We start from the raw sequence: 140,745 nt of genomic DNA, 5'->3' as shown, positions 1-140,745 counted from the left end.
CATAGTAAATAACTTCCGTCAAAAAGAAGTTTTAATATTTGGTTCAAAGGGAGACGTAGAAATAACAAAAAGTATTTGATGAGGTAGGGGTGAGACTGAGTAAGATGAGTAGTTCTTACTCAGTTACTTATCCTTTGTGATTTTCAACTTAAGATCTATTTTTTTTCCACAGATATTCAGGTCATTCCTTTGGGCTTGTCGGGGATTGGTCCCTTAGCTCTCCAGGCTTTGACTTGAGTGTGTATCAGGATTCGATTCCTGTAACTTTTATTCCTGAGGGAGTTGAAAGAAGAACAGTGTAAGGCCCTTCCCAGCTTGGGCTTAGGGAGGGAGAGAGGGAAAGGAGAGCCTTCACCAGTACCAAATCTCCTGAGTTAAACAGAGGTGGTCCAATTTCCTGGGGCTGGGCTTTCACGAATTGTGCTAATTACTGTTGGAAGTGAGCCAGAGAAGTTACATGCTTAACTAGCTTAGAGGTTTCTCGATTGAATAGAAAATCATTGGTAAGGAAAGGCCATCCATACAGCATCTTAAAAGGGCTAAGACCTAATTTTGAAGGGGTATTTTTTATTTCTAGTAAGGCCATAGGAAGAAGAGTGACCCAAGGAAGGTGAGTTTCTTGGGATAATTTTCTGAAGTGGCTCTTGATTGATAACCCACTGGCTGTTGAGCTGGTGTTAAAACTTGGGCCTGTGTTAAAACTTCCAGGGCCATCCCCTTTCTTTCTGATACATACAGATTGAAGGCCTCCCCTACAGGAAGGCTGAGAGCTGGTGCCTTGAGCAAGGCTTGCTTCAGCTGCTCAAAGGTCTTTTGAGCTTCAGGTTCCCAGGTTAAAAGATGAGTTTTAACTCCCTGAGATTTTTATGAGGTTATATAATGGATGGGCTATTTCACCACATCCAGGTATCCACAGTTTACAAAATCCTGTAATGCCCCCACATCCTCTTAGTTGCTTGAGGGTTTTGGGGAGGGAGAAGGAGGAGACAGGCTTAATCTTCTCTTTCCCTAATGCCCTGGTCCCCTCAGACAACACTAAGCCTAGGTACTTCACTGAGGTTTTGCAGAGCTGGGCCTTGGGTTTTGAAACCTTACATCCTCTGCTAGCTAAGAAGTTGAGAAGAGCTTCAGTGCCTTCCTGAGAAGCTTCCTCAGTTGGGGCACAGAGCAGAATATCACCCACATACTGCAAGACCCTAACTGGAGTATGAGAGAACTCAGAGATGTCTTGTGACAGTGCCTGTCCAAACAGATGAGGACTATCTCAAAATCCCTAAGGGAAAACCATCCATGTTAACTGGGTGGTCTGGCCACAGGGATCTTGAAAGGCAAACAGGTATTGAGAGTAAGCATGTAACAGTATGCACAAAAAGGCATCTGGGACTGTAAACCATTTCGTTTCCTCGGGTGTTTGAGTTAACAGGATATAGGGATTAGGTACCATTGGATGGATTGAAACTACAGCTTTATTAATGAGGTGAAGGTTCTGAACTAGTCTCCATTCCCCATTGGGTTTTTGCACTCCTAATATTGGGATGTTGCAGGGGCTACTGCAGGGTTTGAGGAGGCCCCGCATCTTCAGGTTATTAATAATGGCTTCTAGCCCTTTCCTAGCCTCTGGCCTTACGGGTTACTGTCTCTGGTTAGGAAAAGAAGTGGGATCCTTAAGAGAGATTTGGACTAGCCTAGAAGTTATAGCTCAACCTCTTCTTCCTTGAATTGCTCACACTTCTGGATTAATGTTAGCTTCCATTGGGGGAGACAAAGAATTTGTCCTGGGGCTATAAGGATACTGGCTCCCATGCGAGTTAGAATATCTCTACCTAATAAAGGAGTGGGACTTTTAAGCATGATTAGAAAGGCATGTGTAAATAGTAAGCCCTCAACCTGCAGCTAAGGGTTAAAGGTAAATATCAGGTTAGAGTTTTTCCTGAGACCCCCCTTACAGTCATGCTATAGGAAGAGGGGAGGCCTGGATTACAGAGGAGAAGAGAAAGACTGGCTTCAGTATCCAGAAGAAGATCTACCTTCCTTCATTCAATTTCCAGAATCGTCCTGTGCTGTAATGGCAGTCTGAGCTGCTGGAACGGGGGTTTGAGCCCTGGGACCCGTCAGTCCTGCTGGACCATCTGTGAGACTGGTTCTGAACACAGTGACCTCTGCCTCCAGGGAAGGACCCATCTTCAGCAGTTTCCACCACAGGCTGGACGGGGTCAAGGAAGCTTTGTATTGCTGCCTGGGCATTCCTTCTTAAAATGCCCTGGGTGGCCACACCGATAACAGCTAGTGGATGCACCTCGGGGATTCTGGACTTTACAAGCTTGCAACACTGCTACTAGAGCCTCTGTTCTTCTCTTGTATTTCCTCTCCTTTTCTCAGCCTCCTCCTGATCCCTATCGTAAAAGATTAAAGGGCTATTCTCAGGAGGTTTTCTAGGGTGCTCTCCGGTCCTACAGCTTGCTTCTGTAGCTTCCTTCTAATGTGGGGAGATGCCTGTGTGATAAACTTGTCCTTCAGGATGAGCTGTACCTCACCTGAACCGGGGATAAAGAGGCGTGTTTTATTAGTGTGTTTTTCAGCCTTTCCATAAAGGCTGTGGGATTCTCATCTCATCTTTGGTCTAGCGTGGACAGTTCAGAGTAATTGGCAGGGTTGGCCCTGGTCTTCCATAGGCCTTCTCTATTAGAAAAAGGGCTTCCTTTTCCATTCCTCTCTTGAGTTATTGGGATTCCAATCAGGGTTGTCTACTGCAACTGCTTCCCTTCCTAGTGGAATGGAGTTTCCACCTCTTGCTCACCTTCCCTCTCTCCTCTTTTTCTCCTGGGTCTGCTATACGAGGCATGTTGCTCATCTCTGTATTTTTCTGCTGCCTGCGGAACTGCCTGCTTTCCAGCTGCAGTGAGGGTCTGACTTAGCAGCAACATAACATCCCTCCATGTGAGATCAAACACCTGAGTTACATTTTGGAAAATTTCTGTATACCTATCGGGGTCATCGGAAAATTGGCCTAAGTCTCCCTTTATTTGCTTAAGGTCCTGTAATGATAAGAGAACTTGAACCCTTATGGCACCATCCCATTAGGCATTTCCTGCACAGGTAAGAGGAAGGGGAGAGTAGGATATACCTGAGCTGGTAGAGCTGGAGGAGTGGATGGTATGATTGGAAGGGGACTGGAAGTGTTGGGACATTCAATAGCTGTCTCTGATTGCTCCTCTGGAACCTGCTTTAGCTCTGGGGAACTATTCTCTGTGGGCTTGCCTGTTGTGGCTGCTAAAAGAACTGGGTCAATTGTACAGAACTTGCAAAGGTCTGGGGGCAAGGTTTGGGGGGCAAAGAAAGCCTGTACATAGGTGACCTCAGTCTATTTGCCCTTCTGTTTGCAGAAAAGTTTTAATTTTTGGATAATACTAAAATCAAGGCTCCCCCCGAGCAGACCAGGTTTGCCTGTCCCCAAGATAGTAAGAAGGCCATGCCCTTGTGCAACAGAATAGGAGGTGCTTGTTCTTCAAAGTCTCAGGGTTGAAGGAGTCCCAGAGCTTTAAAATATACCCCAGGGGGGTGCATGTTGAAGACAATCTGTTACTCATCTAGAAAGAGAAGTGAGAATACAAGTGTTCTTTCAGTCTCCTTCCTTTCAGTGTGTGATCTGGGATAGAGAAGAAAACAGTAGAGGGTGTCCCCCTTAATTATTTTCTCTCCCTGGTTCCTGGATCCCGGCACCCATTTAAATGTGCCACCCATGACTGAAGGCATGACCCTCCAAGCCATGGCACCAGAGAAACTAGACTTTGGGGCCTAGTCACGCTTCCCTAAGCAGCCTTAGTCCTCTGCCTTTTATTTCCCTTTGACCTCCTAGACGTGTGTGACCTGTGTGCCTCACTGAAAAGATGGATCTCAAGAAAAACTGCGTAATTGAGCAAGGCCCCTTTAAGGGAGGGGGCGTACTAGATTAGATTGAACTCTATATCCTGCTATTATGGCCCGTGCTAAAGCATTTACCCTTAGAAAAATTGTTCCAGTTAACTTCTGGGCTTAAAATTATTAATTTTATTTACATAATTAAATTATTTAAGTAATTAAATTATTAATTAATACTATTATTAAGTACGTATTACTTAAATACTGTCTTAATCAGAGACAGAATAGGTGCCTTAAAGGAACGTAGAAACTGAATGGCCATTTATTTTCCTGCTGATGGGACAATAACGAGACTAAAATTTGGCTGCGGAAGACATCTTACTCCTAACTGTTAAAGGCAGAACTTTCCTGTTCCCAGAAGAGGCCTAGAGTCTGATCTCCAATGGTGCAAAAGGAAGCTGCGGTGTGGCTGTGGAAAAAAAAATGTGCCTCATGTAGAGGATTTCTGTCTCCAGTAGGTGGTGCTGTTGGCTTAGAAATACTGTGTGCTCGCCAGCGATGTGGTGGCAAGAAACCTCACCACCGGGGAAAGGGAACAACTCTGTTCCTAGAAGACTGCAACGGCATTTTCCTGACCTTGCCTAACAGGATTACTTTCCTAGGCTCTACAAATCCCTGCACATTTCACAAAGAGAAAGAGTATGAGACCGTGGATAGAGAAGGAAGGAGAATTTTGCAACAGGTTAGCTGAGGATTCTCTGCCAACACCCAGAATGGGCTGTCGGAGGCTGCGCCCAGTCCAGAGGCCTTTGAATCATGCCAGGGTCAGAAATCTGCCCTGGCCAGAAATTCTCAGTTACCTGAGAACTTTTCCCAGCCTCACACAATGGCAAGGTCTCCCTGTGAAAAGAAGCTGTTTCAAAAATGGCCAACATTACCAATGACCCTGGGGTACTGTGGGGTTCTCCATGTTTTCACCAGCAAGCCTCACATCCAAGCAGCTGATTGTAAGCATGTGTACCCATCTGATGGATGCCCATTGATTTATTTGATTTTGTTTTAAAATAGAGGCCAAGACCAGGGCATTCAGGCAAGAGAAAGTAATAAAGAGTATTCAATTAGGAAAAGAGGAAGTCAAATTCTCCCTGTTTGCAGATGACATGAATTGTATATTTAGAAAACCCCGTTGCCTCAGCCCCAAATCTCCTGAAGCCGATAAGCAACTTCAGCAAAGTCTCAGGATACAAAATCAATGTGCAAAAATCACAAGCATTCCTATACACCAATAACAGACAGAGAGCCAAATCATGAGTGAACCCCAATTCACGATTGCTACAAGGAGAATAAAATACCTAGGAATCCAACTTACAGGGGATGTGAAGGATGTCTTCAAGGAGAACTACAAACCACTGCTCAATGAAATAAAAGAAGACACAACTAAATGGAAGAACATTCCATGCTCATGGATAGGAAGAATCAATATCGTGAAAATGGCCATACTGCCCAAGGTAATTTATAGATTCAATGCCATCCCCATTAAGCTACCAATGACTTTCTTCACAGAATTGAACAAAACTACTTTAAAGTTCATATGGAACCAAAAAAGAGCCCATATAGCCAAGACAATCCTAAGGAGAAAGGACAAAGCTGGAGGCATCATGCTACCTGACTTCAAACTATATTACAAGGCTACAGTAACCAAAACAGTATGGTACTGGTACCAAAACAGAGATATAGACCAATGGAACAGAACAGAGCCCTCAGAAGTAACATCATACATCGACAGTGATCTGATCTTTGACAAACCTGACAAAAACAAGAAATGAGGAAAGGATTCCCTATTTAATAAATGGTGCTGGGAAAACTGGCTAGCCACACATAGAAAGCTGAAACTGGATCATTTCCTTACTCCTTATACAAAAATTAATTCAAGATGGATTAGAGACTTAAATGTTAGACCTAAAATGATGAAAACCCTAGAAGAAAACCTAGGCAATACCATTCAGGACATAGGCATGGGCAAGGACTTCATGTCTGAAACACCAACAGCAATGGCAACAAAAGCCAAAATTGACAAATGGGATCTAATTAAACTAACGAGCTTCTGCACAGCAAAAGAAACTATCATCAGAGTGAACAGGCAACCTACAGAATGGGAGAAAATTTTTGCAATCTACCCATCTGACAAAGGGCTAATATCCAGAATCTACAAAGAACTTAAACAAATTTACAAGAAAAAAACAATCCCATCAAAAAGTGGGCAAAGGATACGAACAGACACTTCTCAAAAGAAGACATGTATGCAGCCAACAGATACATGAAAAAATGCTCATCATCACTGGTCATCAGAGAAATGCAAATCAAAACCACAATGAGATACCATCTCACACCAGTTAGAATGGCAATCATTAAAAAGTCAGGAAACAACAGATGCTGGAGAGGATGTGGAGAAATAGGAATGCTTTTACACTGTTGGTGGGAGTGTGAATGAGTTCACCCATTGTGGAAGACAGTGTGGTGATTCCTCAAAGATCTAGAACTAGAAATACCATTTCAACCTGCAATCCCATTACTGGGTATATACACAAAGGATTACAAATCATGCTACTATAAAGACACATGCACACATATGTTTATTGCAGCACTATTCACAGTAGCAAAGACTTAGAACCAACTCAAATGTCCATCAATGATAGACTGGATTAAGAAAATGTGGCACATATACACCAGAGAATGCTATGCAGCCATAAAAAGGATGAGTCCATGTCCTTTGCAGGGACATGGATGAAGCTGGAAACCATCATTTTCAGCAAACTATCACAAGGAGAGAAAACCAAACACTGCATGTTCTCACTCATAGGTGGGAATTGAACAATGAGAACACTTGGACACAGGGTGGGGAATATCACATGCTGGGGCCTGTTGTGGGGTTGGGGGCTGGAAGAGGGATAGCATTAGGAGAAATACTTAATGTAAATGATGAGTTGATGGGTGCAGCAAACCAACATGGCACATGTATAAATGTGTAACAAACCTGCACGTTGTGCACATGTACCCTAGAACTTAAAGTATAATTAAAAAAAAAAAAAAAAAAAAAAAAAAGAGGCCAAGAGCACCTTGGAATGACAGAACAGATTTTTAGCTTACTCCCATACTTAACACTCTGAAGAATGCTGTACCTTGGATGCCTGGCCAATGCACCAAAATGATATGGCTTTGATGACTGGAGGAACACCAGGGTCCCTGGTCTCGTGCCAGTTTGAATAAAATGACACAGACACATGTGGAGTGGTTTTAGGGAGTGGAGAATTGTAATAGGCAAGAAAGAAGGAAGAGGCTCCCCCTGTACAGAGATAGAGGTGGGGGGGCTTTAAGCTGAAAGAGGGAACCCTGAGTGCAGTGAAAAACAGCCATTTATATGAGGAGGCTGGAGGAGGTGGTGTCTTATTGGCATAGCACCCAGAGGATTGGTTTGACCAGGTATGTCATTCAAGTAGCCGGTGAAAAAACTGGCCCTCCCACCCTAGCTTTTAGTATGCAAATGAAGGGCGCCATGATGTTCTGCACATGTGGGGATATGTGGGGGTGGCCATGTTGCCACGTACATGTGGGCACAAGAAGATGCCAGGAATCGCCATGTTTGGTGGACCTAGTTTCTAATGGTCTGCAGTTGCATATCAAAGCTTGCCTGCCGGGGTCTAAGAGCCAGAGTTTTTCTGCTAGGCAAGAAACATTTCTAGAGCTGCTTTAAAAGAAAAATAAACTTCCCAAGGACCCCTTTTCTTCTTTATCTGCCTAAAATAATTTTTAATAACTCCTGTAACATAATGATTACTAGAAAGCAATTTATTCATGAAACTTAAAACTAAAATCAAATAATAGAAAATTAATTCGTTGGGTTTTGATATTAATATTCTTTAAGCCACAGAAGTCATGGAAAAGACTGAATTTGTCACCCTAGGCATTTCATTTAAAAAAAGTTAGTTTCTTTTGTCTCAGAATGAAGTAGTCTAAGTTCCAGAGCAGATATATCCTCATTATCGTTAGTGAAATTGTGGTTTACTCAATTTTTAACGTATAAATAGAGTCCATGTCACATTTATCACTCCTTGGCATTCTCTTCAAGGATCTGATGCCAGAATGGCCATGGAAGTCAAACATGTCTCATGCAAGAAATGGAGCAAAAAGTTTCTATGAGTTTATGGTAATGGTTGGTTGGAAGTGTTTCCTTTTTGTAGCAGCTACTGTCAATGTTCCAATCATTTCCGATGATCTTGGTGATTTGGTGGATAATTAGATGTGTGTCCTTAGACCAAGAAACTGCAAAGGCATAGAAGAAAGACAATGTTCTTGTGTTCAGTGCTCTTGTGTTCAACACATTGCTCTTGTGTTCAAAACGAAAAGCTTCTTTAGGGGCATTGTATTTTACTTAGATAATCATTTTAGAGCTTTATATGAGGTGTCTGGATGTGGTTTGGGGAATGTAATTAGATCAATTCCCTTAAAACTGTTTAAAGTGATTTCTTTTTGTAAGTTATTGTATTACTAATTAATTTATTTACTATCTTGATTTTGTGCTGTTTGAATCTTAAGGCAGAAAAGAGTTGTCTCATCTACCTGTATCTCTTGTGATAACACATATACCGGAATTATAAAATTAGACTCTCTTGAATTCTAGCTCTTAATGAGCACCAAACTTGACTCAGAATTCAAAGGATCAGGTAAACACCAGGCACAAATGAAACAGTCTTTTCTTGGAGAAGTCTGAGACCATTTGGCACAGATTTCCAAAATGACCCTATTCTCATGCAGTAGGATAAGTTTTAGATTTAACAGACAAGCTTCTTTATAAGCAATATGTGCAGAGACATTGTTCAAACAGAGGGAATAATTCCAGTTATGCAATGTCTCTTCTTCATACCTTATTGATTGTTTACATAATCATCTCTTAGTTTCCCATCTCATCCATAAACCTGTGAATTCGAAGTTTATTTATGATAAAAACCTACACAATCAAGATGTGTGCTCCTAAAAGCATTTTATACTCTCCATTATCTTTCCATTCCTAGTAAATACTTAGTGGGTTTACTGAAAAATTTGGTTATTCATATGTGTGCCGGGAAGGGTTAGCTCAGTAGGTCTGGGTTGCTCAAACCCTGCACATCCCCAAGAAAGGCCACTCCTGAGGCCTGGCCCTTGGCTGGTTTCTGGGAGATGAGCTCTAAGTCCTCGGCATAATCTGATGGATAAAAGTGGTTTGTGTCTCTGCAGCCTTAGGCTATGCTGTACCTGTTTGAGCAGGTAGTTTGTGCTAACAATGTGATCTCTGGTGAATGTCTGTTTTTGCTTGGGGCAGGGTTATGGTGGGGCTGGGTTCCCAGTACGTGATTAAAACCCCTGGACACCAGCACTCAGATAAGCTTCCCTGGTTGGCAACACTTTGCACAAGTTGTCATACATCATTGCTGGGAGAATTAAGTGCATCTGTGTGACTCTACTGGGAGAAGACCCCTGGAATCTTGTTCCTGGTTCTGCCTGAACATCACCTTATGTGACTTTTTCCTATGTTGAATTTAATCTGTATCCTTTCAGTCTAAGGAATCATAACCATGAGATAACATCTGAGTCCTATGAGTCCTTCTAGCAAATCATTAAGCATGATGGTGGTGGTTTTGGGGACTCCCAACACAGCATGTTTACCAAGAGATTTATTTGAGGTTTTTCTTTCCTTTCTGATAGAGAAAAATTCACACATGCTGTTCACCTTTTCCTTCCCACTATGTAGTGTGGAGCTATGAACCTCTATGCTTACGTCCTCTCAGCCCTTTTTATTGATACTCACCCTGTCTCTGGGGCCTTAAAGCTTCATTAATAACCCTATGGAAAGTAAAACTTTATTTCAGTAGGTCTCCAGTTATAGCACCTAGAAAATTAAACTCTTCCTAAAACCCAGGTTACTTCTTTCAGCGATTTGACCTATTTTGTTTTTCAGAAAACGCTTCTGTTTATACCTTACTAAAATATTATATTGTAGTGGTTATATTTCCAGAGGCTAGTAGAGTACTTGCTTATTGAAAACAAAATAAAATATGAATTCTAAATAGTAATGTCTAAATTCTTCAAATTTAAGTGGTAGAATTGACTTTGGTAGACCTTTTCTCCTTTGTAATATATTGTTATAATATCCTGAGACATACTCAGCATAAATATCTTCCCAGTCATTAAATTAGTCATCAGCCCCTCTCTTTGGGGACTGCCTACAATGAAAGGATGTGTCTTTTGGTGGAGTATTCTTATATTTCCAGGGGTAGTGAGAGCTATTTGAATTTCTCATTAGAATGTCTTTTTCAGATGTCTAGTTTAACCTGGTAACCTAGTGAAAATAGCAACATCCAGATCACTAAAGGATGGTTCAGAGTAGATTATATTAGTGGTTATTTTGGTATTAGGTTTGTGGTACTATCTATAACCTTTTATACAGATCTCATTAATTTATTTTAATGTAGGGAAAATCATTTTAGACATGGATGAATCAGACAATAACTTAATTTTATCTAAATATTTTGCAAATTAGGTCAGCAAGAGTTCACTATATAATTGCTAAAATAGTCTCTTTAATTTCCAAAGCATATGTATATTTTCTTAGAAATGTGATTTATGTGCATTATATTCAACTAATAAACATTATATTTGATGTCTCAGTAAGTAACCAGATGTATATGTAGCTCTTGAACTTTTATTGCACAAACATAAAAGTTCTGTTTGTGGAGAGAATAAAAGCAAATTTTATAGTAGACCTCAGTATATATTTGATAAGTACTGACCTCATACTTCTAGAATAGAAACCAATTTGGTATGACACATGAGAGTCAGTAGACCTAGCTTATGATCATTATGATAATTCATTGGTTGTATTCCAGATATCAGAGGGAGGTATACAAGAGGATTATGCCATGCTCAGAAATATTGGGTGTATGTGTATGAATCCTATGAAGAAATCATTCATATTCCCATAAACACTGAGTTTCTTCACAGTCTCACCTTCCATCTGTATGGGAACTATTCCCAAATCTGTTTTCAGCACTTACCTGAGCCTTACTCTCCAATTTCACATTCTTTTCAAAAGTCTCCAAATTCTCCCCTACCTGCCACCTGTATGTTCCAATGTTACCTGAAATGGAACATGAGGAGAGTTAGGAATTAGCATCTGTCCCCTGTAAAAACAGTGCCCTTTCCTGCCTTCCCACTACTATCAACACTAGTCTTGTTCTTTTGGCCTCTGAGACTTGCAAAATGGTTTTTTTCCCCCCCCCGTCATTCCTTTTACCTTCCAGACCACTCAGTGACTAGGTCCTGTTAATGTTTTCTTCATGGTGTCTCTCCTTTTTATTCCTTCCCAAGTATTTTATTTTATTTTATTTTTACTTAATCCTTTTCCTCCTCAGGGTTTGCAGCCGCCCTTCTTCCTCTGCGGCACACCTGCTGTTTTAGAATCCCTCCTGTTCTGCATGTCTCCTGCTTTGCACATGTTCTTCTCTGCTTCGAATGCCATCTTTAGCATCCTCCATTGGGTCACATGCAGCCATTCTTCACGCTCAGTTCTGATGACTCCTCTGGAAATCCTCTCTCACCACACAAGGCTTAGAGGACTTCTGCTGTCTTTAAGGCTCTGGGAGTGCACTGGAAACAGGACAGGATCATTCTCCTTGAAGCTCTAGTGCCTACTAGACCCTAGCCACAGTGTGTTGTTATTACAGGTTGTCCCCTTACACAGCTCCCTGGTTCCTCTCCACTGCATCTGTTCTACAAGAGCCAAGAGAACGCCTTTTCCTACAAAAACATTTTTGTATCACAGCCATTTGGCGGCACATGACTGGCTACCATACTATTGCAAATGCCATGTCTTAGCTAGGCTTTGAAGGACCCCCAGTTCCTGCTACCCCACCTCACTTTCCCATTTTTACCAACAAGGCAGTTTTCTTCCTGTTTTTGCACATTATATAACACACTCAGTTTCTTGGTGTGCTTTTGCCATTCAAAACACTTAAAATGCCCTTCCCCTTTGTCATAGCTTCTGAGAAGCTTTGCAGATTTTCTCACTATCCTGAAAGACTTCTTCAAGTAACCTTAGCCCCAAAGTAATCAGTCCCTCCCTCTGCAGCCTGTAGCTATTTTTATATTACATTATTTTGTCCATTTGATATTTTGCTTCGTCATATAAATTCTTTAGGGGAAAACCAGTATGTTCCCCTTTTTTGGTTATTGTCATTATTTACTTGTTACGGTGATCTTTCTTGTCTAAAAAGTACCTAGCATAAATTACTAACAAAATGTCATAGCTCCCTACATCTTAAAAAGTCCTTAATCAAATTTTATTTTTCAAGTCTTCTTGTACTTATTTTAAGTGATAAAGAAACAACTAGATTGACATTTTCAATGTTCTTTCCTAATGCATCTCCAAATTAAAGGGTTGTTACTTTTCTTATCTAGGTGAAATTTCTCTTTCTTGTGTTATTTGGTACATTCTTGGGAGCATATGCCTTCGTATGCTGCAAGACTCAACATAAATTGCTCATAGATATGTCATACTGCCTGTAACGTTGACTGATCCTTTGGTTTAACAAGGATTAAAAATGTAATTCTATTGGGAAGTTATCTCTGTTGGGGGAAATGAGAAAATGCATGAGAAGGTGCTTAGTACATCTGTGAAGTTCTATGGAAATGCTAAAGCACATTCTATAGGGGCTCGGTAGGATGGTAGAAAGAGTGAAAAATGTGAAAACAGGAGACCTAAGCTGAGGTCTTCCCTGGCTGCTGAGTGTCCTTCTGCACATCATTTAGCTTCTTTCTGAGTTGTAGTTTCCTCATCTAAATGGGTACTACCACGAAAATGGGTATCTTAGTTTATGTCTCTCTAAGGCTTGTTTGGGGAATCAGGATATTTTGTTGGATGCAAATGTTTTGCAGAATGCAGATTTATGAAATAAATTGGTAATATGCTAAAAATATGAGCTATTGTTATAGACAGCAAATTATAGCCATTTAATCCATGATATTAGCTAGCTCAGTCAGACGTTTTCCATGGAGGCAGTAAGATTTTCATTATTAGAATTGTTTTTATTGAGGAAATATGCTATACATATGTAGGGATGGTTTAAGTATTGGGAAGAAGTTGTACGATTTTTTCACACAGTAAAATCCTATGGGATTTCTAGAGAAGACTTACAGCTTTCCTAAATTGTTGACAGAAGAGTGTGTCAACTCTGAGAAGTCCATTTAATTTTAGAAAGACAAAATGGAGGTACAAAAAGCAGAAGGGGCTGTTTGTCCAGTTAGCATTTGGACAGGATTAAATCCTGGTGCTAAGTGATCTAACAATTAATGAAATCATATTGCTCTTACATGAGATGCCAGCAGCTAGATTTCACACTGCAAGCACAGGAGTTTGATGACAGGATGGTGTTCAGTTATTATTGGTGTGTAGCAAGTTACCCCTAAACTTAATGACTTAAAGTAAGTACAACCACTTACATAGCTCAGAACTCTGTAATTTGGACAGGGTTCTTCTCTACTTAAGCTGGCATCAACTGAGGCAGCTCAATTTGGGTTAGAGGATTCAGTTCCAACATGGCTCACTTATAGGGTTGATGAGTTGCCACTGGTAGTTGCCTGGAACAGTGGTTAGGATTGAGACCTGAGATCTTTAGTTGCCTGCACTGGGTTTCTCTATGGGCGTCTAGACTTCCTCACAGCATGGTGGCTAAATTCCAAGACTGAAAGAAGTCCTAGAGCCTAGAAGTAGAAGCTGCCAGTTTCTTAAGGCCAGGGTTTATTTCCACTATATTCTATAGATCAAGCAGTCATAGAGCCCATAGTCACAGGAAGGAAACACAGACCCTCACCTCTCAATGAAAAGTGTGTGTCCAAGAGTTTTGGGGACATATTTTAAAACCTCTATAGTCAGAGAGTGTAAGGGAAGGACAGAGAGAAGAAGAACATTAAGTCTTAGGAAGACAAGCTTGAGTTGGGGCTGTTAGTTGGCTACTGAGAAGAAAATTCTCATCTAATTATTTGAGAAACAAAGGCAGAACATTAGGAATTTAACAAGTAGGGTAGCGTAGATTTAAGAGAGAGGAAATGGCATGGTGCCAAGCACATAATTGTCCAACTTCTTAATTTTCTTCAGGCTTTATCTTGACTGAGGTGGGCCTTGAATTTGTTAATAATTTTCTTTAATCCTCAGTAGGGAAACTTTAAGATTGGCTATTGCTTCCTTTTCATTATTTCCCTTAAGCTACAAATTAATTACTATTTCCATAATAGGCTTTGCATATTAATAATTACAAATGGAATGTAATAGTGTATATGAAAGTATTATGCAAATACCAAGCTTACTGTCATTTGTATAACTGTACAGCTGATAAAAGTTTCTTCGACATTGTCATTATCTCATTTAATTGTTACATGGGCCTTATGAGGCAAATTGTTATTAGTAATAACAACCTTTCCTAATTAAACACAGAGAAAGACACTTGCACACAAGCCACTGCACATCAGTTTGGAGTCAAGACAAAAACCCTCTCCTTGGGGAGTACCTTTTCTCTTCAGATGTACCCCAAGAAGTACCTGTGTTTGAATGGCCAGACTTCTCTGTTATCTGCCTACTTCCTGAGTTCCAGCGAGAAAACCCTCAGGACTGAGCTTCAGAGGCCTAAGTTCTTCAGCTTTCCAAATTTAACAGTCAGGCACTCAGAGGAAAGATTGCCAACCATTTGATGGAGGTGTTTCACATCTGAGTTTGATGAATGGTGTTCCACCCTGGATAAACTGGAGAGATGCTCTATTCAATCGATTGCAAACCCTACTTTGATTTCTAAGCCTCTTCTATCAGAGCAGCCTTACATCGAGCTAAAGTTGTGATTTCAGAGGCATTAGCAAACTTTTGTCCTCCACCTCCCTTCAAAATATCTTTCCCAATAAAAAGATGGATTCTTTAATAAGTGATGTTGCATTAACTGGTTAGGTACTTGGAGAAATTGTTATGTCACCTAAAAAATTGATACTTTAAAACATTAAATGTAAAATTATGAAATGGTAGAAAAGAACTAGTAAAAAGATCTGATGAAAAGATTTTCTATTTTTTAGTATGCAATTCCTTTCTTCCATAAAAGCTAAGGAAGAAATTATAAAAGAAAAGATTGCTAGATTTAGATACATAAATTTTAAAAAAACTTCTGCACTGATCAAGATATTATAAATTAGGCCAAAAACAAAGTTGAAAAACATTTTGGTATTTATGTCAGAAAAATATTTTATATTGTAAATATAGACAGTGCTTTTCTACATAAATAGGGAATACTCAAACTTACCACAGCCCTTGGCCCATTCACAGACTAGGATCACAATAATAATAATAATAATAATAATATTCATCTTCACCAAACAATGCTAATGATACTAGCTAATACTTATTGAGCATTTCCCTGGACTTTATGTTTGTTTACTCACTTAACTTTTCCAACAAAATTTTGAGGGGGTGCAGTGGGCTGAATGTTTATGTTCCCCCAAAATACACATATTGAAGTTCTAGTCCTTAAGGTGATGGTTTACTAGGCAGAGACTTTGAGAGGTGATTTGGTCATGAGGGCTCTGAGATTAGTGCCCTTATAAAAGAGACCTCAGAAAAATCCCTCATCCCTTCTGCCATGTGAGGTTGCAATGAGAAGACAGCAGTGGTCAATGAGGAAGCAGGCTTTTATCAGACACTGAACCTGCCAGCACCTTGATCTTGGACTTTCCAGCCTCCAAACTGTGAGAAATAAATCTCTGTGGTTTATAAGCCACCCAGTTTATGGTATTTTGTTATAGCATCCGGAGCTGAGTAAAGGAGGTTCTCTCATTTCTCCCATCTTGCAATTGAGATTAAGACAAAGAGAGGCCAGTATATAATTTGCTCAGGGTTACGCAGCTAGCACGTGGCAGGGCCAGAATTCAAAGCCTTTCTTCTTTCAAGAGGCAAGAACAAGAGATTTTAAAAGGCTGTAATACAATTGGCCAATGAATGTCTAAAATAGTCAAACAAAAATATACTAAAAATTAAAACAATAATGATATGTCCATCTTTGCTAAGTTGTCAAGACTTTGAAAAATAGTAACAACCAAGACAAGAGAGTAGGGAAACACTTCACCAAGGCCATGTGTTCTATTTGTAAATATTCACAATTAGCCTTAAATGTGAGCATATATTTTTAACAAAAATTTCATTAAAAATTTTATATCAAGACAATATGCAATGATTTACATACAAACACATGTTCAAGAATAATCATTAGAGATTCAGTAATGACCTGAGGTAAAACCTAGGAATATGCATTTTAACAAGCACAGCTGATTCTGATACCTTGACCAGCATGTGACATGGTGGTCCTGCAAAAGACAAAAACAAACTAACAAATAAATAAACACCAGCAAAAATCCAAAGCAAAACATTGCCAGAAATAACCAGAAAATGTCATTTTGACTGTGATTTGCTCAGAATTGAGTCTCTTTATCATCAAAATTCCATTTTTCATTTGTAATTGGAGATGATAAGACCTGTCACCTGCCTTTCATTGATTTAACGACTGACAAGATGTCATTTGCAGCAATTTGGCAGGTAAGTCATTTCATCAGCTTTGCATAACGGTTTGTTTTAAAGTTGTTAGCTTGTAAATAATGTTAATTAATTATTCCTAATTTACCCATGATATAAGCAATTACATATTTTATGACAAGAGCCACAAATATCTTGATATCACAGCAATTTGTATATTTTTTCACTTTACCTAACATTTTTCAATTACTACAGTCTAATCAAGGCTTTCAATACTTTCAGTCTTGAACTGTGGATTTGTACCCGTTAGTATGAATGGACCACTTGAATAGCATACATTTAACAAAAATTGGTTTTAAGTTCCAAGGTATAGAACTTCTTATTTGATTGAACGTCTAGTTAACAAATAGCAGTAGTCTTGGGTACCCTTTGTGCTGTAATGCAGGATTTCTCAACCTTGGCACTATTGACATTTTGGGCCAGATATTTCTCTGATTTGAGGGGCTGTCCTGTGAATTGTGGGATGGTTAGCAGCATCCATAGCCTCTTCCTACCACAAGCCAGTAGCATGTGTGACATATCAAAACTGACACAACCAAAAATGTTCTCAGACACTGCCAGACTCCTAAAGTGGAGCATGAAATTTTTCTTGGCCCAGAACCCATGCTGTTATGCACAGTAAATTATTCTCAATTTTTGGGAGATAGAACAATGAAATGAAAAGAAAAACTGCATGGAAAAGCATTCCTGGTTTTGTGAGTCCTAAGGAACATGATAAAAATTTGTAGTAATATTATTGCACAAATAGAATGGATGACTAGCAGTGCCACAATGACGGAATATCTGGACCTTGGACAAATACTTAGTGTCTATTTCCTTGTCTATTAATATGGATAACGATAATACTTACCTCGCAGAATTAAAGATTAATTTCATGGAAAGTACTTAGAATAGTAACTGAATGTAGTAGCACTTAAAAATGTTATATATCAGTATTACTACCATTATCATTATTTTCTTGCTTGAATAGGGTAATGTAACATGTGACGATTCTAAATCATGTAATCAAATTGAAGATTTTAGATAATAGTGACTATAGAGGGTTCTATTTTGAAAAAGAGTTTCAACACCCGCCTCCAAAAAGAACACACAAAAAACAAAAGCTCAAAACAAAAACTTTAAATCAGTGATGAAATCAGTGGAAAGTAAACTTTATTTGGTAATTCTGCAGGCATGTGCCAAGGTATGTATGTTGTATAATTTAGGTTCTGCTATTTCTTTTTTTTTTTTTTTTTTTTTTTTTATTTTTATTTTTTGAGACGGAGTCTCGCTCTGCCGCCCAGTCTGGAGTGCAGTGGCCGGATCTCAGCTCACTGCAAGCTCCGCCTCCCGGGTTCACGCCATTCTCCTGCCTCAGCCTCCCGAGTAGCTGGGACTACAGGCGCCGCCACCTCGCCCGGCTAGTTTTTTGTATTTTTTAAAGTAGAGACGGGGTTTCACCGTGTCAGCCAGGATGGTCTCGATCTCCTGACCTCGTGATCCGCCCGTCTCGGCCTCCCAAAGTGCTGGGATTACAGGCTTGAGCCACCGCGCCCGGCCAGGTTCTGCTATTTCAAAAATGCACATGAAATTGTTTATAATACATGTACATGATATAAACAACACTATTAAAATAGAGATAGGAGTGAACATTTTCAGACATGTAGAAATGGAAATATGTCACTCCTTTAAATGTTTTAGAGCTGGCTGGCAATCAATAATCTATAAATTTTATAAGCAAACCCAGTTTTCATTTTGGCAGGAAATGAGGTCAATCTGTGAGAAATCTCAGATTATTGTGAATTATTGGGCTTCACCTATGGGATTCGCCTTTTTCCAACAGTATCAGATCCTGGGAGACTCAATGTCTAAAGCATTCTCTGGCATCTTGATAATTATGCTTCTGAGGAAAATATAGGAATAGGCTTTGTCCCAAATCAAGGTGCTTACACAGCCACACACAAAGTGTTAAAGAATATTAGACCGGATGCGGTGACTCACGCCTGTAATCCCAACACTTTGGGAGGCAGAGGTGGGCGGATCACCTGAGGTCAAGGGTTTGAGACCAACCTGGCCAACATGGAGAAACCTCATCTCTACTTAAAATAAATAAATAAATACATAAAAATAAAAAATAGCTGGGCGTGGTGGCGCGCCTATAGTATCAGCTACTTGGGGAGGCTGAAGCAGAAGAATCGCTTGAATCCAGGAGGTGGAGGTTGCAGTGAGCCAAGATCGTGCCACTGCACTCCAGCCTGGGTGACAGAGGGAGACTCCATCTCAAACAAAACAAAACAAAACAAAACAAAAAAAAAAAGGGAAAAAAAGAATATTAGTTATCTTTTTTAAATGCCAGAATTCAAAGCACAATACCACACAAAGAACTTTTAAACCACAAGAAATACATATATTATTTCTACTTAACACACACCCAGTATTATAATGGTTAGGAGAAAATTAGAGCATTTTAGAGGGTTTTAGAACTGTCCGGCGAACAGCGCAGACGCAGGGCCCACCTGGCCTTGGGAGCCTTTAGTCATCCTGTGACTGTCCTAGGGCCGATGGTCAGCGCACGCAGGACAGTAGGGAACTTCTGGACCACTCCCCGAAGACCCAGGGGGCCCCTAGAGACAGGGCCCTGGAACCCCGGACGGAGTGGAAGGAAGCAGAAGCATTGTGAGTGGGGGGTGGCGGCATCAGCTCCGTGGGATCCTTTGCCCCCCGCCCCCGGGGCTGAGGGACGCGAGGAGGAGCGCGAGCGCAGCCGCACGGGGCACACCCGGATCCGCCTGGCGCGGGAGCCGCCCCCTTCCCGCGGCAGGTGGCGCGGGGCTGCGAGTCAAGTGCAGGACTCGGGCCAGTCTCTCCGGAAGACAAGACCAACCTCGAGTCGCGGCGCAGCAGGACGTGGGCTCTGAGAAGCGCGTGGCTCCGGCGACAAGACCCCAAGCACCTCGGCCGGTGGCCCGGGCCCGACCACCCCAGCTGCGCATCGTTACTGACCACAAGTTTGCCCAGGCCCAGCCAAGTTGGTGACTTGGAAGCTTCTCCCGGGCTCTGGAGGAGGGTCCCTGCTTTTCTCTACAGCCGTTCCGGGCATGGCCGGATTGGGGGCGTTACTCCACGTCTGGGGTTGGCTGATGCTCGGCAGCTGCCTCCTGGCCAGAGCCCAGGTAAGAGCCAGGGCTCCGCGACACCTGTTTTCGCGGAGCCTCCGGCGGCGATTTGGCTTTAGCAACACTGAGGCCAGGTGCGCGCGAGAGCTCATTCATGTTCACACATCCACACCCGCCCCGGCACGCACCGAGGCGCTCCCGGCAGGTGGTGGCAGGCAATTAGTGGAGCTTCAAAGATCTGCTTTAGTGGAGTGATGTCCTGGGGCATCCTGGCATCCGCAAAGTAAGGGGATATTTCAGAACAGCGGAGTCGTGGATCAGGAGTGTGAGGCCGGGAAGGTGAAGAAACTTTTCTTAAACTCCGTGGTCCCCATTTAATTAATCAAAACGGCTTTCGTCTGCTGGTAATTTACCATCGCTTTTGAGAATTTAAACTTACAGGATCGATTGTGATCACTATCTGAAAGAATAATTGGCTGTCTGTGATACAGAATCACACACCATTCAAGTTAGGAGACAGAATAAAAATACCAAAATACAGCTCATTTGTTAATGTTAAGAAGCGGTGGCTGTCACTTTCGTACTGCTAATATCATTTAGAGATTATCTGGGCGATCTTTCACAATGAAGCCTCTTTAATGTGCAAGGCACAATTCAGACGCACTTTTTTTTTTTTTTTTTTGAGTCAAATCAAATGCAGGGTTTACAGTCAGCTTTTCAGATGAGCTAGAGAGATGCATGTTGTGGTAGATGTTATGCAGTTCAAGAGCCCTGTGAATTTAAACTGAATCAAGGTATTTCTCTCCAATTCGGTAGGGGGTGCACCTAGACCATCAAATGAAGGCCCAGTAAAAAATTATTTCACCGTGAGAATGTAAAGCAGTGATTTATGTATTGATACTGTCTAAACTTAATACTATGTTCTCGGCTTTCAGATGACTAGTTTAAATTTCAATTATTCTAAAAGTGCAGTTTTAAAAACCTATTTGTTATAGACATAACCAGAGACATTAAAACTTAAAGGGGATTTCTAGAATATGTGCCATGCTAAAAGTGAGCTTTACTTAACATGACCAAGATGCTTCATGTAGATTTATTTTGTTGATAAATAAATTTTGTTAATAAGCAATTTGTGTGTCATACATTGACTAATAATATTAGCAATGGATACCTGAAAGTAAGGTACGCTTAAACCTGAAAAAATTCAATAAGTGACCAGAAGGAATATGAATGCATGGAAAAAAATTTGGTGATAAATTTCCATGACCGTTATAGAACTCTGGTAGTCTCTACTATACTTCCTACATTTCTATCTTGTAAGATATTTGGATAATTTGCTTAAAAATGGCATCTTCTTATACCTAAGAGGCAACTAACCATTTATTTTCTTTAGTGTTCTAGAATACTTTTTATAAGGAAATGGGGAGGTATTATTTTGTACAATACGAAAAAAGGCTTGGTGTGGTGGCTCATGCCTGTAATCCCAGACCTTTGGGAGATGGGAGGATCTCTTGAGTCTGGGAGTTCAAGGCTGCTCTGAGCTATGATCATGCCACTGCACCCCAGCCTGGCAACAAAATGAGACCCTGTCTTGAAGGAAGGAAAGAAAGAAAAGAAAGAAAAGAAAAGAAAAGAAAGAAAAAAGAAATCACCATGGGATTGTGGGCAGAATATTTTCTTTTTCTTTTGCTTTCAACAAAACCATTAGGACACTGAATACTTTTTCTATAATTTTAAACCAGGGTTTCCCAACCTTGGCATTATTGACATTTTGGGCTATATATAATAATTCTTTGTTTTGGTGGGGGCGGGGGTGTTGTCTTGTATATTGCAGGGTATTTAGCGCCATCCCTGTCTCTTACATCCAGTAGATGCTAGTAGCACCCCTCCCCCTAACTGAGACAACCAAAAATGTCTCTAGATGTTGCTATACATATTTTGGAAGGCAAAATCACTCCTGGTTGAGAATCATTGCTTTACACGGATTTCCATTTATATCTATAGATTATGAATTGCATAAAATGACAGTTTGTGGTATTACATTTGCCAAATTTTTGACATTTTAAACAAAATCTGGAGGTTAAATTCAAGTGATTTATATCGACAAACTGATACATTTTCTGACCTTCAGTTTCTTCATCTTCAAAAGAGTCATATTGGCCTAAGATTCTTTTAATTCTATAATTCTTGGCTTATTACTTTAGGTTACAGTCATTTTCTACTCTGAAATTCCATTAGTTAACCTGGAGTATAATAGAGACTAAATATATTCTGGGTATTATTTACTTCAAATATCAGTTGCTGATATTATTAGCTTAAGTATGAGAGACAAGGTATTTATGAAAAATGAGCCTGGCTTTATTAATTTTTTTAAGCGTACCCAGTTAATGATGAATATATTGGTAGCTAACACAGATATTTGAAAAAATAATTATAATATATTGATAGAAAACCAAAGGGAACTCACAGGCAGAATGAACTTGTGTAGAGTAAATATTTAGTATTCAGTAAACATTGGATCATACCATAAAATAGATGATATAGACTAGCGCTCATCAACTGTTTTAAGGGTCTCTGTGGTTTCTGGTTGGTAAAGATATACTTTTGTCTCAATGCACAACAGACATTTCTCAAAAGAAGACATTCATACAGCCAACAGACACATGAAAAAATGCTCTTCATCACTGGCCATCAGAGAAATGCAAATCAAAACCACAATGAGATACCATCTCACACCAGTTAGAATGGCAATCATTAAAAAGTCAGGAAATAACAGGTGCTGGAGAGGATGTGGAGAAATAGGAACACTTTTACACTGTTGGTGGGATTGTAAACTAGTTCAACCATTATGGAAAACAGTATGGCGATTCCTCAAGGATCTAGAACTAGATGTACCATATGACCCAGCCATCCCATCACTGGGTATATACCCAAAGGATTATAAATTATGCTGCTATAAAGACACATGCACACGTATGTTTATTGCAGCACTATTCACAATAGCAAAGACTTGGAATCAACCCAAATGTCCATCAGTGACAGATTGGATTAAGAAAATGTGGCACATATACACCATGGAATACTATGCAGCCATAAAAAAGGATGAGTTTGAGTCCTTTGTAGGGACTTGGATGCAGCTGGAATCCATCATTCTTAGCAAACTATCACAAGAACAGAAAACCAAACACCACATGTTCTCACTCATAGGTGGGAACTGAACAATGAGATCACTCGGACTCAGGAAGGGGAACATCACACACCGGGGCCTATCATGGGGAGGGGGGAGGGGGGAGGGATTGCATTGGGAGTTATACCTGATGTAAATGACGAGTTGATGGGTGCAGCACAGCAACATGGCACAAGTATACATATGTAACAAACCTGCACGTTATGCACATGTACCCTACAACTTAAAGTATAATAATAATAAATAAATTAAAAAAAAATAAAATAAAAATAGATACCCAATAAAAAAAAAAAACAAAAAAAACCCCATGCATTCATACATCATTACAGAGCCCAGCAATGCATTTTCTATAGTCAGATTATCACATGGTAATGAGGACCACTAGATAAACATGTTCAGTATTTTCTTTTACTGTGTTAGTGGATCCTCCTGGTAACAGACTGTGAGATGGAATTGGGGTGCCAGAGATGTATTAGGGGAGGAGGTAATGCTTGTGAAAGTTGAAAGGGAGAGGGAGAAGGATTGGACAGGGGTAACCTCAGACCAGCAAGCGAATCTGACAGTTTTGTCCAACTCAATGGAGAACCCTGGAGGAAAGGTTGCCCATCAGAGGAGTCCCCTGCTGTGAAAAAATGGCCACGTCTTAGAATTCCTACTCTTGACCTTCCAGTATAAAGATTCAGAGCCTACTAGAAAAATCAGAAGTCTCTTTCTGGGTGTGGAAAAATGGTAATCAGTGAGGCTACTTGCCAAGTACCAAATACTGTGCTAAGTACTTGATTCTCTCATTTAATTATCACAGTAACTTTATGAGATGGGCACTGTAATTGTTCACATTTTTATAAATGAGAAAATGGGGCTATGAGGTGTTAGATAATATACTCAACTCACACAAGCAGCCATGATTTATACTCTGGCTTTTATCTCTGGGGCCCACCCCTCCTACTGGTACCCTCATTGTGGAGATCAGCTGGGCACGGCTTAGTGACATTTTGTATACACATGTCCTCTGTCCCAGCAATCTCTGTCCCTGAGTCTCTATCCCAAGGAATTTCTCACCCAGGTCTATAATGATTCTCGCAGTAATTCTGTGATGTTAGAGAATTAGGGACAATCTGGGTGTTTGTAATGGGGTATTGTGCAGCAATAAAAAGCAATGGCTTAAATGTGCACAAATCAGCATGGACAAGATTGTAAAAACAGGATAACATGTGACACAGAAAGAATAGGATATATGGTATGATATCATTTACATACATTAAAATACATGCATATAAACAGTAATATATGTTTTATGAACATATTCAGATAAAAGATTTTGTGTGTGTGTGTGTGTGTCTCACATAAATGCTTGTATATGGGAGGTAGAGAAGTAGGAGTGGGGTATAGAGATAAAAGGGGATAAATCAACAAATCAAGTAGGCCTGCACTCTGCATCTCAATGCATGTGTTAATTGGAAATTGTGGTAATAATAAACAGAACTGTCAAAACTATTACTGGTGGAGTTAAGAATGAGGATGGCTGGGTGCAGTGGCTCATGCCTGTAATCCCAGCACTTTGGGAGGCTGAGGTGGGCAGATTACTTGAGGTCAGGAGTTAGAGACCAGCCTGGCCAATGTGGTGAAACACCATCTCTATTAAAAATACAAAAATTAGCTGGGCATGGTGGCTCATGCCTGTAATCCCAGCTACTTGGGAGGGTGAGGTGGGAGGATCGCTTGAACACTGGAGGAAGAGGTTGCAGTGAGCTGAGATCATGCCAAGTCCTAGAATACAGGCAGCTTCTCCAAAGTGGAAACTAGGGACTATCTTTGGCAGAGTCAAATGGAAACTTGACTGTTGATTATCTCTATACTGTGTTTATTGCCACAAACACTATTATAGTTAAAGATAAGAGAGTTGGTTTGTTCTCATTCTTTTCTGTTGACAACCAGGACTGTTTCCATTTGTCTTCTAGTTATAAGGAAGCCTTAAATCCCTGAGGAATGGGCTTCTCGGTGGCTGCATTGATTGTGAGTAGTCTCTTCAGCCCTGGTAGACCAGAGGCAGTGATATGGAAGGGTCCTAGGTGTGGCTTTTTCTTGCCAATGCACAGAGAGTAGGTTTCACTTTCCCAGAACTTCCTCAATTCTTTGTGACAAAATAAAATATTTTCAACCAGCATTCATGCATCTCACTTATTTTCCTGTCTTGAACTTCAGTTGGTTTTGTCATCTGCTAGAACCCATCTTGTCCTTTCTTTCCCCTCTGTTTTGTTTTTGTCTTTTCTCTGGGTTATTAATTAAGTTTTTAAACAGTCATGTGACTTTAGGTAGTTAATTTCATCTCTTGGTGTCTCCATTGGCTCCATTGTAAAATAGGACTTATTCATAGGATAAGCATTATAGTGACATCTACTCATAGAATGTGAGTCTTGAATTTAAAAATATACAAACAAAAAGCTTTAAGGTGCCTGATAACAAAATATGTGAGCTCTTTCCTCTTCTTTTATTAGAAGATCAGTCAAATTCTTTTTAATGGAACGATTATTAGATTAAGAATATTTCTAAGCATTAGTGGGAACTCCTGAAGGCTTTTAAATGGGGTGTGTATGTGTGTGAGAATTTTGCGAGGCTATTTTCTCTTCCTTTTATTTCTTATGGCTTCTCCTTCAGAACCCACATTTTTCTGATAGCAAATGGACATTTTCTTCATAACACTGATAGCTGTTATAATATTACATTTATTAATATAAGTACTTGATTAATATCTACCTTCTTCATTGCTTTTGCTCAAAATTTGTTTCCTTCTTGCTGATGGATATTACCACTTCACTTTTCCCAGTTGTTATTATCTCCCAGGATCGCACAGCTGTGCTGCATGACAGATGTATTGCCTAGAGGGAGTGACACTAGTTAGAAATGAATAGAACATTGACCATTGTTGCTATTATGTGTAGATATATAATTTGGCCTTCAGCCTGATTTTCTGTAATCTCAGATCCTCGTTGCCGATTGCTGGCAGGAAACGATCTTCTTGATGATTTCTCATGTCCAAAACAGGTCAACACTATTTCTAGAGTGATAATCATTGGCTGATTTCATTTCCTCATGAAATGAACTCCATCACTGAGTAGAGCTTCCACAGAATAGCCTTGAAAGGCAGAGGTAGTGCTGTGTAAGGACACTGTACTGGAAGACAGGATACCTGGCTGTAGTCCATGTTTTACTGTAAATTAGCTGGGTGGCCACAGATAAGTGGCAAAACTCTGGGTCTCATTTTGTCATATGTCAAGAGTATAAGGCTTCAAGTTCCATCATACCAGAGATTCAGATTTTTTCAGGTTATCAACAGCGGTAGCTTTAAAAGTAATGTTTTTGCTATATACATATAACAGGGGTCAAAAGCAAAAACTACCTGCATTTCTATTTAGTCTTTGTCTATGTGCTTGTTCAATTAATATATACTTTCAATTATGTCATAAATGAAATTTTATATATATTTTCACTTGACATTATACAATCCACTTTTTTCCATTTTCCTATGACTATTTTCCTGTCTTCTGCACTCATTCTCTTTCTCTCTCAGTACAGGCCCATCTCCTCTCCATCCCACTCAGATAATACTGTACATCTTCCACCTCTTTCTCCATAATTTTTTTGCTCATATAAAATATAAACACAGATGTAGTTATTTCATCCTTATTTGTTTAAAAAGTGACCACCACACACACACACACACACACACACACACACACACACACAGAGAATGCTTATAAACAATGCAGAAGACTGGCAATTTGAACTCATTAAATTATATTACAAATGACAGAGAGCCACCACTTGAATCTTGAGAGAGTGGTCCTCCTTTCATCTTGGAGTGTTGTTATCATAGTATGTTCTCCCCATGTGATGCCACTCTAGCAATTTTAGACACAGCTACATAGAAGTCATGATTACAGAAACTCCAAGAGCCAGCCTTAGCAGAGACAGCATTTGACACTATCAAGTGTCACTGATGTACAGAAAGAAAAATTAGACTTTAAGGAATGCAAGTGTAAAAAAGATTCAGTGCTCAGGAACTATAAAGTTAGTTACTTGAAAATGGAATTTGAGCTCTGTTATGATTTCAATAGTGCAAGAGCTATACTTAATTATTCTTGCATTAACCATTATTTTTATATTTTTGAACATTTTTAACATATGGAATATAAGATATTGATTAAATGGAACATGTATTATTTTTACATTCTTGAAGTTTTCTATGTGTTGCTGAAAACCATTTGTTTATCTGTATTACCTAATTAGCCACTTTGAACAATGTCACAACTAAAAGCTGTAAGGGTTGAAGAAGGAAGAAAGAAACACAAAAAGTGGCTCAACAGTCAAAGACAGGTTTATTTTGGAGAATAAACCTGGGAGGGGCTTCTGGCCAGTTTTGGTCAGGAGCATGCTCTCTTACAGACTAAAAGTATTTAAGGGTTCAGGGTGGGAGAGCTTATCATAGACTTGGACTGCTTCTGTGCCTCTTTGTCTTGCTTATTTGAGAGGGATAGTTTTTGTGTTTGTTCCCATACATCTTCCTCCACCTGCAGGCATATCCCCCAAGTCTGCTTTTAGCTTCCCCATCTTAGTGCACCTAATGGGAAAGGAATATGCTGATTAGGGTCCACTGTTTTACGGGGGCTCATTGTATGAGTGTGAAGCTTGGTGGTTACTCAAGAGACTTTCCCCCTCCTTCTGTGCCCAAGCTGTCTTATCTTTGTTTTACTGTCGGCTCTTTCTGGTTACTTGTTGTTAGAAGAGAAGTGATTTCCTTGAAATGCGTGAGGTTAGAAAGGGAGCTAGAACTTAAAATGGTGGTATTTGTCCAAGATGACGGTGCTCCTGCTCTGTCAAAAGCAACTAAAAGTGGAGGTAACATTCACTCCATAGCCCATTTTCTTAATATATATGGTGACAATAGTAGTTAGTGATATTTTTGTATTCAGTCTTGTCCATGTATAGATATAATATATCCTACATGGTTACATTCCTCATAGTATTCCCCCAAGTTCAGTAAAAGCAATAATCCATGCACTATTTCTTTTTCTGATTATCTTTTGAGTCCTTTGTCAGCTAATGAGGATAGTGAATTTTTTTTCAGTTTTTTTCTATTGGAATATCTATTAGAATAGGAAATTTTGGGTTGATATAGCCTCAGTTCTCAAACTTTATTCCAAAATTTTTATTCACTAGAACAAAAATGGGCAAACTATGGTCTGTTATCCAAATTCATTCCATCATCTGTTTTTCTATGCCTCATGAGCTAAGAATGATTTTCACATTTTTAAGTCATTGAATAAAAATCAGAAGAAGGACCGAGGTTAACAGTAAAAGTGAAGTCATGTTGATAGCTTGCACTATTGATAGGTGAGTGGCACTTTACTTCTGTGGTCTTCCTTTTCAAAATATATTGGCCCAGTTCCATAATGAGAAAACCATAGAAAAAACCTATGGTTTTCTCATTATGGAACTGGATCTTTGACAAACCTGAGAGAAACAAGAAATGGGGAAAGGATTCCCTATTTAATAAATGGTGCTGGGAAAATTGGCTAGCCATAAGTAGAAAGCTGAAACTGGATCCTTTCCTTACTCCTTATACGAAAATTAATTCAAGATGGATTAGAGACTTAAATGTTAGACCTAATACCATAAAAATCCTAGAGGAAAACCTAGGTAGTACCATTCAGGACATAGGCATGGGCAAAGACTTCATGTCTAAAACACCAAAAGCAACGGCAGCAAAAGCCAAAATTGACAAATGGGATCTCATTAAACTAAAGAGCTTCTGCACAGCAAAAGAAACTACCATCAGAGCGAACAGGCAACCTACAGAATGGGAGAAAATTTTTGCAATCTACTCATCTGACAAAGGGCTAATATCCAGAACCTACAAAGAACTCAAACAAATTTACAAGAAAAAAACAAACAACCCCATCAAAAAGTGGGCAAAGGATATGAACAGACATTTCTCAAAAGAAGACATTCATACAGCCAACAGACACATGAAAAAATGCTCATCATCACTGGCCATCAGAGAAATGCAAATCAAAACCACAATGAGATGCCATCTCACACCAGTTAGAATGGCGATCATTAAAAAGTCAGGAAACAACAGGTGCTGGAGAGGATGTGGAGAAATAGGAACACTTTTACACTGTTGGTGGGATTGTAAACTAGTTCAACCATTATGGAAAACAGTATGGCGATTCCTCAAGGATCTAGAACTAGATGTACCATATGACCCAGCCATCCCATTACTGGGTATATACCCAAAGGATTATAAATTATGCTGCTATAAAGACACATGCACACGTATGTTTATTGCAGCACTATTCACAATAGCAAAGACTTGGAATCAACCCAAATGTCCATCAGTGACAGATTGGATTAAGAAAATGTGGCACATATACACCATGGAATACTATGCAGCCATAAAAAAGGATGAGTTTGTGTCCTTTGTGGGGACATGGATGCAGCTGGAAACCATCATTCTTAGCAAACTATCACAAGAACAGAAAACCAAACACCGCATGTTCTCACTCATAGGTGGGAACTGAACAATGAGATCACTTGGACTCAGGAAGGAGAACATCACACACAGGGGCCTATCATGGGGAGGGGGGAGGGGGGAGGGATTGCATTGGGAGTTATACCTGATGTAAATGACGAGTTGATGGGTGCAGCACAGCAACATGGCACAAGTATACATATGTAACAAACCTGCACGTTATGCACATGTACCCTACAACTTAAAGTATAATAATAATAAATAAAAAAAAAAAAAAAGAAAAAACCCAACTGTGGGACATTATACAAAATTTCTGATTAGTGTTCCTCAAAACTGTTAAGATAATTAAAAATGAGGAAAGCCTGAGAAACTATCACAACCAAGAAGAACCTAAGGAGATATGACAAGTAAACATGATGTGGTGTCTTGATGAGACCCCAGAACAGATGAAGGATGTTAGGTAAAAACTAAGAAAATCTGAATAAAGTACCAACTTAGTGAATAACAATATATCAATATTGATTGATTAATTATGACAAATATACCTACTAAGATTTTAATAAGGGGAAACTGAGTGTTTATGGGAACTCTGTACTATCATATAACTAAATTTTTTCTGTAAATCTAAAACTATTCTAAGATTTAAAACATTTAAAAGGGGATTTTATTGTATTTTAAAAGGATAATATTTTGTAGATGTGAAGATTAAATAAAATTAAAATTTCAGTGTTAATAAAATTTTATTTGAACACAGCCACATTAATTCACTTACTTATTGTCTATAGTGATTTTATGCTACATAGCAGAGTTGACTGGTTTAGACAGAGCACCGCTTCACATGGCTGTTTGGTGCATTCTGAATTGCAGTGACTCAGTCATAACTTGACACATTTCAAGTGCTACATGTATTGCTCTACATTTTCACTTTACTTTTTTCACTACCAGGGAGAACCCATCATGTCAATATAAGAAGAGAAAAATGGACTAAATATTCTGCTTCTAAAGGCACAGTGTACGTGGATTTTTTTTGCTATCAAATAAAATGGAAAAGCATCGTATTTATTATTCAGTGACACCACAGCTGTGCTAATAGAATACAGTATATGTTGACATTCCCAGATTAAGCAATCATTACAATATTCCCAGCTGATAGCACAGCATTCAGTCAGAAAAAATTAGAACATTTAAGATGAGATATCTCATCACATAACTTCTTTTAAAAAATGAGGCTGCAATAAAAGTAAAGTTCAAAGTAAGGTTGTCATTTGTTAGCTAAGCAAGGAAAGCCATTTACCAATGGTGAACTAATAAATGGGTTAAATCATATTTGATTGTAGCAGGCATGAAATGTGTCTAGAAAAAATAACTAGTTTAAAACTACTTACCTTTTGAAAAGAATGGAGTTGAGGATGTTGTAGCAACACCAATAATCAATTAAAAAACAAAGCAAATGATTTTAAGGGGTTTTCCTTGGCTCTTGATGAGTTAACAAATGTTACTGATATTAATCAGTTGTTTATTTGAGGAGTCACTGCTGAGTTTGGTTTACTGAAGCGTTTGCCTTGAAAAATAGTCTGCGTGGGAGAACATTTTCAAAGAATTTGAGAAAATGACTAATTTAGTTCAACCTGAAATGGAGTGTTAAAGACGTGTTAAAAATGATGGTGTTAAACCTTTGTGTGGAAGACCAATCCAAAGCTCATGAAAATATAAAGCATTTAAAATCAATGGTTATTTATTGTATGATTTATCTGGAAGTGCTTTGTAGGAAATATTTGAATCTATCATGTGTTATTGAACCAATAATGCCAATGGCCAACTTTGTTCACCCTTACGAACTTAATTATCATCAGTTCTTTAAATTTTGGCAGAAATAGAAGCCACATACTTTGACTTGCCCTACTATGGCTTAGCCATGATAAAGCTTACTATGATTTTTCTGAGCTCAGGGTTAAAATGTTGAAATTAGGTGAACTACTTTTTCAAGCTATCTGCTGTTCTGTATGTGATGGTTGATACAGAGGGTCAACTTGATTGGATTGAAGGATACAAAGTATTGATCCTGTGTGTGTCTGTAAGGCTGTTGCCCAAGGAGATTAATATTTGAGTCAGTGGGCTGGGAAAAGCAGACCCACCCTTAAGCTGGGCAGTCACAATTTAATCAGCTGCGAGCGTGGTTAGAATATAAACAGGCAGAAAAAATGTGAAAAGAGAGACTGGCCTAGCCTCCCAGTCTACATCTTTCTCCCGTGCTGGATGCTTCCTGCCCTTGAACACTGGACTCCAAGTTCTTCAGCTTTGGAACTCAGACTGGCTTTCCTTGATCTTCAGCCTGCAGATGGCCTATTGTGGAATCTCGTGATTGGTGAGTTAATACTTAATAAACTCCCCTTTATATATATATATCTATTCCATTAGTTCTGTCCCTCTAGAGAACCCTGACTAATGCAATGTACCTCCCAATGAAGACTGGAAAAGAAAGAAGGGATGAAGAAAAATATAGCTTAGTTTTAGGTCTAACAAGAGTCTCTTGATCTTTGGTACTTTTTTTTTTTTTTTACAAGGGGTTTATAATTCAGTAATGATGGATGAATCTCATATTAGTTTCAGGAAATTTGTTAAAGCTGCCAAAATGTCCTTCCTAGATTTCATTATTTATCTCTTGAAATGCATTAAGGATCCATTTTACATACAGTGTAAAATTAGTCTTTTTTGTTATAATCCTGGAAGCTGAGTAACTAGGCATGTGTATAAAGAAAGAAGAGAGAGAAAATTCCTGTGCCAAAATTTGTAACTGGGGTGTAGCTAGATGTTTTTTCTCTTGGAGGCAATCTAGTTCATTTGCAAGAAATGGTGTTGAAAAGACATGGATTTATTTATTTGAAAAATTCCAGGTCTGTTTGTTATAATAAAGCTGGTCATAAAAACACAAGTACTTGTTAAGAGAGAAGTACTGTTCAAAGACGGGAATCTTTTTTTTTTTTTTTTTTTTTTTGAGATGGAGTCTTTCCCTCTCGCCCAGGCTGGAGTGCAATGGCACAATCTTGGCTCACTGCAACCTCCGCCTCCTGGGTTAAAGCGATTCTCCTGCCTCGGCCTCCTGAGTAGCTGGGACTACAGGCATGTGCCACCATGCCCAGCTACAAAGGTGGGAATCTATGGTCTAATAGGAGGCGAACATCATTAGAATAAGCTGGATAAAATAAGAGAAGCTAAATAGAAAATCCAGGAGTAACTGTGCAAGTCAGCCATATCTTGAGGGGAGAAAGAAAGGCAAAATATCACAGAAGTAGATCAGTCTTGCTTATCATTGCAAAACATGAAAAATCAATTTTAACTTTATGTTAAAATACAAATACCTTATGAGCAATTTTAGCTTTATTCTGTTGATTCTGTTATTTGCAGATGTTAGCAATACTTTTATAGGAAAGTCACTAGAATTCACTAGAAACTATTAAAACTAAAAAAAGTTCAGTAATGTCACCAAGAATGACATTAAAAATAGGAAATAAAATAGCTTCCTTATGTGTAAAAAAACTGCCACTTAGCATAATAAGAATATCCTATTAGTAATAGCGATCAAAAATAAAATAACTAGAAATGAACGGAAGAATTATGCTGAACCTGTATGACAAAAAGAAAGCTTTACTAAAGCTTAAAAAGATAAACATTAAATAAATGAGGAAATATACCATATATTTATCAAAGGAGGATAAAGGGAATGTCTCATATTTTCAGGAACCTATACAAGTTGTGAAGGACTACCTAATGCATGATTTCTTTTGCACTCAATTTTCTTTTTGCTAACGAAGTAGTCTTAATATATTTGACCTTACTTTAGCTCAAATACTATATTGCACTTAATTTATAATTAACTTAAAATTTAGTTGGTGTTTTTCGTGGTTATAGTCATGAAACTAAACAATTCCTGATAAACTTTAGCAGATGAATTTTAAAAAATCTGTGTTTTGGGAGAATTATAGATTCACATGCAATGTAAGAAATAATACAGATACTAAATACCTTTCATATACTTTGTCTCAATGGTAACATCTTTCATTACTATAGTACAATATTACAATCAGGAAATTGACATTGATATAATCCCTCTGTCTTATGCAGATTCCATTGGTTTTATACATACTTGTGTGTGTGCACGTGTATTTGGTTTATGCAGTTTGATCACATGTAGAGTTGCATGTGATCACCACCACAGTGAAGATATAGAATAGTTCCAGCACAGGAATCCTTTCATAGCCACGACCACTTACTTCTCCCTTCCTCGCAACACCTGGCAACTGCTAATCTGTTCTTTGTCTCTGTAATCATTATATGACTCTTAAAAATTTAACCATGCTTTGTTTCTAAGTAGTAATTGGAGCTCTACAAATATCTGTAATAAATTCACATGTAGTTAAAATATAAGAGAAAAGGATGAGCAATAGCTTTGAAGGATGACAGCTCAATGTGATCGCATTCTTAATGTTTTCATTTAACTATGTGTGAGCCATACCACAGATAGGTACATGGTTTTCTTAAATCATTTTCAATTTACTTCTTGCATGAACAGGGTCATGGAAATTTTTAGAATTTGTAGTCAAATGTGCAAAATCAACTGATCTTCAGATTTATTTTGAATTAGAGTTCATTATGTGAAAGGATTAAAAACTTAAGAAGCCAAGACATTTTCATATTGTGTGTGTGTGTGTCTCTGTGTGAGTATGCATGCTTCCTTGTGTGTGTTTGTGTAATGTATTTATGCTGTATATATTATCTGTTTTTCTTTTTTTATGTTGACTTTAAAAAGGACTAAACAAAAATAGTTTCATGGTTCATAATTTAAAGATAGATGATTCAGTAATATATTTCTGAAAACTATATTGTTTATTATAACAGATTCCCTTATTTTAAAGCAATATTACAGACAATACATTCTAAATAATTAAAAACATGTTTTCATTGTTAAACCTCCTTTAGAACATAAAAGCTTCAGCTACCCTCAAGGGAATCACACTCGTGAGAGTGACATTGGCATTTAAGAAAAGGAAAATAAAATAATTATAAGTTCATATGAACTTTTTTGAGATCTGTGGGAAAACATGGAGTAGAGAGTTCATAAAACTGATTTGTTACTTGGCCCATTCATACTGGAGTATATGAGAAACCCTGAATTCCAAGCAAAATTCCTTCTTATAGACCAGCTCAGTTTTCTCTCAGGCTATGGAAAGTAGAATGGCTAGCTGTGTTAGAGTTCTTCAGGGATCAGAACCCCCATGGGATATATATACAAACAGATTTACTGTGAGGAAGTGATTTACACAATATGGAGACTGAGAAGTACTAGGATTTGCTGTTGTAGCTGGACCAGCTGCAGACAAAACTCAGACACCAAGTTAAAGAAGGAAGGGATTTATCCGGCCGGGGGTATTGGCAAGACTCCTGTCTCAAGAGCGAAGCCCCCTGAGTGAGCAATTCCTGTCCCTTTTAAGAACTCACAACTCTAAGGGGTACACGTGAGAGGGTCGTTATTGATTGAGTAAGCAGGGCGTATATGACTGGGGGCTGCATGCACCAGTAATTATTTCGGTACAAAACAGGATAGGGATTTTCACATTGCTTTTCAATACAAAGTCTGTAATCTATAGATAACATAACCGATTAGGTCAGAGATTGATCTTTAACTACCAGGCCCAGGGTGTGGCGCCAGGCTGTCTGCTTGTGGATTTCATTTCTGCCTTTTAGTTTTTACTTCTTCTTTCTATGGAGGCAGAAATTGGGCATAAGACAATATGAGGGGTGGTCTCCTCCCTTACTGTAAGCAAGCTGAAGATCCCGGAAAGCTAGTGGTATAATTCAGTCCAAGTCTGAACGTCAGAGAACCAGGGGAGCTGATGGACTAAATCTCACTTTGAGGGCTAGAGAAGATGAGGTGAAATGTTGCCAGGAAGGGAAAAAAAGGGTGCAAATTCCTTCTTCCTCTGCCTTTTGTTCAATTGAAACCTTCAACAAATTAGATGAGGCCTAGTTACACTGTGGGAGGGCAATCTGCTTTGCTGAGTCTACTGATTTAAACGTTAATCTTAAATGAAAACAGACACACAGACACACCAGAAACAAATGTAATCTGGGCACCCATGGCCCACCCAAGTTGCTACATGAAATTAACCAACACTCTAGCCTAGAAGGGAATTCATTTTTAAAAAACATATCCTTTTAATCCTTTCCAAATTCAAGTAAAACTTAATATATAAATGTTATAGTAACTTTCCAAGAGAACACTATATTCGTTAAGTAGACTTCACTTTAGGAAAGAGATATTTTTGTAAAATTATAAAATAATCATATCTAAAATATTTTTATATACCTTTTATTATTATTATTATTATACTTTAAGTTCTAGGGTACATGTGCACGTGCAGGTTTGTTGCATATGTATACATGTGCCATGTTGGTGTGCTGCACCCATTAACTCATCATTTACATTAGGTATATCTCCTAATGCTATCCCTCCTGGCCCCTCCGCCACCAATAGACCCCGGTGTGTGATGTTCCCCTTCCTGTGTCCAAGTGATCTCATTGTTCAATTCCCACCTATGAGTGAGAACATGTGGTGTTTGGTTTTCTGTTCTTGCAATAGTTTGCTGAGAATGATGGTTTCCAGCTGCATCCATGTCCCTACATGGTTACATCTGCAGAGGTTTCTGTTGCTTTTTGTTTAGCTATGCCCTGTCCCCAGAGGTGGAGTCTACAGAGGCAGGCAGGCCTCCTTGAGCTGTGGTGGGCTCCACCCAATTCGAGCTTCCTGGGGACTTTGTTTACCTACTTAAGCCTCAGCAATGGCAGGTGCCCCTCCCCCAGCCTCGCTGCCACCTTGCAGTTAGATCTCTGACTGCTGTGGTAGCAATGAGGGAGGCTGCGTGGGCGTGGGACCCTCCAGGCCGGGTGTGGGATATAATCTCCTAGTGTGCCGTTTGCTAAGACCTTTGGTTAAGTGCAGTATTAGGGTGGGAGTTACCCGATTTTCCAGGTGTTGTGTGTCTCAGTTTCCCTTGGCTAGGAAAAGAAATTCCCTTCCCTCTTGCACTTCCCAGGTGAGGCAATGCCTCACCCTGCTTCAGCTCTCGCTGGTCAGGCTGCACCCGCTGACCAGCACTGACTGTCCAACATGCCCCAGTGAGATGAACCCGGTACCTCAGTTGAAAATGCAGAATCACCCGTCTTCTGTGTTGCTCACACTGGGAGCTGGAGGCTGAAGCTGTCCCTATTCAGCCATCTTGGGTGCCCCCCCATATCTTTTTTTATGATCACCTTGTGGTAGATTCTCATTTACTAGAATGAGGTAATATTTTGTGGTTTTTTTAAGTTAGAGAAGAATGCTTCGAAGAATGCTTCTTTTCTTAAAAAATGATTTTTTTGGTGATAGTTGTAAATTCACATGCAGTTGGAAGAACTAATGAGAAAGAACATGTGTATCCTTTACCCAGTTTCCCCCCTTATCACTTGTAAGATGATAACCTCTTATAAAACTACAATAAAATATCACAACCAAGATAATAACATTGATAACAGTCAAGATACAGAACATTTTCTTCCCAGAAAGATCCCTTCTGATGTTCTTTATAGCCAAACCCCTTCCTTTGCACTTGCCACTCCTCAACTCCTGGCAACCACTATCTCTTTTTCATTTCTATAGTTTAATTTGTGTATTCTTCCTTTTTTTCTTGGTTGAGTTTCTAGAAGCTTGTCAATATTATTGGTAATTTTAAATCGCCAGCTCTTTGTTTTACTGATAGTCTGTATTGTTTTTCTGTTTCAATTTCATTGATTTCTCCTCTTTATGATGTCCTTCTTTCTACTTGCTTTGGTTTTATTTTCTTCTTTTTCTAGGTTCTCAAGGTGGGAGATTATATTATCGATGCAAAACTTTTCTTCTTTTCTAATGGGTGAATTTAGTGCTATGCATTTCTCTTAGCACTGCCTTAGATCTGTACCACAAATTTTGATATGTTATTTTTGTGTTTTCATTCAGTTCAATGTACTTTTGATTTCCCTTGAGACTTTCTTTTTGACCCATGGATTATTTAGAAGTGTGTTTAGTTTCTAAGTGTTTGGAGAGTTTTATTATCTTTCTGTTATTGATTTCCAGTTTGATTCCATTGTGGTCTGAGAACATTGTGGTCTGAGAACTCCGTATGCTTGCAATTCTTTAAAAATTGTTGAGATTTGTTTTATGATTCAGGATATGGTCTACTTTGGTATTTGTTCTATATGTATTTGGAAAGAAAGTGTATTCTCCATTGCTGGGTGAAGTGTTCAGTAAATGTCTATTAGATCCTGTTGGTTGATGGCATTGTTGGCTTCTATATCCTTGCTGATTTTCTGTCTAGTTGTTCTATCAATTGTTGAGTAAGGGGGTTGCAGCTTCCAATTGTAATTGTGGATTTGTTTAACTCTTCTTTCATTTCTATCAGTTTTTGCTTCAAATATTTTGCAGCTCTGTTTTTTTGATGCAAACACATTTTGGAAGCCATGTTTTCTTGATGGAGAGACCCTTGTATTATTACATAATGTCCCTCTTTTAGTCTCTGGTAATTTTGTTTGCTCTACTTTATTTGGTACTAATATAATTGGGGAAGTGGGATTATCACCTTATTACTACTCGTGGAAGTAGAAGTTTTGGTTCCCCTGTCAGCTATCACTGACACCTATGGTGGGCTGCTCCATGGTCCTGAAGGGTGGGGGTATGAGTTCTGCTTCTCATGTGGCCTCCCCTGACACCACAATGGGAGTAGCCTTGTTACTGCTAGGCTGACTCTCCACTAGGTCTTCTCTGACTCCCCTCCAGCTGAGAAGTAGAGGGACACTGTTACTGTCAGGAGGGGTGGAAGTCCAGGCTCCTCATATGCAGGTTGTGGAGAAAAGGTGGGGTGTCCAGAAACCTTTGGTAAAGCACAGTATTAGGGTGGGAGTTACTCTTGTTATGGGCCAGTGAGAGGGAATGCTTTAGTTCTTTACTTTGCTCTTAAACCATTCTGGGAGGTTGTAGGGGTCCCTTGTTTTGGGTTGAGTTTGTCAGACAGTGTGACAGGCAAGTGTTCTTGTATAAGTGGTTAGCTGTCCTTGTGTTGCTAGCTGTCCTTGTGTAAGATATCCATGTAGTAAACTGTGGTTTGGAAAAATTTCTTGCGATAGTTCCTGTTATCCAGCAAATCATGTGTGAGAGCCCTGCTTTCATGGTTCTGCCCTGCTCCACTTGCCAAGGCTTGACACAAGTTACTCTAGTTTGGATCTTACAACTTCCACATTTTTCTGAAAGCATCACTGATCGACTCTCCTGTGGGTTGGTTTTAATTGTCCCTTGGTGCTGAGATGCACCTGTCCTGGATTGTTGGTCTAGTCTCACATTGGGAAGAAGTAATTGGCGACTAGGAGTCAGTATCATAACACTTTCAGTCACATTTGAGCAACAAGCCTGACCTGGAGAAAGTGACTCTCAGGCTAAATCTTCCCAGAGTCCACTGTTAAGTTCAATTTTGTTGGTTCCATAAGTATTGGTTATCATTTGAAGCACTGGGCCAGCATTATTCTATTAGGTGTGTTGTTTCTATAGAATTGGATCATGACACAGATAGGTCCAAAGTTTAAAGGAAATAATACAAAGTAAAACCAACAGGAGCATAACGAATTTATTTTGTACAATGGTTTTGAACCAAAAGGCCAAGCCTGAGGGCAACAAACTAAGCAAATCAAAAGACCACAGGGAAATTGGGTGAGACCTGTTGTAGCCATTGAGATCAACTGACTAAATAAAAATTTCTAAAACTCTAATGAAAAAACTAATGGGTTCATGAAACTGCAAATCAAGATCAAGCAGAACAAAATAATTACATAAGATTGAATAATTCATAAAATTATAATTTTTATGACTTTTTAAGGAGAGTACATCAGTGTGGAGGCAATGATTCATGACCTGAAAATCACATGTAATGAGATGGAATAAAAAGCTGAATCCTTGAGATATTGAGGTAGGAGGTGGGGCTCAGAGACTGCACCAAATTGAGGACTAGCTAAAAGAGGGACAGGGTGGAAGTGGCTTTCCATAAGACACATCCTCCAGTGTTCCATGCCAGTTTACCACTGCCATGGCAGCACTGAAAGTTACCACCCCTTTCCACAGCAATGACCCAATGACCCGGAAGTTACCACCCTTTTTAAAAGAAATTGCTATATAATCTACCTCTTAATTTGCATATAAGTGGGTATAAATATGACTACAGAGCTGCCTCTGAGCTGCTACTCTGGGCAGACTGCCTAGCCCTGCTCTGCAAGGAACAGTACCGCTGTTGCTGCTGTGCACTGTCACTTCAATAAAAGTTGCTGTCAAACACCACCAGCTTGTCTTTGAATTCTTCCCTGGGCAGAGCCAAGAACCCTCCCAGTCTAAGCCCCAGTTGTGGGCTGCAGCTTTTTCTGTGGTGTTTTTCCAGGCTGTCTTTTTCTTCCTTGGCTAGACAGCAGGCTTCTCTTGAGACTTAAAAATTTTTTTTGCCTGTGCCTATTGGTGTTCCAGAGTTTCCAGCTTCTTTTACTCCAAGTTGGGGATGTAGAAGGCAGAAAGAAAACCCAGGGAATTTACCACTATGTTGTTTTCCAGGATCTGTAGCCTGCTCTGCATCATCTCTCTGCCTTTTAGAATATTGTTATATTCATTTTATATATAAAGTGTAGGGCTTTTGTTTATATTTACTGAGAGGAATTGGGGAAAGCACATCAACTCCATCACGCTGGAAGTGGAAGTTCCAGAATACCTCTTAAATTAATCTAACTTATGGATTTATGGTTACTTAAAAATTGAATAAATGTGAATATTAGGTTAATTATGAAGATTTTCATATCTTAACATTAAAATTGGCATCTGTATTTACAACGTTAGGGGCTTTTAATAAAGTACAAATTACCAAATTACGGCTTCTCTTACCTATCAAATATGTGACAGATTGGAATTTAACATTTGATTTCAAATCATAAATGATCACTTGTCCAGGAAAAATTACTAACATCTATTTTTCTAAATGTAACATTTTGTTTTGGGTGCAATTGTTGCTTTTGGAGAAACAGACATTGAAAATGTAAACTGCTCTTCTATTTGAAGTACACTATCATTTTAATGTCATTCTATGTTAAAGAACACTTGTGTCTATAACAAAGGAATAAAAGAAAGCAATATAAAAAACAAATACTTATTTGCTTTTACTGGAAATGACTGATTTGGTTTGGCTGTGTCTCCACCCAAAATCTCATCCTGAATTGTAATCCCATAATCCCCACATATCAAGGGTGGGAGCAGGGGAGGTCATCAGATCATGGGGGTGGGTTCCCCCATGCTGTTCTGATAGTGAGTCTCATGAGATCTGATGGTTTTGTAAGCGTCTGGCATTTCCTCTGCTTGCACTCACTTCATCCTGCTGTCCAGTGAAGAAGGTGCCTCCTTCTCCTTTGCCTTCCACCTTGATTGTAAGTTTTTTGAGGCTTCCCCAGCAATCTGGAACTGTGAGTCAATCAAATCTCTTTCCTTACCCAGTCTTGGGTATTTCTTCATAGCAGTGTGAGAATGGACTAATACAATGACTAAAGATCAATTTAACAGATCATGATTTAGCACATTCTGATCATACTTGCTCCTGGCTAAACTGACCAGATGTTTTAGAACAAAATATCTTTAGAAGCTATAGTTTATAAGATGCACAGGATCCTGAAAAGGTTATCCCAATAAAAAGGCGGCATGTGCACAGAAACAAATAAAAAAGAATATTTTCAAATAAAAATGGTACAAGGGGTGATTTGAAATATTCACCTTTGATAATTGAAGTTAAATTTCTCTGAATCAAATGTACGGTTCTGAAATTTGGTCACAATTTACAGAGTGTTTTCTAGGATTGAAGTAAAAGGAAGTAACGGTTTAACTGAAAAAACAGCCACAAACAAAACAAAACAAAACAAAAAACTTCAGTGGTGCCTGACTGTTTCTAGAGGACGAATGGGAAGGAGTCAATTTTTCCTGCCGTGCCCACTCAGAGACTCATCTGTTTCCAGTTCATTTTTTCTTTTTGATATGTGAGATTTTAGGCTCACTTTCAGTGTATCTACTTATAACTCAGAATCTGTGTTGTATTATATTGATAGATAAACTCTGGTATATATTTCAATCCCCCAAATTAGTTTTTACTTATGCTCTCATTTTCTAAAAAAATCATTAGAATAAGTTTGGGCATTGAGCTATGAATATAATCCAGAAATCTCCAAAACTATGTATTGGACTATTCACTGAGCATCTCTTTGTGCTATAAATATCTTAGAAAATAATACCCAGCTAAGCATCTCCCAAACTGTGAAACAAATTAATGTTTGTTGTTTTAAATCACAACAATGTTTTGGGATGTTTTGTTACACAGCTATAGGTGATAAATACAGATTGTTTCCTCTTTAAGGTTCTGTTCCTCTGGAACCAACCACTCTTGGTACTAAAAAAATTATATCATGTTAGATGGAAGCATAATATTGCAGGAAATTAGTTTTTTCTTTGTATATTATTTTTTAGTAGTATATTATCTCTAATGTAATTATTTTTTTTTAGTATTTTTTCTTAGTATGATAGCTCTATTTTATTTTTTCCTTAGTCTATTATCTCTAATATAGTTACCTAACTATATTAAAATTTTCTCACTTCTTCTGGTATGAGATTTTTTGAAAGGCTAATCAGGTAAAAGTGAAATTATTCTAAAATCTTACACATTGATGGATTTTCAATTTTGATTTCAAATAGCTTCATATCAAAACTCATTTTCAATTAGATTAGAAGGTGAAATAATGAAAGCTTGTATCCTGACTTGGAAAAACATGATGAAAATGTTTGTATTTTGTTCCTTTCTACAGCTGGATTCTGATGGCACCATTACGATAGAGGAGCAGATTGTCCTTGTGCTGAAAGCGAAAGTACAATGTGAACTCAACATCACAGCTCAACTCCAGGAGGGAGGTAAAGATGCCAAGAAAATTTGCTACCCTTGTGCCTCCTATTGGTTCTCATAAAGATTGCACATTTCCTTCCTTCTTTAGTGTTAGGGAGATCCTTATCAGTCAATCCACATTTCCACGTGGAGGAGTGTACAGCAGAATAACAACACTCTTTTCATCTCTACCCTACATGCTTTTCCTTCCCTGTGGAAAAAGTGACTTGCCTGATAGTGGGTTTGAGAATAGCAATTGGGCATGTGCACATCAATCTGTCCCTTAGCCCTTTCTTCAGGGTTTGTCTGCCTGTAGAGACCATGCATACTGATTTGCCCTTGAACATGCAGTAAGCTTGGAGGAGTAGGCTCTGTCCCTGTGGACATTGCCTCTATTATAAAATATGAAGTTCAAAATCTACTTCATACTTCTCTAAATGCCAACAAATAATTGTGATTGATTTCTCAATTGTTTATGATCAGAGAATGTGGTCTGCATGACACTGAGTTTTAAAAATGTGTTGGGACGGCCAGGCGCGATGTCTCACTCCTGTAATCCCATCACTTCCGGAGGCCGAGGTGGGCGGATCACCTGAGGTCGGGAGCTCCAGACCAGGCTGGTCAATAATGGTGAAACCCCGTCTCTACTAAAAATGCAAAAATTAACTGGGCATGGTGGCGCATGCCTGTAATCCCAGCTACTCGGGAGGCTGAGGCAGGAGAATCGCTTGAACCCGGGAGGCGGAGGTTGCGGTGAGCCGAGATGGTGCCACTGCACTCCAGCCTGGGCGACAGAACGAAACTCTGTCTCAAAAAAAAAAAAAAAGAAGAAAGTGTTGTCAGTTTTGATAACGTTCCATGTGGTCTTCAAAGGTATGTATGTCCTCTAGTGCCTAAGTACAATGTTTCATAGTGTCCACTAGATTAAGCTTGTTAGTTTTGTGGTTCATATATTCTGCATCCATAATTATTTTAAAAATTTTCTGAGATAATATATCTTAAAATATGCTACTGTGATGATGAATATTTCAACTTTTCACTGAAAAATTCGCTGGATATTTTTACTTCATATATTTTGAAAATATGTTATGAGGTTATTTAAGTTTAGAAATATTAGATTTCCTGGTGAATTAAACCTTTTGTAGATATGCAGTAGCCCTCTTTATCTCTAGGATACTTTTCCTTCATATTTAAAAAATATGTACAATTTAAAATTACTATATTTTAAAAAATTTAACAACACTAGTTTCCTTCTTTCTTGGTTAGTATCTGCCTTGTATATATTTTCCAATCCTTTAAAAATGTTTCAATTGTGACAAAATATATATAGCATTAAATTTATCATTAAGATTTTTTTCATTGTGCTACTCAGTAGTGTTAAGTATATTCGCATTGTTGTGCAATCAGTCTCCAGAAATTTTTCATCTAAATTGACACTCTGTACCCATTAAATAACAACTCATATTTCCTAATTCTTTCATTAAACTTTTCTGTATATTTACATTTCAGGAGTATCTTTTACAAACAGGACACACATAGAGTTTTTCTTGTTATCTATTCTGATAATCTTTGTCTATTAACTGAAAAATTTAGCTCAATCACTTTAATTGTAGTTACTAATATACAGTATTTGAGTTTAATTCTAAGATCTTATTTGGGCTTTCTATTTCACCAGCTCTTCCTCTGCCCTTCCACTTCCCCAGTTCCAACTCTCTCTTGGATTGAGTGAGACCTTTTACTCATTTTATTCCATCCCCTGCCACCTGCAACTAGTATGGAAGATACGTATTATATTTAATGCTTTTAGTGGTTATCCTAGAAATTTTTCACATATTTAATTTCAGAAAGTTTAAAGTTTATCATTCACTTCCTTTTTCCAAATAATGTATACAGTTTGAGATACTTTGCTTCCAAATTATATGCTTTTTAGCTCTGCCTTAATTTTGTCTTATAATTTTTCTTCTTTGAATAAAATATCCTTTATTTATTTATTTTTGAATCTTTATGTTAGAATATGTTTACAGTGATCTCAGTTTTTGTCTGTTGGAAAATGTCTTTATTTCAATGTCAACCTTGAAAGATACTTTTTCTGGACATATGATCCTTGGTTAAAAATTATTTGCTTTTAAGATACTTTTTTTTTTTTCTTGCTTCCATTGTTATTACTGACAAATCAATTCTCAGCCTTTGTTGGTGATTAGCTTTTTCTGTCTGGCTCTTTTTAAGAAATCTTTAACATTGATATTCTGCAGTTTCACTCTGTTTCTAGGTATAGATTCACTGGATTTCCTGAATCTGAGTATCTGTATCTTTATTCAGTGATGGGAATGTTTTAGTTATTTTGCCTCTAAAATTTTGCTCTCCTTTATTTTCTCTTTTATCTCCCTCTGGAACTTTAAGAAGACGAATATAGGACCTCCTCATACTACTCTTTGTGTGTCAATGTCTTATGTATTTTCCTTTTCTTTGTTTCTTTACTGCTGTTTTAGTAATTTCTTCAAATATATTTTCCAGTTTGCCAGCTCTTTGTTCAGCTTTGTCTAACAACCATTCAATCCATCCATTAATAAATTTTGATTATATTTTTATTTTCTGAAGTCTTCATATTCAATTTTGATAGTCTCTTGCTCCTTCAATATTGTTTCAAATCTCTTCTTTTTTTCCTAGACATGCTTTATATGCTGCATATGATAATTGTAATATCTATAGACTTTGCTGATCAATGCTGACTACCACACATGGTAGCTTGTTTCCTTGTGTGTCTAATGATTTGTGATTAGTAACTCATGAGGTTCTTGTTTAAAGTGCATTTCTTTAGAGAAAATTTGTGTTTGCACCTTCAAGGTGCCTAGATGAATTATTGACCTAAGTCCATTTTAAACTAAATTTAGATCACACATGAATATGGGCTTGTGGTTAGAAATGTATAGAGAAGAATTCCCCCTGCCCCCACTGTTTTCTATTCCAACTCCAAATGTAGCCAAGAATGACACAAACCAATCTCTTTCTGAAGGATGGTTTTATTTCTTGTCCACCCACTTAGTGGGAGAAGTGTCATCTTTTGAGGATACTGACTTTCTAGAGGGGTCTCCTGTTCAATTTCTTCACCCCGTCAGGCCTCAGGCTCTTCTTTTGTTACCTGAACACCACCAAAACTCTAAGTAAACAGGTTAGTAGAAGCCTCTAAAGTAAACCCCAAATGCAGAGCTTGCTGCTCCTATATTTCTGGCCTACAATCTATTCCTTTACTTTATAGGCAGTTAAGCCATATTTAAAGAAAGAAGGCTTTTGCATTAATATAGCCTTTGTAGATATCTTGTACTAAAAGGAAGCTTTCTGAATGACTAGTCTAGTAGTGTCTGAAAAGGGAATCACTCATGCAACTTCTAAAGAATGCTGATCCTAATATCTTAGATATGGAAATCTAACAAGGAGATACATCGTCATGAAAAAATTTGAAAGCATTATTATCTATGATGGCTGAGTAAGCTGTTTTCTATGAAATCTTATAAACTGTTGAGCTAGAAGATATTTCAGAGATCACCTAGGCCAACATTATCATCGTCAGTGTCCCTTTAACAGTTCAACAAATATTATTATATGCCCAGAGTGTTTTACTTCTGTTGTAAGCTCTGAAAAGTATGAATAAGATTCTGTCTTTTCTCTGTGGGGTTAATGGTTTAATAGGGAAGGCAGGCATCTTTCAGAATGGTGTATAATTTTAGGAACTAAGGTATTTTAACAACTGTAGAACCACTGAAGATGAATCTTAATCAAGGAAGGCTTCCTGGAAGAATAATGATCTCATCTTAAAAGTAAAGAAGTAGTTAAAAGTAAAGAAGATGTGATGAGGGGAAAGTAAGACTGTATTAGTCAAAGTTCTCCAGAGGTACAGAACTAATAGGATATTCATATATATGAAAGGGAGTTTATTAGAAAGAATTAGCTCACATGATCACAGGGCGAATTCCCATGATAGGCCGTCTGCAAGCTGGGGAAGAAAGAAGACAATAGTGGCTCAATTAAGTTCAAGAGCCTCAAAAACAGGGAAGCCTTCAGCCCATGTCCAAAGACCTGAGAGCCCCCAGCAAACCACTAATGTAAGTCCAAGAGTCCAAAGGCCTAAGAACCTGGAGTCTGATGTCCAAGGACAGGAGAAATGGATGGAAGCATCTAGCACAGGGGAAAGATGAAAACTCAGCAAGCCAGCTTATCCCACCTTCTTTCCCCTGCTTTGTTCTAGCCAACCGAGAGTGCCCACCTTCATTAAGGGTGGGTCTTTCTCTCCCAGTCCACTAACTGAAATGTGAGTCTCCTCTGGCAACACCCTCACAGACACAACCGGAAACAATACTTTACCACCTATCTAGGCATCTTTCAATCCAATCAAGTCGACCCTAATATTAGCCATCATAAAGACATTTCAAAAGAGGAAATAGGATGGGCCAAGATAAGCAAGTGTGCATCAGTCACACACCATATGAATTATACAAAAAAGAATAAATTAACTGGTTGTAAACTTAGGTCACATCTAAAATTTGTGAAGATGCAAATGATGTGAAGCATGTAGATGAATAAATACTAAAAGAGAAAAAACACTTTTTTCAAGATCCTTATTTGCATGGAGATCTTTTTCTATGCAAATAAGACAGAATTAAATGTGGTCAAACTTTGGTTTACCTTTCAATTGAAATGTCTAATTATATATAAATTGACTCAAGTGCTCTTTACTTTAAAGTTGTAAAACACTAGAATGATGTTTTGAATTCTCTAGCTAATTTAAGGAATTTTAATTTTTATATTCTTCTAAAATTAAGAGATGCGTATCAAAATATTTAGGAGTGAGCTGTCAGACTGTCTATACTTTGAAAATCTGTAGCAAAAAATAAATTAGATTAACTATTGCAAAATATTAGCAGCTGCCAATTCTAGGTTATGAGTATATGATTTTCTGTTTCATTTATGAAAGATTTTTAATAAAAGAATGTAAGAACATAAAAGTTTTCCTAATGTTTATGAAAGAGAGAAAAGGATATATAAATGCAAATATTCAGCTATAAAACTATTCAAGTACTTAAAAAACAAAGACCAAAATATTATTGATCCAAAATATTATTATTTCAAGTGTGGTCACATTTTATTTGAAAAGAGAAAAACATTCTCCAAATTTTAGATTGTTCTGTGTAAGTGTCATGTTTTGACATACTTCACTCATAATTAGTTTGTCCTGGCACACAAAAATAATTACAGAGTTATAATTAATGGTACTAATTTATAAAGAGAGATTAGGAACCATTAGTCAATTAATTAGATCCTTGCCAAATAATGCAAGTATTAACTCACATTGGATGGCAATGATGATCAAGGAGAGAATGCTAGTTAAGATCTTTATTTTTGGGCGGGCGCAGTGGCTCATGCCTGTAATCCCAACACTTTGGGAGGCCGAGGTGGGTGGATCACCTGAGGTCAGGAGTTCGAGACCAGCTTGACCAATATGGTGTAACCCCATCTCTACTAAAAATACAAAAATCAGCTGGGCGTGGTGGCAGGTGCCTGTAGTCCCAGCTACTTGGGAGGCTGAGACAGGAGAATTGCTTGAACTCGGGAGGCAGAGGTTGCAGTGAGCTGAGATGATGCCACTAACTCCAGAGTGAGATTCCGTCTCAAAAAAAAATTTGTATTTTCTATGTGAGGTTCATGGTGTCTTCATTTTTTTCAACCTTTTGTGAATATTCACTACTGTCTTTGTCAAAGAGAAACCACAAAAATAAGCATGATCCACAGAAATATTTTGGGAGACTGTTGGTTTTCTAAAAATTGGGCAGCATGTCCTGTGTGTACATGTGTGAGGTGGTATCTTGTAGGGAACGAGAAAAACTGTCCCTTTTAGAGTAGGAGGAAAAAAAATTTTCATAGCAGTTTTAAAAGTATATAATTATAGAATAAATTGGCCATTGGCTTTTGCTAGAAAATAGCACATGACATTGCAGCATACATTTTGGAGGGATAGCTAGTTGCCAAGAAATAAGAATGTGTGTCCAGGTCCAATTTATGTAGAATACACAATAGATACTGGGCACATACTGACTGGGCAGTCCAGATATATAAAGACATGTGACTTATTAATGAAAAAAGGCAAATTGAAAGATATCAAGATACAGTGTTGAGGGCAAAGTTGTTGGGAAAGGTGGAGTCATTACATTCTGTATAAATGAAAATGAAAAACATACAAACAACAAAACATATAATGGTGGAAAGAGAGGCAGGTGGAGCTGTGCACCAGAAGCAGGAGCCAGTAGGGTGGGCTCCTGCCTTGCCTGTGATATGTAAAGCTCAGGCTTTTATTATGTGAGCAAAGCAAGACTTTTTCCAAGAAAATGTTTTTGGAAAGACATTTTCTTTCCTTATTGCTTTGGCAATGCACAAAGCAAATCAAATATTTGCTTCTGTGTGATATGGTGGACACTAAGAAGTTAATTTGGGGTTCATAACTGATTTTTTTTTTCTGTAGAGATGAGTGTTTCTGTAAGGTTCTGTTATGCTGACTGTTTAAAACTGAGCAAACAACTTGACAACATGAACATTAGCTAGAACAAAAATCTTCAGCACAGTTAGTGTAACTGGTAACTAAAAAATTGAGAGAGCTATAATGGGTAGTACTTGTGGTGGCAAGTAACTTCTACCCTAATACCTGCTGTTGTGCCTGTGTATGCTGTGTCACATGGCAGAAGGGACTTTGCAGGTGGAATTAAGGTTCTGGACCTTAACGTGAGGGAGCTTATTTTGGGTTATCTGGGTGGGTTCCATGTGACCATATGGGCTCCTTAAAGTGGAAGAGGAAGGCAAAAGAATCAGAGTTGAAGCAGAAAATGAGAGAGGAGGAGAGATTAAAAATGTGAGAAGGACTCAACCTGCCTTACTGACTTTGAAGATGGAAGAAGGGGGCCATGAGCCAAGGAAAGCAAGCAGCTTCTGGAAGTTGGGAACAGCTCTCAGCTGACAGCTGACAGCAAGGAAATGGGGGCCTTGGTTCTATGTCTGCAAGGAGCTGAATTCTCCCAACCACCCAAATGAACAAGGAGAGAGATACTCCCTCAGAGCCTCCAGAGAGGAATGCAGCCCTACCCAGCCCTTGATTTTGGCCTCACAGGTCTACAAGGAGAGAAACAGCTGAGCCCAGCAGACTGTTGACCTACAGAAATAGTGAAAAAACACATTTCTGTTATTTTAAGCTGTGAAGTTTGTGGTAATTTGTTACAGTAGTGACAGAAAACTAATACAGCAGTCATTGAAGGTATCTCTTTTTGAGAAGCTGGGGTATAATTTGGCTGACAGGCTGTCTTCCTGGAAGTTCAGGTCATCACTAATCGAAAGGAGTCCTGCAAGAGCACGGAGAATTGACACTGAATATTTGTTAATCCTCCACCAAGTGCCAGGTGCATTCCAGGAATGTGGCTAAAGCTTGAGACAAAACAGGCAAAAATCTCTACCCTCAGGTTTCTTAAATCCTGTGACTTAGGAATATAATAATACAGTAACACCCAATACTGGAAGGTGATGAGAACTCAGGTGAAAAATACTGCAGGAAAAGGTATAAGGAACATTTCGGGATGCAATTTTAGATGAGCGTGTTTACTCAGAAGTTGACATTTGAGTGCAAATATGTAGGAGGTAAGGGAATAAGTGTGTCTGGGTGAGAGGGCAGATTCTGTGGGCACTTCAGGCCTTATAGAAATTTATGTTTTGAGATGGGGAGCTGTTGGAAGATTTGGGGCTATTGTGTCAAAAATAAAGGAAAGAAAGTGTGAAGCAGGTTTACTGTGCACTAGTTACCAGCTTGTCTGAGTCCAGTGAGGCAGAATACCCAGCGCATGAGATATATGAAACGGGTTTATTACTCACAGGTAGGCAGCAAGGAACAACAGAAGCCTAGGAGTCCTTGGGAACTGGTGCTCCACAGTTTGGGAAAGCTGCGTGGGCTGGATGGAATCTCAACTGCTCATGACCTGTGTGCACCACAGCAGAGGGACCCCACAAAACAGCCCAACCCTGGTTATATACCTCAGGGAACACACAGTGCACGGGGCTAATGTCTGGAGACATCCTGTTTCTGGGAGGGCCTGCAATGGAGCCTGGACTGTTCTAGGCAGTTTCTCACCCCTTATCTCAGCATGTTGCAGTCCCAGCACATTCTACAGTTATTCTTGAGAACTACAAGAAAAGGGGGCAGGGAGAATTGGGTTCATTCAATGCCACCCAGAGAACTGTCCTGCAGAAAGAAATGTTGGAATCAGGAGGGCCAGTCCTGGACTGTTGCAGTCATTCAGGTTGGAGATGAAGTGGCTTGGACTATTGTGGTGGCAGTGGATGTTGTGGGAAGTGATGAAGTTCTGGATTCATCTTGAGAAGAGTAGAGTTTATGAGAATGTCGTTTGAGATGAATGTTAGATTCAAGGAAAAGTATTGGTAAAAAGATAAACCTGAGTCTTGGGGCTTGCCAGTGAAGTGTGCTGCTTTAGGTGTTACATTCTTTAAAAACAGTTTTCAAGAATCTAGTGTAAAAATGTAGCTACAACTACGATGGTCAGAAAAACTTCACCACAGAAGTAGTTCACAATGATTTCCACTGTTTCTTATAAATTAATTGCTATAGCTACCATAACTAGTATGCTGGAATGATTTGAGTATTTTTGATGTATGCAAAGCAAATGTTCCTATGAATGGGCCTTTGATGAAGCCACACAGATGAATTTTGGGACATTTGCATCATATCTATCCTATCTAGTTTCAAAAACTACCATTTTTTTTTTAATTTTGCTACAGACAATGACCTAAAATTTTGTATTTTGAATGCATTTGTTCTCTGGTTCCAACTACATTTTTCTTTGCTTATTTGCTTCAATTTTTTCCTCATTAGAAGGAAATTGTTTCCCTGAATGGGATGGACTCATTTGCTGGCCCAGAGGAACAGTGGGGAAAATATCGGCTGTTCCATGCCCTCCTTATATTTATGACTTCAACCATAAAGGTAGTGAATTTTTATGTATTGATTAATTTAAAACAAACATTTACTTGTCCTTTTTCTTGGTAATAGATTCTAAGGGAACTGAGCAATCTCAGTATCTTTCATGTCTTTACAGGAGTTGCTTTCCGACACTGTAACCCCAATGGAACATGGGATTTTATGCACAGTTTAAATAAAACATGGGCCAATTATTCAGACTGCCTTCGCTTTCTGCAGCCAGATATCAGCATAGGAAAGGTAATGGAATTTTTCTATTTGTGAATTCCTAAGGGAAAGCAGAATAATGTTTTAATGCAATTCTCAATTGCCAACCATTATATATAAAAACCCTCCTATTCCATGACACAAGGATCATAAAAGATAAAAGCAATGTTGCAATCCTTTCAGATGCATATCAATCATTCTGGTATTTTCTATAGCCTAGAGCTACCGGACTGAGATATATACATCCATACTTTTACCTGTGTGTGTATTATGTTTATTATGTTGCATTACATTGTTTACATTGCATTACATTATGCTGTATTATGAATAAAAATCCCAGTAGGTAGTTAGTAACATGATTCATGATTTCTTCTTAGTTACGTATGAATGGCTACATCTCATCTGTATGTTCCAGAAGGACCTTTGCATTTTAGAGGTGTATTTTCCACCTCATAAGATTTACCAATAGATGATTTCATTAGCATATAAAAGATTAGAGTTGTAGGATTAAAGGGGAGCAAGGGGCGACATATAATTCTTCCAGCACAATATATTAATTTCAAAGATGTGAGTCAACTGAGAACCAGAGATTAGGTGTTAGTCAAAGTGACATAGCTCGGTGACAACAGGGTTTAAAGTAGAGCCCTTACGTCCTAATTTCACATCAGGGCTGTTTCCAATATAGAAATCATAGGTAAACTTTGGGATATTTTAGAGAGTTACTTTTAAGTTATAAAAGTTGGTTTAAAAGTCGTGTTTAAATTTATACCACTTAGACCTCGTGAGTAAAAATGCATGATGATATATGCATATGATGCTAAGAGTTAATGTGATAAATTAGTGTATAAATGATCCTTATGAAAACCCTGAGAATAGTCCATCATACAAAAACTCTTCAAATTTTTGACATATTTCTTTATGTCTGGTGATGTTTTGGGGAGGTAGGGAGGCAGAACAGCAGCAAGAGAAGTAGTGAGTTGAAGGTTTCTTTGTTTGATTTTACATTAATAGAACTTCCTGTCTTAACTTTCTACCTTAATGAGTTCTTTAGGAATTGGCTGAAAGACTTTCAGTTATCTGTTTAATTGTTGAAAAGCTTCTTAGATAAAATAAGTCAATATGAGGAGATTGTTAGGTACTCTACAATGGAACTAATGTCAACATTCAGTTAAGCTAAAATGCTTCAAAATAATTTCAGTCTCATTGATAGAAATAAACATTCACTGATACTTAGTGTACTCTGTGATTATCTTTATTTTTGCATTACATGATGAAAAATGCAAACCTTTCAGAGCTGTTAATGGCCATTAAATTAAATCATGGTTTTATTTATACTGAACTCTAATCTTAAAACCATTTTCTGTGATTGCTGTGTATTTTAAGAATAAAAATAACTAAAGATGGTTGATGTACTCAATATATGTACTAGTTTATGTAAAATAATTTAAAAGTTAATAGAAAATTTGAAGAATTGTGTTAGTATAATTTAATCTCCTTAATTAAAAACACAAAGAATGTTTTCTATTGTTTGTAACCTTTAAGTAATAATTTGGGAAAACCCAAGAAAACAAAATATGTCTAATAAGAACACTAGATATCTCCTGAAGTTTTGACGCACTGTAGGGCAAAATGATGTTACTTATTTATGAGATATAAATTATTAATAGCTAATAAAATTTTTTTATAAAGAAGGAAAAGCAAAAAACTAAAAAAGTGTACATTTAGAATAAATGCCACATTTTTGTCAGGAAAACAAGACTAAGATATTTTTGAGCACTATTTTTTTTTCTCTACATTTTCATATAGTTGGCATGGCAAAATAAGATAATTATTTTAGTTAAAAAAAAGGGAAGGAATTCTAATAATAAGTGACAAGATTATTAAATTTTTTAGAGTGTGGTATTTAAAACAGTAGCATACCATAGAAACTACCATATAATACATCTCCTATCCAATGGCTGGATTTACTTTTGGAAAGCAATTTAGCAGTATATATTTAAAAACTTCAAAGGAATCATATTTTTTGATCTTATAAATTTACTTCTAAAATCAAGCATAAGGATTTAGAATGGGGGAACTGAATGGGAAAAAAATGTTCATCAAACAAATAATTATTATAATAACTGTTTCAACGAGTTTACATTTCTAGTGAAGAACTGGTTAAATGAGCTCAAATATATGCATATAAATGTTATATAGAGTTTGCAGCCTTGGGCAATTATTTTGTCTCACAAAAAATTCAGGAATAAACTTGTATATAAATGGAGAATGCAGATGCTTAAAATAATAGGCAATACTTCACAGAAATAGAATGAAATGAAATACATGAAGTACTAGCTGGGCATGGTGGCCTGTGTCTGTAGTTGCAGCTACTTGGGAGGCTGGGGCAGGAGTTCAAGATCAGCCTAGGCAACATAGGGAGATGCCATCTCTTAAAAATAATAATAACAACTTCAAGATATATGTGAAGGACATGAAGTACTAACAGTGTTTCTTTCTGATTGGTTAGAATTTGTAAGATTTTTTTCCTCCTCTCTTTTATATTTTACACATTATTCAAATATTTTCTATGAAAAGTTTTACTATTTTATTAAGAGAAAATAATAAGTAGTAAATAATATTTTTTAAAAAGAAACAAGAGGCAAAGTCTTCCTGCTTCCAGTCAGATTGTAGGCAGTTGCAACAATAAGTTGAGTTATATGCAAAATTAATAATTTGTAAAAATGAGTTGAGGATACCAAGAAATCTAAATGAACTAAATTCCAGCAATGGGCAAGCCCTTCCTATGAGAGAAGAGAACCATGGCTGCATGTATCCCTAGGACCACAGTAGAAGGGGAGAAAACAGGCCATTGAAGGGGATAAAGAGAAAAGAGACAAGCTTTTATACCAACTTTTAGCAGACAAGGGCTGGCATAAAGGCTTAGAATCCCAAGGAGTAAGCCCTAGTCTTAGTGAGCTATGATCCACCAGGCAATTCTTTGCTGTGAGGTCTTAAACGAGTGCATGGGGAAAGTATGCCAAAGGCTGGGGCAGGCAGAGGGCTCAGAGAAATTCCTTGAGATGTGCACAGGGCTCTCACAGAGTGAAAGGCAGCAGTTGGCTGAAGGCATGGATCAGGACAGAAGAGCTGAGAGGCATCTCTTGAGGCACATGGGGCCCTCGCTAACTGCATGACTGATGCAGCCCACAGGCCAAGAGAAGGGCAGGGAAGCTGAGAGAAATCCCCTAGAGATGCACAGTTCTCACTAAGCTCAAGGCAGCAGCCAATTGCAAGACCAGGCCCCTGGAAGTTCTGACTAATGACCTTCAAGTTGGGGTTCCCACAAACCCCTCTTTAGGCTTGATTAATTTGCTAGAGCAGCTCACAAAACTCAGAGAAACACTTACATTTACTACATATTATTATAAAGGGTATTTTAAAGGATACAAATAAACAGCCAGGTGAAGAGACACATAGGGTGAAGTCTGGAAGAGTCTGAAGTGCAGGAGCTTCTGTTCTGGCGGAGTTGGGGTGCATCACCCTTCTGGTAAATGGATGAGTTCTTGTTCACCTTCCTGAAAGCCTCTGTAAGTTCAGCTGTCTAGCAGCTCTTCATATCCCATTTTCTTGGCCCTTTTGTGGAGACTTCATTGGATTGGCCTGATTGAAACATGGAAAACCTTTGCTGGGTTTCCCCATTCAGTCTATTAGTGTTAGATTATATCCTTTTTATCCAATCACATTTTTACACCATTGTCCAATCTTAAAAGATCCCATACTGTATAATTCTACTTATATGACATTTATGAAATGACAAAATTATAGAGATAGAAAACAGATCAAGGGTTTCCAGGTGTTTGGGATAGTGGAGAAGGGGAGGTGTCACTATAAAGGGTCAGAACAAGGGAGAACTTTGTGCTGGTGAAATCATTCTGTACTTGATTTCAGTAATGGTTATGAAGATGTACATATAATAAAATGACATACAACTATAAATATGCGCATTGCATCAATATTAAATTTCTGGTTTTGATATTTTAGTAAAATTATGTAAGATGTAAGCTTTGGAGAATACTGGGTGAAGGGAACCTGGGACTTTTCTTACACTATTTTCTACTTCTTTTAAATCTATAATTATTTTAAAATGAAATAATTGAAAAGGAATGAACCATTTATACAGGTAACAATATCAATGAATATAAAAAACAGTATATTGACCAAAAGAGTTTATACTGTATCATGTAATCCTATGAAGTCTAAGAGTAGCCAAGAAGTGTATGAAGTATGTGAACAGAGAAAGCTAATTTGTGGTGACAGATATTGAACAGTGGTTTCCTGGGGGTGGATGGTGGGTGTTTTTTTGACTAGCAAGGGGCACAAATGAACTTGGTTTGTCAAAACCTATCAAAATGCTCACTCCAGATATCTACATTTTATTGCATTCTAATTACAGCTCAAAAAAGTTAAAGAGAATTAGAAATAAGATTCCAAAAATGACATGCTATTTCTTTGCCGGTTTATTGGTAAAATAGTCCTATATCATACATGAGCATCTCTTCCCTTGCAGCAAGAATTCTTTGAACGCCTCTATGTAATGTATACGGTTGGCTACTCCATCTCTTTTGGTTCCTTGGCTGTGGCTATTCTCATCATTGGTTACTTCAGGTGAGTGATGCCCATCACTTTCTCCGTGAAGGGACACATTCTCTTTTCTATCCAGAGAAGACATAGTGGTCTCACAATATTTTCCAAATGTTTTCCTCAAACGCAAGTTTTTGAATTCAGCCTAATGTTGTTATATTATTTGACAATTAATTTTTCATGACAAATTCAGGGTTCTTTGTTTAAAACTTAAACCATCAAAGTAGTATGAAACCTTTAAGCCAATAAGTATGTATTGCAGTATATTTGTTGCAAAGTGAGACAGCATCTAGTTGAATGAGTTCCCAAGTGATTTTGGTGCTATTGGACAAAAATTCATCTTAAATAATCCCCCAAATTATTGGATATCAGCACATAAAGAAACAATATTTATTGTTTTTGTTATGGGTTATTTTTTATACACTTTAACATGTGTCCAATTCCATTCCACTTAATCTGAATCATTACAAAATTTTGAGCACCAATTCAGTCGGCCCTTCATATACCGGGATTTCACATCCCCAGATTCAACAGACTATGGATGGAAAATACTCAGAAAAAAAAAAAAAGTTTGGTTGTGTTTATCCTGAACATTTACGTACCTATTTTGGGGTCATTTTTCTCTAAACAACACAGTATAACATCTACTTACGCAGCATTCACATTGTATTTGGTATTGTAACTAATCTAGAGATGATTTAAAGTAACAAGATGATGTGCATAGGTTATATGCAAATACTGCAGTATATCATATAAAGGACTTGAGTATCTGCAGATTTTGGAATTTGTTTGGAGTCTTGAACCAGTCCCTGCTGGAGGGGAGCAGGCTGGCTGGTGGTGGCAGCAGTCACCGTGGGTATTTTCCCCCATTTTAAATTTTATCCATATTTAAATACTGACTATTTCTCTCCATAGACGATTGCATTGCACTAGGAACTATATCCACATGCACTTATTTGTGTCTTTCATGCTGAGAGCTACAAGCATCTTTGTCAAAGACAGAGTAGTCCACACTCACATAGGAGTAAAGGAGCTGGAGTCCCTAATAATGCAGGATGACCCACAAAATTCCATTGAAGCACCTTCTGTGGACAAATCACAATATGTAAGTGTTTTCACCATTTTCTCTCATTACTAATTTGTATAACATTACAAATAAGTACAATTTTACAGTCCACTAAACATGTTAACTTGCTTTTGCTTATCTCTGAACTAACTAAAATGGATTATCAATTTGTATAGTGATGTTTTCTCCCTCAATTCTGTCCTTTCATGTCTAATCAATCATCATTTTGTTAAAAGTTCTTGGGTTTTTTCCTCAAGAATATTCTGGAATGGAAACTGCAAAATGCTCAAGATTGGAATGGTATTTGGTGTAGGCACCACAGCAACTGTCATGGGCCTCACCACTTTTGAAAGTAAAAATCCATCAGCAAAACCAGAAGCTTGCAATGTAAAAGCCCATGATATTTAGTCCCTTTATTAAATACTCAATGACTTGTTCCAATATAAAATTTTATGTTACTTGATTCTGCTCTTGAATGTCCTGGTGGTAGTAAGTAGATTGATCCAATGATTCACTCAATTAGATCACTGAAGCAATACATCTGATATTAGGTATGGTTAATTGTCTTGATGGTGTGAATTAATACCCCATCTGGATCTGTGCCTTTGCCCTGTAACTTTATAATCCCTGCTGATTCTGATTCTGGGCTGGCACTGTGACTTGCTTTCTCCAACAGAAGGAAGTGGAAGCAACAGTGTACCAGTTGAGAGCAGACCTCTAATAAGTGAGCCTAGCCGAGACAAGCCTAGCCCAGATCAGATGAACTACCCAGCCCATCCACAGATTTATAAGATATGTTAAATATTTACTGTTTAAGTCACTAACTTTGGGGGCAGCTTGTTTTGCAGCAATAGCTGCATAAAAAGACCAAAATAAAATAAATTCAAGCTAGAAATATGGGTAACATTCTCTTCTTTATGCTTTTCTATGTGTTTCTAATTTTCTGTGATGGTCATGTATTATTTTTATAAAGTGAAAAAATTGAGAAAAGGTGATTTTTTTGGGTAACTTCTTAAAGAAAAAACTTAGTTTAAGAATAGAATCAAGTTCATGTTTCTCAAAAAAAAAAAAAAAAAAAAAAAAAAAAAAAAAAAAAAGAAAAGAATAGAATCAAGTTCATGTTTCAAAAAATGATGCATTAAAATAACTGTTTTGGCCTGTCAACAGTTTTGACTTTACTGTGTAAAGGAGACATATTAGCCTGAAAAAGAAACTGAAGACTTGTTTTTTAGTGGTCTAATCTTGGCATCCAGTACAACAAAGAGTTCTAATATGATGCAATTCTGCTTTATTTGTAATAGATCGGATGCAAGATGGCTGTTGTGATGTTTATTTACTTCCTGGCTACAAACTATTATTGGATCCTGGTGGAAGGTCTCTACCTGCATAGTCTCATCTTTGTGGCTTTCTTTTCGGACACCAAATATCTATGGGGCTTCATCTTGATAGGCTGGGGTAAGGCATTTATATCTCCATTCCTTTCAAACTGGGTGATGGATATGATAACATTCTGTCATGCCCATCGTTAGCATCCCTACAGCAATTTTCCTGAAATAATCCCTCCCATTCTTATTTTTATCTCCCTTTCTTTTATTGTTCTATTCTTAGACAAAAATAATTAAGATCAAGTCTATAATTCTCCCAGTGGTGACGAACTTTTAAAGTTATTTGTGTTTAGTGTCCTTAGACCAGATTCTTGAGAGGATTCTTTGGAGGAAATGTAAGAGAACTCATTGTAAGCCATACACATGTAAAACTAAATATCAGTGTTCTGCTTTATCAATAATTTTATCTTAAAAGTTTTTATTTTTGAATTTCTAAGCTACAATGATATATTTTTGGTTTGTATTTCTAGGTCATATGATGAGAGTGCCAGAAATGAATTTGTAGGACCATCCTGACTGTATTTAACAAATACAAATTCCAAACTAATGATGTGGACTTACTATGTGTTTTAGAAGGAAATTATTCAAATTACTTTTGGCATAAGTAATTAAAAAAGTATTCAGTTCTCATTCCAAAAATGATTTAGCAGTACAAGGGGATTACCGGATTAGGCACTGACTCAACATAACATAGAGAGAAGAAATTGTTTGCTTGTTAAAAATTAAGAGAAATTAAAACTCATATGTGGTTAAAATTGAGAAGAGGTTGGAGATTAACAGCTGCAGATCTCAATTGCTATTTTAATATTTAAATGCTCAGCATAGGAAAAAAATTCACTAAGTAGCTCATAACTAAATTTGAAGGTTTTTTTCCTCTCCAAAATAAGAATATGCCCTTGCCTATTTTGCCTTAATTTTTTTTCTTAACAATTGAAATGTGAAGTAAAGAATGCTGAACTTTCTGCTAGCTAATTAATAACCTTTAAGAAGACAAAGAAAATCAATTTACTGTTATACTTATTTATTATGAAATAATCATCACATTTAAAATTGTATTTTTGTAGACAGCTCATCTGTTTTAAGGCTCTTTCTTATCTTTGACTAGCAGTTATAAAAATAAAAAAGATAATATTTTGCTTTTTTAGGATCCTTTGGAAATTTTCTTGACAGTTTGTGGTAGTTTGCCTTCCTTCAAATCAAAATTATATCTGTGTACCCACATAATTATTAGGAGTTGGAAAAGGTGTTGATAGAAAATTCAATAATGAATGTAGACATTTGTTTATTTAGGTTATATTTTATTTTTCGAATTTCTTCATCATTGCTCACACTTTAATAAATACTACTGTTAGTCACATTGTAGTGATGTGTGGAGCTACACTTATATTGATTGTGATGAACCTTTCCTTTTTAAATGTTTTATTATTTTATTTCTTATTATTTGTTAGAGATGCGGCCTTATTGTGTTGTCCAGGCTGGTCTTGAACCCCTGGCCTCAAGCAATCCTCCTGCCTTGGCCTCTCAAAGTGCTGGGATTACAGGTGTGAGCGACCATGCGCAATCTGATCGTGATGATTCATAAAGATAAATTGGAAGGAAAGGAAATGACAAGCTGGAGAAGAATAGGTGTCATATCTGACCTTTACTAAATTAAGGGCAAATATTTAAAAGGACTGTTTTTACATTTTTTTATTATGAAACAAGATATATAGAGAAGTAAAGGTGAATACTAGTGATAACTGTTCCTTTTCTTTCAACCAAGCACATTGTTAATTTTCCCCATCCTTGTCTCAGTTTTCCCATAAATAAGGTGCTTTATTCTTAGTTCCATTTTATTTCAACTACACATTTTCCTCTATTTTAATTCTTTATGTAAAAGGTAAGTCTTTTTTTATTGTTACTAAATATGATAATTTACTTCTATATTAACAGCCATCCTTAATTTTCAACTGTCAGATGAAACACCAGTATGTACATATCATCATATAACAGCACCTATCCTAGTAATACCATCTTACATAGAATATTTTCACATAATGTGTTCCATGAAAATAATCAGGAGATGGTCCCACACTCCCATTTTATTCCTTTTATAAAATATTTTAATCCAGCAAACATTTTTTGATCATCCACTTGGCAGTAAGTGTTTAAACACAGAGACATGTGTTAAAGTCTCCCACACAAGATGCATGCACTCTGACCCTTCAAGTTATTTTGTTTGTTTGTTTTCTTGTTGTGATCATATGTATCATATTCAACATTTTAAATTTATAGTTATTTTAAAGTTAAAGTTTTGTCTTCACAAAACTTATTTATATTGTATTGACATGTCTTATGAAAATAACTCCACTTTGGGATGCTGAAGCAGGCGGATCACGAGGTCAGGAGATCGAGACCATCTTGGCTAACACGGCGAAACCCCGTCTCTACTAAAACTACAAAAAAATTCGCAGGGCGTGGCAGTGGGTGCCTGTAGTCCCAGCTACTGGGGCGGCTGAGGCAGGAGAATGGCTTGAACCTGGGAGGCACAGCTTGCAGTGAGCCAAGATCGTGCCACTGCACTGCAGCCTGGGTAACAGAGCAAGACTCTGTTTCAAAAAAAAAAAAAAAGAAAAATAACTAAACTTTCAGTAAATGCACATATTGGATAACATTTAAATGTATATTAAATTTACTTAATTTAACATTTAAATTTAAAATAACATTTACATGTCAAGTATTTTTGCCTTTATTTCTGTGTTCTAGATTATGTAACAATGTCATATTAAGACTGGTGATCAAAAACCCTTAAAGGATCCCAAAGTGGTTTTCTGTTCTTTATTCTTCCATGATAGTCTTTATGCTAGTGTTACGCATAAGATTCTCTAAGAAGATGAGAAAAGCCAATTCCATAAAGACATGGTGCCTATGTATGATATTTGTTATAATTATCATCTAAAACATAATGCCAACTCAAGCACCACTAGGAACTATTGTATAGAACAGCATTCAGGAAGTGCCTGATTAGGAGACTATAAAGGAAGCAGAAGATGCAGATATAAGAATGATGAAATGTGAAAATTGATGAAAGACAGGCAGACACTTTTTGAAGATAACTAAGACAGAACAGCTGAGGGATGTATGTCAGGCCATATGGTAGGATCTATGCCAGGCTGTATGGTGGATTTATATCTAAGCATCCTACCAGAAGCCGCTGTCCCCTCCCCATTACACAGTATCACTTTTATTTATTCTTCATAGCACCAACTGAAGTTGCTTTGTTAATTTTGACTGCTTCACCAGAATATAAGTTTTAGAAAACAGGGATATTGTTTATTTGTTCATTATTTATATGATTTAGAACAATCTTTGATACATAAGTAGACACTTAATAAATGACTAATGGAGAAATGTGATAGATAGATAGATATATAGGTAGACAGATAGATAGATAGAATATGCAAACTGAACCTAAGAAATAACCAGAATTAGGTAGATCTATTTTGACAAAAAATTCCTAGAACACAGAATTTGAGCAGATTAAGAAAAGAATACTGTAGAAATAAGAAATAAAATGGGAATACAGAATCATAAAATTCAGTAGAAATATAGTCAGGCTGAACTTAAGTTAGATGGTCACCAAGGAGACCAAAGACATGATTGTGCATATCATTATTTTCATCTTTTTCTGAAAATTTTCTTTTTCTAAGCCTATTTCTTTGTTCACTTTGTTGCTAAGAAAGAATATCTAAAAAATTACAAATGCGTTTTTTAAAGGTAAAGAATTTAAAAGTATGCGTGATAAAAAATGTTCTTGGCTAGACCAAAATTTTGTTTTCCCCTTTTGTAAGGTGCTTCCTAGATTCTAAAATGTTTTCCTTATGGTTTCTGTATATCCTTTATTTAAACCTCTTTCATAAAGGCCACATAAGAAAAGTCATCTCTTAAATCTTTCAGTCCCCTACTGCAGTGTTCCATAAAAGTTATGGTTCATGATTTTGCATGTGTGTGATGTCAGAGTTTAAACTACAACGTGAGCTGGACAGTGAACTTTTACTGGGGGGCAAAAGAAAGTTGGTATAATGGATTTGATGTTGCAAGCCCAGAAGGTGTTTAGCACTTATGAAGGACAAATATCTCGATTAGAAGACTGTAAAGGAATGCATGAAAATGCATTCCTTTTAATTAATGCATGAAAATGCATTCCTTTTAATTAATGCATGAAAATGCTTCTATCTTGTGCCAATATGAACTAAAAGAAGAGACTAAACTGGTTAAAGCTTCCTGATTTTTATAACTTGCCTCTGTAGGCCTTCTACTTTTAGGATGAAAAAGTTCTAAGTTTTTAAAACAACAGCATCCCTCAGCTTCTCAGGAGTCTCTGTTGTTGCTTCAGTCCTTGAGAACATATGATGGTCAGTGTGACAAGAGTCAAAGTCAATGCGCTAACCATTGCCTACTTCCGACCCTAGGAACTTCACTCTTCTCCAAATGGCTTTTCCCTACACCCCTCAAATAAAAATTAGGCCAGTTTTTATCTTCAGACTAGAGGAACAAATAACATTAATATTCTTGATAATTTCTCAAACTGACACAATTGAAAATTAAGTGGACTTTTCTTGTTCACATATCAGAAATTTTCATGTCTATTTTTCTCTCTGAACTGCTAGTAGTATATTCCTATGTATGGTGAATTTGAGGAAAAAAATCCCTTAATCTTAAAATAAATCTAGTCTCTGAATCATTTTCTGATTGCAGGGTTTCCAGCAGCGTTTGTTGCAGCATGGGCTGTGGCACGGGCAACCCTAGCTGATGCGAGGTGAGTGAAAAGGAAGAGGAAAGAGAGAACCTCAGATGTTCTCAAGACTCAGGCTTCCTGCTCAGAATTCACACTCACTACTGTTCTTGATGCCATTGCTCTTTAGGGATGCCACAAAAAAAATTACCTTGATGCAATGGTAGCTTCCAACACATTACCAGCAAGCTGTCTATTCCAGAGGTCATGGAGCAGAAACACTCACAGACTAGATGCAGGTGCCTGACCTCCATAGATTATGAAATAAATTTAAAATGTAGTGTGAGAAGCAAGTGGAAAGAGATGGGTAAGAGAATCCACTTAGGATTTAGTGCAAGCAGGTTGAAGAACCACACTACCTGATTCCTAGGATAGGCAGCATTCATACTTCCACTCTCTCTGCCACATCAGCTTTCCCTGCGGATGGTGTGGTTATGAGGACCAGGGATAAGGTGGCAGGAAGGGGAACTACAGACAGAATCTGGTGCCCTGGGCCAGTGGCACATATTTACTCCCTCATAGAGATGGAGGGGCAAGTACACTGGCCACAGTGGTAGCTTCCGAATTAGCCTGTAGAGAAGTTCTGGGTTTTATTTATGGCCCTTGGGAAAAGGACACGTGGGAAAGAGTTCCATCAGTTACTGGCTGATGATGCTCTCAAAAATATTAAGAACTTCCTGTGTATCAGGGATTATTCATGGCTCTTGTTTATTTAGTATATCATGAATGTTTAGAGCCCAGTTGCCTCATGTGTCTTTAGTACCTGTGTTTAACACACATGTGGTCTACTAACTCATCTCTTATCTATATTTAATGCAAACTGTGGGTTCATCCTTCCCATTTGTTATCATATCTTCTGTAGCAGAATTAAATATTTTAAAATAATAAACATACATTAGAAGTGGAATTTATCTCTAACTGTGAGCCGTTAAGTTCTTCCAGGTAGCATCGGGCTAAGTTAATGTATCATTTTAAAGTACAGGACAACAATGCTGTAAATCATTTAAAATGTATCATTTTTAAGGATTCATTTTAATGTATCATGGTACACCTAATACATTTAAAGAACCATTTAAGTATAAAGGGTACATTTGCATTAAATAGTAAAGAATCCTTTCTTTACATTTTGACAGACCTGAGTTCAAATCTTAATTTAACTGCTTTGCTAGGTTTGGGACCAAGGGACCCAAAACACATGATCTCTTTGTGTATCAGTTTCTCATGTATAAAGCGGAGATAATAATGTATAAATTGCATTAATACATTATTGTGAACACTTAGCGTAGTACCTGGCACTCGATGGGAGTGTGCTGAGAAGGAGCTCAGGTACAATTGTCTTATAGGCTTGTTCTGCTACTTCTTGGTTCTGGAACAGCAGATGTACAACCTAACCTCTCTGAGCCTCAGTTTTCTCAGCTGTCAAATGCAGTTAAAATGATACTACTGTCTACAGAGTTGTTGTTAGAATAAATGAGATAATGTGTGTTAAATACCTAATGCATTTTTGTATATTGTTATTTCATTAGAAAGCCAAACTCATCCTTCTGTTAATCCTAGCTTATAATATTTTGATTTTTATCCTGTCAAGTCGATGGAACCCTGCTTCTGCTGAAGCTAGAGCTTACAAATTAGGCTGCAGAAAAGATGAGGGGTGGAGGCCTTATAGACCCTCATAGGCCAGATTAGGATGTTTGGTCTTTGTTCAGTGATAATGACAGCAAATTTGCATTTTGTAAAGATAATTACCAGAACATAGGGTAATAGTACCCGATGTTGGAAGAAAGTAATAATGAAAACAGTTGCTGGCATTTCTGAGTGCTGACCACTTTCCAAGTACTTCATAATTCTGCAAATACTAAGTAAATTAAAACTCATTATCAACTCTATGAAACTGAGGTCAGAGAAGTTGTGCCCAAGGTTGCACAGCCATGAATGATAGAGAAGGACTTTGATCTCAGACATTCAGGCTCTCGAGGCATTCAGAAAATACTTACAGGCAGATAAGATGTTTCTATTGAGATAAGTGGAATTTTTATTATATGTGGAGGAGTAGAGTTGAAGAGGGATTCTTTTTATAATATCACTGAAAGCTTCTCACTCTTCAGTTGATTTAACACGTCTGGTAATCAAGAGTGCACAGTGGAAAATGTCCAGAGTACACTAGACAGTTTTTCTCTTATCTTCACTATGTCTAGACTTTTGTCTTTTTACCTCTGAGAGGTAAAACTTCTAGTTCTTTCTGTTCTGTAAATCAGAAATAGGTTATCACCTACCATGGATTTTTCAACAATTCCCACTTTTTGTTGACATATGAGCTCATGCCTGTGTATTTGTATTGCATGTATACATGCAGTGTTGTCTCCTGGCATATGTTTTTCTCATTCACATGATAAAATTAAACATATCTGCATGTCACGTATTAAATGATAAAATTAAATATATCTGCATTTCATGGTGAAAACCATAACTACAAATGTTCTACCTTGTTAGTGTGTTTGAAATCTACTATTCTACCATATAAATCTTCCTTATCATATTCCTGCAGCATTTAGTATACATATTATGTAACTATTCCTTTCTTATCTACCACCTTATTTCTCTTAATGTGCAAGTGTAACTGCCTAATTTTTCCAACAAACCATGAATTCCAAATGGGCATAAGTGAAATTCCCTGTTTTACAGTAGATAACTCTTCAATGCATGCTGATCAATTCTTCTAGATTCGGCTGACCATTTTTTCTCTCTTTGCTCAGTATCTATTAAGCAATGATAAAGTTTGAGTTAATGCAAGTTGTGAGTTATAAGGAGATGTGGTTTTTCTTCCGTTCAGGACTTGCAGCAGTTATTCTCAGCCTCAGTCTTCCATCTGTAAGATGAGAATAATATTCTTGGCCATGACTAATGCTGTGAGTTAGCAGGGGACAGATCTGAGAATTAGATGAGAGGCCATTATGAAAGGGCTTTGTAAACTCCAGATTTTGGACAAACCATAAATGTTACCTTCATTGTGGGTAAAGAACCAGTAACTTTTAAGGCCCAATCATCATATATAAATAGAAAAAATCTTGACCGCCCATCTCCTATCATTCCTTATAAGTGTCTGATAGCTTGTAAATCGCCCTTTGATTCTGTCTGACTCAAGTGCCTCCATGGCCGACTGCAGGGAGGCTGCCTGGTAAAGGCTTTCAGTTGTCTCAAATGGACTTTGACCAGAGTCCCCCAGTTGTCTGTGTTTCTCTTGAGGGGCTATATGATGAATGAATATGAAAACATTCATTTTTGGGGTATGATTTCTATTTTAAATAATGATGAGTCAAAGAAAGAAAAGGAAAAAGTAGAAAAGCATCCGGGTACCTGCGCTTTGCTCTCATGGTCAAGCTTATTGCTATGGACTGAATTATGTCTCCCAAAATTCACATGTTAAAGCCCTAACCCCCAACGTGACTGTATTTGGAGATAGGGTCTATAAGGACCTAATTAGGGTTAAGGAGGTCATGAGAGTGGGGCCCTGATATGAAAGGATTAGTGACCTTATAAGAAGAGATGCCAGAGAGGCTTGCTCTCCCTCTCTCTCTGTGCACACAAAGAAGAGGTCATGTGAGCACACAGCGAGATGGAGGCTACTTACAAGCCAAGAAGAGAGGTCTCACCAGAAATGGACCATGCTGGCACCCTGATCTTGAACTTCTAGTCTCCAGACCGAGAAAATAAATGTCTGTTGTTTAAGCCACTCAGCCTGTGGTATTTTGCTATGGCACCAGCCTGTGGTATTTTGCTATCACATGTCAAGTAGATTAACACACTTATGATAAAGAAAAGGTAATTTAAAGAGAGGCAGTTTTAAACTATATATGCAGTAATGCCAAGAATTCTTTCATGTTAATAGAGAACAATTTAATATCCATAGATTGTGTACGCTTTGTGATAGCAGTTCCCTTTTTGTTATCTCCTGGGAACTTTTCTTTATTTAAGCCAATATATTGTTTTGAGTTACTAGATATTTCCTTCAGGAATTATTTTGTCTGCTATACACTGAAAAAAAAGTCACATGCTGTGAATACCTAAACTCTATAAAGAACCTGTCACTCATTGTTCCTGAAAATTGGAACCGTACAGAGTCATTGTCTTTAGGTGTAGCCTTCCTCCTACTTGCTTCAAAGCTCCCCATTGATCAGCTTCCCTCAGTTCTAAAACTTGTTGGCTTTGGACTTTTCCTTGCTTTGATCCCTTTATGCTATTTGAATTTGTTAACAATTGAGGGTTGATGTTCTCTACGTTGACATCATTATTGCTATATATACACAGTGAGATTGGAAATCGCAAAGAAAACTTGCAACGGCTGCTATTTGATTTACATGGGAGGGAAGTGGCATCAGTAAAGAGGTACTAATTATTGCTATCATGATCATATTCTGAGATGTGTAACTGTATGACCTAGATTCAGAATTTTAGAGATGATAGGACTGAAGGCATTTTCTGGTTCAATCTTCCCGTATTAGGGATAAGTAAAATGTGATCCAGAGACATCAGGACATATTCTCAAAGCCTACAGCTAGACTGAAGCAGAATTTTGACTCATTCATTCAATTAGTTACATCATGTGACCACCGTGCAAAATATTTCACTTTCTTCCTAACTTACTCAGAATAAAATCTTGAATTTTACAGTGCCCAAATCTGGGATAATTGGATGAAGGGTCATTTTATATTTAATTTTGCCTATAAACATAAGCTATATTACTACTTAACTGAGAAGATTTCAAAATTGCCTGATTCAACTTCACATAAAATTCAGCTTTTCTATAGATGAAGTTTTTGTGGATTTTCTTGTGTGTTATCTGACCTATATAGTGCCATGTGACAACATTCGCGGGAGAGAACAGAAGTTAAATATCTTCAAAGGATGGATGGGGTTCATATTCATGTCTTACATTTGAGACTCACTGTTTTCTTTTTTTTTTATAAAACTAATAAATCAATTTATTTATTTATTTTATTTTTTAAAAAATTTATTTATTATTATTATACTTTAAGTTGTAGGGTACATGTGCATAACGTGCAGGTTTGTTACATATGTATACTTGTGCCATGTTGGTGTGCTGCACCCATCAACTCGTCATTTACATCAGGTATAACTCCCAATGCAATCCCTCCCCCTCCCCCCTCCCCATGATAGGCCCCGGTGTGTGATGTTCCCCTTCCTGAGTCCAAGTGATCTCATTGTTCAGTTCCCACCTATGAGTGAGAATATGCGGTGTTTGGTTTTCTGTTCTTGTGATAGTTTGCTAAGAATGATGGTTTCCAGCTGCATCCATGTCCCTACAAAGGACACAAACTCATCCTTTTTTATGGCTGCATAGTATTCCATGGTGTATATGTGCCATATTTTCTTAATCCAATCTGTCACTGATGGACATTTGGGTTGATTCCAAGTCTTTGCTATTGTGAATAGTGCTGCAATAAACATACGTGTGCATGTGTCTTTATAGCAGCATAATTTATAATCCTTTGGGTATATACCCAGTAATGGGATGGCGGGTCATATGGTACATCTAGTTCTAGATCCTTGAGGAATCGCCATACTGTTTTCCATAATGGTTGAACTAGTTTACAATCCCACCAACAGTGTAAAAGCGTTCCTATTTCTCCACATCCTCTCCAGCACCTGTTGTTTCCTGACTTTTTAATGATTGCCATTCTAACTGGTGTGAGATGGTATCTCATTGTGGTTTTGATTTGCATTTCTCTGATGGCCAGTGATGATGAGCATTTTTTCATGTGTCTGTTGGCTGTATGAATGTCTTCTTTTGAGAAATGTCTGTTCATATCCTTTGCCCACTTTTTGATGGGGTTGTTTGTTTTTTTCTTGTAAATTTATTTGAGTTCTTTGTAGGTTCTGGATATTAGCTCTTTGTCAGATGAGTAGATTGCAAAAATTTTCTCCCATTCTGTAGGTTGCCTGTTCACTCTGATGGTAGTTTCTTTTGCTGTGCAGAAGCTCTTTAGTTTAATTAGATCCCATTTGTCAATTTTGGCTTTTGCTGCTGTTGCTTTTGGTGTTTTAGACATGAAGTCTTTGCCCATGCCTATGTCCTGAATGGTACTACCTAGGTTTTCCTCTAGGATTTTTATGGTATTAGGTCTAACATTTAAGTCTCTAATCCATCTTGAATTAATTTTCGTATAAGGAGTAAGGAAAGGATCCAGTTTCAGCTTTCTACTTATGGCTAGCCAATTTTCCCAGCACCATTTATTAAATAAGGAATCCTTTCCCCATTTCTTGTTTTTGTCAGGTTTGTCAAAGATCAGATGGCTGTAGATGTGTGGTATTATTTCTGAGGACTCTGTTCTGTTCCATTGGTCTATATCTCTGTTTTGGTACCAGTACCATGCTGTTTTGGTTACTGTAGCCTTGTAGTATAGTTTGAAGTCAGGTAGCGTGATGCCTCCAGCTTTGTTCTTTTGACTTAGGATTGTCTTGGAGATGCGGGCTCTTTTTTGGTTCCATATGAACTTTAAAGCAGTTTTTTCCAATTCTGTGAAGAAACTCATTGGTAGCTTGATGGGGATGGCATTGAATCTATAAATTACCTTGGGCGGTATGGCCATTTTCACGATATTGATTCTTCCTATCCATGAGCATGGTATGTTCTTCCATTTGTTTGTGTCCTCTTTTATTTCACTGAGCAGTGGTTTGTAGTTCTCCTTGAAGAGGTCCTTTACATCCCTTGTAAGTTGGATTCCTAGGTATTTTATTCTCTTTGAAGCAATTGTGAATGGAAGTTCATTCCTGATTTGGCTCTCTGTTTGTCTGTTACTGGTGTATAAGAATGCTTGTGATTTTTGCACATTAATTTTGTATCCTGAGACTTTGCTGAAGTTGCTTATCAGCTTAAGGAGATTTTGGGCTGAGACAATGGGGTTTTCTAAATATACAATCATGTCATCTGCAAACAGGGACAATTTGACTTCTTCTTTTCCTAACTGAATCCCCTTGATTTCTTTCTCTTGCCTGATTGCCTTAGCCAGAACTTCCAGCACTATGTTGAATAGGAGTGGTGAGAGAGGGCATCCCTGTGGGCTTCATCCCTGGGATGCAAGGCTGGTTCAACATTCGCAAATCAATAAACATAATCCAGCATATAAACAGAACCAAAGACAAGAACCACATGATTATCTCAATAGATGCAGAAATGCTTTTGACAAAATTCAACAGCCCTTCATGCTAAAAACGCTCAATAAATTCGGTATTGATGGAACGTACCTCAAAATAATAAGAGCTATTTATGACAAACCCACAGCCAACATCATACTGAATGGGCAAAAACTGGAAAAATTCCCTTTGAAAACTGGCACAAGACAGAGACTCACTGTTTTCTAATCTGGCCTTTCAAAGTGAAACCTCTGATTTTCTCTGCATCTTGGCCATTTAGAGAGAAGCATATCAGACCCAGTTTTAAATGATACCTTAAACTCTATTGATATACAAAAGAAGTCTCTTTCAGATCTAAAATTCTATTAGGTGTTATTTGGGCTGGGCATGGTGGCTCATGCCTGTAATCCCAGTGCTTTGGGAGGCCAAAGCGGGCTGATCTCTTGAGGCCAGGGGTTCAAGACCAGCATGGCCAACATGGTAAAACTCCATCTCTACTAAAAATGAAAAAAAAAAAAAAAATTAGCTGGGCGTGGTGGTGCATGCCTGTAATTCCAAATACTTGGGAGGTTGAGGCAGGATAATTGCTTGAACTGGGGAAGCAGAGGCTACAGTGAGGCGAGATCATGCCACTGTACTCCAGCCTGGGCGCCAGAGGGAGACTCTGTCTTTAAAAAAAAAAAAAAAAAAGAAGAGTGTTATTTTACTAAGGTCAGCTAAGATAATCAAGTAGGTTGGGCAAATTAAATTAAACAGTGAGCAATTTTGTTCTCTTTCTTTTTACTTACAAAAGCAAAAACACCTTACAAGATAATCTTATTATCTTCTCTCTGCTTCATTCAAAGGAGATAAGAGATGCCAGTGAGAGGAGAAACCCATAACTTCTTTACTTCTTTGCTATATTTTTGTTTCACCATCCAGCAGCAAAGGTGGGGGCTGCAAAGGACCAAGAAGCCGTCTGACATTTCTAGAACATCTGCACAGGCTTTTGGGGTCAGCTTCTCTCGCTTCTTCTACTCTTACTGATTGTATAAGTTGTGGAGAGAAGGTAGTACTCAGCCAATTCAATTCTTTGGATCCCTTGGGAAGAACAACCCACCTGTTTTCAACCCTGACTGTAGGAAGTCCTACTTTCTAGTCAGACCTTTGTATCTCTTGCTTCACCATCCAGAACTGCATTTCCTAGAAGGTTAAAGTTTATCATTAAAATTTTGAACAGAGAGTAGTTTCTGGGACATGTTAACAAAGACAATGTGAGTGGGAGCATTGAAGAATTAACTAAAAACAAGCATTAATAGCATTTTCTTTAAAAGGTTTGAAATCTCAGCTTCCTGTCTTATATCACAGGGCAAATTTGAAACTTTGACACTGAAAAGCATCAAAGAGAAGTGTTTTATGTTTTTAGAGGTAGCTGGTTTTGACCTACTTCCAAATGCAAGCATTTTATAGAGCCTGAATTGCATAATTGAATCCCAATGTGTTAGGAGACACCATGATGAAATGCCATTAAAGCAAAGAAAGAGGACTGTGAAGATATTACCAAATGTCAAAAACTGAAAAGAAAATTTATGGAATCTGAAAGCCTTGTAGCTTAGATCTTGGCTAAGTGAATCAATGTTCAATTTACAGTCACATGATATATGCCACCTTCCTTATGGTCGAAAGCTTTTTTAGAGCAGTGTGATTCTGCATAACTCAGTAACATTGTCTTTTATCTTTCTTGTCTGGTTAAATAATGTGAAAAACAGATGCATGTAAATAATGCCAGAAAATGTTCAATAATATGCAAGTGTAACATTTCTGTTCTTAAATTTCCATGTTATTCGAACTTCAGGTCCATTGAATATGCGCATTTCAGTTGGGCTGAACCAGAATTACATTTTAGTGTAGGGTTCCGGTTGATTTGCCTGTGGTATGTTCTCCCAGTGGAGTGCGGAGCTACTGAGCTCAATTGGTACGGATATGCAAAGAAATAAAAAATACAGTTGTAAAAGGAAAAAGCAAATTGCAGAATAGTGCATACATGACATTTTTGTATGATAGAGGAAAGTAAGAATATAACCTTTGTATTTGTTTGCATAGGCATGAAGAAGCATTGGAAGCATATACAATAAAGTAATAGAAGATGTTACCTGTAAGGAGGCAGACAGGAATGTGGGGAGGATTGAGACATCTCAATGGCTGTCTTTTTATATAGTTTGACTTTAAAAATGAGAACATATTGCCTATATGTAAAAGTTAAACTTTAAAAAAATGTAGTTCTTAGTGTGTATTGAAAATGTCTTACCCTTAAGGAATAGTCAAAATGGTATTTTATTATCTATAACTTGCTCATTAAGAAAAAAGTAACTTCGTTATGTTTATTATCTAGAATTTAAAAATTATCATTGTATCCCACAAATTTCTTTTTTTTATTTATCATTGCCACAATCAATACTGGGTTTTGTGAAAAGAGAAAGAAACTTAAGAGTTTTATTTATGTGTCTTTAGTTTAAAAAGACTCTTTCAAGTGCTATATTAAAGTGCCAAGTGGTGCTAGTTTCTTATCATTTCTGTGCTATTTATTCTAGTGTAAGATCTTTACTAGTACAAACCAGATTGGGAGATTGGGTGAGCATGAGTAAAACTTAATTTGAATTCAGCTGATGTCAATTCAATCCAATAGATATTTATTGACTACCTACATACTGTTCTAGGACTTGCAATACATCAGAACACGAAAACAACAGTGATCTCTGCCCATGTAGAGCTTAAACTCAAGTTAGGGTGGAAGGGAAGCACCAAATATAAAAAATAGGCAAATTATATAATTTTTAAATTAAATACTGTTAAAAACAAACATAAAAATTAAGATAAGGTCATGGATCTTATACAAATAGAAAATGAACACATGTCAAAGATTTTTTTTTAAACTTTTATTTTAGTTTTGGGGGTACATGTGAAGGTTTGTTCCATAAATAAACATGTGTCACAGAGGTTTGTTGTACATAATATTATATCACCCAGGTATTAAGCCCAGTACCCAATAGTTATCTTTTCTGCTCTTCCCCCTCCTCCTACCTCCCTCATCAAGTAGACCCCAGTGTCTGTTGTTTCCTTCTTTGTCTTCACAAATTCTTATCATTTAGCTTCCACTTAAAAGTTAGAACATGTGGTACTTGGTTTTCTGTTCCTGTGTTAGTTTGCTGAGGATGATAGCCTCCAGCTCCATCCACGTTCCTGCAAAAGACATGATCCTGTTTTTTTTTTGTGGATGTGTAATATTCCATGGTATACATGTACCACATTTTCTTTATCCAGTCTGTCACTGATGGGCATTGAGATTGATTCCATGTCTTTGCTATTGTGAACAGTACTGCAATGAACATTTGCAAACATGTGTCTTTATGGTAGAATGCTTTATATTCCTCTGCGTATATGCCCAGTAATGGGATTGCTGGGTTGAATGGTAGCTCTTCTTTTAGCTCTTTGAGGAATCACCATACTGCTTTCCACAGTGGTTGAACTAATTTACGCTCGCACCAACAGTGTATAAGGGTTCCCTTTCTCCGTAACCTCGCCAGCATGTGTTATTTCTTGACTTTTTGATAATAGCCATTCTAACTTGTGTGAGATGATATCTCACTGTGGGTTTGAGTTGCATTTCTCTAGATACTTTAACCTCATTAATTAATGAGAGAAATACCAAGATGTTATGGTTGGTTCAAAGGAGAAATCTAAAGAACCACATTTACATTCAGTACAATAAATACCAAAATTTATAAACAAATGCAAAAACTACTCAATATTTTCAGGATACTAATCAATTACATTCCACTGAACATCACAGCTAATTTTCATTTCTATGGACAAGAATAATTTGCATTAATTCTCTATTGCATTACTATGGATAAGAATAACTTGCATTATTGTAAGGATTCTACAATTTATGAAGTAAAATAGAATTGCTGTAATGTCTGAGAGAGAGAACTTTCTCTATCAATGAATTTAAATTATTATGGCTTATTCCAATAATAGTAAAAGTGAAGTATGAATTGTATGACATTTAGAAGACTATTACTTTTTGTGGCTCTGGAAACATGGTTTTTAACTCTTGTCACAATAAAAGTAATTCACTAATATTTATAATTCTCTACTCATCTTCAAGGGGTAGCTAATAATGTGAAAATCAATACCTGCCACATGTTTTTTCCCCCGCCCTGACTGGCTTGGGTGTTTTAAGATAAGATTTCTTTATCTATTTGTTTCTTAATTGGAAGTGTGGGGCTGGAGTTTTTGGTAAAACTTAAAATTCTACTTAATTCTTACTACCCATTTGCTTTGCCAATTTATTCATGACAATTTTTTTTTTTCAATGTTGCAGGTGCTGGGAACTTAGTGCTGGAGACATCAAGTGGATTTATCAAGCACCAATCTTAGCAGCTATTGGGGTAAGTTTAAAAGTTTGTATAGTTAAAAAAGAGATGGATAATTAACCTGCTGCTAAAACCCAGAGAAAGTGTGTCTGTCACTGCATTCTACAATAGATTTGAGAAACTCACATGTACAGCAATATCTGTTGGGAGAGTCTGGGACAGAGATCAGACCCTTATTGTGACTGACACTGAGACCCATGAAAGCCTTCCTTTAATCAGCTAGCACTTGGGTCAATTCTGAGACTTCAGAATATCTATGAGCATTTATATGTTTAGGGAGTTGGAAGGCCCTACGTCTCCTTTTCACCCATTATATTATTTTACCACTTTAACATTCTGACCACCTGGTAGTAGGTCAGTGTGGCAGGGAGGGAAAGATGGAATAGCAGGAAAGCAGAGAAATTACTGAGACAGAAGAATGGTAATATGATGTATAAAGTATTCCCTAAAGCTTTTATTTGGCATACTTCCCCCAAGGAGTTAAGTGCATCCTATACCAGGAAATAGCTCACATAATTCTATCTAACAGATATTAGATAGAAAATTAGAATTGAAAGTAATGGCAAAAAACACAATTACTTTTTCACTAACCTGATAGTAGGGAGAAAGACCACAATGCATTTTGCACTGAACCTTGTCTGCCTGTATTTCCAATGCACATTGCATCTGTGTTGCAAAGGAAAACAAAATCACACACTTCTTCGCATCTAATAAAACTTATCAAAATGTTTACTCTTGATCTTCTTTGAAGACTTTAAGGTGTCAGTTTCTTTTGGTTTGTGAAAGAAATTATACCACCTTGTGTTCATGTATGTGATACATATTACAAGCATTTTTAAAAAACAATTACTATCCTGATAATGTTAAAGTAGAAAACAACATAGCAACCTGATTATTAACTAATTTTGATGTTTTTCTTTGTTTCCCAGTTTCCTATTCCTCTTTTTTTCTTTCGGACAATGTGTCACCCACTTTGTCAGAAGGGCAGCTATTAATGTAGTTGAGGTATTGTAGCCTCATCCAAAGAATCAGATAAAAGCTTATTTACCTCATAGGAAAAATGCGTAAAGAAAATAGGAGAGATCAAAAGGAATCTTCAGTTTAGAAGTCCATTGAAATAAATGTTTAGAGAGGGAAATAAAATACAGAACACTTTTAGAGAAGCTATTTTGTATCCTTGCTAAACCATCCTATTAACAAATTGGTCCCAATTCCATATATCCTAGGAGAAGCTCAAAAATGGATTATGGATGAATGAATGGCTTGAATTACAAACACCTGTAATTTTAACTTTTTATGTAAATGAAATGCTGCTATATTAATCCACTGACAAACAATCCTAGATCTGTAACTATATCCCTGAGAGACATCAGTGAACTTAAAGATAAAAATTAACTGCTCAGATTTCCCTTTCATTCATTGGTATTTAATCCTTATTTATACTTTCAAGGCTTTTATTTTCCTCCTTTCTAGTTCATCTTCTGTGTGTTTGCTTCTCCATATCTTACCATTATCTTTTTAAGGGAACAATCTATATCTTATTATTTTTTCTTTGCCTTCAGTGTCTTGTACTGAGACTTACCAACAAGAGTTAATGAATGCTCTCAAATTTACCTACATTTTAATATAATGATTATATAATGATTAAGTTTGATTTTACATTTGATGAAAATGAAGGACCTATTGAATTCCAGGAGATCCTTGTAAAATTACCAGGAACTGAAGCAAAGGATGGTGGAGAAAAGGAAATCTTAGGGCATTTTCCATGAAAATGACTGATTTTTATCCAAAGCTTTATAGTTTGTTTACAGATCTAAGTCACTCACATCATCAACATGGATGAAAAATTTATTTTCTGAGGTTTGTAACTTGTAATGTGAAACAGTAAAGCTAGGTGATTAAAGGGTTTCTGAAGATTCGCCTTTGGAGGAGAAATAGAAGTGATGGCACACTCAGTAAACTTTGAAGAAAATTAGTGTGGAAGGCCATTTTCCTCTTCTTGAGTTAAAATTATGACAGTTCTAAGCTAAGAATTCTGAAGTACTTTTCCTATATTATGAAGTTCATTTAATCTCAAAAATCACAGCTGATACTCAAGAATATCTTTCTGTTCACTAAGAGTTACCTTTTTGTTTCATTATTATAATTTAGTGTTATCATAATTCCCTTGAAGGTTCTTAACTTACTCACAATCTACTAGTGTATCTGAAAGTTTTCATAAAATGTCAAGAATTGGATTTGAAATAAATAATTTACTTATTTTAATCAATAATTTAGAGAAGGCTGAGTTATGAAAGAGAAAAACTAAAAAAGCAAGTGGAAAACTAAAGGAAAGAAAAAACAGAATTATAAAGAAAAACTCCAAGGTATAGTTTTCAATTCAAAAGAGGGGAATACCTCAAGAGACAAGAAGATACACCTCAAGAATACAGAGTTCCTAGGAGAGAGATTTGGCCCTCCTGGGAATAAGAATATGGAAGGCCTGTGTGGATAATTCTGTGATGTGTAATACCAGGTAGTTAGATTGCCAGTGGCACTGGTTCAGAGCATCAGCTTGAAGCCTACACAGAAATCCTGGAAATCCAGGAGTTTGGATTCTACATAGTGAACCCAAGTTGATATGTTTTAAAACCTGGATTCCAAGGACAGTGATTATTTCACTTAGAATGCCAAAGACTAGAGCTCTGTAAGCATGATTGACATTCGGGAAAAAGAATAATTTAATATCTGCATTGGAAGTAAATAATAAACACAAAATCTTGAGCTAAGGTGGTAGTGATTAATGGGGGAAATGTATTCACTGCAGGCTGGCAAGTGGTACGAGAGCATTCCAATGGCCTGTGCCAAGGTTGAGTGTGGGTGTGGAATAATATCAGGAGCTGAGGCTGCAAAGGAGGCCGGGCCAGACCCTGAAGGGGCTTCTAAGCCTCACTAAAGAATTGACACCTAATCCTGCAAGGGGTGACAACCAAAGGTTTAGACATTGGAAAGTGAAGGAATCAGGTTTTTCATTTGGAAAGATCTCAGGGCTTCATTGAAGCTGGCAGTGGGGAAACCACTGTGGGTGTCTGCTGGGTGGGGGTTTAAGCCACAGTGATGTGAAGTGGAAAGGACATAGGTCTGAGAGAGGTAGGGCGTGGAGTTCTGAGCACTGTCCCTTCACACTTGGCATACACATTTTCCTCATTTCCATGACCTGGTCCCTTCTTCCTCCCCCATCTCATGTCGCCTCATGTTCTCCTTCCCGCTGCCTCAGCTCCACACAATGGCTTTCTTTAGTTCCCTGAACGTGCTACACTCTTCCCACCTCAGGGCCTTTGCCTGCGCTGTTCTGTATGCCTGCCATACTGTTCCGCCTGCTTGTGCATTCTTCCTTCAGGTCCCAGCTTACGGATAACCTCTTCAGACAGTCTTTTCTGACCACTTGACAGTGTCATAGTGGTTACAGCATAGGCTCTGGGCGAGACTGCCTTCGTTAGAATCTCAGGTTTGCCCTTCTGTCGAGTGTGCAGGCTGAAATTTTATGGTACAGGCTGGTCTTGGGCAAGTTATTTAAACTCACAATTCCCTTTTGCCATCTATAAGATGGGAATAATAGTGTAGATTACAAGAGTTAATCATTGGGCTGCATTAGGAACAGTGGCTGGCACGTAGCGCTATAAGCGTTAGCTATTATCATTTTTACTTTTCACGTGTTAATAACTTGCCCACACTCCAGGTAGATTTCTCCTACTCCCTGCAACACATTAACTTAAAAAATGTCTCCATAAAGTCATAAAAATAATGTTGGTTTCTGGACAGCAGTAAGGCTAACACATTGTATCTTGTATATCAGTAAGTGGCTGTTCAGACCTGAGGGGACTCCCAGGGATGATCTGGTTTCCCAGGCTCCACGGTCCCCTAGGATGATACCATGATTGCTTCTCTGTTTGTGCATAGGCACTTCTGATTGCAGAATGTCTGCTCTCCTCGTATCCCATAAAAGCTGGCATACCATCGGTGTGACTATTTTTTAAAAGGCTGTAACGTTATCTACCCAAAATGGTATAATTGTTAACTCTTTTTGGTAGGAGTAGAGCTTATTTTTACCCTTTTGTTAAACATTTTAGTATTCTCCATTTTAGGGGCATCGGAAGGCTCTACTTCATAATCGAGAAATCGATATTTACATTTTGGAAAAGTTATTAAGCTCTCACTTTTGTAATTTTCCAGGTAAACCATTCCATGATTCACCTTCTATTCAAACACAATAAAACACGAGGTGAGAAAAGTATACATAATGTTATTTTCACTTTCACTTTCTTGCTTCCTATGTGAGTTCCTGTTATTAAATGCAATAAATACTTGATTAAAAAGAAACTTCTTCCTAAGTACATTCTATGATCTTCCCCGTGACTTGCTGGCAAACCAGGCAGACAGTAAGTTAGCACCACTGTGGTGAACCTGATGGGCACCTGGGCTCTCTTCTCTCCAGGTCTGCGTGAAGATGTAAAGACAGGGAAAGCTCTGCCACACCAGTGCATGATTTGTCTGTCCAGCCCATTTGAGATGCGCATGGACACAGTATGAAGGACCAAGGAGGTCTGCCCTTTCTTGGGGGTGACGCCAAATGTGTCACAGTAGTTACAGCTTAGACTCTGGGCCAGGCTGTCTTTGTTAGCATCCCAGGCCTGCCCTTCTGTCGAGTGTGCAGGCTGAAATTTTTCTGGGCAGGCTAGGCTTGGGCAAGTTTTAAAAACTCAGGGTCCACTTTTGCAATCTATAAAATGGGAATAGACTGGGCATGGTGGCTCATGCCTGTAATCACAGTGCTTTGGTAGGCATAGGCAGGAGGCTCGCTTGAGGCCAAGAGTTCAAGACCAGCCTGGGCAACAAAGCAAAACCCCAAATTCTTTTTCCCATAATGACTACACCTACTCACATTCATACTAACAGGGTACACATTTTTGTTTTTCCTCTCTGCATCCTAGCTAATGTTTATCTTTTGTCTTTTTGAACTACCAACGGCCATTAAGCCATTCTTTGTTTGTTTGTTTGTTTGAGACAGGATCTCACTCTGTCACCCAGGCTGGAGTGCAGTGGTGCAATCACGGCTCACTGCAGCCTTGATCTCCTGGGCTCAAGCGGTCCTCCTGCCTCAGCCTCCTGCGTAACTAGGACTCATGGCATGAGTCCTAGGTGGCATGTGCCACCATGCCTGGCTAATTTTTGTATTTTTTGTAGAGATGTGATTTTGCCATGTTGCCCAGGCTGGTCTCAAACTCCTGGGCTCAAGCAATCCACTCGCCTCCACCTCCCATAGTGCTGGGATTACAGGTGGGAGCCACCATGCCCAGCCCCATTAAGCCATTCTAACAGGTATGAGGTGATAGCTTGTGGTTTTGATTTGGATTTCCCTGATAATTAGCGATGATGATCACCTTTTCACATACTTGTTGGCTATTTGTAAGTGTTTTTTTTTTTTTTTTTTTTTTTTTTTGAGACGGAGTCTTACTCTGTCGCTCAGGCTGGAGTGCAGTGGTGCGATCTCAACTCACTGCAACCTCTGCCTCCTGGGTTCAAGCGGTTCTCCTGTCTCAGACTCCTGAGTAGCTGAGATTACAGGCACGTGCCACCATGCCCAGCTAATTTTTGTGTTTTTAGTAGAGACGGGATTTCGCCACATTGGCCAGGCTGATCTCAAACTCCTGACCTCAGTGATCCACCTGCCTCGGCCTCCTGAAGTGCTGGAATTACAGGCGTGAGCCACCGCAGGGCCAACTCCTCTTCTTTTTAAAAATAGTTTAATGCATTTTGGTAGTAAACTGACAGGAACAGCACAAAACAACACTAAAAACATGTACTTGCATGTAGAATTATTCAGAAAAATATAGTGAGTGGATGGAATTTACTGTATGATAAAAGTGCTACTAACACCAGTTAGTTGCGGTCAAGAAATTTGTTTTTTTGAAAATCCAAATGCTGGCATTGTTCAGAAAAAATTAACAGCTATTTATAACTGCTGTAAAGGTGAACTGCTGAAACTTGTTCAGCTGAAACATTTGGGTGCATTAATACTTTGTTTCCATGCATTTATATTACAAATTCACACAAAAATGAAAATGGAGAAACTGCCAATACCTGGTTTCTGTTCCCTATTTTTTCACTCACTGTCATTAAGTTAGGTGCCTTTTGACTCCATGGGGGCGGCGGCAGGGGGAATCTGATGCTCAGAAATACCAATAAGAGGAAGAAGAGCTTTTTATTTTTTTCTTTGAGAATGGAATGTTTCCCATCTTAGTGGATTGTCAAGCAAGTTCTCCATGAATGCAGCATGGATGTCTTTTGATAATTGTTACACATTTGGCCTGGATTGCACACGGCTCGGTGTCTCCAGAAAGGCCATTATGATAGATCTCATTTGTTTCCCACAAAGCACCAGTAGCTGTGCTCTGGATGTGCTGCTCTGTTTTGAAGTCCTTAGCAGTTTCTTGCACCAGACACTAGGAGGAAAGTTTATGGATTAGGCTTTCAGTGGATTTCTGATAACATCTAATTTCACCAAGTGCCTTGGTATCCAGGTTGTTACTGGTGAAGTTTCATCACCCATCCAGTAGATGGCACACTGGCCTTTGTAGTTTTTTTTGTAGGTTGTTTTGAGGGCAATCTGCATGGCATAGAGACCTCCTAACTCACCCCACTTCTCCTTCAGCTAGGGCCTGGTGAGCTAGAGTTGTATGTCTTTTTTTGAGAAACGTCTATTCAGCTCCTTTGCCCATTTTTAAATTGGGTTGTTTCTTGGTATTCAGTTGTCTGAGTTCCTTATATCATTTGGATATTAGTCCCTTATTTAATACGTTAATTTTTATTGAACACATTCAATACATAAATATTGCAGACATTTTCTACCATTTGACAGGTTGCCTTTTCGCTCTATTGATTGTTTCCTTTGCTGTGCAGAGGCATTTTAGTTTAATGTAATCCTGCTTGTTCATTTTTGTTTCTCTTGCCTGTGCTTTTGGTACTTATTTCTAAGTATTGTATTCTTTTTTGTTGTTATTGTAAATTGATTTTTTTCTTAATTTTTTTGGATAGTTCATTGTTTGTACAATTTGTTCAACATTTCAGCCGAATTCTTCTTATCAGCTAGCTTTTGGCATCTGCCCCAGGGAAGCAAGTGCTTACATTCCATCCTCCTTGGAGATGTCAGACTTTCCTTAAATTTTGGGTTAATTGCTCATCCTATAACTTTGTTCTCTGATGCATTTAAAAAAGTTTAAAAAATTTTTGTCAGATTATCCAGCATTTGTTTTTTATAATAGTGGGAGCAAGTTTTCTTTTCTTTTCTTTTTTTCCCTAGCTTTCTACTATTGGGGAAATATAATTTTAAACAAAAATCTTCTCCTAATCTAAAAATCTTCTCCACATAGGTAATACAGAAGAAAAACACTTTTAGTATTAAGTTATTAAAGCAGAATGTGGTGTGCATTACACGCAATCTGCTAAGAGATTGCAAAGAGAAAGAAGTCTCGCTCCTTTGTATAGCCAAGCAGTGACAACTCATTATATATATGTTTTCAAGAGACACAATAACTAGTTCTCAAGTAAGAGGGACTTGACAATACTATATGCCACACATGATTCATCCTAACTTTACCTGGTAATTGGGGTGACCACTTGTCATGGCTAAGTAGCTTTATTGGAGGAAAAACAGGTTTGTTATTTCTTTATGGCAGGAGGAAGTTTTGCCACTTCAAGATAGGTGCCTACAGAAGTTAAGCTCCTACCCTACAAAAACCGGGAGATGATGGGGATGCTATCTCTCTTGATGTTAGCATTTCAAAAAGATGGTTCCTAGGTCCTTGCGGAAGACATTCCTGGGCCATAAAGCTGACCGAAGGCCTATCTAATCTTCAAAAGGATTTATAAGCATTTCAAAGAGATGAGAAAGTACATACAAGTTTTCTAAGGTAAATGCTCTAAGAAAAAGGGGGAAAGTGAAGTCTCTTCCCTCATTTTCAACAGGGAGAATGAAGCCTCTTATATTTAAATTTGTATTTGACCTTACTCTGTCTCCTAAGTAACAGGTGGCATCTCTAGGTTAATCTGATAATGAAATGGTCTTGCAGTGATTTCCAGCAAAACTCTTCTACGTATTTCCTCCTGGGATTTCAGGCCCACATTCTTATGGACCATGAAGCCTACATCCCTCATTTTACTTTTGAACCTGTCTGTAAAGGGAGAAATAAGCCCAGAACTTAAGCTCCATGTGTTCAGAGTATGGTGCTCCTTCTTCGGAGTTGTTCTGTGTGGTGAAGCCAGGAAGGATGAAGATAATAATGACAACAAACACGACATAGTTCTTACAATATGCTGGGCAGTGTTTTAGGCGTTTTATATACATCAATATATCTAATCCGACAAATAACTCTAAATAAGGAAACTGTCCAAGAATACCCAATATTAAGTGATGGAGCGGGGTTCTGACTTCAGGATCCATGTCCGCACCCAATGAACTCCATGCACTTATAATAAAATCTAACATCTCTGATGATCCAGCAAAGATGCCTCACTCGTGCTTGTGCCTCTTTACATGCCACACCCTGGCTATGTTGTTTACCAGTCAGTTGCTTGACCTTGTCCACCTCTGTTTTTCTCAGGGCTGTTCTACATGCCCCACTGTACTTCTAGAAGGTTGGAATGTGCTTCCTTCTATGCTTCTTTTGAAATACTACTTTTTCTTTGTGACCTGGATGCCCTCCAATCTAAATTAGATTACCAATTATAATCTACGGGTCGTAGAAAGGCTTTTTCTTTTCAACATCATGGTATATCATGTTGAATGTCCATCTTGTCCACTGAACTGCAAGGTTTATGTAAACAAGGATCATTTTTGTTTTTTCTAAACTTATGATGCCTAGTGCTTAGCTAGTTTCCTGGCACAGAGTGACCACTCAATAAATAGTTGTTGGAAAAACAAAACATGCATATAAAATAGATATCCTGGGGAACTGGGAAGAGGAAAGAGGCAAAATAAGAGCACAAGGCAAGTAAAATTACAGAACTTGTGAGTTCATTTTATGCAATCTTTTCAATTTCTAGAGAAGAAAACTACAGCTCACACAGATAAAGGTCACATGACTAGTACAAAGACTTTAACATGCATTTTGTGACCACGTTCTTTTCACTTGCATTCCAAAACCTGTCAAACTGTGTCTTGAATTTAGGGGAAAAATCTTTCCATTTATATAGCTACATTCGTAGTTTTAAAAATAACTTAACTTTAGGATATAAAGTTGTTTTGTAGTCATGCATTGCATGTGGCATGGTTTTATGTAAATATATGCATCATATGTGCTAACAAAGAAACTATTTGCTCAGAATTTAAAATCCAAATTAGATCCCTTACTTAATTCTGTCTTTGGATATTATAATACTATAGATTCTGTTAATTTGATGTTTGTATATATGGGAGTAAAATTAGATAAATTATGGTCAGAATTTCTAAGCAACATATGAGGTAAACTAAATTTAAGAGAGTAAAGGAATTTGTTAAGTATGAGCAGTCTGGAGAAGTCACGTCAAGATAACTGATTTTTAGAGATAACCATAGACTGCAGTATAAGTTTGGAAGGAATCACTTAATTTTGGAATTGTAAGATCTATAATTATAGCATTGTTGTTTTCTGTTTTGTTCAAGTGTGTTAAAATTATGTTAAGAGAACTACAGTCATTGGAAAATACTAAATTTTGTTCTGAAAATAAATGTCCCCAAATGTAATCATTTATCAGACACCTGTGTCATCTTGATGTTGGTTTGAGGATGATTTTTTAATTCTTCCCCTGTAAGATCAAAATATAAGAGAAATATTCCCTAATTAACAACAGAGCGTGATGCTTTGTTTTGGTTCTGGGCCTCCTGGAGCATCATGAGAAGACGTAGGGATGCTCAACCTGAAGAGCAGGAGATGCTGCAGGCAGGACAGCTTGCTTGGAAGAAGTGGGAAAGGTGAGATTGATTGATTCGATACATTCTGACCAAGCTGGGGCACTTACTGAGACATGAGCACCTGCATTTGCACTGATGTCAACCAAGAGGCACTGTAACAGCTGAAACAAAATAAAACCAGAGACATAAAAATACAGATTGGGAAATTCAGCAGATTCACTCTTGGGTACTTATGAGAGGGCCTTGAGAATGCCAGTATTATGGTGTGAAGAGTTGTATGGTACTGACAGAAACCTGAGATCTTGAATTTATAGTTTAGGGAAAACAAAAGGAGGAACTGTGGTATTTGTCTTTATGTAAGTATTTCCTTCATGCTGTGTTACTGTCCCCATTCACCCATCCTTTCATCCACCATCCAGTGATAGGTCATCAAACTGTCTTTCTAGGCCCTGCTCAAATTTTATCTTTACCAAAATTGATATGGTTTGGCTGTGTCCCCACTCAAATCTCATCCTGAATTACAACATGTTATGGGAGGGATCTGTGGGAGGTAATTGAATCATGGGGGCAGGTCTTTCTTGGGCTGTTCTCATGAGAGTGAATAAGTGTTATGAGATCTGATGATTATATGAGGGGCATTTTTCCCTGCACAAGCTCTCTTCTCTTGCCTGCCGCCATGTGAAAAGTGCCCTTTCATCTTCTGTCATTATTTGAGGCATCCCCAGCCACATGGAACTGTTAAGTCCATTAAACCTTTTTTTCTTCCCATTCTCAGGTATGCCTTTATCAGCAGTATGAAAACAGACTAATACAGTAAATTGGTACCAGTAGAGTGGGGCGCTGCTGAGAAGATACCTGAAAATGTTTAAGTGACTTTGGAACTGGGTAACAGGCAGAGGTTGGAACAGTTCAAAGGGTTCACAGACAGGAAAATGTGGGAAAGTTTGGAACTCCCTAGAGACTTGTTGAATGGCTTTGACCAAAATGCTGACAATAATGTGGACAATGAAATCCAGGCTAAGGTGGTCTCAGATGGAGGTGAGGAACTTGTTGGGAACTGGAGCAAAGGTGACCCTTGTTATCTTTTATCAAAGAGACTGGTGGCATTTTGTCCCTGCCCTAGAGATTTTTGGAACTTTGAATTGGAGGGAAATGATTTAGGTATCTGGCAGAAGAAATTTCTAAGCAGCAAAGGATTCAAGAGGTGACTTGGGTGCTGTTAAAGGCATTTAGTTTAAAAAGGGAAACAGAGCATAAAAGTTTGGAAAATTTGCAGCCTGACAATGCAGTAAAAAAGAAAATCCCATTTTCTGAGGAGAAATTGAAGCTGGCTGCAGAAATCTGTATTAGTAACAAGGAGCTGAATATTAATCCCCAAGACAATGGATAAAATGTCTTCAGGGCATATCAGAGGTCTTCACAGCAACCCCTTCCATCACAGGCCTGGAGGTTTAGGAGGAAAAAGTGGTTTTGTGGGCTGGGTCCAAGGTCCCTGTGCTGTGTGCAGCCTAGGGTCTTGGTGCCCTGTGTCCCAGCTGCTCCAGCCATTGCTGAAAGGGGCCAATGTAGAGCTCGGATCATGGCTTCAGAGGGTGCAAGCCCCAAGCCTTGGCAGCTTCCATGTGGTGTTGAGCCTGTGAGTGTACAGAAATAAAAAACTGAGGTTTGGAAACCTCTGCCTAGATTTCAGAAAATGTATGGAAATGCTTGGATGTCCAGGCAGAAATTTGCTGCAAGGGCAAGGCCCTCATGGAGAACCTCTACCAGGGCAGTGTGGAAGGGAAATGTGAGGTTGGAGCTGCCACACAGAGTCCCTACTGGGGCACTGACTAGTGGAGCTGTGAGAAGAGGGCCACTGTCCTCCAGACCCCAGAATGGTAGCTCCACCAACAGCTTGCACCATGTGCCTGGAAAAGCTGCAGACACTCAATGCCAGCTTGTGAAAGAAGCCAGGATGGGGGCTATACCTTGCAAAGCCACAGGGGCAGAGCTGCCCAAGGCCATTGGAGCCACCTCTTTCATCAGCATGACCTGAACGTGAGACATGGAGTCAAAGGATATCATTTTGGAGCTTTAAAATTTCATTGCTTCAGTGGATTTCAGACTTGCATGGGCCCTGTAGCCCCTTTGTTTTGGCCAATTTCTCCCATTTGGAATGGCTGTAGTTACCCAATGCCTGTACCCCCATTGTATCTAGGAAGTAACTAACTTGATTTTGATATTACAGGCTCATAGGCAGAAGGGATTTGCCTTGTCTTGGATGAGACTTTGGACTGTGGAGTTTGAGCTGTTGCTGAAATGAATTAAGACTTTGGGGGACTGTTGGGAAGGTGTGATTGCTTTTGAAATGTAAGGACGTGAAATTTGGGAGGGTCCAGGGGTGGAATGATACCTAAATCATTTCCTTCTAATTCAAAGTTCCAAAAATCTCTAGGGTGGGGACAAAATGCCACCAGTCTCTTTGATAAAAAATAACAAGAGTCACGTTTGTTCCAGTTCTCAACAAGTTCCTCACCTCCAAATCTCATCTCGAATTCCCACATGTTGTGGGAGGGACCCAGTGGGAGGTAATTGAATCATGGGGTCACTTTCCTGTGCCATTCTCATGATAGTGAATAAGTCTCATGAGATCTGATGATTGTATAAGGGGAAGTTTCCCTGCACAGCTCTCTTCTCTTGTCTGCTGCCATGTGAGATGTGCCTTTCACCTTCTGTTATGATTGTGAGGCATCCCTAGCCGCCTAGAACTATAAGTCCAGTAAACCTTTTTTTTTCTTTTTCAGTCTTGGGTATGTCTTTATCAGCAGTATGTAAATGAACTAATACAGTCTTCTTTTGTCTCTTAACAAAGTTAATTTCTTATATTTTATTAATCATCTGATAATAAATATTTGAGTCCCTTTTTGTTTCAAGCATATTTCAGAGTCTTTTTTTTTGCATTGATCCTCAAATAACTTTTAAGTAGGCATTTTTATTATTCCCAGTTTGGGTTCACAAAAGGTTATATAACTTGTCTGAGGTTATAAATTTAGAAAATGCTGAAGCCAAAGTCAAACCCAGGCAATGCCATTCCAGAGCCCACAGGTTTTCCTCTTTCTTGCCATAGGATTTAAGCTAGGGCGGTGTTTCCTTATGTAGGGGCACATACCCTGGTACATGAGAGGACTTAGGTGGTATATGCAAGGTCACTAAGCAATATTGAATCATATATGAATTTTGGTCCCTTTCCAACCCTTCTGAACACATCAAGGAGAAAGTTTTATTTTGGTCCTGGTCTTGAACAACACTCACATGTGTAGTGTCTTTCTTTGGGGATAGGGGGAGGTAGGACAGGCAACCCAATCTAGATAACATTTCATAAGGCTTTTTGTTTCCATCATATGTATTTCACAGTTGTCTCTTATTTGTAAAAGTGTCTACTGGTTCTTTATTTATGTTTAATGGTATGAAATTTAAATTTTAATAATTTAATGAAAGTCAATTGAAGAAAGGTATGAAGTAGGCATTAGTAGGTAAATAATATCAATATGGCAAAATCATGATGGTGGCACCCTAAATGACTTATTTGGAGAACACTGAACTCTACAAATTCCTTTAACAATGAAACCTGAAATTACGCAAAAGTCCTGACCGGTGTAAGCAGTGGGCGTTCTCCTGGCTGTGGCAGGCTGGTTGTGTTTCATGTGATCAGACACTTTAGAAGGAGTGTACCACACTGCATTTTACTTACTAGCTCTGTCTTCCCTGTGTGCTCATGGGTAGGGATAATCTATTCTTTTATTTTCCTAGAATGCCTGCCCTTTATTGGTGCCTAGGAAATATTGGCTGAATGAAAATATAAATATATACTTAATAATATTACTTATAGTGGATCATAAGATTATTTGATAAGCATGCCACATGTAGGTACCTTACAATCATTTAAAATATAGTTTCCTTCATAGTTAACTGAAATAAATATATCAATATTATTGTTTCAATTTTATGACTGGCAATACCGGCACACAGAGAAGTTTTGGAGGGTTTTGGAGCTGGGGGTACTCTTAGATTTTGTTGAGTCTCACTAACTTTACTAGTCTACAAGCAGTCAAACTCACATCCAAGGTCATACAGGTCATTAGTGGAGGAGGTGCAACTCATAATAGTTTTTATTATAGGGTTGGTAGTTATGTGAACAAGTGTATGAATCCTGTGTGAACTCTTACCAGTTGCTGACTGTACTATGATTTAGCTTCTTTTAAAGTGAAGTTTTCTAAAAAGGAAATTGGATATTCTAATATTTACTTCATAGGGTTATTAGGAGGACTATGTGAGATTATTAAAGTGCTTAGTATAACCTATGAAAAGCGTTCAATAAGTAGTAGCCTATAATACAGGTAGTAACACTACTAATACTACTACTAGTGATAGCATGGTAATAGTAGAGGTGTAGTAACAGAAATGGTGGTTCATGTAGTAGTGATATAAGCTTATCCAAGTCTTTCTGACACCATCATGAAGTTCAGAATAGGGAAGAGACAGCACCAAACTCTGAAGGGCTTAATAAAGGAAACACCAAGAAGGTGAGATTTGAACGAAAAGTATGAAGAAAGAGTAGAAATCACTTACCTAAATCACTTAATAGGTAAATCACAGAGAAGGGTTTTCCTGGCATGGAGATTAGCCCATGCCAAGTGGGCATGTTATGTTTTCTATGGCTGGAAGGAACAATGCATCTGCAGAATGTGCAGAAGATCAGACTGTGAAGTTGGATGGGAGTGGACTTATGTCATGCTAAAGCACGTTGGAATTTTCCTTAAAATTGTGATGAGACATCAAAATATTTTAAGCAGGTTAGTAAGCAGATCAGATTTGGGTTTTAAAAAGGAAACTCTAGAGGTATTATGATGGATAGATAAGATGAACTAGCTTGGAGACGCAAATGTCTAAGAGAGGTACTATTCACCTTTAAGTGCATAGTCCTATTTGATTCTGGCAACTATATGAGAGACTGTACTCTTGATGCAACCTTCCAAGAAAGAGACAGGAATTAAAGAGTTTTATTAAAATGATAACCATAAATAACTGTCAGCTACTGATATGAATAATGGAAGGAGATCAGCTTCAGCAGCGGGGGAGCTTGGGCAGCGAGCGTGATGACAATCCATGTTTTTTGCTATTTGATGACAGTTAGTCCCACATATTCCATTCATTTAAATTCATTTATTTGGAGATGCTGTAAAGTCTGAAAATATTTTCCTTTATAATGAGTTGATTCATCTTAGCTGAATTAAAATGTGAATGTGCAATAAGGAGAATTATTTTTTTTAAAGACCCAAGAAAAGGTAAATATTATCATAAAATGTAAATGTATAACTAATTTAATGACATATCTTTTATATTTGAATAATAGAAACTTCTTCCAGGGTCACCTTTCTTATAGTACATATGTCTAAGCTGTGCTTATAGAATAGGAGTAATAAAAGAGAAAATCCTAAACTCAGTGTTTAAAGCAACCCTTAACTGGCATTAAAAAAAACAAACCATAAAACCTATTAGGGAATTAGGGTCTATCACTCATTGAGATTTAGAATTCATATGCTTATTTTTTGCAGTAGTTCAGGCAGTAGTTCCTTTTCTGGCAACTCCATAAAAATAATTCATAGAATCAAAGAATGTTCAAGTTGGGAAGCATTTTGGGGATAGCTTGCCCAATGTTTATCTGACAACATTATTGCTGAGATTATGACCTTTAAATAACCCTCCAGAGAAGTAATGTCACTAACAGCTTGTGGTTTGCATTAGAGATGTTGACAGGTATGAGAAGTATATGGGGCATTTGTGATTATTTCTTTTTCAGGTCACTTTTTATTGGCGTGTATTTACTTACTTTTAGATGTTTGTTTCATCATGCCTCACGTCATCATTGTGTATCCAAGCTGAGAACTAATCTTTCTGGTCAATAAACAATTTGTGATGTCTATCTTGGGTTTGCTCATTGTATCAGTAATGATTAAATTTGAATATTGAATGACATTGAATGACTAAGCAAGTAGGCGACTCCTGGGGAAGCTGCATACTACATAGAGTGCATTAAATACAGAGCTAAATGTTTTTAAAATAAATGTTTTGTTTTCCATACTTGTCACAGGGTATCTTAGGGAACTCTGGCAGAAGGAATAAGATGGAATTCTAATAAAGGTCTTTAGGAAATATTTTAGGTGATAAGTTTAAAAAATATTATATCTAGTGTACTTTTCAAAATATGAAAAGAAAGGGACAAACAAGGTGCATGCTTCTTAGCTGTTGTCAGGTGAGTGATTCATTTTCTTCCAGTTGCAGGGAGAGGTGCAGTCACCAAAAACAAGGGTTGACTGGGAAGGAAGGAATTTTAAGAAAAATGGATAAAATTTAATCTCTGATCATTGACACAATTGTAAATACCAAATTGATTTTTCCCCAGAGAAAAATCTCCCCTTCAGAACTCCCTTTTCTAAATCAGTTAGAAATATAACTTTAAATGAAATTAAAGCTCTAACATTTGCCATAGAAACTGTCTCCAAGTTATAAATTGAATTCCGACTGATTAGAAATGAACTATATATTTTGATCTTTATATTTGTGATACAGATAATCAAATTATAGTATTTGATAGAGATCAGGGAGTTTATTACCTGTTATGTAAAAGTTCAGCATTTAATACCAATATGCAAATAAGCAAAGCAAAAAAATTCTTATGTTTGTGATATTGAAAAATAAGCCGAAACATGCGTTGAGCAGATAAGACGTATTTAGAGTGTCTCTGAGGGAAACTAACACATAGCATCTCTCTTGGCTGCCCTGATTCTAAACATGTTAAGATATAAAGCAAGGGAGTGAGGGAGAACCTTATTGCTGCAGGAGGCTGGGGTGGATGATGTGATCCTAGGTCTGTTAGACAAGTGGGTCTATTGAAGAAACCTATAATTAGTCAGGATCTTCCCACCTGGGCACGGGATGCTGAGGGACAGGCTCCTATCCCTGGAGATGCTGCAGAGAAAGTCTGCTCACTGCAGGTTACCTTTTCTATGCCTAAATTTTGACTTCTTTCTGTGATTACATCTTTTGTGAGTTATGCCTAGAAGTGAAAATTCTACACTGAAGGGGGATGTGCTGATTAACCTCAATATAAATAGTGTTTACAGTGTGTACATCTTATTCACTTATGTATTCACTCTCATTGGACAAATCTTGATTCAACACCAAGAACATTACAGGCCCTGTGTGACGCATTGGAGAAGAGAGAGTAGAGGAGAAGATAGACACCAGTTTCTTCTCCCACAGCTAAAGCTTAGTGAGTGAGGCAAACATTTAAACATGAAAAATGCCTCTGAGAATAAGTGACATTCAGCCTGAACCCTGATAACTGACCTAGGAAGGGCGAGTGAGTGGAGAGAGTAAAGGATCCAGGCAAAGAAAACTCCAGGAACCACGTCTCCGAGACAGGATAGCCTGCGCTTCCATGGCTGAAATGTTTTCTTTGTTGTAGTTCATCTGTGGTTCACGCTGAACAAATCTTGACATTTATTTAAATAATTACTTGCAGGCTACATGTTGGGTACAGTGTACACTGCTCAGGTGATGGGGGCACTAAAATCTCAGGAATCACCACTAAAGAACTTAGCAATGTAACAGAAAACCGCCTCTACCCCAAAACTATTGGAATTAAAAAAAGAATCTTTAATTGCAAAATAATTTGATTTCTATATTTACATTATTTTAAAACCATATTTACAAAAAATTAATTCTATGTGTTATTGGCTTTAATGTTTATTAAAAGTCATGTTATTCTAAGCCTTCTTTCTTTTTTTAAATTTCTTTGCTTTGTTTTGTCTGTAGTTTGCTTCAAGCAAAATTTTTCCTACAGGAAGTTTACATAAAATATGCAAGAACTCTTTAATGATGTTTTTCGTAGAATTATGTCTTAATTAAAAAAAATTACTACTACTACTACTACTACTACTACTGCTGCTGCTGCTGCTAAAATTTCACCAGAAACTTCGTCTTTGTCTTATTCTCTTTTATTTCTTTTGCCTGGTATAAAATGCCACCTTCCCATTTGCAGACTCAAGTCTTCCTTTAGTGCAAGATTTTTCTTCTGTTATGTTTTTATTGATTTATTCTATTTGTTGCTGTCTTTTCTTCAGAAAGAGAAGTAATCTGCCACATCCTCCAGATAGGTATCTTACACCTCATATACCTCCTCACACCAGTCTTTGTTCTTCTTCTTTTCTTTTTTTAGTGGCTTAGAAGAACATGCATTTGTTCTCTTACAGTTCTGGAAGTCAGAAGTCCTAAAATCAAGGTGTCAGTAGGGCTGCCTTCCTTCTGGAGGTGCTAGGGGGAATCTTCATCTTTTTCAGCTTCTAGAGGCCGCTGGCATTCCATGACTCTTGGTCCCTTCCTCCATCATCAAAGCCAAAAGTGTAGCAATTTCCACTCTTAAATCCCTGGCCGCATCCTCACTCGAACGCCCTTTCTCAGACTCTCAAGTCTTTGATCTTTTTCCCTCCCTTTGGGAGGATTCTTCAAATGTCTCCTAAATTGCCGAATTCATTTTTTTGCTTTGTCAGATCTACTGTTTGTTGTTCTAATACTGATTTTAAAACTTGGTTATATTTTAGATTCCATATAATCTTTTGTTAATCCATCCTGCTCTTAAATTTCTGTCTCCATCTCAGTCTACTCTTAACTCAATTCTATTTTATGGACACTATAGTGCAGTGGTTAAGGGTTTACAGTGTGGATACAGGCTGCATGGGCTGCATTAAGGCCCTGCCATTTGCTAGCTGTGTGGCTGGGAAAAATATGTGGAATCTGTACCTCAGGTTCCTCATCTGTGAAATGGGGACAAGAAAATGCCTGTCTCATAGAGATGCTGTGAAACTAAGAGTCAATTCATTTGCCATGGTTAGTAGTCAATAACGTAGTTTCTAATTCACCCACAGTCTATATTTTTCTAAATTATTTAGAATAATTATTTAGAATTTCATCCAGCTGTTGCTTATATCAGTATGTGTGTATATATGTCATGTGTGTGTTTGTTACTTATCTTTTAAGGCATCAAGTTTTACTTAGCCTTAATATTTTAAAATTCTTAATTCTTTCCATAATCAATTTGGTTGGCCTTGAACGTATCTTCTCAGTTATTAAATGGATGGACTGTTTGGCATGTATTTCCTTTAGTCAGTTTTCTGGGAGGGGGAGGTGCAGATTTATTTAGTGTAGTTTACTAAAGGACTGAGTGCTTGGTCCCAGGCCTTTTAATAAGGTGAAGCTTAAGGCTGGCTCATCAGAAGCCGTCTATACTTCTTCCTTTTCCAGGACAAGGTGTGACAAATGGCAATCCAGCCGACGTTGCCCCACAGCTCTCCCAGCTTCAGCTCCTAGCACTTAGTCCTTCACCCAGCCGTTCCATGCATCACTCCCCAGTATCTTCACCCCAGCTACATCCTGTTGCCGGGGGCTGTTGTCTAAAGGGACAGGAATTAATGGGGCATGAAATAAATCTTGTCATTCAGGAAGTAACGCTCACGTACTTCTTTCTCAGTGACCTGAGCAGTACTCAAGTAGCTTTTCAACTTCTCATTAAAACAAAATCTGTCTGCGGGCTGCGAGTTGTAGTGGGTGAAGGTGGAAATCCTCAGCTCTCATGTTTTGCATCTTTTTGTCCTCCTGAGCAGAAGGTATCAGATGGTGGTTAAGGATTCACAATACAGACTCACAAAGACCTGGTTCAAATTCCAACCAATTGGTGGGTATTCCAGGTTAAAACAGTTAATCTCTTTGAGATAAAGATTCTTCATCCATAACAAATGGATGTAAAAAAATAAAAGTGTCTCCTCCATGCTCATGTAAGGTTTTAAATTAGAAAATGTTCAATAAATGGCAGCTGTTATCAGCCTGGAAACATCCCTTTCCTTTCATCAGCTCACAGCACAACTTTGTTTCCCCCCATGTGTGGGGCTCAAGACCTAACCCTCAGTTCTTGGAGAAAGTTGTGATTGTTGAGAGGTGCTCACAGTGTTGTCAGTGGTAGGATAGCAGAGAGGTTGGTGGGGTGTTCAAGGCTGATACAGACAGTCAGCTGAATTTGGGAGTGAGACACACAAATCCTCTGATAACCAAATTCCCTAACTTCCAGAAGAGATTGAGGACTCTGCAAGACAAGTTATCCCCAGGACTGCAGGACTTGATGACTTTCTCTTCTGCCCCTGCTCTGGCAGGGACACAGTGCTTACTGTTGGCAATCTACATTTCCATTATTCCTAAGCACTAGCACTTTCTGGAAAGCAGACATCTCCCTGAATGGAGGGACCCAGAATTTCAGGCCTCGATCTCCTTATGACCCCAGACCTGGAGACATGTTCTTCATCTTCATCTGGAATGTCTTCACTGATCCTTGAGGTCCTCAGACAGAAAGGGATTTATTCCTTCGACACTCCCCTCCCTCCCCTTTTAAAAGCCAGGACTTGATTATCTCTAGTGGTATTCACACTTACAACATTTTAAAAAATCAATCTAATTGACTACAGTGGGAGCCTTTTCTTATATAGCATCTTACTTCCCTTAAAAAAAAAACACCTCATATCACCTTCACCCAATAGTTTTCATACGTCATAGACAGAGTGGATCCCCAAAATAGCTCTGTTATTCCTCTCCCTAAAGTAGAGACATAGCTGGGAATTCATTTTAAAGAGGGCAGTTGATTACATTTATATAATAACTGTTACCCTTTGTCCTGCCAGTTTGCCAAAGGGCTTCATCTAAACTTCAGTTTAGAAAGGCCCCGTGGATCCCGGCAGATCATCCTCCGGTATTTTCAGTGTTGTTGAAACTTTATATTTCTTTGTGTTTTCATGAGGGTGAATCAAGAATCACTAGCCTTTCAATATCTGATCTCAGGTTCCCCTGTTCACATTTATGAAATGGGTAATTTTTCTTATTTGAATGGAAAAAATTTCAATTTATGTAAATGTTTATAAAAATCTTGAAGACTAACAATAATTCTTTGTAATCTTACCTTCTTTTTCAGCTGAATTTTATTCTGTTTCTGAATACGGTTAGAGTTCTAGCTACCAAAATCTGGGAGACCAATGCAGTTGGGAATGACACAAGGAAGCAATACAGGTAATTTCAGGACAGGCACCATCAGAGGACATATTTTGGTCCTTCCTTCCTTCCTTCCTTCCTTCCTTCCTTCCTTCCTTCCTTCCTTCCTTCCTTCCTTCCTTCCTTCCTTCCTTCCTTCCTTCCTTCCTTTTCCTTTCTTTTTCTTTTTGGCAGAGTATCACTCTGTTGCCCAGGCTGGAGTGCAATGGCACAATCTCAGCTCACTGCAACCTCCGCCTCCCGGGTTCAAGCAATTCTCATGCCTCAGCCTCACGAGTAGCTGGAATTACAGGCGTGTGCCATCATGTCCAGTTAATTTTTGTATTTTTAGTAGAGATGGGGTTTTGCCATGTTGGCCAGGCTGGTCTCAAACTCCTGACCTCAGGTGATCCACCTGCCTTGGCCTCCCAAAGTGCTGGGGTTACAGGTATGAGCCACCATGCCCAGCCTTTGGTTACTATTTCAAGTAAAGAACAGATATAAATTAATTTGAAATACCTTTAAGAGATTAAATTTATGAATGTATATTTATTGTGTGATTTATCAGAAAAGCATATATATTAAGAAAAACATAAGTAACCCCAAGGACTACCCCTTGTGCTTAAATTCTAAGTATATTTTAAAATCTGTTTTTAGCAGGTTGGGATGTTCCCATCAACCATTTGTGAACTCACAGAAAATATGTTGATGATCTTGGCAGACAATTTTATTTGCATTCTACAAATATGTCATAACTGAAAAGATCAAGTAGATTTGCTGTATTGGTTCTAATCTTTACATCAAGTTGTCTCTCACTAAATATGCAAATGTATTGATTGAGAGAGGTCCATTCTTCAGCCTTTCATGAGGAAAAGGACAATCGAGTGTTTGTGATTGTTATCAAACTATCTTAAGGTTGTGTGCATTTCTCATAATGATCATTTTGGAAATTTTGAATATTAGTGGCATCTATCCAACTGGACATCCAGTAATCAGGTAGATGTGGATTTGGTTTTATAATCTTCAGTTAACTATTTATTTCTGCCTCAGATTGTTATGAAATGCTATCTCAGACATAGAGAGGAAAAACATCATAGTCAGCATTTTGATCTTCTTTCATGAATCTTCCATAAGTCCTCATTGATTTAGTCCTCTCCACCATTTAGGTCGTATTTACTGTTGAGTTGCAAAGACTACAGGTATGGCCTGCAGGATTCACAGTATCCTATGCCCATAGGATGCACAGTCTTAACAAATCAGCAGCTGCCAGTGCCAGTTATTTTTTGTGTGCTGTCAGTGGTACTATTATACATTGTGCATGAGTTTACGGTGAAAGGTCTATGCTATACTAACACAGCTTATCTCTCACATCACATACCATCTGTGAAGACACAGGCCAAAGGATAGAATAATAAGAAATGTAAATAACTTTTCACTCTTCTTCATAAAGTGGAAGAGTATAGTGTTTGGAAGCTACTTACTTCTCTAGTTCTGAACAAAGCTGCTTATTTCTATAGTTCTGAATGACATGAACTAATATTTTTAGTAAAGTGTTGCCCAAGGGACATGAGAAATTTTGGAGGGAACAAAGGGTGACCTCTTTTTAAAAATGGATAGAATAGACAACATTTTGAATTAATTCGTGGAGGATTATTTCCCAGAACAATTGAAGAGAATAATTTATCAAGGATTGAAATAATCAACTACTGAGAATTCAGAATAACTTTGAAATAATCTGGTGCCCAGAAGATTTCAAGTATGAAATTATTAATTAGAACAGTTTAGACTAATGGAAGTCAGAAAAAGTATTTTTCAGCCAAATACATTTTTTAATGGCTGAAACATATTTAATATCCTTAATTATGTCCAAAGTTAAGCTACAGATAAAAATGTAGTGAAAAGTGACTCTTTTTTTCAGAGAAAAATGTGGGAACCTACTTGACACCAGTTTGAGAATTCAATTCCATATTCTGTTTCTGAGGCCATAGATTTTCAAGTTCAAATAGCATCTCACTTTTTAAATAGGCTTAGGAAAATTAAATCTGTGTCCCTGTCTCAGTGACATTCCTACAATGAGGGTTAATTGAGTATTTAAATTTATATCAGCTAATTTTTGTACCTTTACACTTATCTTCCATTCTGTTATTACCTTTGTCTAACAAATGTTCAAATATTCTTGCTAAAATAAAATGATACAAAATTTCCAAATGGTGGCATCTAAAACAGTTACAAAGCATGTTTCCATGCATACTACTATGAAAAACTAAAAACACCTTTCAGAGCTGAGATAATCTCTCCAGGTGAATGTGCGCTCACACACAAACAAGACAGACTTCTGAAAAGTACATAAAATCTCTTAGTTGGCATGGTGGTTTAAAATGGAAAGGAATTAATCAATTCTTAAAATAATTTTTTATTTTGAGATAATTGTAGATTCACATACAGTTGCAAAAATCATACAGAGAGATCCCATATATCCTTTGACCCATTTCCCTCAGTGGTGACATAGTGTATAACTACAGTTTACAATAATTTACCTTAAAACAAAATTGTATAAGTAAAATTCAATCATCTATTAGATTTAATAACACAGATAATACATTTTTTTTCCTTTTAAATTACAACTCAATTACTTCATAAAATAAGAAGAGGTTGCCAGGCCTGGAAAAACAAGAGATATGAAAAAATGCAAGATTTGGTGAAAAAGAATACTTGGATGTTTTGACTAATTTGACTTCCCATTTGATGTTAGACAAAACTCATATTTAATGTTTATTAGTTTTAGAATAAATCCAACCAGTATTTATCATGTAGCATGCTAATAAAGAGGAGAGGTTTTAAGGCCGCATCCATCACTTACTTCATCACATTGAGTGGATACTTTCTCTCTCTGAGCCTTTGCCCTCTCTTGGCAATGGGACAATAATAGCTCTCTCCCATGGTTGTTAGAATAAAATGAGGCAACCAGCATGGGATGTAACAGGAGCATGGTGCTTGGTGGCCAGTAGCGTCATTTGCTGAATGCCCTCCTTGAACCCTCAATTTAAGTGGGGATGGGTAGAGACAGAGAGAGTGGGAGTGATAGATATTATGATTGATTTAATTAAATAAAATGAGGAAAGTACCAACAGAGATGCCCATACAAAGTGCTATGTATACAGAAAAGAGGGAAAGATTAATTCAAGGCCACGGGGGATCAATCAAGAAAGGCTTAAGAGCAATAGTAGTTTCTTTTTAAACCTAAATTGATTCTTAAAAGAAAATCAGAGATTTTCTAGAGCTGCTCACCTGGAGAGAAATCACCTAGGGAGAGAGAGCACAGAATTAGGAATCTATTTTCTAAACAGGACACTGAGTCCCAAAACCACCTGACTTCTTTGCATTCCTCTCATGGCTTTGTCCTTGGACACAGAGCACACCATGTTTCCAGCAAGCCAGAAGACTGCTATCAGTTGGTACATCCCTGAATCATCTTATTAGACAGCTGTGCATTTTCAGAGAGCCAGGGTGTAAAAACGTACAATGTGCATGGGTGACCATATGGACGCTGAAAAATATCAGTGCCCAGGATTGCTACATGATTTGAATAGAGAGTAAATGTCCATTTTAAGTGAACAGCCAGACCCATGACCCATGTACACATTTGCCTGGCATATGCAAACTAGCAAAACTCATCAATATTCACAGGGCTATAATTAGTTACATTCCACTGGACAGAATTGTATTTCTATGGGCAGGAATTATTTGCATCACTGTGGTAGGCATATTTCTATACTGGCCCCCAAGATTCCTGCCCCTGGGTGTATAAGCCTTATAAAATCCCTGCTCCCCCAATATCCTTCGCCTTGAGTGTAGGTAAGACCTATGATGGGGTAGCCTTTCCATTGGTTAGTTTACTTTATATGATAAAGATGTTAGGATAGTCATTCCTGTGATTATGATGTGTTATATAAGAGTCCATCCTGTGAGCCTGGAGAGAGATTCTCTGGCTGACTTTGAGGAAGCAATCTGACGTGTTGTGAGGGCCTATAGCTAGAACCTGAGAGAAGCCTGTGGGTATTGAGTGACCCCTGGTTGACAGCCAACAAATAGCCCTGCAACTGCAAGAATCTGAGATTTTTCTAGCAATGTGAATGAACTTAGAAGTGAACCCTGAGGCCCAGGTAAGAATGCAGCCAACACCTTAATTTCAGCCTTGAGAGACTGTGGGCCAGGGACCCAGGGTATGTGCCTGGACTCCTAGCCTATAGAAACTGAGAGAGAATGAATGAGTACTGTTTTAAACCACTAAATTCTTAGTAATTTGTTATACAATAGAAGATGAATATAATTACTACCGGTTTTCTATAAATGAACTTCTATCTCCATGGAGTTGTAAAAGAGCTTAGTCCTAGAAAAAGAGGGAGAAAACCCAGATGGCTGAGCCTGCAGGATACCCACTACATTTTGGTTGCCTAAAGCAACTTTGCCTTAACTCTGCATTGAACCAAACTGTCCCTAATGTTCACATTTGTGATAATTTCACAGTGTGCTCCATTGGTGTCGTTTTTGTTTTCACTTAGTTTTGGGCTCCTAGTCATACACAGAAGGAAAAATCAGCAGCTTGATTCTGAGAACAGTCTCTGGGAGGATTTACCCTTTCATCTTAAAGGAGGAAATATAATTTTTGTTTCAGAGTGATATTCGAAAGACTTTCAAGGTTTTGCAAGTGAGTTAATTCTGTCCCCTTTTATCTGATTAGGCTGAACTAAAAGGCCATGAAGGCACTCAGTGTCCTGCCCAGATAGGCAGTGATGGAAAGAGGGCACTCACCATCAGGATTCAGAACAAGCACATCCCAGGGAGCCCTGACAGTTGAAAGGACTAGTTCGGTCAGAGGAACCCGCTGTTTATCAGGGATCTTGCCTTGGATGGAACAGATTTAAGGTAGAATCTTCATATTGAATAGGCTATAGGTAACTTGAAGTATGAGGTGTGAGGACCAGGAGCAGCATAGGAGAAAGCCCATAGGCTGCAGGGAAGCTCTGAATGTGAGGATGAGTGGGTAGAGCAGATGGTTCAGGCACTAGTAAGAGATAAGACAGACAAAGGACAATGAGGTGGAGCAAATGTGCAACCTCACCTACATCTACACTAGACATTTCAATATGATTTCAATACGATTTTATGGGACACTTTAGCTCCTATTGTCAAGAGGATTATGCTAGGAAAGTGTATGTACATGGAAGACGGTTCCCAGTGGAGCCTGAGAATATTATAGCTCATATGGACTTCTAGGCCCTATTTCCTCATTTTGGTGACAACTAAATCACAATCACACAGGTAGTTAATATCAAGTCTGGAACCTGAATCAAGATCTCTGCAGCCTTAGTCTAATGTGATCTCTACTCACTCACACAGCTTATTTCCAAGAAGAAAAACAGATAAATAAAGCAGCTGGAGGAAAGACTAGTGAGAAAGGAAGAGGATCAATTGTTTGAGATTATTAGAGTGTAAATAATTCACAGAGAAAGGGATATATTTGCAATAAGTATGAAAGAAGAAGCCAGATTTGGCAATTTCTTGGATAAAAAGTATAACATCATCCACCTCAGGAAAACCTCCCAGAAAATAGTATGCTTGAGGGTGCTAGCTATCTATTGCTGCAAAAGGAATGACCACAAACCTAGTGGCTTAAAACAACTCCCTTGCTATTTCCCAGTTTCTGTAGGTCAGGAATCTAGGTATGAATCCCCTGCTTCAGGATCTCTTACCAGGCTGCAACTGATTTTTCAGCTGGGACTGTGGTCTTATCTTAAGGTTGGACTGGGGAAGAATCTACTTCTAAGTTCATGTGATTGTTGGTAAGATTCAGTTACTTGCTGGCTGTTGTCCAGATGCCACCTTTCCTTGCCACATGGGCCTCTCAGTATAGCAGCTCACAACATGGTAGCTTACTTCATTGAACCAAGCAAGAGAGCCAGTCTGCTAGTGAGAAGAAAGTTACAGCCTTATGCGATGTAATCTCAGAAGTGGCGTGCTGTCATCTTTGCCATAATCTACTGGTTAGACACAAGTCCCAGGTCTTGCCTACACCTAGAAGGAAAGGATAAAACAGGGGCATAAATAGCAGGCGGGGGATCATGAAGGCCCACTTAGAATAACCATCATATTGGAAAGCCTGGGATTCTTCCAAATACTTAAGAAAATTTATAGAAAGAGGCAGTTAAGGAGAATGATAAAAATATATCAAACGACTTAGTTTGCCAAAAAAATAGACAAAATAGACCTATAGGCACTTTGAGACAGAGTATTTGGCAGAGAATATTCAGAGAAGGCAAGATGAACTGACCACATATGGCTCATAGAAAAATATAAAATGTCTCCCAAAATAAGCATCATCAGAGAAAAATGGAGATACAAATGTAAGAAGAAACAAGGGAGTAATGCATTTTAAAATGAACAAAATAAGCTGAACTACTTCTATGAAAGTAAAGGCAGTTAGTCTGGATGGAAGTAATACTTCTTTACGTCTCAAATATAGAAGTTAAAGGAAACTTAGGACAGAAAAAAGGTATTCTACAACTTTATGTAAATAGTATCCTTTAAGCAAGAAGAGTGGAAATGAGACTGGAGAGATTTATGGGATAGCAATTATAGGGAGTGAGAATAAACTACCTGATTTAGTATGTAAGTGACAGAAAGAGGAGGGAAGGGAAAAAACCAGCAGAAGCAGTGGGATCCAAAGAGATAGGGAAAGGTCAGCCCAAGCCTGGACAACATGGTGAGATCCCGTCTCTAAAAAAAATAAAAAAATAGCAGGCATGGTGGCAAGCACCTGTAGTCACAGCTACTTGGGAGGCTGAGGCGGAAGGATTGCTTGAGCTCAGGAGCTCGACGCTGCAGTAAACTGTGATCACGCCACTGTATGTCAGCCTGGGAGACAGATAGAGTGAAATGTTATCTCAAGAAAAGATAAAAAGAAAGGGTCAGTCCCACCCCCGTTAGCTCTGCTAAGTTATTTTTTTTCCTCCAGCACGCTGTCTCTACTGAAAGGCACTCTAGTTAATGAATGAAAAGACTTGCTGTTCTCCTTTAGGAAACTGGCCAAATCGACCCTGGTCCTGGTCCTGGTCTTCGGAGTGCATTACATCGTGTTCGTGTGCCTGCCTCACTCCTTCACTGGGCTCGGGTGGGAGATCCGCATGCACTGTGAGCTCTTCTTCAACTCCTTTCAGGTAAAGGGTGCTGCCTAGTCATCTGATTCTTGTAATTTTCTTTCTTTCTTTCTTTCTTTCTTTCTTTCTTTCTTTCTTTCTTTCTTTCTTTCTTTCTTTCTTTCTTTCTTTCTTTCTCTTTCTTTCTTTTCTTTCCTCCCTCCCTCCCTCCTTTCTTTTTTTTTTTTTTTTTTTTTTTTTTTTTTTTTTAGTGTCCTCAGAAATTATTTTATTAATTTCTTTTTTTTTTTTTTTTTTTTTAATTTATTTATTATTATTATACTTTAAGTTGTAGGGTACATGTGCATAACGTGCAGGTTTGTTACATATGTATACTTGTGCATGTTGCTGTGCTGCACCCATCAACTCGTCATTTACATCAGGTATAACTCCCAATGCAATCCCTCCCCCCTCCCCCCTCCCCATGATAGGCCCCGGTGTGTGATGTTCCCCTTCCTGAGTCCGAGTGATCTCATTGTTCAGTTCCCACCTATGAGTGAGAACATGCGGTGTTTGGTTTTCTGTTCTTGTGATAGTTTGCTAAGAATGATGGATTCCAGCTGCATCCAAGTCCCTACAAAGGACTCAAACTCATCCTTTTTTATGGCTGCATAGTATTCCATGGTGTATATGTGCCACATTTTCTTAATCCAATCTGTCACTGATAGACATTTGGGTTGATTCCAAGTCTTTGCTATTGTGAATACTGCTGCAATAAACATACGTGTGCATGTGTCTTTATAGCAGCATAATTTATAATCCTTTGGGTATATACCTAGTAATGGGATGGCTGGGTCATATGGTACATCTAGTTCTAGATCCTTGAGGAATCGCCATACTGTTTTCCATAATGGTTGAACTAGTTTACAATCCCACCAACAATGTAAAAGTGTTCCTATTTCTCCACATCCTCTCCAGCACCTGTTGTTTCCTGACTTTTTAATGATTGCCATTCTAACTGGTGTGAGATGGTATCTCATTGTGGTTTTGATTTGCATTTCTCTGATAGCCAGTGATGATGAGCATTTTTTCATGTGTCTGTTGGCTGTATGAATGTCTTCTTTTGAGAAATGTCTGTTCATGTCCTTTGCCCACTTTTTGATGGGGTTGTTTGTTTTTTTCTTGTAAATTTGTTTGAGTTCTTTGTAGGTTCTGGATATTAGCCCTTTGTCAGATGAGTAGATTGCAAAAATTTTCTCCCATTCTGTAGGTTGCCTGTTCACTCTGATGGTAGTGTCTTTTGCTGTGCAGAAGCTCTTTAGTTTAATGAGATCCCATTTGTCAATTTTGGCTTTTGCTGCCGTTGCTTTTTGGTGTTTTAGACATGAAATCTTTGCCCATGCCTATGTCCTGAATGGTACTACCTAGGTTTTCCTCTAGGATTTTTATGGTATTAGGTCTAACATTTAAGTCTCTAATCCATCTTGAATTAATTTTCGTATAAGGAGTAAGGAAAGGATCCAGTTTCAGCTTTCTACTTATGGCTAGCCAATTTTCCCAGCACCATTTATTAAATAGGGAATCCTTTCCCCATTTCTTGTTTCTCTCAGGTTTGTCAAAGATCAGATGGCTGTAGATGTGTGGTATTATTTCTGAGGACTCTGTTCTGTTCCATTGGTCTATATCTCTGTTTTGGTACCAGTACCATGCTGTTTTGGTTACTGTAGCCTTGTAGTATAGTTTGAAGTCAGGTAGCGTGATGCCTCCAGCTTTGTTCTTTTGACTTAGGATTGTCTTGGAGATGCGGGCTCTTTTTTGGTTCCATATGAACTTTAAAGCCGTTTTTTCCAATTCTGTGAAGAAACTCATTGGTAGCTTGATGGGGATGGCATTGAATCTATAAATTACCTTGGGCAGTATGGCCATTTTCACAATATTGATTCTTCCTATCCATGAGCATGGTATGTTCTTCCATTTGTTTGTGTCCTCTTTGATTTCACTGAGCAGTGGTTTGTAGTTCTCCTTGAAGAGGTCCTTTACATCCCTTGTAAGTTGGATTCCTAGGTATTTTATTCTCTTTGAAGCAATTGTGAATGGAAGTTCATTCCTGATTTGGCTCTCTGTTTGTCTGTTACTGGTGTATAAGAATGCTTGTGATTTTTGCACATTAATTTTGTATCCTGAGACTTTGCTGAAGTTGCTTATCAGCTTAAGGAGATTTTGGGCTGAGACAATGGGGTTTTCTAAATATACAATCATGTCATCTGCAAACAGGGACAATTTGACTTCTTCTTTTCCTAACTGAATACCCTTGATTTCTTTCTCTTGCCTGATTGCCCTAGCCAGAACTTCCAACACTATGTTGAATAGGAGTGGTGAGAGAGGGCATCCCTGTCTTGTGCCAGTTTTCAAAGGGAATTTTTCCAGTTTTTGCCCATTCAGTATGATATTGGCTGTGGGTTTGTCATAAATAGCTCTTATTATTTTGAGGTACGTTCCATCAATACCGAATTTATTGAGCGTTTTTAGCATGAAGGGCTGTTGAATTTTGTCAAAAGCCTTTTCTGCATCAATTGAGATAATCATGTGGTTCTTGTCTTTGGTTCTGTTTATATCCTGGATTATGTTTATTGATTTGCGAATGTTGAACCAGCCTTGCATCCCAGGGATGAAGCCCACTTGATCATGGTGGATAAGCTTTTTGATGTGTTGCTGAATCCGGTTTGCCAGTATTTTATTGAGGATTTTTGCATCGATGTTCATCAGGGATATTGGTCTAAAATTTTCTTTTTTTGTTGTGTCTCTGCCAGGCTTTGGTATCAGGATGATGTTGGCCTCATAAAATGAGTTAGGGAGGATTCCCTCTTTTTCTATTGATTGGAATAGTTTCAGAAGGAATGGTACCAACTCCTCTTTGTACCTCTGGTAGAATTCAGCTGTGAATCCATCTGGTCCTGGACTTTTTTTGGTTGGTAGGCTATTAATTGTTGCCTCAATTTCAGAGCCTGCTATTGGTCTATTCAGGGATTCAACTTCTTCCTGGTTTAGTCTTGGAAGAGTGTAAGTGTCCAGGAAATTATCCATTTCTTCTAGATTTTCCAGTTTATTTGCGTACAGGTGTTTATAGTATTCTCTGATGGTAGTTTGTATTTCTGTGGGGTCAGTGGTGATATCCCCTTGATCATTTTTAATTGCGTCGATTTGATTCTTCTCTCTTTTCTTCTTTATTAGTCTGGCTAGTGGTCTGTCAATTTTGTTGATCTTTTCAAAAAACCAACTCCTGGATTCATTGATTTTTTGGAGGGTTTTTTGTGTCTCTATCTCCTTCAGTTCTGCTCTGATCTTAGTTATTTCTTGCCTTCTGCTAGCTTTCGAATGTGTTTGCTCTTGCTTCTCTAGTTCTTTTAATTGCGATGTTAGAGTGGCAATTTTACATCTTTCCTGCTTTCTCTTGTGGGCATTCAGTGCTATAAATTTCCCTCTACACACTGCTTTAAATGTGTCCCAGAGATTCCGGTATGTTGTATCTTTGTTCTCATTGGTTTCAAAGAACATCTTTATTTCTGCCTTCATTTCGTTATGTACCCAGTAGTCATTCAGGAGCAGGTTGTTCAGTTTCCATGTAGTTGAGCGGTTTTGAGTGAGTTTCTTAGTCCTGAGTTCTAGTTTGATTGCACTGTGGTCTGAGAGACAGTTTGTTATAATTTCTGTTCTTGTACATTTGCTGAGGAGTGCTTTACTTCCAATTACGTGGTCAATTTTGGAGTAAGTATGATGTGGTGCTGAGAAGAATGTATATTCTGTTGATTTGGGGTGGAGAGTTCTATAGATGTCTATTAGGTCTGCTTGCTGCAGAGATGAGTTCAATTCCTGGATATCCTTGTTAACTTTCTGTCTCGTTGATCTGTCTAATGTTGACAGTGGAGTGTTGAAGTCTCCCATTATTATTGTATGGGAGTCTAAGTCTCTTTGTAAGTCTCTAAGGACTTGCTTGATGAATCTGGGTGCTCCTGTATTGGGTGCATATATATTTAGGATAGTTAGCTCTTCCTGTTGAATTGATCCCTTTACCATTATGTAATGGCCTTCTTTGTCTCTTTTGATCTTTGATGGTTTAAAGTCTGTTTTATCAGAGACTAGTATTGCAACCCCTGCTTTTTTTTGTTCTCCATTTGCTTGGTAAATCTTCCTCCATCCCTTTATTTTGAGCCTATGTATGTCTCTGCGTGTGAGATGGGTCTCCTGAATACAGCAGACTGATGGGTCTTGACTCTTTATCCAGTTTGCCAGTCTGTGTCTTTTAATTGGAGCATTTAGTCCATTTACATTTAAGGTTAATATTGTTATGTGTGAACTTGATCCTGCCATTATGATATTAACTGGTTATTTTGCTCATTAGTTGATGCAGTTTCTTCCTAGCCTCAATGGTCTTTACATTTTGGCATGTTTTTGCAATGGCTGGTACCGGTTGTTCCTTTCCATGTTTAGTGCTTCCTTCAGGATCTCTTGTAAGGCAGGCCTAGTGGTGACAAAATCTCTAAGCATTTGCTTATCTGTAAAGGATTTTATTTCTCCTTCACTTATGAAACTTAGTTTGGCTGGATATGAAATTCTGGGTTTAAAATTCTTTTCTTTAAGAATGTTGAATATTGGCCCCCACTCTCTTCTGGCTTGTAGAGTTTCTGCTGAGAGATCTGCTGTTAGTCTGATGGGCTTCCCTTTGTGGGTAACCCGACCTTTCTCTCTGGCTGCCCTTAAGATTTTTTCCTTCATTTCAACTTTGGTGAATCTGGCAATTATGTGTCTTGGAGTTGCTCTTCTCGAGGAGTATCTTTGTGGCGTTCTCTGTATTTCCTGGATTTGAATGTTGGCCTGCCCTACTAGGTTGGGGAAGTTCTCCTGGATGATATCCTGAAGAGTGTTTTCCAACTTGGTTCCATTTTCCCCCTCACTTTCAGGCACCCCAATCAGACGTAGATTTGGTCTTTTTACATAATCCCATACTTCTTGCAGGCTTTGTTCATTTCTTTTTCTTCTTTTTTCTTTTGGTTTCTCTTCTCGCTTCATTTCATTCATTTGATCCTCAATCGCTGATACTCTTTCTTCCAGTTGATCGAGTCGGTTACTGAAGCTTGTGCATTTGTCACGTATTTCTCGTGTCATGGTTTTCATCTCTTTCATTTCGTTTAGGACCTTCTCTGCATTAATTACTCTAGCCATCAATTCTTCCACTTTTTTCTCAAGATTTTTAGTTTCTTTGCGCTGGGTACGTAATTCCTCCTTTAGCTCTGAGAAATTTGATGGACTGAAGCCTTCTTCTCTCATCTCGTCAAAGTCATTCTCCGTCCAGCTTTGATCCGTTGCTGGCGATGAGCTGCGCTCCTTTGCCGGGGGAGATGCACTCTTATTTTTTGAATTTCCAGCTTTTCTGCCCTGCTTTTTCCCCATCTTTGTGGTTTTATCTGCCTCTGGTCTTTGATGATGGTGATGTACTGATGGGGTTTTGGTGTAGGTGTCCTTCCTGTTTGATAGTTTTCCTTCTAACAGTCAGGACCCTCAGCTGTAGGTCTGTTGGAGATTGCTTGAGGTCCACTCCAGACCCTGTTTGCCTGAGTATCAGCAGCAGAGGCTGCAGAAGATAGAATATTTCTGAACAGCGAGTGTACCTGTCTGATTCTTGCTTTGGAAGCTTCCTCTCAGGGGTGTACTCCTCCCTGTGAGGTGTGGGGTGTCAGACTGCCCCTAGTGGGGGATGTCTCCCAGTTAGGCTACTCAGGGGTCAGGGACCCGCTTGAGCAGGGAGTCTGTCCCTTCTCAGATCTCAGCCTCCGTGTTGGGAGATCCACTGCTCTCTTCAAAACTGTCAGACAGAGTCGTTTGCGTCTGTGCAGAGGTGTCTGTGTGTCTTAGTTTACTGTGCCCTGTCCCCAGAGGTGGAGTCTACAGAGACAGGCAGGTTTCCTTGAGCTGCTGTGAGCTCCACCCAGTTCGAGCTTCCCAGCAGCTTTGTTTACCTACTTAAGCCTCAGCAATGGCGGGCGCCCCTCCCCCAGCCTCGCTGCTGCCTTGCCGGTAGATCACAGACTGCTGCGCTAGCAACGCCTCCCTCCTTTCTTTCTCTTTCTTTCTTTCTTTCCTTTCTTTTCCTTCCTCCCTCCCTCCTTTCTTTCTTTCTTTCTTTCTTTCTTTCTTTCTTTCTTTCTTTCTTTCTTTCTTTCTTTCTTTCTTTCTTTCTTTCTTTTTCTTTCTTTCTTTCTGTCTCTCTCTCTCTCTCTCCCTCTCTCCTCCCTCCTTCCTTCCTTCCTTCCTTTCTTTCTTTCTTTCTTTCTTTCTTTCTTTCTTTCTTTCTTTCTTTCTTTCTTCTTTCTTTCTTTCTTTCTTTCTTTCTCTTTCTTTCTCTTTCTTTCTTTCTTTCTTTCTTTCTTTCTTTCTTTCTTTCTTTCTTTCTTTCTTTCTTTCTTTCTTTCTTTCTTTCTTTCTTTTCCTTCCTCCCTCCCTCCCTCCCTCCCTCCCTCTCTCTCTCTCTCTCTCTTCTCTCTCTCTCTCCCTTCCTTCCTTCCTTCTTTCTCTCTCTCTCTTTCTCTCTCCCTTCCTTCTTTCCTTCCTTCCTTCCTTCCCTCCCTCCCTCCCTACCTTCCTTCTTTCTTTCTTTCTTCTTTCTTTCTTTCTTTCTTTCTTTCTTTCTTTCTTTCTTTCTTTCTTTCTTTCTTTCTTTCTTTCTTTCTTTCTTTCTTTCTTTCTTTCTTTCTTTCTTTCTTTTCCTTCCTCCCTCCCTCCCTCCCTCTCTCTCTCTTTCTCTCTCTCTCCCTTCCTTCCTTCCTTCCTTCCTTCCTTCCTTCCTTCCTTCCTTCCTTCCTTCCTTCCTTCCTTCCTTCCTTCCTTCCTTCGTTTGCAACCTTTTGTTCTGCCCTCTCTCTAGCTTTGCTGCACCTGTCTGGGGAGTCGGGGGTGGCAGAAAGGTCGATATTCTATAGTGCCTGTGCTTCTCTGTCCTGTAGAGGTCAGGTTAATCCTCTGCTCACAGCAGGAGCAGTCTGGAGCTGTTCCTCACACAAAAAAGCCTGGACAGAGAGATAAGGAAATGTCTTGCTGTAAAATATATAACACCTACAAGAATGAGGAACTCTACTTGTGTGTTTGGAAGATAAATAAAAATAAAAGAAGGTGAAGGCAGGAAAGAGAAAAAAGGAGTGGGGAGGGGAGACAAAACTGAGGAAGAGGTTGCTGGCACACATTTTATCTCATTTGAAGCTATAATTACCATCATCTCTCACATGGATTACTCTTTGTCTTGCTTACTCATTTGCTAGTCCACATATGATAGTCTGGAGAATCTTAAGAATATAAATTTGATCATGTCATATACTTGCCAGAAATACCCGAAGTTTTCCAGTTGCAGTCAGACTAAAACTCACATACCATTGTTTGGCATACACAGCCCTGCATGTCATGGAACCTGTCTGCTTCTCACTCTGTATCACACCAGCCTCCATGTAGCTCATTAAGTTAGGGCACAATATTGCTTCCATACGTTCTGTTGCTGAAGTTCACCTCTGCCTCCAGGGCTCACACTTGTATTCCCTTTGCCTAGACTGCTTTTTCCCCCAAATATTTACACAGCTGGCTACTTGTTCTTGTCACTCAAACCCACTTGAATATCATTCTCAGAGATACTTTTTTGAGTTCCTCATCTAATATACCCACTACGTTACTCTTTTTAAAATCACTCATTTTTTTTTCTTGCATAACCCTTATCATTTTGCATTTTTCTCATGTGCTCTTTGTTTATATTTTATCCATGTCTCTTCCTTTCTAGAACAGGGAACTTGTCTGTCTTGTTTACATTGTTTATCCCTGCCCCGTCATGCTGAACATCTACCACATTGCATAAGCTCAATACATATTTTTGAATGAATGAAATAAAAGGTTTCTTTGTATTCTTACCATGTATTTTATGTTTGTAGTTTTCAGCATTTACAGCTTATAACTTCCTTTTACCAAGCAGAGGACCGGTATTATGTGATCCATGGGTCACAACATAAATGAAACTAATAGGATAGAAACCTATTCCATGTGTGTCTTGGAGTGTTTTATGTAGCGACTTATTTGGTTCAGCTGACACCAAGGAAAGACGTCAAACAAATTTAATGTAAATGTAAGGATTTGAAAACACTAGGAGAGAATAATTTGTATATAATTCTCTGAAGGAATCATAAAAAACAATTTTTGGACGTACACATTTTGACACAAGATGCCTTAGTGCTGTGAGTTTTGTGAGTTGGCAGTGGGCTAACATTCTCTTTTGTCTGCAGGGTTTCTTTGTGTCTATCATCTACTGCTACTGCAATGGAGAGGTAGGTTTGTAGGAACATTGGACATCCCACAGGTCTCACTTCAGCTTGTAAATGGCCATCACAATGTATCCTGAATCTCTTTAGAATTTCCAGGATTTACAGGATGGAATGGGTGGGGAGAAGGAAGCTATTTTAATCATAAATTATTTTGGAAAAGAAAAAATTAGTGTAAATAACCTAAAGTCTTCCTCTTCTAGCACTTTTAAATGTGAACTCATCTATGGACTCTGATATTAAAAAGCAACTTGTTGGAATACAAGCAGACACTTGGATGGACAGTGAACATCATATTCTAGTTAATACTTCTATTCCATTTCAAGTTCTGTACAAAACTCAAATAAAAGTTTCCCCGGGACAAAGTCTGTCAACAATTTTGATGTTTTTTGAACTATAAGATGATGGTGGGACAATTTCAGTTCATTTAGGAGTTGGCTGGAAAGATAATAATACATTTTACCTTGTAACTTTTAATATGCCCTGCTGTTGGATGAGCTGCCATGTTTCTTCTCTCAAATTTTAAACTTGCTGCAGGCCCCAGAAGTGCATGGATACTTTTATTGTGGTAGACCCACTGATGCTTCTGACCATGTTTAGGGTTTGGACATTGTGGCATGCTAGTCCAGTACTTGCAGAAAGAGCTTAAATTAGTTTCCTGACTTACTTCTGTATTGTTCTTACCTTATTTTGCAGGAGGGGTAAGTAGTTCGGTGTAAGAGTTAAAGAAAGAGGAAAGAAACACAAAAAGCACTCAACAGTCAAAGACGGATTTATTTTGGAGAATAACCCTGGGAGGGGCTTCTGGCCAAGTTAGGTCAGAAAGCCTTCTCTCTTACAGACTAAGAGTGTTTAAGGGTTCAGGGCAGGAGAGCTTATAACAGGCTTGGAGTGCTTCTGTGTCTCTTTGTCTTGCTTATCTGGGAGGGTGAATTTTTATGCGTCTTTTCCCATACATCTTCCTGCAGCTGCCTGCACACCCCCTTTTACCCCCACCCCCTGAGTCTGCTTTTAGCTTCCCTATCTTAGTGCACCTAAAGGGAAAGGAATGGGCTTATTAGAACCCACAGTTTTACTGGGGTCCATTGTAGACTGTGAAGTTTGGTGGTTACCCAAGAGACTTTCCCTACTTCCTCTGTGCCCGAGCTTTCTTACCAGTGTTTTACTGTCTGCTCTTTCTGGCTGCTTGTTGTTAGAAGGGAAGGGATTTCCTCAAAATTCATGAGGTTAGAAAGGGAGCTGGAACTTAAAGTGGTGGCGTTTGTCCAAGATGACGGCGCTTCTGCTCTGTCAGTCAGGTGTTGATTTTTTTTTTGCCAAGATGAACAGATAGAAGTTTGTTGTTTCAGGTGACATCAGCATACCAGGTTTCCACTGCTTCCCATGGAAATTCCAAATAAGCTCCTTTCTGAAAAGTGGCAATTGAAGTAGAAATGAATCTTCAGTAGTAGGAATGGAAATAAGAGCCCCACCCTTTTAAGAACGCATTTGCAGTGCCTGCTTTTCTATCCACGAACCTTCTTTTCTCACTCTGAGTCCTTCAGGCTGCCGATGCAGACTGATAGCATGACAGTTACATCTCAAATTGAGTACCTTCTATGCCATTGCTCAGCCTCAGCTGGTGCCAAAGACATCAGCAATTTAAGTGGTAAAAACGGATTTTATTCAGTAACTGCTGACAGTAGGGGAAAGAGCTGAGCCCAATTCCAATTCACACAGAGGTGATTTGGGCATTTTAAAGGGAGAATGAGGGAGGTGGAGTGTAAGGGCTCAGTAGAGTCAGAGAAGTGAAAAAATCTTTGGTCAGTATCAACATGTTTAGGCCAACTGTGCTACCAAGCAGGCAGTTAAGTTAGAATTCTATCTTCCCACAGAGACTGGGAGACAAGAGGCCTTATCCCTCTTGATGATTATATTTTGAAGGGATGGCTCTCAGGTCTTTGAGAGAGATGCTTCTGAATTACAAGAGCTGCATACTTACAACTGTGAGCCCTTTTTAGTAAATGAACTAAGAAAGGGGAGTCATAGGCCTATCATCAGGTGTGTGCTAGCTACAGCAAATAGTAAATTCTCCTGGCAGCACTGAGCTTTCTCAGGCAGGACTATCAATGGCTGAGATCATCCTAGGGAAGCTACGTTGTGCTGCTAGAAGCTGTGCTTGAGTTTGGGCTGGTCTCAGTGCAGGGGTTCCAATGGGCTTGTCACGTGCCAAGCAGAAGTTCTGAAGTTCTCACTGGCACTGTTTATCTTGAGTTTCTCTTCCAACCCAGAATCTCTTTTTTTTTTCTCTCCCGTATGTCAGATATTTCTATTGGCTGCATTTAAACTTCTATTTAAATTCTGATCTTGGACAGGTCCCTTTACCTCTCTCTAAGCTTCAATTTGCTCACTTCCAAAACTAACACCTATCTCAAAGGTATTTTTTGCGGTTGAGAGAAAATACATAGATGAAGTCCCTGGCAGGTAGAGGAACCTCAATCAATGATTATTGCTGTCATTGAAATCAAGGCAAACCTCCTTGTAACAAGGCTGCAGGGTCTCCTTTAGGATTTCTCATGCACAACCTGTTTCTTGTGGCTTAGGTTCAGGCAGAGGTGAAGAAGATGTGGAGTCGGTGGAATCTCTCTGTGGACTGGAAAAGGACCCCGCCATGTGGCAGCCGCAGATGCGGCTCAGTGCTCACCACCGTGACGCACAGCACCAGCAGCCAGTCACAGGTGGCGGCCAGCACACGCATGGTGCTTATCTCCGGCAAAGCTGCCAAGATTGCCAGCAGACAGCCTGACAGCCACATCACCTTACCCGGCTACGTCTGGAGTAACTCAGAGCTGGACTGCCTGCCACACTCTTTCCATGAGGAGACCAAGGAAAGTAGTGGGAGGCAGGGAGATGATCTTCTAATGGAGAAGTCTTCCAGGCCTATGGAATTTAACCCAGACACTAAAGGATGCCAAGGGGAAACTGAGGATGTTCTCTGAATGGACATTTGTGGCTGACTTTCATGGGCTGGTCCAATGGCTTGGCTGATATTCCTATGCTTGAACTCAAAGGCTGAAAATTCAGAGTTAAGGTGTAACTTAAAGTTTTTAGGCTCCATGAATCGGCTCCTGTAAATACGAAAGACATGAAAAGGCAAGTGTCAACGGAGTAGTTTATTACCTTCTCTTGGCATCAAGTTTTCCACTAAATTAATGTATGGTATTTTCTCTGTGATTGTTCATGTTTTTTCTGCTACTTTTGGGTAGAAAAAAGTTTCAATTGCTTGGTGGTAGCTTTCTTTCGTATATATCACCCTAAATATAATGAAGATCATTTCGTGTGTATCAGTTTCCTTTTAGGAACTAGTATTCTCTTATTTCTTACTTTAATGTACTTCTATCATTGCATTTATTTTGCCTGTGCATAGGGGCAATTAGGATCTAAAAAAATATGTGGGAAGATAAAAGTTCTAAGAACAAGTACTTGCTGGAAAATTAGTTGGCTGGACATTGATAAAATAATGCATTTATAACAATTACACATGTTTCTAGGAACAAGGAAAATTTCTCAAAAAAGAATATTTCACACATCCCTTCTTTTGAATGTCCTCTTTGTGACCAGCCAGACCTCAGGTCTTCACTCTTTCTTCTTTGTAAACCATGTCCTATAGAAAGGTTTCCTCAGTTATTGAGCTTCTGTCTGCAATTGATTTTGTTTGTAATTTATTTTGATAGCAAATCACACTGCATCTATATCTTTTTCTTGTCTGAGCTATTACTACATTGTACATGGCATGTGGGAACAATTAAAAATTTGTTTTAAAAATACATTTTGGATCACTTTTTAAAATTTTTCTTTCAATATCTCACTTTATTTTTGAGAAACAACCAAACTTCCCTTCTTTAAATGTACACATATCAACATTTAGCTTTTGTACTTTATTCAACTGGAAATTTCAGTATGTTGCAGTTTTGAAAACTTTTATTGAGGGCATGTTATGTATCGGCAGGCATGCTGCTAGGTTCTTACAAGCATTCATTTATTTAATTCTCACTATAATTTATGCAGTAAGTCTTATTACTGTCGCCTCTTTTACAGATGACAGTGTGACTTGTAGGGGTGGAGTTAACTTGCCCAAAGTCGCCCAGCTGGTCATTGACAGCTCTATTAACTTTAAGTCCCATGTTCTTAATCATTATGTTGTATTGTCACTAGTATATATGTAGTCTATTAACCCATCAAAAATTCAATAAGGCCGGGTGCGATGGCTCACGCCTGTAATCCCAGCACTTTGGGAGGCCAAGGTGGGCGTATCATGAGGTCAGGAGATCAAGACCATCCTGGCCAACACAGTGAAACCCCGTCTCTACTAAAAGTACAAAAAATTGGCCAGGTGTGGCGGCACATGCCTGTAGTCCCAGCTACTTGGGAGACTGAGGCAGGAGAATCACTTGAACCCAGGAGGTGGAGGTTACAGTAAGCTGAGATTGTGCCACTGCACTCCAGCCTGGGCAACAGAGCAAGACTCCGTCTCAAAAAAAAAAAAAATCAATGAATTCTGAATAGAGAGTACTTGGGAGTCTTGCACTGTAGTATGTTTTAGCCTCTGATCCTCATAAAATTTCCACTCTAGTGGAGAAGACGTACACCTAGGAAATAAAAAAAAATCACAGAACAATATGTTTCCAGATAAAATGACATGGATCCAGCTGATCTATGTCATTTTGCTGAATGACTTAACCAATAGGCAAGTAGTGTCATGATGAATAAAGTTCTCCAATATCAACAAACCGTCTTGAAAAATATTACACCTCCCTTCCATGCTTTTTCTTCCCTTCCTCTCCTGTGCCATAGCAGAGGCCATTTCCATACTTCCTGTTCAGGAAGGTACCACTGTGCATATGTAATTCACCTGATTCAATTCTATTGTTAGTTCCCCGGGGTACCTCCGTGTTAGGAGAGAACCATCATGAGCTGAGTCAGATATTAAGTTATATTGCTAATTTTATGCAAGGCTTTATAAAATCACTTACCTTCCTGTATAGTTCAATTTTTCCATCTTTAAAATGAAGACAATATCTGTCTAGCTCAGAGCGATGTTCTGTGTTAAGGGAAATCACATGTTGAAAGCACTTTGTAATATAAAAATTCCATACAAATACTTGGTTTAGGTTCTTGTTTTAAGTTAAATCTCATTTGACCCCTTTATATTATAAAAGCTCTCATTAGTCACTGCAGTATTATAGAAATTACTAGAATAGATATATTTTGATAATATAGAAAATACAGAGTTCTTGCTTTTCAAGCCAACTCCAAATTCTAAGGCTACATCACTATTCCTTTTCTTCTATTTTCTTGCTGCCTTTGAAGACAGAATATTTCTTTACATTAACAAGTATAATAAAGCCCTCAGAATTACCAAGATTTTTCTTAAAGCTTATTTATTTATTAAGCCAACAAACATTTACTTAGAGCTTATTATGGGACAGATACTATGTTAAGTGGTGACCCACAAAAAAGAACAAGGCATAATCTATTTTCTCAAGGAACAAATAACTTAGTTGCTAGGGCTCTTAGTCTCTCTCTCAAAGATGAGGTTTTGCTATGCTGCCCAGGCTGGTTTCAAACTCCTGAGCTCAAGGGATACTCCACCTCAGCCTCCTGTGTAGCTGGGACTACAGGCGCACTACACTGTGCCTGGCTTAATCTTATTTTGTGCACAGGTTTTTTTCCTTCTAGGTTTTGATAATGTCTGCATCCAATTAGACCGCACAGACAATGAGTTATGCCAGTCTGTTGATTTTTCTTATAAAATATTGGACAGTTATTGAGGATTGGCTGATCTAGATCCAAAGGTGCAAACTACTGGCTCATGAGCTAAATTTAGTTCATACTTATATTTTATTTGCTCTGCCAAGGGGTTTGAAAATATATTATTTACTTGCCAGCATTTAAAATTTGAGCTATTTCTCATAAATTACACTTCCTGACTTATAAAAATACCCGAGGATTTAATGAGACAACCATGAGCTGGTGTTGACTGATGGCTAGCTATTCAGGCAGGTCAAGAGCTCCACTATGGCCAGGTGGGCACTGGGCAGTATTTTGTGACTGTCAGAAAAAAATGTAACTCTAGCTGCCTGGGCTCTGGACACATTTGTTCTATGTCCTCTGATCTAGATGATGCACTTATATACAACTAAGCAATCATTTTAAAAATATTGTTGAGGAATGATATCTATACATTTTTACTAATGAAATCAAGCAACCAAATATCCTTAGGTATACTGGAATTTAATTGTAGCTTGACATATCAACAGTTACTCTGTTTAAATGAGCCTATTAAGAGGGAAACCCATCACAATTTCTGTATTCATACTGTAGATACCAACCACACTATTCAAAGATTCACTTTCTAAATCATCGCTCTGAGGTACTTATCTGTGGAAGACATTGTCATCTTTTCTGAAGAGTTTAAAACATCTTATTTCATGGGTTGGATATCAGTTTTCTTCTCTCTTTAGACTTGCTCTGACTATTCAAGTCTCAGGCCCTCTCCCTAAGACACACAGGGAATCAATTGTTCAGTAAATCTCTTACCTGTGCATCCAGAGAAGTGTTAGGCTAAAAAATTGGCTTCCCTATGGTTGTTTAGGAATAAAATAGAAAAACAATTAATGTAACCTGCTTTATTTTAGAAACTGAGCATAATATTTTGGGTATATTTTATCATATAATGATTGTAACACACAATTATCCCCATTTCAAAAATGTAGAAACAATTAGAGAGGCTAGATGACTTACTGCAGATTAAAATGTCTGAGTTGGGATTTGAACCCAGTTCTGTTTGACTCCAAGGCCCCTGAGCATTCTCCTCCCTATGTGATCTTTACTTTCTTCATGAAAAGTGCAATAATAAACCAAATCATTAAGAAAATAAGTAAGAATGTATTTAAACTATTTTGCTGTTATAATTGTGGGAATGTGAAAATCAATAATTACATAATTATAGTGTTAGATATAAACATTCTTATCTCCCAGTATTTTGTGACTATAAGAATAAAAAGTAACCATTACATCTAAATTCTCCTTTCAACCCCATCCAAAATGTATAACTAGATATAAAAATCTAAATTCTGTTCTTAAACTGCGTCATAAGACCATGGAAATTTGCCCACGTATTGTTGTAAAAATAACTTTGAACAACTTTATCTTTAAATTACTCATCTGTATCACATTTAAAGACAGATTTTATGTAGGTTTCCATTTATTCACTATTATAATAACTACCCAGGGCAAATGGTGCAGAAGCCGGGGAAAATGGCTAACATTCTTATCCCTTACTGACTCTCGTTTTAATACTATTAACGTTTAAATTCCATTCCTGTTTAGACACCTAATCTCTATCAAAACTACTTTTATTTTGGGAGCTTATATGGTTTATTCGATTAATGATTTAAATGGTGAAATACAAAGCGAGATTAGTACATAAAGGTGTCATTTGCACACATTTTTTCCCATCTCTAAGACATACAGTAGATTTTTGCTGACCAAAGACCTCCCCAGACCGTGGCAACAGAAATCTGTGCCTCAGAAAAATGCCAACCTGAGCATGCAAAAGCCAGGCACCCCCAGTTCAGCTTAATTTCAGGGGCACTGGAGGCACTGTTTTCCAGCTCCATTCCAATTGGCTAGCAGGGTATCTAACATTTTCAAAGGCAGAGTAACTTGGAAAGAATGCCTTTCTGAATCATAAGAAGTCCTTAAAATGTGCACGTACCTCAAAAACTGCAATGCCTGATTTAATCTTGTTGGATCTAGTTTGGGGTCTGATTATGAGCAGAATAAACCAAGAAGGTTTTCACAGCTTTTTTTTTTTTGGCCCATGTAAAATGACTTCTTAACATACGACCGTTTAAACAACTGGTATTTCCCTTAAAAAATATCTTATTTTATTTTGGTTTAATAATGAAAACAAAACAAAACAAAAAAACAAAAAACCCAGACAAACTTAGATTGAGGGACAGTTGGTCATACTTAGATTGAGGATGCTTGATTAGTATTCCTGAAGTCTGTCAGAGTCAGGATAAAAGGGGATAGATGGCCGGGGGTGGTGGCTCATGCCTGTAATCCCAGCACTTTGGGAGGCCAAGGCTGGCAGATCACGAGGTTAGGAGTTCAAGACCAGCCTGACCAAGATAGTGAAACCCCATCTCTACTAAAAATACAAAAATTAGCCGGGCGTGGTAGCAGGTGCCTGTAATCCCAGTTACTCAGGAGGCTGAGGCAGGAGAATCACTTGAACCTGGGAGGTGGAGGTTGCAGTGAGCCAAGATCTCACCACTGTACTCCAGCTTGGGCGACAGAGTGAGACTCTGTCTCAGAAAAAAAAAAAAAAAAAAAGAAAAGAAAAGAAAAAAGGGATGGACTCAGAAGCTGTCATAGGTCAGAGGAGACTGGCGACACATGACAACTAAATGTTAGATTTAGTACATTTGTTACTTTAGGTGGGTGATGGGACAGAAAGCAGAGATTAATGTTAAAACTGGTATATCCAAATAAAGCATGGAGTTTAATTGTTAGCAATGTGCCATATGTATAATGGTAATGTAAAATGTTAACCATGAAGGAAACTAGAGGTCAGGTATATAAAAAATCTGTACTATTTGTGCAACTTTTCTATACATCTAAAACTATTCCAAAATAAGAAGTTTATTTTTAAAAATCTCACTTTAGCAGTTTAGGAATAAATTTAGTAAATCATGAATACTATAGTCCAACTCCACTTGAGTTTTTCCATGTCAAATATTTGATATGATTGAGCTGACATATCACAAAAATCACACACCAAGATTCTTTAGTTCATAAATATATACAATATCTATTCTACATTTGAGAATAACTAAAAATTACTGAACGTTTTTATCTGAAAATGTCAAATACTTATTTTTAGCTGTTCTCATACCAAGCCTTCTGCCTCTTTCAAATTCAGTAACTACACTATAATTTTTCCAGTTTTAATTTGTCTGCATGATATTAGATCTTAGATGAATTTAGCAATGTTTTATTTAAATGTAAGGGTTTTGAGGCCCTTGGGGGAAAATGATAAACTCTGAAAGTGTAGTCTATGGCCTTAGCTTTAGGAATCTTCCCTTCATCACAATTCTTTTTGGTAAAACTTCATTGCCACCTCCCACCTTCCAGATCTTTTGAATGCCATTTTTATTCTAGCTGAATTTATTTTATTCAATAAAATGAATTCTAGCTGAATACATTTTATTACATTGAAAAGTAGTTGGTAAAATGTCATATTTAGAATTCAGCTCCTATAATTTTATTATATTTGTTGTAATATTTGTAATATCATCAAGCACATCACAAGTACCTCTCTGCAGATTTCCTGTTTGATAATCGCCCTTTGTGAAGTTATCAGTTTCTAACATGCAGTCTATTTTACATGATTTTCTTTGTAAATAAAAGTTACAATAATCCCACTGTCCTCTCATTATAATTTTCATACACATATACATTTATTGATTAGAGTTGGAGATAAGTAAGGTGGAGAATTTATTCTTTGTAGAGTGTTAGGCTGTATGTTTATAATTTTTGAAACTGCCAACTGAGCAACAGGGGTATGTCGATTTATTCTTTTGTTTAATCAACACCTATTGAACTCTGACTAAAAATTGTAAGTTTAAGACACAGAAATAACAGAATGCTCTCTGATTTATAAATTCAAGTGCTCTCAAGAAGCTAACAGTTGAATTTATTTATTTATTAAAATTTTAAAAAAATTTCAGTAGCTTTAGGGATATAAGTGGTTTTTGGTTACATAGATGAATTGTATAGTGGTGAAATCTGGGCTTTTAGTGTACCCATTACCCAAACAGTGTACATCGGTACATCAGTGGTCCCCAAGCTTTTTGGCACAAGGGACCGGTCTTGTGGAAGACATTTTTTCCACTGACTGAAGTCAGGGGCTGGGGGATGGCTTCAGGATGATTCAAGCACATTACATTTATTCACTTCAGTCTATTATTATTACATCGTAATATATAGTGAAATAATTATACAACTCACCATAATGTAGAATCAGGGAAACCCTGAGCTTTTTTTCCTGCAACTAGACGATCCCATCTCGGGTTGATGGGAAACAGTGACAGATTATCAGGCATTCGATTTTCATAAGGAGCGTACAACCTAGATCCCGCGAATGCACAGTTCACAGTAAGGTTTGCACTCCCATGAAATCTAATGCTGCGGCAGCTCTGACAGGAGGTGGAGCTCAGGCAGTAATGTGAGCTATGGGGAGTGGTTGTAAATCCTGGGTTCTGTTTCCTGTTCTATTGATCTATTTATTTTTCACCAATGCCATTTATCGTTGTATAGTATTCCATTCTGTTGCATGGATATACAATAATTTTTTCAAAATTAATTTCCTGTTGATTGACATGAGTTGTTTCTAGCTTTCAGTCCTTATAACTAATGCCGCTAAAAACGCTTACCAGCAAGTCTTTGTGTGAACATGTGTTTTTATTTCTCTTGAGTGAATACTAAGGAGTGGAATTGCTAGGTGGTATGTTTAACTAAGTGTATGTTTAACTATATAAAGAACTACTTAGTAGTGTTGGTTGTGTTATATTATACTCATATTAGCAATACATGAAAATTAAGTTGTTCCATATGTTTGTCAACAATTGATTGTCATTAAATTAACGTGTGGTTTTAATTTTTTTTCTTTTTTTTATGGGTAAGGGGAGCCAGTTATGTGTATGTGCATAGAGGTGAGGGATAAGGAATGGGAGATCCCCAATGGGAGAAAGATACTTCAAGAAGTTCTGCATTTGTGTCTCCAGTGCCCCCATCAACAACTCTCTGCTGGTGGATGGGAATGTTCTGGTCACTGGGGATGACACAGGTGGTATCCATCTCTAGGATCAGTGGAAGGAGGGCCTCTTAATGGATAAGAGGTAGCATGAGGAGCACATTGAAGACATGGCTCTGCATCCAGCTGAGAAGCTGCTGCTGATAGCCAGCTACAACTTCAAAGCTGCCTTCCCTCCCCATGTTCAATGTCTTCCTGAGGGGGAACTTGTGGCTAAGACTGTTGCCCTACTCTCTACAGTGGAAATGGCTACCTTGGCATTTTCGAAATCAAGAGATGTTTGCTTGAGTTGCAAAATAGTGATATATCAATGTAGCTTTAATGAGAATTTCTATGATGACTAATGATTTTATCCTTTTTTGTGCTTATTGACCATTCATATATCTTATTCTATGAAGATACACAAAAGATATATTTATTTTTTCATCTTATTAGGTTATTTGTCCTTTGTTGAGTCGTATAAATTCTTAATATTTCTGGATAAAATTCATTTTTAGAAATACGTTTTGTGGTTTTGTGAATGTTTTCTCTGTATAGTCTTTTTATTTTCTAAATGATGCCTTTTTAAGAGCTGAACTTCAAAATTTTGATGAAGTACAATTTGTCAGTTTTTTCGATTGTTTTTATGGCCTAAGATCTTTTTCTATCCCAAGGTCAAGGATTTTCTCTTATGCTTTCTTCTAAGAGTGTTAGGGTTTTTGTTAAGAATTATGATTCATTTTGAGTTTATATTTGTGTGTATATATATAAATTTATATATATACATATTTTGTGCATATATATTTGTGTATATATATACATATATATGAGGAATTGTTCACTGCTTATTTTTTCCTATGTAGATATTCAGTTGTAACAGCACTATTTATTGAAAAAGACTACTCTTTTGCTACTCTTTTGTCCATTGAAATTACCTGCGTGGCATTGTCTAAAATTAATTGACTATGTTGTTGTGGGTCTATTTATGTACTCTCTATTCTGTTCCATGAATCTATATATCTACCTTTATGCCAAAAATAAGTTTTATAATACATTTTAAAAACCAGGCAAGAGTTTGTTCCTCCAGTTTTGTTCTTTTTCAAAATTACTTTGGCTATTCTTAGTCCTTTGCATTTCTCTGTAAGTTTTAGGATCAACTTTCAAACTCTGCAAGAAAGACTGCTAAGATTTTGATTGGAATAGTATTAAATCCATAGATTAATTTGGGGTAGAACTGGTGTCTTAACAATATTAAGTCTTCTGCTCCACCAGTGTATTATATCTCTCCATGTATTTACATCTTCTTTGATTTCACTCAGCAATATTTTGTAGTTTTCTGTGCATGGACCTCACATACATTTTGTGAAATTAATCCCTAAGTATGACATGCTTTTTTTTTTTTTTTTTTTTTTTTTTTCTGACAGAGTCTTGCTCTGCCACCCAGGCTGGAGTGCAGTGGTGCATTCCTGGCTCACCGCAACCTCTGCCTCCCAGGTTCAAGTGATTCTCCTGCCTCAACCACCCGAGTAGCAGGGATTACAGATGTCTGCCATCACACCTGGCTAATTTTTTGTATTTTTGGTAGAGACAGGGTTTCACCATGTCGGCCAGGCTGGTCTTGAACTCCTGACCTCAGGTGATCCACTCACCTCAGCCTCCCAAAGTGCTGGGATTACAGGTGTGAGTCACTGCACCTGGCCAATTACATGCTTTTTGATGCTATTATAAGTGACATTTAAAAATTCAAATTTCCACATGTTTATTGCTAGTTTGTAGAAATATTTTGATTTTGGAATATTAACCTAGTATCCCACAATCTTACTATACACACTGAGAGTTATAATTTTTACATATTTTTTCAGCCTTATTGAGATATCATTAACAAATAAAGGAGTCTTTCTACACAGTCATGTCAGCTGTGAATAATGACATTTGACTTTGTTCTTTCTAATATGTATGCATTTTCTTCCCTTTTCTTGCCTAATTACCATAGCTAGGACTTCAAGAACAATGTTGAGTGGATGTGGTGAGAGTAGACATCTTTGCCTTTTTCTCAATCTTAGAGAGAAAGCAATCATTCCTTCACCATTGATCATGGTGTGAACTGTGGGTTTAATCAATGCACATTGATTTTGTATCCCGAGACTTTACTGAAGTTGCTTATCAGCTTAAGGAGTTTTTAGGCTGAGATGATGGGTTTCTAAATATACAATCATGTTATCTGCAAATAGAGACAATTGGACTTCCTCTCTTCCTATTTGAATATCCTTTATTTCTTTCTCTTGCCTGATTGCTCTGGCCAGAAATTCCAGTACTATGTTGAATAGTAGTGAGAGACAGCATCCTTGTCTTGTACTGGTATTAAAAGGGAATGCTTCCAGCTTCTGCCCATTCAGTATGATATTGGCTGTGGGTTTGTCATAAATAGCTCTTATTATTTTGAGATACATTCCATCAATACGTAGTTTATTGAGAGTTTTTAGCATGAAGTGCTGTTGAATTTTGATGAAGGCCTTTTCTGCATTTATTGAGACAATCATGTGGTTTTTGTCATTGGTTCTGTTTATGTTTTGAATTACATTTATTGATTTGTGTATGTTGAACCAGTCTTGCATCCCAGGGATGAAGCCAACTTGATCGTGGTGGATAAGCTTTTTGATGTGCTGCTGGATTTGGTTTGCCAGTATTTTATTGAGGCTTTTTGCATTGGTGTTCATCAGGGATATTGGTCTGAAATTGTCTTTTTTTGTTGGGTCTTTGCCAGGTTTTGGTATCAGGGTGATGCTGGCCTCATAAAATGAGTTAGGGAGGAGTCCCTGTGTTTTCTATTGTTTGGAATGTTTCAGAAAGAATGGTACCAGCTCCTCTTTGTACCTCTGGGAGAATTCAGAAGTGAATCCATCTGGTCCTGGGCTTTTTTTTGGTTGGTAGGCTATTAATTACTGCCTCAATTTCTGAACTTGTTATTGATCTATTCAGGGATTCAACCTCGTCCTGGTTTAGTCTTGGGAGGGAATATGTGTACAGGAATTTATACATTTCCTTTAGATTTTCTAGTTTATTTGCATAGATGTGTTTTTAGTATCCTCTGATGGTAGTTTGTATTTCTGTGGGTAGTTTGTATTTTTAGTATCCTCTGATGGTAGTTTGTATTTCTGTCACTGTATTTCAGTGGTGACATCCCCTTTCTCATTTTTTATTGTATCTGTTTGATTCTTCACCCTTTTCTTCTGTATTAGTCTGGCTTGTGTTCTATCTATTTTGTTAATCTTTTCAAAAAACCACCCCCTGGATTCATTCATTTTTTGAAGGATTCATTCATTTTTTGTGTCTCTCCTTCAGTTCTGCTCTGATCTTAGTTATTTCTTGTCTTCTGCTAGCTTTTGAATTTGTTTGCTCTTCTCTCTAGTTCTTTTAATTGTGATGTTAGGATGTCAATTTTAGATCTTTCCTGCTTTCTCCTGTGGGCATTTAGCACTATAAATTTCCCTCTAAACACCGCTTTAGTTGTGTCCCAGAGATTCTGGTACATTGTGTCTTTATTCTCACTGGTTTCAAAGAATGTATTTATTTCTGCCTTAATTTCGTTATTTACCCAGTAGTCGTTCAGGTGCAGGATATTCAGTTTCCATGTAGTTGGGCAGTTTTGAGCGAGTTTCTTAATCCTGAGTTTTAATTTGATTGCACTGTGTTCTGAGAGACTGTTTGTTATTATTTCAGTTCTTTTCCATTTGCTGAGGAATGATTTACTTCCAATCATGTGGTAGATTTTAGAATAAGTGTAATGTGGTGTTGAGATGAATGTATATTCTGTTGATATGGGGTGGAGAGTTCTGTAGATGTCTATTAGGTCTGCTTGGTCCATAGCTGAGCTCAAATCCTGAATATCCTTGTTAATTTTCTCTCTGTGTGATTATTGACAGTGGGGTGTTAAAGTCTCCCACTATTATTGTGTGGGAGTCTTAAGTTTCTTTGTAGGTCTCTAAGAACTTGCTTTAATGAATCTGGGTGCTCCTGTTTTGGGCACATATATATTTAGTATAGTCAGCTCTTCTTGTTGCATTGATCCCTTTACCATTATGCAATGCCCTTCTTTGTCTTTTTTTATCTTTGTTGGTTTAAAGTCTGTTTTTTTAGATACTAGGATTGCAACCCCTGATTTTCTTTTTTCTTTTTTTTTGCTTTCCATTTGCTTGGTGAATATTTCTCCATCCCTTTATTTTGAGCCTATGTGCATCTTTGCAGGTGCAACTGGTCTCCTGAATATAGCACACCAATGGGTCTTGGCTCTTTATCCAATTTGCAAATCTGTGTCTTTTAATTGGGGCAGTTAGCCCATTTACATTTAAGGTTAATATTGTTAGGTGTGAATTTGATCCTGTCGTTATGATGCTAGCTGGTTATTTTGTCTGTGAGTTGATGAAGTTTCTTCATAGTGTTAATGGTCTTTACAATTTGGAATGTTATTTCAGTGGCTGGTACTGGTTTTTTCTTTCCATATTTAGTGATTCCTTCAGGCGCTCTTGTAAGGCAGGCCTGGTGGTGACAAAATCTCTCAGCATTTGCTTATCTGTAAATGATTTTATTTATGCTTCACTTATGAAGCTTAGTTTGGCTGGATATGAAATTCTGGGTTGAAAATTCTTTTCTTTAAGAATGTTGAATATTGGCACCCATTCTCTTCTGGCTTGTAGGGTCTCTGCAGAGAGAGCCATTGTTGGTCTGATGGGCTTTCCTTTGTGGGTAACCTCACCTTTCTCTCTGTCTGTCCTTAACATTTTTTCCTTCATTTCAACCTTGGTGAATCTGATGAGTATGTGTCCTGGGGTTGCTCTTCTCGAGGAATATCTTAATGGTATTCTCTGTATTTCCTGAATTTGAATGTTGGCCTGTGTTTCTAAGTTGGGGACGTTCTCTTGGATAACATCCTGAAGAGGGTTTTCCATCTTGGTTCCATACTCCCTGTCACTTTCAGGTATACCAATGAAACGTAGGTTTGGTCTTTTCACATAGTCCCATATTTCTTGTAGGCTTTGTTTGTTTCTTTTTACTCATTTTTCTCTAAACTTCTCTTCTTGCTTCATTTCATTCATTTGATCTTCAATTGCTGATATTCTTTCTTCTGCTTGATCAATTCAGCTATTGATACTTGTGTATGCTTCAGGAAGTTCTCGTGCTGTGTTTTTCAGCTCCGTCAGGTCATTTATGTCCTCATCTAAACTGGTTATTCTAGCTAGCAATTCATCTCACCTTTTTTCAAGGTTCTTATCTTCCTTGCATTGGGTTAGAACTTGCTTCTTTAGCTCGGAGGAGTTTGTTATTACCTACCTTCTGAAACCTTCTTCTTTCAATTTGTCAAACTCATTCTCTGTGCAGTTTTGTTCCTTTACTGGTGAGGAGTTGTGATCCTCTGCAGGAGAAGAGGTGTTCTGGTGTTTTGAATTTTCAACCTTTTGCGCTGGTTTTTCCTCATCTTTGTGGATTTATCTACCTTCATTCTTTGATGTTGGTGATCTTTGGATGGGGTTTTTGTGTGGACTTCCTTTTTGTTGATGTTGATGCTATTCCTTTCTGTTTGTTAGTTTTCCTTGTAACAGTCAGGCCCCTCTGCTGCGGGTCTGCTGAAGTTTGCTGGAGGTCCACTCCACTTCAGAACCTGTTTGCCTGGGTATCACCAGCGGAGGCTGCAGTACAGCAAAGATTGCTGCCTGTTCCTTCCTCTGGAAGTTTTGTTCCAGAGGGGCACCTGCCAGATGCCAGCTGGAGCTCTCCCGTATGAGGTATCTGTTGACCCCTGCTGGGAGGTGTCTCCCAGTCAGGAGGCGTGGGGGTCAGGGACCCACTAGAGAAGGCAGTGTGTCCCGTAGCAGAGCTCGAGTGCTGGGCTAGGAGATATGCTGCTCTCTTCAGGCTGGCAGGCAGGAGTGTTTAAGTTTGCTGAAGCTTTGCCCACAGCTGTTCCTTCCTTCAAGTGCTCTGTCCTAGGAAGATGGGAGTTTTATCTATACCCTCCTGACTGGGGCTGCTGCCTTTCTTTCAGAGGTGCCCCGCCCAGAGAGGAGGAATCTAGAGAGGCAGTCTGGCTACAGTGGCTTTGCTGAGTTGTGGTGGGCTCTGCCCAGTGTGAACTTCCTGGTGGCTTTGTTTACACTGTGACGGGAAAACCACCTACTCAAACCTCAGTAATGGCAAATGCCCCTCCCCCCCAAGCTCGAGTGTCCCAATTCGACTTCAGACTGCTGTGCTGGCATTGAGAATTTCAAGCCAGTGGATCTTAACTTGCTGGGCTTTGTAGGGGAGGGATCTGCTGAGCTAAACCACTTGGCTCCCTGGCTTCAGCCCCCTTTCCAGGGGAGCGAACGGTTCTGTCTCCCTGGCCTTCCAAGCGCCACTGGAGTATGAAGAGAAAATCCTGCAGTTAGCTTGGTGTCTGCCCGAAGAGCTGCCCAGTTTTTGTGCTTGAAACCCAGGGCTCTGCTGGTGTAGGCACCTGAGGGAATCTCCCGGACTGCGGGTTGTGAAGACCATGGGAAAAGCATAGTTTCTGGGCTGGAATGCACTGTTCCTCATGGCACAGTTTCTCATGGCTTCCCTTGTGCTGCTCAGGTGAGACGATGCCCCACCCTGCTTTGGCTCACCTTTCGTGGGCTGCACCCGCTGTCTAACCAGTCCCGATGAGATGAGCCAGGTACTTCCGTTGGAAATGCAGAAATCACCCGCCTTCTGCACTGATCTCGCTGGGAGCTGCAGACAAGAGCTGTTCCTGGTCAGCCATCTTGCCAGCCCCTGGTATATTATCATTTTTATATCTTGCTGTTAAGGATGTTTGCATCTAAATGCTTAAGGATTAAAGTCTTGTGTTCTTATAAAATCTTTTTTGAATTGCTTATTTTATGTTTTCATCCAGCTTTCATTTCTTTTTAAAAACATTTTTTGACACATACTTGTACACACTTATGGGGTACACAGGGATGTTGCAATACATATAATGTGCAGTGATCAGATCAGGATAATTAGCATATCTGTCATCTGAAACATTTATTATTTCTTTGTGTTGGAAATATTCAATATCCTTCTTCTAGCTACTTGAAAATACGTATTATTGTTAACTATAGTCATCCTACAGTGCTGTCGAACGTTAGAACTTATTCCTCCTATCTAGCTGTAATTTCGCATCCTTCGGTGAATCTCTGACCCTCTCTCCCTTTCTCCTACCCTTTCCTGCCTCTAGTAGCCTCTGTTCTACTTTTTGCTTCTACAAGATTAACTTTTTTTGGCTTCCATGTATAACAGAACATGTGGTGTTTAACTTTCTATTCCTGGCTGATTTCACTTAACAGTGTCCTCAAGTTCCATCCATATTGCTACAAATGACAGGAGTTTTGTGGTTGAATAGTATTCCATTGTGTATATATATCACATTTTCTTTATCCATTCATCTCTTGTGATATCTTTGTCTAGTTCTGGTATCATGGCAATAGTGGTCTCATAAAACGAGTTAGGAAGTCTGTCTTTTTTCTCTGTTTTTGATGTAATTTGTGTAGGTTTGGTATTTCTTCCTTACATGTTTAGTCTCCATATATAGAGTTCTCTTAGTGAAAATGCTTTAAATTATGAAGCCAGTTATTTAAAAATTTGATATGGGGTTATTTGGCTTTTTAACTTCTTTTTGATTCAGTTTTGATTATTTGTGTCTGTCAAAGTGCTTTTTAATCTAAGATGGCAAATTTACTAGTGTAATGTTATTCACAATATTTTCCTAGTTATGTTGTTTTTGTTTGAGATGGAGTCTCTCTCTTTCACTCAGACTGGAGTACATTGGCACAATCTCGGTTCACTGCAACCTTTACCTCCCGGGTTCAAGCGATTCTCCTGCCTCAGCCTTCAATTAGCTGAGACTACAGACACGCACCACCACACCTGGCTAATTCTTGTATTTTTAGTAGCGACAGGGTTTCACTATGTTGGCCAGGCTGGTCTCGAACTCCTGACCTCAGGTGAGCCACCTGCCTCAGCCTCCCAAAGTGCTGGGATTACAGGCATGAGCCAACACACCCAGCCCCTAATTATCTTTTTAATGTCTGTAGTTATGTTCTTTTTTTATTCTTTATATTGCTACTTTTTTATTTTTTATTCAGTCCAGCTAAAAGTTTATGAAAATTTTCAACCCTTTCAAAGAATCAGCTTTTAATTTCCTTGATTTTCTTATTGTTTGACCATTTTTCATTTCATTGATTTCTATTCTTTATTATTTTATTCTTTCTATTTTGTGCTTACTTTGCTCCTATTTTTGTAGATTTATAAAGTGGAAACTTAAATCATTAATTTTAGAACTTTCTCTTTTTCAAAATTAAGCGTTTAAATTAAGCATCTACCCCATTCACCACTATCTTTGCCAGCCTTTGGTAATCAATATTCTTCTTTCTATCTTTAGGAGTTTAATTAGAGAAGTTGGTTAATGGGTACAAAAATATAGTTAGATTGAAGGAATAAGATCTAGGGTTTGGGAGCACAATAGGGTGACTATATCTAACAATAATTTATTGTATATTTCAAAATAACTAACACAGTAGAATTGTAATGTTCCTAACAAAAATAAATGATAAATGTTTGAGGTCATGGATATCCCAGTTACCCTGATTTGATCATTACACATTGTATACTTATATCAAAATATCACATGCCCCTGTAAATATGTACAACTATTATATCCACAATAATTATAAAAATAAATTTTTTAAAGATAAGCATTTAAAATTACAAAGTTTTAAAGCACTGCTTATTAGCATTGCAGATATTTTGATATGTCATGTTTCATTTTTATTCTTTTCAAAGTATTTTCTAATTTCCCTTGTGATTTCTCTTTGACAAAAGTGTACTGTTCAACAATGTTCACTATGCAGGTCATGGGTACAATGAAAGCCCAGTCTTCGCTACTACGTAATACATGCATGTAAGAGACCTGGACTTGTATCCCCTAAATATATCTTTTAAAAGTGTACTGTTTAATTTCCAAATACTTGGGGGACTTTTCAGATATGTTTCTATTGTTTGTTTCCAGTTTAATTTTATTGTGATCAGTGAACATATTTTGAACTACTTCGATTGTTTTAAATTTATTGAGACTTGTTTTATGGAACATTGTATGGTCTGTCTTTGCTCATATTCCACATCCACTTGAAGAGAATGTATATTCTGCTGTTGTTAAAGAGTTAATTACAGTTAACTTAGAGTTATATCAGCATTTGTATGGTTAGCGCTACAATATTGTAATATTAGTCATTGAAGCACCCATTATTAGCACTGTCAGTGAGAGTTTTGTGTATCTTACATAAGATGCTTTTAACCTTACACCCATCCCTTATTCAATAATCCATGTAATTATCAGCTGGAAATGATTAAGGAAGCAGGTGTAGTAAAATTTTTGAAAGGCAGTAAGTCACACTCAATTTGCACCCAAATCCAACACATCTGCTGAGAATGGTTTAGTTCTTAATTAAAATTTGATTTTGAATGGAAACATCTTTTCCTGTCAGCCAGGGAAAAGCCATGGTCAAGCCAAGCCAACTCTTGGAAAGAGTTGAAGTGGCCTTTATCTTAGGTATCCACAGGAGAAACTACCTCAGGTGGTATGTAAGCTAATATAAACCACAGAAAAAATAAAAAATCAAATCCAGAACCAAATTCTGGGAGAGGGGAGATTGAAACTGATATGAGAGAATTTTCTGAGGACATGGAAATGTTTTATTTCATCATAAAGGTATAGGTTACACAGTAGCATACATTTGTTAAAATTGTACATACAAGGCCTGGCACGGTAGCTCACTCCTATAATCCTAGCACTTTTGGAGGCCAAGGTGTGTGGATTTCTTGAGCTCAAGAGTTTGAGACCAGCCTGGGCAACATGTTGAAATCATGTCTCTATAAAAATACAAAAAAATTAGCCAGGCATGGTGGCACATGCCTATAGTCCCAGTTACTCAGGAGACTGAGGCACAAAATCACTTGATCTGGGAGGCAGAGGTTGCAGTGAGCTGAGACAGCACTACTGCATTCCAGCCTGGGCAACAGAGCAAGACTCTGTCTCAAAAAAAAAATGTATATATAAGATTCCTTTAAAAGATATTTCACTGTTTAAAGCAAACAATAATATATTGTGAGATTTATGACATACAGAATTTTACTTTAGAAAAGTAAAAATGATTTGAAAGTGTACAATAAAAAAAACTTTAGTTTTTTTTTTTTTTTTTTTTGAGACGGAGTCTCGCTCTGTCGCCCAGGCTGGAGTGTAGTGGCACCATCTTGAATTACTGCAAGCTCTGCCTCCTGAGTTCACACCATTCTCCTGCCTCAGCTTCCCGAGGAGCTGGGACTACAGTCGCCCGCCACCACGCCAGGCAAACTTTTTTTTTTTTTTTTGTATTTTTAGTAGAGATGGGGTTTCACCGTGTTAGCCAGGATGGTCTCGATCTCCTCACCTTGTGATCCGCCTGCCTTGGCCTCCCAAAGTACTGGGATAACAGGAGTGAGCCCCCCCTTTTTTTTTTGGAGACAGAGTGCCCCTCTGTCGCTGAGGCTGGAGCGCAGCGCAGTGGTGCGATCTCAGCTCACTCTAACCTCTGCTTCCTAAGTTCAAGTGATTCTCGTGCCTCAGCCTCCCGAGTAGCTGGGATTACAGGTGCTGCTCCACCATACCTGGCTAATTTTTGTATTTTTAGTAGAGACAGGGTTTTGCCATGTTGGTCAGGCTGGTCTCAAACTCCTGGCTTCAAGATATCTGCCCGCCTCAGCCTCCCAGACTTAGTGTGCATATTAATTATCTGGGATGTTAAATATTTAATTACCATATTCCACAATAAAGATTCTGCTTTTTAGGTCTGGGGTGGAACCTAGGAACTGGTTCGTTTAACTCTTCCAGGTGCTTCCTATAAGTATAGTTCAGTGGCTCACACTTGAGAAATAATGAGCAGAAATAAATCTAAAGGGGACAAGGGAGAGAGAGGTTTCTGGTAGTTGGGAAGCGCTTTTTGAAAGAAGTAGGAGGTAGGGTAAACACTGTCAAATAGGAAACTTCTGCTAAATTCAATAAACAGTGAGGAGTTGCATGAATTTTGTAGAGAAACATTCATTGCCCAAAAGTCCTGAGATGTAAGGATCCATCCATTTGGTAAACTTCAATCCTATCATTATTTGGTGAATAGAAAGTTTAAAAAAACAAACAAAACCAACTGACTTCTGAACCATGTGTAACCATGGTAACCTTTTTACAACCACAATTCTCTAGAAGAGAAAGTAGTGAAAATGGCTAAGTAAACAATAAAGCATATTCTTTAAACATCCTAATGAAAACTAGTTGAAGAGAGGAAATGAATATAGTGAGACTTGGAATTGCAACTCAAGAAAATATTTTACAACATGATCTATACTAATCTCTCACACAACCTTTTCTCAGGGATAACAGGCAAGATAAGGCATTTTTTTTTTCTTTTTGTAAAGAAACTTACTGTGATTAGTAAGTTAGAAGGTCTCTTAAGCTACATTAAAGTGAAGACTTGAATGTTGTCCTAATGCATTTAGAATTTGAAGATGAACAGGGATATGTGCAATGATTTATAATTCACATTGAGGTAGGTATATCATGTATTAAAACTGAATGGTGATTTCAGTATCAGTTAGGAACTTGGTGATTAATAGGTTTTCAGACATGCCAAGGAACATCATTTTACTCTTCATATCTAGTGAGGTCTCCTATTCAAAGTCCATGTACTTGTTATGAGTTATATGAAAAGAACACATAGTCATTATAGTAATGGAAGGAGGCCATGACCCGAAATTAGTAAGTGCTAAACTCAGACACAAAGGAAACAGGCATAGACCATTTCCTTCTTCCTTATTTTTGTTGTGTTTGCATGCATGTGTGCATGTGTGTGTAGGTATAGTTGTATGCATTTTTATATGCTTTTATGCATTTGTGAATGAAATTGGTAGAAGTTATGGATATAGATAATGAAGTTGTACATTATTTATCAAATTTAGCATCAATGAAATGGGGTAAATATGTAGTGATTTAATTGAAAATTGAACCAAAAGCCTAATTAATGTAGAAATACATTCAAATTAATTAAAGAGCTGTCACAACCAGTCAGAATATTTTCATAATTACTGTGAATAGTTTTAAAAATTTCTACATAGATTTAATAATCTCAAGCACCTGGAGCATGTTATAATGATCTTATATTGGGAAATGATATATCCTCATCAGATAAATGTGCATGATGTTAAATTAATGTCTTTTTGAAGATGCTGTTAAATATAAAAAATCAAAGTAGGATATTGGAATACATGTACATATTCACACACAGTGACATTAAGAATCTACAAAAAATAGTCATTTTTCCCTGAATCAGAGCAATGAATCAGAATGATAAGGATGTAATGAGGACTGGTATGTTATTCCTTTTTGTGTTGTCCCTTTATTCAAGAATATGATCAAACCTCAGTCAAATGAAGTGCCTGAGATGAATGGGGAATAAAATATAAAATATATTTAAATGTTAAAGATGTGACTGATGAGTGCCTACTTCAGAGAGTCCCTAAATCGAATACCCTGTCAGCATTGAAGTGGAAGACAGTATTTTCATCTTGCATTGATCAGTTCCATTGAATTCTTACTGGGTTCAGAGTTCTATACTAGACATAAAAACACAAGGCTTAATAGAGTTGTTGCTGAGATAGAAAATATTGCCTCCTTTTACATCAATATTTATAATAATACCATTGGATCCTATCTATAAAGCAAATCAGTTGTGTAAATAACTAGTACTAGTTATTGGGAAAAGGTCTTATGCTAGCTAGCTGCTTAGTGCTTTGTATGTATTGTCACCATAAACCTACTTTACCATAATAGAATTCATGCCCACAATGTGAACAGGGAGGATTTAAATTTTATTATCAATAAGGTATTGATAAATAATGTTCATATTGATGATTCATTTGCTATAATTGCAAATTGTTCAACTGGAATTAAACTAGGCAATGAAGGAACTGTTCTCATTTAAATGGAATCTACACAGGGTTGAAAGCCACAGGACTTGTCCTACTCCAGCTCTGGAGCAAGCCTGCCAGGTGACCTCCATAAGGTTGCAAGGTATTCCATTTTAAAACAAGTGGGCCCACATTCAAACTTTCCATCTGAAATATTTATGTCTGAAATATTTTATCTGGATAATACTTAATGTTTTCATTTGGAAAACAATTTGAGAAAATAACAAACTTAGCAGTGTATCTTCTAGTTGAGTTTTAGTGTCATGTTATGACATATGGGAGACTTCCGACTTCCTGCCTGGATATTCACTAACAGTTACTGGATGAGAAACTGCTGGACAAAATCAAAAGAGTCCTTCAGGAGCTCAGAGCAGGAGTTTTTTTGAGCACAGTCTGGTCCACCTCTGGGCAGCAACCAAGGACACTGCTTCTGTCAGGCAGTAAGTGACTGCACAATCATACTGGAAGTTTTAAATATTTGTTTGCCCTGATATAGTCATTTGGCTAGTTTTTAGATTGCCCCACTGCTCCATAGATGAGTAATAATTGAACACTGTCAAATATAGTTGGTTGCCTTAAATCAAAATTTATAAAACACAGTTAATTAGAACATTTCTTGATAAAAAAGATCAATGATAATGTTATGGGATCTTTGGGGTTCTGGCTGGAAACCTCTGTGGCTGGTGGTGCCTTTGCCCGAGTTTTGCTCAGGCCTGCTGGGCTCGTTTCACCCACTTGGTCTGGCAGGCTGAGCTTGGCTTATGCTACCGGCCTGGTTCCCGTGCCTAGAAAGGGTGTCAGGCGTGGAACAGCGAGGGGTGTGTGAGTGAGCGTGTGGCCCGGCCACTGTACACAGACATGCTGGCTGCTGCAGTGGGGTGGGCAGCTCCAGGTTCCAGCATGGGTGCCGGCTCTGTGAGGCTGTGGCTAGACCAGGTGCCCCACATACAGCTTTCATGACTGGCATCGGGCAACATGGTGGCACCCAGAAGCTTGGAGATGCCTGGAGCCCCAGGACCCCAAAGAGGGAGTCACAGCCCTGGCTTGGGGAGCTCCCAGGTCTGGGCCCCCCAAAGGGCTGCAACTCTTTTTTCCTTCTCTTTGCCCATAATGTGGCAAGCAAGGGGCATGTCTCAGCCCTGTTTGTGTTACAGCTCTTTCAGCCTTGCCATTTGGTGGTTTCTGAGTTCTTGTCCTGTGACCAGGAAGAATGAGGTACGCAGACAAATGAAGGGTGGGCCAGATGAAGAGGAGCTTTATTGAGCATTAGAACAGCTCAGTGGAAACCCACAGCGGGCAGCTCCTTTCCTCAGCTAAGATGTCCCATCATGAGTTCATCTCCTAACAGAGAGGGTAGCTCCTCTCTGCAGCTGGTCATTCCAATGTCTGCAGCTCTCAGCAGAGAGGAGGCTCTGGAGTGGGTAGCTCCTCTTTGAAGCTAGTCATCCTGACATCTGCTCTCAGCAGAGAGAAGGCTCTGGAGTGGGTACCTCCTATCTGCAGCTGGTCATCCCCACATCTGCTGAGCTCTGGTTGAGTCCAGGGCTTTTATGGGAGGAAGTGCATGCTGATTGGCTCATGGGCAACCACGGGCAGGCCAGAAAAGGCACCACAAGGTTGGTGGTGCCTGGCCTAAAGGTGGGACCTCACCGGAGACCTGCCCTTTTCTGCCCAGGAGTCTGTCTCCCTCTGGCTGCCATTCATGGCACCCAGGCTGTTTGTACCAAGGAGCACCTGCAGGCCAGTGCTGAGTTGCCCTCCATCCCTCTTGGCTTCCCTCCCATGCTCATCCGTGGCCAAAGTCTGGAGGGAGCTGAGGTGACAGAGGGCTGGTGTGTCAGCACTGCCCTGAGTGTGTGCATACCCTGCCAGGCTGTAACAGCACCTGGGCTCAGTCCCAACTTTGCTCCAAGATCTGAACAGGTGCTGACAGCAGGGAAAAGCGTGGCAGTGGGAGCAGGCATTTCTTTCTTTCTTTTTTTTTAAATTTTTTTGAGACCAAGTCTCGCTCTGTCGCCCAGGCTGGAGTGAAGTGGCATGACATTTCTGAGCCAGTGAGGGCAGGGAGGGCCTTCCCAGGCCCCCAACAGTTCAGGGATGCCTGGGTTCGAAGCTGCAATTTGGGGAGCTGCAGTTGTGTAGGGGGCGGGGCTCCTTCCTGCTCAATGGATCGGGAGGCCCGGGTCTGCAGCCATGACTTGCGTGGCTGCAGCTGTCCCTAGGAGGGCGGGGCTCCTTCCTGCTCCATGGAGCAGGAGACCCAGGTCCGCAGCCATGACTTGGGCACCTGTGGTTGCACCCGGGGAACTCCCACCCCAGTAACTCATAAGGGGCAGGCCTCCCTCTTGTCACTGGCTCCACAGAGTGTGCAGCCCCAGCTGTGCCTCCCTGCTTGAGCTGGCATGATGGCAGCGACCACTGCAGACTGGCTGCTGCTGCCATCAAATAAGTTTTAGAGTATGAATGTCATGTTATTAGCACATATAACAAATACCTTTTCTGTTGAAGCAATAAATTTCTTCTTTTGATACCAATATGTAGAAAAAATAATTTCCTTTTGTAAATTTACTGACAAACCCTCTGATACCACTTCATAGAACATGGGGTCATCAAAATTCCATTTTGAAGCCAAGGGATCGTGTTTGATCTTAGGTTCAAGGGAGTGAGGATAAGGTTGGTCTCCCTTTGTCTTTGACTGTTGTCAATTTGAATATAAAAGTTAGTATTTTGTAGATGGATTAATAAGATCAAGGTAGAGGTGTTTGTAGGTATGCTTGTGTGTATGTATTAACAAAAGTGTTCTGTATGTATTATCAATAAACCAAATTGATTTTGATGTTACACTTCTAAGTACTATTTTATTATAAAAATGAAGGAAGTCTAAATGTATCCTTCATCTTTCAAAAGCCTCACATTTTTAAATGAAGTAGATATTTATTATAAAATGTTTGCTAAATCAAAGAAGGAAGTGATTTGAAAGTAGGAAAAAAATGGAAAGCCTCTCATGAAAATAGTGCACGTGGATGAAGGCTTTTAATGCTCCTTTTTCTAAGCATATGTCAAGATTTTGATTTTTTTCTTCCTCTGAACTAGGTATAGAACTCTTAGGGATGATTCTGTTCATTCTATCACTCTCAGCAGAAATCCCATTACAAAGAGGAAACTGTGATATTATGAAGACTGAAAATATCTGTGTTTTAGTATAAACCTACTACAATATTTTGTCATGTTGCTAATGCACTTTCCCTAACAAGCAAAATTGTTCCATAACTCCATTTATAGGTTATATTTTTTTCCCATGGGTTATTTTTTTCTGTGCACCTTTGTCCTCTTCAATATCTCTTTACACAGATGCAACACGTTGCTTTCCATTTCTGTGAAAGTTAGTGAAACTTGAAAGCAGATGTTGCAGTCAGCCATTTCACTCTTTCAGCAGACACCTTACCCAAAGGGAAGGAATTATGCAAAAGTTGCCCTCAACTAACACAACAAAGTAAGCAAATACAAGGCCTCCAATTTTGCTGTTAGTAACACAATTTGTCCTGCTAACAAGAACTTTTAATGGTTACTCAGAACTACAGGTGTAGAAAACATTCTTTTATTTTGTATAACTAGGGTAATTCCTCCATTTCAGCTGGCCTGCCTCAGGCTGTTCTCAGGGTGTTCCTAGGACCACCAGGGTGTCCTTAAGTCACTTTCCCACAGTTTACAAGGTCCTCTTTTATCCAACTATATATCTGGGTGAGGCCAGATTTTCTTCATATACTTCCACCAAAAACAACACATCACAACAAATTGAATACCAAAGCAGTTATATGAATCCAACTGTCTTTTGTTAAGCACAACATGAAATAGCTTTTTCCAAAATGTAAGACAACTATTTTTCTTTTAAAAATATAGTCATTTTAATACAATGTTTAGTATTATGTATATTGTACATAATATGTACTTTTTAATTGTATAATGATTTATAAATAAATATTTCTAGATGCCACAGTATTAATTTTGAATCTGGTAAATATTGATGGATAGAACTGACACAGATTAAACATTCCTTTGGGTTCCTGATTTTTAAGAGTGTAAAGGGTCCTGAAACCAAAAAGTTTCAGATTTGATGTTTTAGAGCATGACATCTACCCACTAAAGCAGAAGAAAACTAATACTTTTTCCTTAAAATAAGAATTTGAGGGAATATATTTTGGGGTGTATTGTCTCAAGCATATATTTCAAGGTAGTTTTCATGGCATTGGTGTGAAAGTCTAAGAATATCATTGCTAAAATAAACAAATGAAAACATTTAGAATGCAAGGTATTTATTTTTTATTCTAGTTGTGTGACTCAAACTTCTATATAAATTAAATTAACAATGACATTTCCAAATAAATAGTTCCCTTGGTGTTGTGTGAATTAGAGAGTGAAAAGTCATGAGTACAGGCACACCTCATTATATTGTTCTTCACTTTATTGTGCTTCACATATATTGTGTTTTTCTTACAAATCGAAGATTTATGGTAATCCTGCATTGAGCAAGTCTATCAGCACCATTTTTCCAAGAGTATGTGCTCACTTCATGTCTCTTGTCATGTTTGGTAATTCCCACAGTATTTCAAACTTTTTCATCATGATTATATCTTTCATAATAATTTGTGATCAATGATCTTTGATGTTACCATTGTAATTGTTTTGGGGTGCCATGAAACACATGCTTGGAAGACAGTCAACTTAACAAATATGCGTGTTCTCACTGCTCCACTGACTAGCCATTCCCCTATCTCTCTCCTCTCCTCTGGCCTCCCCCTTTCCTGAGGCATGACAATACTGACATGTCAACCAATAACCCTACAATGGCCTCTCAAGTGTTCTAGTGAAAGGAAGAGTTGCACATCTCTCACTTTAAATCAAAAGCTAGAAACAAGAAAGCTTTGTGAGAAAGACATGTTGAAAGCCAAGATAGGCTGAAAGCTAGGCTTCTTGTACCAGTTAGCCAAGTTGCAAGTGCAAAAGAAAAGTTCTTAAAGGAAATTAAATTGCTACTCCAATGAACACCCAAATGATAAGAAAGTGAAATAGTTTTATTGCTGATATTGGGAAAGTTTTAGTGGTCTGGATAAAAGATCAAACCTGCCACAGCATTTCCTTAAGCCAAAGCCTAATCCAGAGCGAGGCCCTAACTCTTTTTAATTCAACAAAGGCTGAGAGAGGTGAAGAAGCTGCCAAAAAAAAAGTTTGAAGCCAGCAGAGAGGTTGGTTCGTGAGGTTAAAGGAAAGAAGCCACATCCATAACATAAAAGTGAAAGGTGAAGCAGCAAGTGCTGATGGAGAAGCTGCAGCAAATTATCTGGAAGAACTAGCTAAGATAATT

The 140,745-nt window shown here is 38.2% G+C and overlaps 1 protein-coding gene across 1 annotated transcript; it reads left to right on the top strand.

Annotated features, from left to right (window-relative positions):
- Positions 1-19,336: 19,336 nt before the first annotated feature.
- On the top strand, positions 19,337-115,299 carry PTH2R (parathyroid hormone 2 receptor). Its single transcript, XM_050752644.1, has 13 exons — positions 19,337-19,662; positions 42,258-42,360; positions 51,249-51,359; positions 51,472-51,593; positions 56,110-56,207; positions 57,099-57,288; positions 58,551-58,704; positions 63,372-63,432; positions 74,924-74,990; positions 95,957-96,051; positions 103,091-103,229; positions 111,461-111,502; positions 114,079-115,299. The coding sequence occupies exons 1-13, from the start codon at positions 19,588-19,590 to the stop codon at positions 114,472-114,474; spliced, it is 1,653 nt and encodes a 550-aa protein (XP_050608601.1). The 5' UTR covers positions 19,337-19,587; the 3' UTR covers positions 114,475-115,299.
- Positions 115,300-140,745: the final 25,446 nt, after the last annotated feature.

The sequence above is a fragment of the Macaca thibetana genome, chromosome 12, assembly GCF_024542745.1.
Source record: "Macaca thibetana thibetana isolate TM-01 chromosome 12, ASM2454274v1, whole genome shotgun sequence".
Lineage (NCBI taxonomy): Eukaryota > Metazoa > Chordata > Mammalia > Primates > Cercopithecidae > Macaca > Macaca thibetana.
Note: the sequence above shows the minus strand (reverse complement) of the source record. Positions and strands in the feature narration are given on the sequence as shown.

What these genes read in the sequence shown, in the direction of transcription:
- PTH2R (XM_050752644.1), top strand. Translation starts at nt 19,588, where the DNA reads ATGGCCGGATTGGGGGCGTTACTCCACGTCTGGGGTTGGCTGATGCTC. An exon ending in GCCTCCTGGCCAGAGCCCAG is followed by an intron (nt 19,663 to 42,257) that starts GTAAGAGCCAGG and finishes TCCTTTCTACAG; the next exon opens with CTGGATTCTGATGGCACCAT. An exon ending in GACACAAGGAAGCAATACAG is followed by an intron (nt 96,052 to 103,090) that starts GTAATTTCAGGA and finishes GTTCTCCTTTAG; the next exon opens with GAAACTGGCCAAATCGACCC.